General features: G+C 47.8%; 1 protein-coding gene and 1 long non-coding RNA gene across 3 annotated transcripts; one reads left to right on the top strand and one right to left on the bottom strand.

The window, feature by feature from the left end:
• Positions 1–14,096: 14,096 nt before the first annotated feature.
• Positions 14,097–61,350, bottom strand: APCDD1L (APC down-regulated 1 like). 2 transcript variants are annotated; one of them, XM_043883593.1, is made up of 4 exons: positions 60,643–61,350; positions 22,936–23,074; positions 20,024–20,576; positions 14,097–16,449 (listed from the first exon to the last, which is right to left on the bottom strand). In XM_043883593.1, the coding sequence occupies exons 1-4, from the start codon at positions 60,998–61,000 to the stop codon at positions 15,685–15,687; spliced, it is 1,815 nt and encodes a 604-aa protein (XP_043739528.1). In that variant the 5' UTR covers positions 61,001–61,350; the 3' UTR covers positions 14,097–15,684. The 2 variants fall into 2 exon arrangements, with proteins under 2 accessions (XP_043739528.1, XP_043739529.1); XM_043883594.1 differs by lacking the exon at positions 22,936–23,074 and having other exon boundaries at positions 60,643–60,749.
• Positions 61,351–61,475: 125 nt separating this feature from the next.
• LOC122681900 lies at positions 61,476–115,915 on the top strand. The gene is made up of 3 exons (XR_006337132.1): positions 61,476–61,718; positions 97,881–98,015; positions 115,170–115,915. It is a non-coding gene; the product is annotated as an uncharacterized LOC122681900 (long non-coding RNA).
• Positions 115,916–116,553: the final 638 nt, after the last annotated feature.

The following is a 116,553-nucleotide window of genomic DNA, read 5'->3' as shown; positions in this document are numbered from 1 at the left end:
GCCTTGAAAGGGCAGTGATTAGGAGGACTTCCCAAGTGTCTCAGTGGTAAAGAACCTGCCTGCCAATGCAGGAGCTCCCAGAGGCGTGGGTTCGATCCTTGGGTCAGGGAGATCCCCCGGAAGGAGGAAATGGCTTCCCACTCCAGTTTCTTGCCTGGGGAATCTCATGGACAGAGGAGCCTGGCGGGCTGCGGTCCATGGGGTCGCAGAGAGCTGGATGTGATTGAGCACGCACCGATAGTGCCTGTGGGTGTAGTGCAACCCCATTTCCTTAGAGCAGGAGTCGGAAGACTTCCTTCAAGGAGGTTGCTGTGTATGCCAATAAAATTTTATTCACAAGAACAGCTGCTGGGATATGGCCCGTGAGACAAATTTGCTGGTGCCTGTATCAAGTGACACGTTTTCAAAAAGAGTGCCCGGGATGCCTATGTTTCAGGTGTTTAAAAATGGCTTAGTATTTTGTGTACATCTAGAAAAAGGAAATCCACATCTCAGAGGATGTGGGCTATTTGTGTGTAGCTAAAAATCAAAATTTAAAATTCAAGGTTGTCTCTTCTAACTAATCATCTGATTAAACCTATTTACATTTTAGGTAGGACTTGGTGAACACCTGTTTGTTGAACTTTCTGATTGAGTGGGAGAAGGGAACCCCCACCAGGGAGAGAAGGGTAGTGATGGGAAGACCGGACCTCACGTCAATGACCCTGGTCAGGGAAGAGCATGTCAGGAGAGGAGAATGTGTGTGGAGCAGGTACTGCTCTGGTTCATTATTTTAAGAGCCAGGGACACTCAAGATCTTGAACCTGGAAGAGGGTGCAGATTTGGGGTGTCTTTTCTGCAAATTGAGAGTGAGGCAGGTAGATGGATGTGTGGTCCTGCCTGTAGACTATTCTGTCCTGAGCTGGTGAGAGTCAAGTCATTGGAATAAACTGGCTTGGAACTAGGTAGGTTAGAGTGTCAGCTGGGAAGGGAGGCCGGGCAGGCACGGTCGGGCTGCTCCCGTGCCTGCAGCCCTAGTTACTGCTTATAGCACCTGTGAGGGCAGTGCCCTCCCTGGTTTAGAAATATCCGCCCCCGAGCTCACAGATACAGAAGAGATTGCAAGCAGTAACAGAGTCCTATAGATTTTTATTGATTGATAATTGATAATTTAGGCTCCCTTGGCACCATACGGAATACCTTTTAAAAGACCAGCAGGCTGTGTTATTTGTAGGCATGAGGACCTGGCTTTAATTTTTTTTTTTCTTCTCCTAGTTTGCATGTTTTCCTTCTCTCTCGTCTTCTAAACTGCTGGCACCAGCGGTAATAAATACTGATAAAATCAAAATTGATTTTTACCAGTGGACAGTTTATGCCTAGGGAGACGGCTTATACCTACATAACACAGAAGGGGGAAAAAATGAAGAACCTCCAGTGATCCGTGAAAACCTAAATGCTTTCAAACAAATCCCAGGAAAAGAATTGCTATTGGAAAGTATCGCTACTGGACTTGCAGGCTGTGTTGAGTCAGATATAACTGAATGCAGCGATAGCTCACAGCTAAATAGCCTTTCAAATTAATTTGCAAACAAGCTGTGTGTGCGTAGCATATATACCATATGTAAGTAGCTTAACATTTTTCAAATGGTGTCTATTTTTTTGCACACAAAAATATATTTGCAAACTCAGAATCCACGCCAATATAGAATGCCGTTTATCATTTTCAGTTCCTTCTCTATAAAGAACTGGCTCATTTACAAGTTTTTGTTTATGGTTTGTTTGTGAAATAGTTGATAAAAAAATACCGAGAGAGGTGGATGTGGACTTGAAAGTCACCTTGAACACTTGAGTAACATCAACATTGGCAGGTGGAGAGGCCACTGCACCCCGTTGGTGATGGCATTCACTGACATGTGTCTTGCTGGGACCCTGGGGCAGGAACGGCTTGTCTCATGGCCCCTTCCTGTTGAGGCTATGGGGCTGGAGCAGGAGGAGCCCTGAGGAGTACATTAACTCACCAGAGTTCCCTCTCTGTGGAGACCTGGCGCAGTGAACCTTGGGTGGCAATCACTGGTGCTGAGATGTGAGCAGGAATGGGGTTGTGTTCAGAAGGTCCACCACGCTGTTAGACGGACGACTCCAGCTCGGCGAGCAGGTCCCACAAGACCAGAAAAGGCACTCGGTACCCCCTGTGCCCCATGAGAAGTGGGGTCCCTCAGAGTTCCCGGCCTGGTTGGATTTGGAGAAAACTCGCGTTTGTTTTTTAAGAGCCTTCTTCAGAGCTTCTCTGATAGTAGCCTTGCAGGGAAAGTCGCTGTTGTTAGGACACCCTCCCCACCCCTGCAGAGCATTTCCTCTGTGCTCCCTCATTGACTCAGTCCTCATGACAACTGGGATACGTCGGAGAGCGAGGGTTCTGTTTTGCACAAAGAGCAAATGAAGCCTCCAGGAGGTTAAACGGGGCAACTTCTAGAACCTCTAGTTTGGAACAAAGTCAGTCTCTGGGAAGCCTCCTGCGAGGGCCTCAATCTCTAAGGTGCTGTTGCAGCTGCAAAAACCCCTCAGAGGGGCAGTGAGAAAGGCCTTGGTGAATTAGCGGGGGCCCACCTTGGCACCACGGGCCCTTCATGCACCTTGTCTGTGTTTGCCTTCATCCCTTCTGTGGTTGGTTTTACATATAAAGTAGACGGAGTCAGGACTCTCATTCTGATGCTTCTTTATTTTTCTTTTGGAAACTAAACACACTTCAGACAGTGAAGAAAGGTGCATTTTCCATTTTCTTATTGCCTGAAGATCGCTGCGTGACGCTCCTGGGGAATGAATTTGGGGGCTTGAGAAAGAAAATGACTAGTCTGTCTCACAAGGTGATGATGAGGCTTTCTGTGGAGGCTTTACATAACTTGTAAGTGAAACATGAAACAAAAACCAGCATTAAAAACCGGCATCACAGAAGGGGCCTGCTGGGGATTACAGCAGCATATAGCTGCTGGTCCCAGACCCCTCCGGGAAATCACCGAAGGGGGCCGCCACAGCAGACCCCACTAAAGCACATCAGCTGACAGGCAGGCCGGGGAGGCTGTGGAAATGCATCCCCAGCAAGATAAATTCACTAACCCACTTCCTCCTGAGTCTGAATCTCATCAGCCGCATACCTGGCGCACACAAGACTCGGCCTCCAGGAACGTCAGTTAGGGTGCACAAGGTCCCCCACCCCCGAGTCAACAGACCCAACCTCCCTCTGTCCACTGTAACCCCACCGTGAAAAGCAAAGATTTCACTTTTAATGTCGTTACAGAGGTATTTTGAAAAACTTAGAAGACGTGAACACACAGAAACAGTTGTAATAGTTAAAAGTGAAGCTGGTAGAGGTGGGTGAGCAGTTGTCTCAATGAATATAATGATTTTAGGTGTTCTTCTTAATGGAAATAACTCATTAGAAAACGTCTGCACCCAATCAGTAGGGAAGAAAGAAAACTCGCAACAGAAATAAAGCTATTATCATCTAACTTGCCATAAATACTTGCAATTATGATACCTGGGAATGTTGCCATGATATGGATTGCTTTGATTAAAAGACATCAGTTGAATAAAACAGTATGGTGGGGTAATATGAACAGTCTGCTGCTGCTGAATAAATACTGATGTTTATTTTTAAAACAGAAAACACTGATCCTGTGACAATGCCCTATTACAGTTATTCTATTATACTGCACGGTGGATGTGTGTTTAATCCTCGGGCTCAGGGGTGTGGGGGCAGGACAGGTGCTGGCTTCCTGTCCTGCCCAGCTCTGCGTCCTGAGCCTAGGGAGCTTGGCTTCGGCAGGTATGGCTGCAGCCCCAGAGGGTTTTGTTTCACTGATGTCTAACAAGTCTGGCCAGAACAGAAAAGGTTACATTATTTGTTAATTTCCCTTCAGCAACTGCCGACTAAGGGAGACAAATCAGATATCTTAACACGATTTCATTAAGGCTTAGTGCTAACAAGAATGCATAGTTTTTGTGATTTAAGATAATAAATTAGCATTCGTGTTTCCCACATTGACTCAACATTTTTCAACGTAATACAGAAAGGTCTGGTTCTTTTTATGAACTGGGTGCCTGCATTGCCATCTTTCCTTTGTATTTTAGAAGTAAACTAAATTCGTCTGTGAGCCTCTAGTGCAGCATTCATTTAAAAATATCTTTTTTTTCCATTGATAATTTTCTTTGGATTCCAAGGTCAGAGTTTATTGTCTGTCCTACTGATAGCATGTGCATGAGAACTGCCGCTTGCTTTTCACCACCCCCTCATTCAGCAAACATCGGTCAGTTTACCTTCTCAGTGTCAGATCCTGAATGAGATGCTGAGAAATTACTCAACAGGAATGGTTGTGTTTTTGTGTTTTTCATTCGTAAGCAGCCTCAGTGAACTGACTCACTCTTCTACGTAGAGAGAAAAACGCAAAATGCATTTGGTTCTCATTTCTCTTACTAGCATTTCCTTTTTTAAAAAACACAATTTATAAGCTGCTGCCATTTGGAACTTCTTATAAGAAACTCAAATGATCTATTTTTATTTAAATGTTCCCTTCACCTCCTCTCTCCTTTTTGAGAGAAGAAGTAGTTTCAGTAACACACACTGTTCTTTCCATGGTTTATATCTCACTCCCTGTCATGAAAAAAGATCTCTGCGGTTTGTGATGAGGGTTTTTATCCTGACTTCAATATATGTTAACATTTTGGGAATTGAGTATTCTAAGAGATGTCTTAGAATGCTTTCATTTCCATCATTTTTCTTTTATGTTTTTTAAGTTGTATGACCTGTTTTGACATGGTATGCATTTAAAAAGTTGGTGTAGGAGAGGACTCTTTACCATGGTATGTGTTGGTTATCTGATATGTAATAAATTCATGGTTTCATGGCTGATTTTCCACCTCCCAGAGGGAAGGGGGTGGGTTTCCGCAGTGTCCAGATCAAAGGAGCCGGTCCCGGCATGTTCTCACATGTTCCACGTCGGCCTGATGAAACCTGCCCTGCCGAGGCATGAACTTTCCATACTAGCCGTCTCCATGTTATGTTCAATAAATTCTGTGCTCTGAATGTGTTTGAAGGATGCTTCAGTGTAAAATTATTTTGAATTGATGGCCTAAGAGCGTTTAGCCATGCTTTAGACCAGATACTAGAGCCCATCACTAGCTCTCTTACTGTTCCTTGGGAGCACAAAATTGGTTTAAATGAACAATCAGATATTTTGTGCCCGAAAACAGCCTTATGAATGACTCAGGTCAACCTCCTCATTTTAGTGATGAGGAAACTTTTGCCCAGAGAGCTTCAGCATGGGGACCAGGCCTGCATCTCTGTGTTTTCCCGTCAGGGGAGGTGTTTGTTGTTGACTTACTGATTACTCAGTGGTGTAAACTTCCTCCAAGCCCGCACACTGGGGTGGCGTTGGTCTTTTAAGCCGTGGCTGATCGTCTCCATCTTCCAGTGTTTTCATGTTAAAACATTAATGAGAACATTTTAACCTCTTTGGAGGAAGTTACACATGCAAACAGTTAAGGCTTCATGCAAGAGCGAAGGGTAGACAGCTCCTCTTCAGTGTCCTCCAGTCTGAAACCCGCTTCCTTTCTCCACAGGCTCCCCACACCCCATTTCCTGTTCAGCTGTCCCTGTTCCCTGTTCTCCTGTGTGTGCAGAGCCCTTGTGTTTTACACACAAGCAGCAGCACACACTCCCCTCCCTGTCCTGAGCGCGTTTGTTGACTTTATAGTGCATCTTAGAGATCATTTCGTGGCCACACACATCCAAATGGCTCCGTGGGTCTCCCCTGAATGATTTTTCTCAACCAGCCCTCTGAGAGGTGCACCTAAGTCATTTCTAGTCTCACTGCTGCAAACACAGATGCAGCAAATGCCCCTGTAAGTGAGCTGGAATATCAGGAGAGAGTTCCTGAAAGAGACTTGGGGAAGGGCGTGTGTGCGTGCACAGTCACTTAGTCATATCCGGCTCTGTGACCCCACGGACTGTAGCCTGCCAGGCTCCTCTGTCCATGGGATTCTCCAGGTAAGAATACTCTAGTAGGTTGCCATTTCCTCCTCCAGGGAATCTTCCTGACCCAGGGATAGAACCCGCATCTTCAGCATCTCCTGCATTGGCAGGCAGATTCTTTTACCACTGTGCCACTTGGGAAGCCCCACGGGAAAGGGCGCCTGCATGTAAAATTTGACCCCGTGACTCCACATCTTAAGAGGACGTGGTAGCATGTGGCCCCAGAACTGCCTCCTTTCCTCCTGTTCCTTCACCAGCATCTTGCCTCGCCCACCTTTTTGATCTTTGCTCTTCAGAAACATGGACTTGGTTTCCCAGTTTTAGTTTGGGATTTCTGTGTGTGAGGTTGAGCAGCTTTTCATGGGGTAAAGGATCAGCAGTGACATTGAAAGGCACCCCACACAAGGGGCTGATGACAAAACTGAAGAATGACAAAAATGAAGATGCTGCAGACACATGTATGAATGTGCAAATAGGAATCCATGTGATTTCACTAACAGGAAAATCACTTGCCGCAAAGAGTACAGATGTGAACTGGATGGGAGAGGAAATCACCCTGTGTGACCAACAAACTGAGCCCGGACTGTTGACCTGAATCAGCAGCCTCACTACCGCACTGGTCCAAGCATCACACATCACATTCCTGGGGTCCTTTCAAAACTATGGTGTCCTAAAGAGGATGTGTTTCAGCCTCCTAGTCCATGGGGAACCTTCCTCCTATAAAAGGTACTGAAAATGATGGTAATCTGTATAGGGTTAAAACCCCAGCTGTGAAATAGAAGCTTTTTTTTTTTTTTTAAAGCTTTTTACTTTGTATTGGAGTGTAGCCAATTAACAATGTTGTGGTCGTTTCAGGTGCATAGCAAAGCAACTCAGGCATACATATACATCTATCCATTCTCCCCTCAACTCTGCTCCCATCCAGCCTGTCACATAACATGGAGCAGAGTTTCCTGTGCTATACAGTAGGTCCTTGTTGGTTATCCATTTCAAATATAGCAGTGTATACATACATGTCCATCCCAAATTCCCTAACCATCCCTTCCCCCCTGGCAACTATAAGTTCCTTCTCTAAGTCTGTGAGTCTCTTTCTGTTTTGTAAATAAGTTCATTTGTATCATTTCTTTTGAGATTCCACCTATAAGGGATGTCATATTTCTCCTCTGTCTGAGTTACTTCACCTCAGTAGGACAATCTCTAGGTGAGGCCTTTTTAAACAGGAAAAGCTGCTGTACTGAAGAAGTAACAACACCAATTTGCCATTATCTTTCGTCAGTGCATTAGAAGACAAATCTGCTCCCTAAGAACCTGCTGGGTCCTAGATGGGGGTGACACGCTGCATCAGACACAGGATGCCCTCGGAAATTGTACTCGGAGTCTTGAATTCCTTTTTTTTTTTCCAAGTAGAACTTCTGTTTTCTTAGCAATATTTGACCACTAAGGTCACGTCAAAGAAGCCAAGCAATAGCAAATCTTTGGAGAAACAAAAAATGAGTGTTATGGACTTCTGGAAAAACGTACCTTTATGCTACTTCAAAAATGTTAGGAAAACGTGTGTGGAAGGCAGGACTCCTTAAAATCAAGCCAAGGCCCACTGTCGTATTTTAAGCCCCTCCTTGTAGTCAGGTTGCCAGTTCTAACGTGACTCCAAACTCCATTAGGAATGATGGAGTCATCAAAGGAGAGCCATCCAGTCCCTGTGGTCCCGTCATGTATGTGCGAAGTTGTTTGGTCATGTCTGATTCTTTGCAACCCTATGGACTAAGCCCACCAGGCTCCTCTGTCCACAGGATTTTCTAGGCAAAAATACTGGAGTCGGTTGCCACGCCCTCCTCCAGGGACTCTTCCTGACCCAGGGATCAAACTGCGTCTCTTATGTCTCCTGCATTGGCAGGCGGGTTCTTTACCACTAGTGCCATCTGGGAAGCCTGTGGCCCCATCATACCCTCAGCATTTCCCCTAAGTCTCAGACATTGAGGACAAGCGAGATTTACAGACACTGGCTTGAGACTGCCGGCTTGAAGGCACCTTCCCAACTCCACCACCCCTGCCCCCAGTTCTCTGTCCCTTTATTGGATTAAAAGCAATTTGAAGGGACATTCTAGGTTCTGTCATTGGATTTGGCCTTGTGGTATTTTTAATTTTGTTTTTTAACCCAAGCATTTCATTTAATAGTATTAACAGCCAAATAGTTCTAACAGGCTCATAATGAAAACCAGCAGACCCTCATCACTCCTGGCTTCCATTGCCTAGAGGCAGCTGTTTTTAGCACTAATTTCTTCTGGTAATTAACCTCTATATTTCTGAAGAGTGTGTGTGTGCTACTTTTTTCTTGATTTTTCACATCTAGATGCTATTTCTTGATTTCCTTCTAAGGAAGAGAAGGGTTTAGCTCCAATAACCTTTCTCCCCACCTCCGTCTGCAGCACAGTCTCCTCTCTCGTCCCTCTCTGTGGGTCATGTCATCATTTCTGGCTATGCAGGTATCTTTATGCATGGTTGTTGTTGTTCAGCTGCTAAGTTGTGTCCTATTCTTTCTGACCCCATGGACTGCAGCACACCAGGCTCCCCTGTCCTTCACTATCCCCCAGAGTGTGCTCAAACTCATGTCCATTGTGTTAATGATGCCATCTAACCATCTTATCCTCTGTTGCCCCCTTCTCCTCTTGCCCTCAATCTTTCCCAGCATTAGGGTCTTTTCTAATGAGTCAGCTCTTCGAATCAGGTAGCCAAAGTATTGGAGCTTCAGCTTCAGCATCAGTCCTTCCAGTGAATTTTCAGGGTTGATTTCCTTTAGGATTGACTAGTTTGATCTCCTTGCAGTCCAAGGGATTCTCAAGAGTTTCCTCCAGTAACACAATTCAAAAGCATCGATTCTTTGGTGCTCAGCCTTCTTTATGGTTCAACTCTCACATCTGTACATGACTACCGGTAAAACCATGGCTTTGATTAGACAGACCTTGGTCTCTCTAGGCCTGCTGCCCAGCTCTCATCCCAGAAGGGCCCTTTCCTCCCCTTTATATCGGGAGCTTCCTTTGTTCTCTCCTGGGTTGGAGTTCTTGCTTTCTAGATCTCTTGCTTTCTCCTTCTTGTTTTACTACCTGCCGAAGAATGTGGTAGGATGTATCCTTTAGCAGATCTCTAATGGGGAAGTAAGGGTGAGATCATTTTTCTGAGAATTTCACATTTCTGGAAGTGTTCCATTCTGCCCTCCTACTTGGTCGATAGTTGGAGTGGGTATAGTAATCAAGGCTGGAAATCATTTAGAGGATTTTGAAGCACTGTTCACTGATTACCAGTTTCCAGTGTTGCCCATAAGAAGTCAGAGGCCATTTTAATGTCTGATCCTTTTTCTATTTCTGGAGAAATTCTTCAATCTCCAACTTTCTTTTGATTTTTTTTTTTCTGTTAATGTATTTATCATTTTCAAGACTTCTTTCTTTTCCAGTTATTCTTATTTGTTTATGGCCAGCTGCTGTTGCTAGATATATATGCTGGTTTCTTTTCATTGAGGATATTATAGTTCTTTTGTTGTTGTTCTAGAAGCTTCTGTTTTGTTGTTCTATAAGAGAGACTAAAAAAATGGTGGTCTTTAAAAGGTTAACATTCTTTTCACTGAGGAAAGTATAGTTTTTGTTGTGGGTCTATCCCCTGCATTATCTACTACTTACTACTTGCTTTGGACTAGGTTTGTGTCTGTACCATTTTGGAGGTTTTCTCAAATGCCTGGTGATCCCTGACCATCCTCAGGTATCCATTTGTTGTTGTTTAGTTGCTAAGTCATGTCCAACTCTTTCGTGACCCCATGGACTGTAGCCCACCAGACTTCTCTGTCCATGGGATTTCCCAGGCAAGAATACCAAAGTGGGTTGTCGTTTCCTTCTTCAGTGGATCTTCCCTACCAAGGGATCAAACCCGTGTCTCCTGAACTGGCAGATGGATTTGTTACCATTGAGCGACCAGAGAAGCAGGTATTTTTAGTGAAGCACTAAAAAGCTGATGGGAAGGTGCATGGGTGAAGGTGGGATTTGTTGAACAGTGGGATTCAATGAAAGCTAACTCCTTAGGGACCTAACAGATACCTCGTTGAGGAATTTCTAGCTGTCAGTACCTGTAGTTGGTTTAGCTGGGGCTCATTTCTCTAAAGAGGAATCTTCCAGTCTCCTGCCTGGCAGCATAAGTCTGGCCATCATCCCTTAACAAGGAAGAGAATGTACAGCTTCACTCTTTCATGTGTAGAATTATCTTTACTTCATTTTTAGCTTACACCTTGTCCTTGCCCTAAATGGTTTCCACGTCCCAAGATACTCTGATTAAACTGCTGGTTGTTAGAGGGGTTAGGGACAAAACTCCTTTTATAGACTTGCAAATGGTCCTCCTGTTTTCAGCCCTACTGCTGTCCTGCTTCTGAGTTGCCTCGGCCCACCAATTCCTTAGCCTTCAGGATATGAGTGGACACACCTCTGAGCTCCACCTCTCAGCCAACCCGCCCCCTCTTTTCTTTGACTTTCTTGCAGCCTACTACAGGAAGGGGCCCATCCGTGTTCCAGATCCCAGAATTTTACTTTTGTTGGCTGTTGTCTCTCTTCCTTTTTTATCTGTGTGATTTTGTGCCCTTTTATTCTTTTCCTGACATTTACTGGGATTTCAGAAGGAAGTAGAGGGAAAAGCATTTGTTCTACCTGGCCACTTTAGCCAGAAGTTTGGAAGGCCTTCATGGTGGATGCTAAGTCAATACTTATAGGTCTTATTAAACAGACATGACTGATTTTAACAGAAGCAATAACCACCTAAGTTTTTTGTTCATTTATTTTCTCCTGAGGTATTAAAAAAATACCAGATGTAGGAGGAAGAGTAGTACATTATTAATTAATAGCCTTAAGGAAATAAATATGACATCACTGAGAAAAGACCCAACCTCACCAAGTTTCCTAGTTTAAAGCCATTCCTCTTAGACTCTGCTGCTGATTCCTCTTGAATCATTGCCAGTTATCACTTGCCAGTTTTGGTCTTTCCTGTTGAAGATGGGTGGCTCCAGGAATATCATCAGGTTTCAGCTCATTTTGCTAGTGGGGGACTGGAGCAGCAAGAACATGGAGTCGTAGGGGCACATGTGAGGCTGAGGGTGTCCTCGATCTCCGTGACCTCTCTTAAGTATGAGAAACCCGAGATGGATCCTCAGGGGATCCCGTGCTGGGTGCTGTGACCCCCTCTCCTGGGACAGCAGTTGTACCTAATGTCCTTCCTAAGGAGAGTCTGGCTGGTAGAAAATAGGTATCTTCAAGTTCACACAGTTCTGCTTTGTCCATCTTATTAAAAAAAACAAACAAAATTCCAAGCTGGTATTTTAAGAATGTGGTTATCATCTTGATGCTTGAATGCAGAGCCCTTCCAGGCAGTTCTCAGAGCATTTCTTCATTTACTCAGTGTTTACTGAGCCCCCACTCTGCGCCAGGATCTGTTCCACACCCAGGGGGACAGCGGAGAACCAGACAGACAAGGGTTGGCTGTCAAGGAACTCATACTCTAGAGAAGAGAGGAGGAGTGTAAGTCGCTCAGCCATGTCCAACTCTTGGCGACCCCGTGGACCGTAGCCTGCCAGGCTCCTCTGTCCATGGAATTCTCCAGGCAAGAAGACTGGAGTGGGTTGCCATTCCCTTCTCCAGGGGATCTTCCCAACCCAGGGATTGAACCCAGGTCTCCTGCGTTGCAGACAGATTATTTACCATCTGAGCCACCAGGGAAGCCCCTAGAGGAGAGAGGCTGACAAGAAAGAAGGAAACCAGCAAATAGGGTATTTGAGATCCTGAAAATTGCTGTGGTGGGATAAAAAGGATGCCCTGGTGGGCAGTGACGCAGTGGGGTGAGGTGAGCAGAATGCTCCAGGCAGAGCGGGGAGCAGAGGCAAGAACCTGAGAGGGACCACGTTCGGGACGGCAGGGCGGGGGGGGGGGCGGCGACTGGCTGGGGCTGATGGAGGATGGAGGTGGCCAAAGGGGTCTCAGGGGAATCCGGGGGTCACAGGAGGGTCGGCCTCTAATCTGAGAAGGTGAACCCTGGGGAATATTGGCAGGTAATTGACTCCCGGGCTCACATCCGTGTGATGGGGGCTATGTGTGACAAAGAACCAGCTGTCACTTAATGCCATAAGGAACAGACTGGGGGTCTCACAGTGCTGCCCAGGTGGCCCCCTCGAGCAGAGCAGCCCCTCCCCAGCTGGCTCCACTAATGGCCGGGAGGGGGTCCAGGCCCGGCTGGCACTGACGCTGGTCCCTCCCTGCGGCCGGAGGCTCTGCCCCTCCCTGCTCCCGGCTGCATCACGGGCCCCAGGGACCAGAGCCACTGCGTCACCTCGAGCTGCGTGGCTCAGGCCAGCTGCACCACTGGGAAACTGAGCACATTCGTTTAGAGAAAGCAAAGAAATAACTTCTGTTGATAACCAGCATCTGTTAGTTAATAGACCTCTGAGAGCTGTAGACAATTTAAACTTTTTATTAAAAAAGAAAAAAGCTCATTTACCCTCCTGGGAGCCTGCGCTATGAAATTATAAACTGCACAGGTTTTTTTTTTTTCAAACGTGACTGAACATACAATGGAGAACATTAATTTTGTTTTGTTTTGAATGAGAACTGTTGGTTTTACTTTCCCCTCTTCTGATTAAAGCCATCTCGAGTTCTCTGCGGAGGGTCCAGACATAACGATAAGGTGGGTCCCCAGCCCTGGAAGAGTCCCCTCAGTCCTCTGGGTCAAAACCCACCCCTCACTGGAGCCCAGAGTCTGGGAAGCTTGGCTTATTGCCCAGGAGAAAAGAGCCTGGAACTTTCTGTCAGCAATGAGTGGGCTTCCCAGGTGATGCTAGTGGTAAAGTACCCGCCTGCCAATGCAGGAGATGTGGGTTCGATCCCTGGGTCAGGAAGATCCCCTGGAGGAGAGCACGGCAACCCACTCCAGTATTCTAGCCTGGAGAATCCCATGGACAGAGAAGCCTGATGGGATATGGTCCATAGGGTCGCAAAGTGTCAGACATGACTGAAGCGACTTAGCACACACACATCGAATGTTCCAGAACCAGGAAGCCCAGGATGGGAGAGTGCCTCCATCTAGTCCCTAGGGCCAGGAACCTTCTCTCTTCCTCAGCATAGGCTTCCTAATTAGGGGAGGCTCAGTCACGTCCTCCAAAGCAGCCCTGAGCTGCTTTCTTCAAACAATCGTGACTCCCACCCCTGCCAGGAACCAGTGCCCTAGTGGGACACCCCGAGTCAGAGACTCTGCGCTTAGGCTCTTGGGGCCCAGCTGTGGTGGCCTGGGGCTGATCCCTCTCTCCTCCAAGCCTGGATTCTCTCTGCAAGTTGCAGAAGTCCCCGCCCCCTACACTGTGCGGCACCCACTCACGGGATGCCTCACCGGGCATGTGGCAGTGCCGCCTCTGCTGGTGAAGGTTAACTGGGATCACCAGCCTTGGTTTACCCAACCATTCTCATCCAGGTTCTACTGAGCACCAGGTGTGGTGTACCAGTTGGAAAAGACCCCGGTGACTGACTCAGTCCTTCCCTCGAGGCAGAGAATAAACATGAATAAATCTGACAGTGATCAGCAAGCATTATAAGGAACATAAAGCAGAGTGATGGGGTGGATAGAGAGGAGAGCAGGAAACGGAGGCTGCTTTGGGGGTGGGGGGCAGAATATTCATGTGGCTTCCCCAAGGAGGTGGCATGCAGTCTGAGATGTGAATGAAAGGAGTTGCATCTCTGTGAATCTGGGGGAGGAGGCACCAGGCAGCAGCAATGACACATGCAAAGGTCCTGGGGCAGGAAACAGCTTGGTGTGGTCAGGAGACAAAAGCACACCCAGGGTAGCCAGGGCAGCCAGTGGTATGTCTAGACCTGGGATTTTATTCTGTGTGCGCTGGAAGCCCCTGGAGAGCCTTAATTAGCACAGGGCAGTGGCGTGAACTGAAGGAGCAGCAGAGAGAGAGCCAGAGTTCACGTCCACTGGTTTTATTCTCTTTCACATGTTCTCCACAAGACACTTCACTTCCTTTCTTTAGAACCATAATCCCCTTGGTTGACTTTAATAACCAGCAGGAACATTTTTCAGGCTGTTTAATTTTATTAAAAGATTGAAATTTGATGATAAATGGCAGTATGGCTGCCTCAAGCCTCGGATACAAGACTTGCTCAGCCGTGGACATGTCCCCACCACCCACCCTCATCCCCACCAGGAACACAGACACACACAACCCCCACCGTGATGCAGTCTGAGACTGTAAATAATCTAATTATTTCTTGTACTTTGGTAAATATGCCAGGAACACTCATAGCTCTCTGAGACCTATAGAGAATATTAACTTGGTGGGGTTTTTTTTTTTTTTTTTTAAAGAATGGGTAGATAAGTTAGCAATTTCAGCGGACTGATTGAACCCCACACTGTCGAACAGAGGACAAGGGCCTCCCTCTGAAAGCATCATTAGCCTCACAGACAATTGTTCAAGATCTTCGATAAGAGCCAGAGATAGATAGGATTCTAGGATTGGGGCAGAGGAAGGAGGGCGTGACTCATCAGCACAGCGTCCCGGAAACCCTTGAGCCCACCAGGAGGCCAGTTAATTTCGCAGTGTACAGACGAGACTCTGGGAACACAGGCAGGGTCCCTGGAGAGGCACAGCCTGTCCCCACCGCGATGACAGCTCTCTCTGAACTGAGAGCATGGGCACAGCAGCACTGCAGCGGGCAGACTGGGCACGGTGTGGCTCTCCACCACTTCCTCCAGACACTGCTGGGCAGACCAGTGACCCTTGGATGGTCCCAGAGATGCACCGGAGGTTTCTCTCCCTCCTTGTCAGCCAAGCACAGGGAATCTTGAAAACAGAGGATGCCAGTGCAGGCCTAATTACAGAGCACGTTAGTGTTACCACTGTCATTAGTATTAATTACTTTCCAAAGGCTGGAAACACTGCTTTCCTCCCAAGACCTGGCCCCAGCCACTAGCTCCACGCACTGGCGAACGGGGTGGGCAAGGGAGGCCGAGCTTCTAGGCTCAGATGGGGCCGCCTTCATTTGCTCGCTGGCCCAGGAGGGCTAGATTTCTCTGCACACGCTGTTGACAGCTTGAGGCCTGACTCGCAGAAGCACAGGCAGGTTCAGACAAACACCAGCAGTCACAACTTGAGAAAGCTGAGTTGCCCCCAAAGAGAGACGAGCCCCTGCCGGCGAGCTGAGATGTGCCGAAAGCCTGAAGCAGCATCTTTAATTCATGGCTTGGTTTTGAGTTGGTATTGCTAAATGCAAATTAATAATCTTTAAACAGCAACCCACAGACTCAGGAGAACTGTGGCAGCATGCACGTGGAGAACTGTGTTCCTAGTTCACTGAATCCTGGGGCTCCAGGAGAGAACTGGGGCGCCATCGGGCAGGCAGATAGGCGTGGTCCACTCCTCGGACTACCCAGGAAAATCAGAGTGAGCGTGTAGAAACTCGGAGCAGGTGACTTTGCTGCCAGGCCTGAGTCTGGTCATGACTTAAGTTGCTGGCCGTGGTGCAGACCCTGCAGGTGCTGAGCTGACGCAGCCAGGCTGTGTCACTGTCCAGGACAGTCATGGGTGTAGGAGTCTACGGCCAGGAGGGAGTCCATGGGCCAGACGAGTGTTCTGAGGCACCGTCTGGAAGTATATACCGATTTCACAACCACTGGAGTAAGGCCGGCCTGAGAACCAGGAGTAGGACGGGGAGAGGGGCCACGTGGGGACATGGCGTCCCACCACGGACAGGTGTCTGCAGCTGAGCCCCGTGCTGCGGGGAGAAGCCCCAGGCCACGCTGTCACAGAGCACCAGGGGCGCTTGATAGGATGTGGGCCGCTTCTCCGGGGTGTCGGGACTCGAGCCATCGGTGGGCCTTTGTCCGATGAAGAGCAGGCTTTGCCCGAGCGGGTCCCGTTCCATCCTGAAGAGCTCATACTCCACGTGGGGCAGCCTGATGCCGAGCGGCAGACACCCATTGGTGGCTGTGATGTCCCGCTCGGCTCCCAGGGCCCAAGCCCCCGGGCCCCCGCAGCTGCTCGGCTCAGAGAAATTGAGCATGGCCGTGGTGACCTGGTCCATGGGGGTGACGCGGGCCCTGGTGACCTGAAACACCAGCTCGGTACCACCTCGAACCTTGGCGGATGGCGTGCCCTTGGTGTAGCGGCCGGCCGCGTAGACAGTGAAGGTGGGCTGCCGGCAGGTGGGGTCTGAGAAGTGGTGGTAATACCCTTCCCAGGAGCGGTTGTGCCCGTGGAAGGTGAAGAGCCTGGTGAGGAAGAGCACGGCGGGGCGCACCTCACACCCAGGGCTGACCCAGCGGCCGCCCAGGCGCAGAGGCAGGGTCACCTGGGGGGGCAGCACGGGCGGGTGGTGCTCATCAGAGCGGGCGATGAGGCTGCAGGCTGGACAGGGGTGGGCATGGTGCTGGCGGAGACAAAGGGGAAGAGGGTGATGTCAGAGGTGGGGTACCAGGGAGCGCCTGGAGTGGGCTGGCTCGCCATCCCGCCCCCCACACCCATCACTTCCTTCATTCCCGCCTCCAGCCCCATGGTCACTTTACTCTTCTCGGACCTCTGTCAGCTCCTCCATCCTCTAGGCCTTTGCATCTGCTGTTGCTTCTACCTGGAACCCACCTTCCCCTCTGCCTCGGCACGTGGCAGGACTGCCCTCTTCCCAACCTCTAAGTCTCAGCTCAGAGCCCGGCCTCAGAGAGACCTCTTCTGACCTCGCCTTGGACGGTGGCCCTCAGAGATGCATCATCCCCTCTTTCCTCTTCTCTCCGCCCCTCCCGCTTCATTGGACAGTAAGCTCCAGAAAGCCAGACTGTCTTTCCCTGGCTGTTCCACCCCCCAGCCGAGCAAGGTTCCTGATCACAGCAGGTGTATTGGGTGAAGGAAGGAAGGAGAGATGGAACTTGTGTCCTGGGATTTGAAAGGAGGTGTCCTTTCTCACACCCGGCCTGCTTGGTCCTGAAATTTGACCATGAACGTTTACTTCTTCTTGCCTGTAGTTACTCCCTTCACTCCCAACTCATTCTTTGTTAGGTGCTTCCTAAGGAGCCAGGAGCTGTGCTGAGTGCTTTCCAGGTGCTGTTAACTTTAGAGCCGCTAAAATTCTCATGCTCTCAGAACCCGCCTGCTGAGGGTCTGTGCTGAGGTGTGGCTGAAAAGTTGGCAAAGCGATGAGACACAAAGATGTCCATCCCTGTGTTGTTTAGCACTGGAAGCCCAGCCCCTAGTGCAGTCAGGTGAGGTCACAGTCCTCAGGTGCCTGAGGCTGTGGATTTGTTTTCCTCTTGCTTTGGCCTTACTTACAGTTGCCTCTGCCTTATAAATTCTCATGGGTTGGGTTTACAGTAAAACACGTCAACAGGAAGCAGATGCTGAACCAAATTGCGTGGGAGGAGTCTTCTGATTTTTGGAGTGAAAAAGCTCAGTCCAGGCCAAGAAGAAACAAGATACTGACTTCTTTTTTTTTTTTAAGGGAGCTGCTGCCCAGGATTTAGTTGAGAGGATCCTTCTGAAAGGTAAATGTCCTGGAACAGCCTATTGTCAAAGCAAGCATCTTTAGCTTTAGCTGCTCCAGAAGGAGACTCAGGGCCAAGGGTACACAACAGGGCCGGGAAGGGAAATGCTTCTTGAGGGTCCAGCTGGGAAAACAGATCCAATTTTTCTTGCCAAAAAAAAACATATTTCCACAGATTGCTGCTGGGTGAGTCTCATGCCAAACAAGGGGCATTTGGGAGTTCTGGTTTAGAAAGGAAATATTGGATGAGTGAAAACTTTTTTTTTCTATTTTGGATTGCTACATTATAAGCTCTACTTATTTATTTCTATGATGAACCTACACTTGCCCAGAATTCCATTTCTATCATACAGAAAATGATATTCTTTCTGTTTTGGGGGATTTTGACCCAGAGGGCCTGAAAGCACTTGGCAATGCTAAATAAATGGATACAGAAACATTTGTAACAAAGAAGCAAGAAAGCTGGATAGTTAGCTGGAGTGCTGGTAATTGGAATGCTGGCTGATAAGAGTCTCCTCTAATTTAGGCATTTTAACCCACATTCCAATTCCAATTGTTGTTACACTAATGTGTATTGACAGGACATAATGTGTTATATCAAAATAATCTCTGGGCTGCCTTTCTCCCTCAAAAAATATCTTCTGCATACAGGCTATCTGGGGATGCTGGCTGGTGATCTGGGGCAACCAGTCTTCTGCAATGGCAGAAACAAATGGAGAACAAGCAAGACTGGAAAGTGAGAGAGGGAGAGACAAAGCATCTCCTTCTCCGATGCTCGGGAAGAGGGTGGAAGGAAATATCCATCTCCCTCAAAAAAACCTTCCCGGGCATCACTGTGCACAGGTCCGGAGTTGCATGTGTTAATACACAAGACCCCGGCCAGCAGAATTCACACTTGTGTGCAAGCCAAACTCCTTCTGATTTAAGCTTGTTCCATAAAGTTATACTAACAACACAGAACAGTTTCTAATTAACCCCTAGAGGTGACACCAGCCTTAGATGATTTTGGTCAATTAGGACTCTATATCCAGTCAATGAATTTGGGGATCAAATTGGCTTTAAATTAACTTCTAAAAATGTTCATATTTACCATCTGGTTTGGGTTGTGGGCAAGGCTTGGGACCCAGAGAGCTTAAGGTAATGACTAATTTGTTACTTGGGAGTTTATCTGCAGTGCATCCATCTTTGAAATTATCTTCCTTTTTCTTTTTCTATGGGGAGCAGGGCAGTTGGTGAGAAGACATTTAATTTAACGTCTGCACATCTGGCCTGCCGGCCCAGGCTCATATGCACGTGTGTCCTGCTTAGCAATTACACTGCAGGTTGCACGGGTACCTTGGGTGGTCAGGCAGCAGAAGGGCAAGAGGGTGTGGCCCCAGGGACGGTGTCGTCCTCCGTGCCTTGGGGTCTTCTCTCTGTGTCCGGAGCACATTGCCCTCCTAATGAGGTGATGGGTGCCGGTAATCACCCCACCGCCAGCACTTTCTCTGCTCTGAGAAGGATGGACATCAGAGAGGCCTGGAACATTGGCTGACAAACAGAGAATTGTTTCGAGGTCATGAAAAGAACTCGGGCTGATTTTCTGATTGTGAGAACTTCTTATTGTGCTTCCTCCCAGATCCTGAGTTGGGAGGAGGGAAGAGGGAGAAGGAGAGAGAGCAGAGGGTGCCCCCCGCCTCCCCCCAACCCATACACGGTGGATCCTTCGCCTCATTTGATTTAATTCCTTAAGTGTCTAGTATACAGCAGGCACTCAATATCCACTGAATGTGTGAGGGTTGCCTGTGGGTTCAAAAATCACTTGATAAGGATGCCTGAACGATTTTCACTTTTGAAAAATATCCCTTGGTTATCTCTTACAGACATTCTTAACCCACCATCCTAACCTTGAGTTCGTTTTTACTAACCTCAACCTAAACTCAAAAGAATTAAAAATTCTTCTAATTGTGAGAGTGGGCAGCAAACTCCTGTAGCCCTGTGGCTTCAGTGCCCCCCAGTCCCCCAGTTCATATACCAATGTTTATGAGCCCAGCAAGTGTGCCAGCCCCTGGGCTCTGGCTGGGGACACAGAGGGGCACAGGGCTTCCCCCCTGCAGAGCATCCAGTGCTGCTGGGGTAAGGCAGTCAACCTGCAAATAAACAGTGCAGCCCTGAGCGTGTGCAGAGTGGGGAGGGGAGGGGAGAGCCGAGCAGAGACCTGAGAGACAGGGACCTGCACCAGCCCAGCAGGGGCAGGAAAGAACCCTCTAGGATCCAGGAGGACCAGACTCAAGAAGGCAACCCAGGAGTTCCTGCTGGAAAAAGCCAGTCCTGTCCAGACCTCAGGAAAGGCCTCAATCAGAGGAAAGAGCATGTGCAAAGGTCCTGGGGCCAGTAGACCAGCGTGGGGTTGGCATTGGGGGAAAAGAGGGCTCCAAGCAGGGACAGGCCCCACAGGCTCTCAGAACTCACCCTCCCGGGGCCCCAGACTCACCAGGGCGCTCTGCAGCGGACGCTGGTAGCCGGTGGGCCGGTAGTGCCGCCGCTCGGCCTGGTCGGTGTGGATGTCCCCCAGGTAGAGCTCCTCCACCAGGCGGGGCGCGGCCCGGGGCTCAGGCTGCAAGCGGCGCTGCACGCGCACCAGGCTGAGATCGTGCATGGTGAAGCCCAGGGCGGCCGCGCAGTCACGCTCAGCCCCGGCGCCCAGCAGCTCATACAGGGCGCCGGGCAGCCAGGCCCGCGCGGGGGGCAGGCGGTGCGCGCAGTCCCGGCTCGCCTTACTGTGGTCCAGGCGCCCGGCCACCTCAAGCAGGGCGCGGCGGCTGTGGAAGACGACGCCCACCTTGTACAGGTTGTAGTCGGCCTCCGTGGCGCCGCGGGTGACCCAGGAGGCCCGGCGCAGGCGCACCCGGCCCTTGATGAGCAGCGAGTGGGCGGGCTCGCGGCACGAGGGGTCCTGGTAGTAGAACTGGTAGGCGCGGAACAGGCGGTTGGGGTAGAAAGTATAGGAGCGGGTGAGGAACTCGGGTCCCGGACGCACCTCGCAGCTGCGGGGCAGAAGGAGACGGGGTGCAGAGCAGTGAGCTGAGGTCGTGCTTGGTGAAGCCCAGGGCAGCTCCGAGCTCCACCTCCCGCAGCCTTTCTCTCAGGCCTGCAGGCTCAGTTTCCCCAACTGCCCTCAGCCCCCCTCTGCATGCTGCGGGCCTTCCTCTCTTGCCTTATGGTCTCAACAGAAGCTTTCCTTCCATTCAGTCCTAACCACCTTTTTCAGCCGACATCTCCCTGCTTCTGGCCTGGGCCCCCATAGATCCCCATTGGTCCAGGAAACACACAGGCTTTGCAGCCAGAGGCCCCTGGTTCAAATTCCATTTTAGTCCCTCATGAGGAGTGTGATCCAGGGTGACGCCCAGCTCCTTCCTCTGGACCCGGGCATCAGATCCACAGGCCGGGCTCCCAGGGAGCAACCAGCACAGTGGTGGCACCTGGGAGGTGTTTAAGAAATGGGGGCTCCTTTGCTTCGTGTGGGGAACCCTCTGCTCTGAGCTCTGGGAGGCAGAGTCCTGCCTATTCTCGCCCGGGTGGATTCCTAGCACCTGCTCCAAGGCCAGGCACACACTGGATCCCCCAACCCTGGTCCTCACTGAGTGACTCATGAATGATGAGCGCTTATATTGTCTCCCCATTTGCTAAGCTGACCGACACTGCCCCCACCCCACCCCAAACTAGGTTTCATCCAGCCCTGTGACAGACTTGTTGATCTGGGGGGTCAGCAAACTTTTCATGGATAGGGTCAGACTATAACTAGTTTGTCTTTGTGGCCAGGTGGTCTTTGCTGTAATTACTCAAGATCGTGGTCTTGGAGCCAAAGTAGCCAGAGACAGTACTGTATGTAATGGGTGTGGTTGTGTGCCAGTAAAGCTTTGTTCACAAAGCCAGTCCTGGTCCTCAGGCCCTATTCTGCTGGTGATGAAAACAGGACTCCTGGACCCTGTCACACCCTGGGCTGGGGTCAGGGTGCATCTGGGACTTTCCCGTGGGGGCTCAGCTGGGGTGGACGGTGGACGAGCCACTCCACAGACAGGCAGTACCTGGACTATTATTTTCTCAGTATTTTTTGTACTAGGGCTGCTGGAGCAGGAGAAACATGTTCTCACCAGCCTTTTCTTTCTATCCTATGTCTTTAACACCAACCTCCCCTTTTTCCCAAAACAGACAGACTCAGGGCCTTAGGCAGGCAGTGAGAGAATCGGGTGAGAACTTAATGATGTTGCTTTGTTTTCAGACTTTCTTTTCATGGTTACCTCCTATTTATGGCAAGTGGCTCAGCTCTCGATATCCATAGTGATATTACACTTCCTTTAAAACATAATCACAGTACTGTAAATGTGTACAGTACACCAATTATCCCCCAATAAAGCTGTAAAAATACATGAATATATTTATACCAACAAAAGCAAGTTGGTTTAAAGAAGAATCGTAAGGAAATCGCAAAGATTCTTCTTAAGAAGAATCCTAAGAACTACCACGTGTAAGAATCAGTACCGGCGGTAGTTAAACAGAGAGAAGTGACTCGCACCCCAGCGTGGGGAGATTTGCCCAAGGGAAGGTAGCATGTCACACTAGATGTCTTCATGGTTCTCAGACTCTGGGTCCTTCCCTATGCTGCTCCCAGAAAGCAGTAGACCCTGTCTGAAGGGTACAATGGAGGACTTTCTAGGAAGAAAATACTAGAAGCTTCTAGAACTATCTGGAATGCTGTTGTCCCAGGGCAAGAACAGCCTGTAGCCAGCCCCCTTCCTCCTCATGTTCTGTCTCACAGTGACCCTGGCCAGTGATGCCTGAATCCCACCTGGCCTGTGGACCCGAGGTGGGGACAGAGCCTGGGAATGCATCCAGAGCAACTTTGCAGATCTCAAGTCCCCACCCACCCCAGAGAGCTGCTAGCAGATGTTTGGCAGTGGAATTTTCCCCCTGATCTCAGGGGGTGCATGGAGGACGTGCAAAGTCCAGTCCTTGACCTCAGAGTGGGACTGGGCCAAGGGGATGGTGGGGGAGGACGCTGCCTGCCTTCCCTCTGACCCTGGGAGGGAGGACCCTGCTGGCTGCCCCACCAGTGAGGGCAGAGCGCAAAGCCCACCCCTCAGAGCAGCAGTAGGGCCTCTGAAACGTCAGATGAGACTGTCAGGTTAAAAGAATTGGGTGGGTGGGGTGGACTCTTGGGCCCTCTCTGGATGGCTCCTTCTAGCCTCCTAGGCTCACTCTGGGGAGGGTAACAAGCAAGCCCATGCCTGGGCAGCCTCTGGACAACTGCATGAATTGTGCCCGTTTCACAGATGTGAACACGGAGGCTCAGGGCGAGGTCTCCCAGCCCAGGGGCCTGTGGTCAGTATGACCCTCGGGTCTTACCCAGTGGATATCCAGGGCCCATCCAGGCGTGGGGGCAGCAGCGCAGTGACTGGGGCTCTGTTGGGCAGGGGCTGCTGGCAGCGTGGTTCCCAGCGCAGGTGGCCTGCCCCTGCCATCCCAGCTGCCTCTGCAGTGCGGGCTGCAAAGCAGACAGACCCAGGTCAGCGATCCAGGCACATCCTGGTTCTCTAGCTGACTGCCCCCCCGCCCCCCGCCCGGCTCAGGGGGCAGCAGAGAGCTAGGCAAGGTTCTGCGCCCACCTGCACCTTCTCCTGCGGCCAAGTGCCACTGGGCGGTGTGGAAAGGCCCGGAACCAGGGGCAGGAGGCAGCCAGGACCCAGCCAGAGGAGCCGGACAGTGGGACTGCCATCGTCTGCCCCAGGAGCCCAGGTTCAGCTTGACCTCTGCCTCCTGGAGCGGCCAGACCTGCACCTGCCCCTCGCGGCCACTCCCTTTGTGGTCTCTCGGTGGTGCCAGGTCCAGGCATTGTCCATGCCCACATGGGTGGACCAGGAAGGCACTGGGTACACGATGATGCTCAGGATGTGTGTGGTAGGGCCGGGGCTGAGGCACGAGGCCAACAGAGGGCGGTGGGGGTGGGGGACTCAGAGGCCTCCGGGAAGAGGGCCCCCCGCCCTCTCCAGGGACCCCCTCCCTCCCCCCCCAGATATGATCATCTCGTGGAGACCAGACAGGCCTGGCCAGATCTTCACTTCTAGGAGCGGCTCGGAGGTGAGAGCACCAGGGCCTTCATCTGCTAAAGAGCAGCAATTCCCCTGGAAACTGTCATCCCTACTCAGAGAGGCGGGCTTGACATGGCCCAGATGTGGGAGGCTGTAAGCTTGGCGGTGAGCAGAGTCCAAATGTTACAGCCGCTGCAATCTGCTGGCCCCACTCCATCGCCAGCCTTCTCAGAGTGTTTCCCCCCACACCACACCAGGTTCAGGAAAGGTGCTCGGGCTGGGAGGCTTGGGGTCCCCTCCTCGCCCCTTCGCAGCAGTCTTCCGGGGCCCCCAAGCTTTCTGCTCCCCCTTGGCCTGTCAGAATGGATTCCTCACTTTCCTGGAGGTCTGGGGTCTCACCGGGAGACTCTTGGGTTCCCCTGGGACCGGCTGAGAAAACTGGAATGACGCTGATGGTGACGATGACAAGAGGCAGCAGTAGCCCCTATTAGCTGGGTACTGACTCTGGACATTTTTATTATGTTATTTTATAAATATTTTTACACATTAGCTCACCATCGCGATGACCCTAGGGGACGGTGTTAGTCTCGACTTCCCATGATGGGCAGAGCCAAGGGTTCAGCGAACTGGGCTCAGCTGGCCCCAGGCCTGGCCTGCCCCAGGGGATGGAGCCAGGCTCGGAGCCAGGCCGTGGGCTCTGGCCTGTCAACTTCACTGTGGCTCCTTTTGAATCCCAGGCAGGGGAAGGGGTTGAAGGAATGAATGAGTGAAAATGCTGCTGTGGCACTGGACCCTTGTATGTTCCTGCTATACCCTACACCTGATTTATGGACTTCAATCAGCCAAATAAGAGCGATGGCAACCAGCGCTGCGGCGTCCCCAGGAACAGGGCACTTGAATTGCCCCCAGGGCTGTCAGGGCCACTCCTCAGAGTAACTCCATGCAAGGAGAGTCTTGAAAGAGTAGTTCTGTGTTCATTCGGGCACATCTAGCCTTTTGGGGAACAGAGCCAGGATGCTGAGGTGCCTGACTTGGGCCAAACGCCCAGCAAGGCTGATTGGGAGTCTGTAGCTGAAACACACACGTCTGGGTATCCACGTCTCACACCTTCTTCTTGAGCTTCCAAGTAGACATTGTTTGCACAACATGGTTTTGTTTTGTTTTTTAACTTAAAAAAATTTTTTTTTAGTTTTTATTTTTTTTGGACACCAAAAACATTTTGTATTTTGACATGAATCCTCAGATACCATCTTCCCACTAAGTGTCTTTTAGTTTGCCTTGTTTTTTCTGCAAAAGTTTGGGATTTAATTAATTCAGGAGATGATGAGCTATGGTGGAATCTCACCATATTCAGAACATGTACACACGAAACACAAAATGGAGCCCTTCTTGGCAAAAACCTCAGCGTGGAGCATCATACTGCCTCCTGGCCAGAGTTTCAACCTCAAGGTTACAAAAAATGAAACCAACCGATAAGAAATGAACTCATGTAATGCTTCCAGTCCCAGTTTCGGCGGCTGCTTATAGATTTTCTTTTCTCTCTCTCCCTCTCTTCTCCCCTAGAAAAGTCTGGGCTCAGGAAACCACAACGGAAAGCAGATGGTGCCATGGGCTGGCTTGCACGACTTTTCTCGGGGACCTGATAGACGGAGTTAAATGCGTGGGCCAAATTGATTTTTATCAACCATGGATTTTTAATTAACAGTGGTGTCCACTTGCCGCCATCCATTATTTACTGTTTACCCACTAATTAAAAATTATGCTGCTTTTGCACTCATAAGAGCAGGACATTTGAAATTAGATCGTGTCGTTGAAATTACCTGCAGAATGAAATCCGGAGCGTCCAATTGCTCAGACCAGACTACTGGGGTTTCAGATCTGATGTACTCCAGCCTGTTGTGTGATTGTGAGTCAGAATGCCAGCAGTGGGCTGCACGGCAGACATCACATGGAGCCTGCCTGGGGCCTTAGGGGAGAAGAGGACTGTGAAGCCTGTCTTGAGGACCGGCACTTTGTGGTCTCAAGAGGTGGTCTCACCCCATAACCACCCAGGAGGCAGCCGGTCGGCACCCTGATGGAGTGCTTCCATGTGCCAGCCATTCCTATGGACCATCTGCAAGACCACCCATGGCCCAAGTTCCGTCTGTGCCCCCATTTTGCAGACAAGGAAACTAAGGTTCGAGAGGGTGGAGAGCTGGCTACCCCAGGCAGGTGCTTCGTATTCAATTAACAAATAAAAATAGGGTAAAATACACCTAACACAAACATTACCATTTTAACCACTTTAAAGCATACAACTAAAATTCAGTGGCATTTAAGATGTTTGCCAGGTCATGCAAACATCAGCTCTGTCGAGTTCCAGAATCTTTTCATCGCCCCACAAGGAAGCCCTGCACACATTAGCAGTCACTCTCCACGCCTCTCTCCTCTCAAACCCTTGCAGCCACTAATCTGCTTTCTGTCTCGGTGGATTGGCCTATTTGGGGTATTTCGTAAAATAAAAAATATGTGCCCTTTTCTTATCTGCTGTTCACAACACTTCTATTAGGTGGACGTGATTATCTTCATTTTCCAGATGAAAAATGGAGTCTTGGGAGCCGGTTTACACCTAGGTGCACTGCCCTGTTTTCTTCAAAGATCGTGGAAAGCGTGGGTCTGGATCAATAGGGGAGGGGGTGGGGGAGAGAAGGCATGGGGTTCGTAGCCAGAGCAGATGGAGAAATATCAGGTCTTCAGATATCTTTCTGTTGGGGGCAAAAAGCAAAGGAAAAACACTCGCTTTTTTTTTTCTATCCTAATTGGCTTGTTCCGAGGTTCTGGGAGGTGTGCCAGGTGATTTTAGGTGCAGTGGTGAGTATTTCTTATTCCAGTGGTTATGCATTGATTTTAGAGGGTGTTAAAAAGCAGCGGCTGTTACTGTAGCAAAATCAGGCTTTCACGGCCCAGGATGCCAAAGACAAGACTGAGTTTTAAAAGGGGTTTGGTCTGCATTGGATTTTTAAAAATTAAGTAACACTTTAAGTAAATGATATTTAATAAGCAACTATTTAATATGTAGATGTGGTCAGTAGCCTGAAGGGGTGCACAGAATGGCAGAGGCCAAGGTTCTCACCTCTCTTCCCCCCATGGCTGTGCATTCTGGAGCCTTCATGGCCAAGGACAGCAAACTAGGGGACTGAAAATGGCAGGACTTTATTCTTTCACAGTCTGGAGACCAGAAGTCTGAAATCAAGGTGTGGGCAGGGCTGCCTCTCTCTGGAGGCTCCAAGGGAGGGTCCTTCCTGCCTCTTCCAGCCTCTGGGGAAGCCAAGCATCCTTGGCTTGTAAGTGTATCATTTTACTCTTTCCCTCTGTCTTCACATGACTGTCTTTTCTCTGTGTGTGTCTATGTCTTTGTAGCCAAACCTCCCTCTCCTCTCTCTTATAAAGACATCAGTCACTGGGTTCGGGTCCACCCTTATCCAGTATGACTGCATCTACATCAGCAGAGACCTTGTTTCCAAATAAGGTCACGTTTACTGGTACCATCTTTTTAGGGACACAATTCAATTCACAACCCATACCAAGCCACCCAGGCCTCCCAGCACCATAACCTTTGTCTATTCACTTCTCCCTCCCCTCCCCTACCATGAACCTTGCATGGCTGTTACATGCTTTGTAACGGAGCACGTGATAGCCAGAGTTCCTGTTCTCTCGGGGAGGCTGGCATTAATCAAGCAGACTCACTACGGATTGTAATTTCAAAGAATCATAAGTGTCTCAAAGGAAATTTACACAATGGCCAAAAACTTCCTAATATACTTGGAGTAGCATTCCATGCTTTTCCTTAGGATCTCCAGGGCCCTTCAAAATTGGCTGTCATCCAAGGCCATCCATAAACTCCCACCATACTTCTCCACTGTGTGTTCCTGGGGATGAGCAGCAAAGACTCTCCTGCCTCGGGGCCGTTGCAGAGCTATTTCTTGGCCAGAGCACCCTCCCTCTGTTTTGAGCGGGGTGCTCTCTGCTTGCTGCGGCCTCAGCATAATTGGGATTTCTGGGAGGCTGACATCAAACCTTCCCTTTTGCTCTTTTCTATCTCTCTTCTCACCTGGACAGCACTCATCACCTCTCTCAATTACTTACCTGCTTACTGTTGTTAATTTACTTTTATTTTTTGACTTTTCAAGTTGAGATCGTTTCGTACCTTACAAAAATGTTGCTGAAGCAGTAGAAAGAGCTCTACTATCCCTGATTTCCCCAAAGGTTACCATCTTGCATAGACATAGTACAATGGTCAAAACCAAGAAATTAACACTGATCCCATGTTATGACCTAACCTACAAATCCTATGCAGATATTACCAGTTGTTCCAGTAGTGTTTCCTTTCTGGTCCAGAATCCAATGCAGGATCAGACATCACATTTAGTTGTCATGTCTTTTTGTCATTGTTCAGTCACTAAGTCATGTCCAACTCTTTGCGACCCCATGGACTGCAGCACACCAGGCTTCCCTGTCCTTCACTATCTCCTGGAATTTACTCAGATTCATGTCTATTGAGTCAGTGATGCTATCTAACCATCTGATCCTCTGTCACCCCCTTCTCCTTTTGCCTTTAATCTTGCCCAGGATAAGGGTCTTTTCTAATGAGTCATCTTTTCCCATCAGATGGCCAAAGTATTGGAGCTTTGGCTTCAGCATCAGTCCCTCCAATGAATCTGCAGAGTTGATTTCCTTTAAGACTGACTGGTTTGATCTCCTTGCTGTCCAGGGGACTCTCAAGAGTCTTCTCCAGCATCACAGTGTGAAAGCATCAATTCTTCAGCCCTCAACTTTCTTCATGGTTCAACTCTCACTTCTGTACACAACTCAGGGAAAAACCATAGCTTTGACTATATGGACCTTTGTCAGCAAAGTGATGTCTCTGCTTTTTAATATGCTGTCTAGGTTTGTCATAGCTTTTCTTCTAAGGAGCAAGCATCTTTTAATTTCATGGCTGCAGTCACAGTTCGCAGTGATGTCTCTTTAGTCCTTCAATCAGAAATGCTTCTTGGGTCTTTGTTTTTCATAAACTTGACACTGTTGAAGAGTACTGGCCAGTTGTTTTGAAGTGTGTTCTTCAATTTAGGATTTTTGGATGTTTCTTTATGATTACATTCAGTTTACACAGTTTTGGCCCAACCCCCAAATAAGTGATTTTGTGCCCTTTCGCAGTGCATTGCTCGGGAAGCACTGGTAATATTAACTTTGACCACTCACGTAAGGAAGCATCTGCTAAACGACTATTTTCCTCTTTGTAATTAATAATTATCTTATGGGGATATACTTAGAGGTCATGCAAATATCTTGTTTGTCATTATACTCCCCCTACTAATTTTAGTATCTATTGATGACCATTGATGATTCTTACTTACAAGTTATAACTGTGGTGTTTTCCAAATTGTCATTTGCTAGTTCCACCCTTCTTTCTGAATTTATTGATTGGGATTGTGCTATAAAGAAGCATGCTCTCTTCTCCCTGCGTATCTCTTTATTCTATTGTTATTTGTATTAGTGTGAACTCAGTGATATTTTGTTTTACAGGTTACAATCCACTGCTATCATTATTTAGTCTGTGGCTCAAATTATCCCTGTGCCCATCGGGAGCAATATCGACTTCCTTCCTGGGTCCTTTCTACATGCATTTGGTATTTATTTGTTTTTGTTTAGTTTTTTAGCATGTCCTCACTTTCTGGCACTAGATCTTCCAGGCTCATTATGTACATATTTCCTGCCCCAGCCCTGTAGTCAGCCATTTCTCCAAGGTGTCCTGGTTCCTTTTATTGGAGAATGGTATTTAGAAACCAAGATCTGGGTGCTGGGTGCTCACTGCTACTGAGGTGTCACTCCAAGCACCCCAAGTCTCTCTTCTCTTTTTCTTTCCTTCCTTCCCTCCCTCCCTCTTTTCTTTCCCTCTTTCTCCTCCTGCCCTGCCTCCCTCCCTCTCCTCTTTCCTTCTTTTCTTCATTTATTTCCTCTTTTCTTTCTCCCTCCTTTCCATGAGGACAGGCCCTTATCTCTCTTGCTCCCTGCCAATTCCCCAGCCCTTTAGGACAGTGGCCAATGGATGCTAAAGATCTGTTGTGTCAAGACATGGACAGCACTTAGGACAATGCCTTCGCATAGTAAGCACTCAATAAATGCTAGTTGTGATTGCTGCTTTTAGTTGAATGGATGAATGAATGACTTGTGCTCCATGAGATCAATGCACATAAATTCCTTGTTGACACGTCTCCCATCCCTTGGGGCTTCCCCTCCTAAAAATTGACTGGTGATTTCCATCATGTGTGTGGCTAATAGGGTCAGGCTTGAAATGGAAGTGAAGAAAAAGAAGGCTTGCAGCTGTTGGGATCACTAAGAATCTGGCTGAGGGTAGAAGGATAGTAAGTAAGGGAGTTCCCAGCAGGACGGGGACCCTGGTTTATCCAAGCAGGGAGAAAGGAAAGAGAAGTAGTCAAAGGGAGATTTAAGTCTGAGCCTCAAGTCCTGCCTAGAGTTTTGAGGATGGGTGAGATCTGGCATAAACACCTGATGCTAGCTCCTTGGCTTTAAAGCCTTTTTGATCCTTGGGGCCCACCCTGCAAAACCAGGACCCTGATATGGTTCTTCATCCCAGGGCAGTCTCCAACCTGGCTCCACAGCACTGCTCAATAGACACATACTGTGAGTCATACTTTATAAAAAGCCAAACAGTAGCAGGTGCAATTAATTTTAACAATATTTTATCCAGCCCCAATAGTGTCTGTAATAAATTCAACATGTATAAATATGAAAACTCGTAGTGAGATATTTTATACACTCTTTCAAACACAAGTCTTCAAAGTCGGGTGTACATTTACACTCCAGCAGAACTGAGTTTAGATGGGTCACATTTCAGGGGCTCGGGGGCCATATGTGGCCGGTGGCTGCTGGACTGGATAGTCCTGGGCTGTCTGCATCAAATTTCACTGTATCAGAGGTTTCCAAGCTGGTTTCCAAAAACAGAGACTTTTTTCATGAGAGACGGGGAGACCCAGTAAGTGGGACCCTGGTCTCTCACCTTCTGTTTCAGCCCACGCAGCCCCCCACCCTTTGCTCTGGTTTATGTCCTGGGAGGCTAATTAAGATCTGCTTTGAAAAAAGTGTTCTCTTGCTTAAAAAAAAAAAAAAAAATCTGAAACCCTCTGGTTTATTTCAAAATCCTGAGCTTGAGGTAATTCACCTAGAATGTCTGGACTTGGAAGCTTATGCACGTTTTCAATAAAAATCCCCACCCCAAAATAACCTCTCTTGATTAGAGGCGGCCGCCCTTTACACATTGAGATGCGCTGGCGTGCGGCAACACACACAGGATGTTTGGCCAACAAGCTTCAGAATCTGGCTGTCGAGATGGCAGCCGTCACCACGTTGCTACAGCAGAAGACGTGCTTTGCAAGGGAGCCACAGCACAAAAGCCACTCAAGGTTTCCGTTTAAACTCCCCTGAGAAGGTCACAGATTGACATGCGGTGACAGTACCAGCAAGTCACAGAACTATGAAGACAAACTTTGAATTCTAAGGAGCCTAAAGTTCCCCCTCTGGTGTGGACGGCCAGCCCTCATACCCCTCATATGGCCCTCATTTGGCCGTAATTGAATCTCATTATCCATCTGATCTGAGGGTCTTTGCCTTCAAGGCCAGAGGGAAGGGGCGTGGAGGAGGAGAGGGTGGACAGGATAGACTTTGTATTCTTGGGAAACTCAGTAGTGGCGTGCTCTAGCAAAAGGACATCCTGCTTCCTCAGCCCTGCAGCTTCCCGGGACTGAGAAATGTGCCTGCCTTTGAATGGTGAGTTTGGAGAGTTTAAAGTTGCCCCGAGGGAGCAACTTTCTGCTCCCTCAGGAGGGACCACATCCTGAGGGAGCAGAAATTCTGGAGGGACCACGTGCCTAGGAAAACAGATTCTGAGCTTCTGAGATGCACAAGGGCCTCAGACTCAGATGTCAGTGTGTTGAAAGGCTGTGGAAGGAATGTAGCTTGGTTTGTCACTGTCTCCCCTGTTTTCCATGAAAAGTTCCCGCTTGGGCTGGACCAAGGGGTCGGTGGAAAAGGTGGACGTTATAGGTGCTGCTTGTAGAAGGCAACTGTTTTATTATGTTTATATTTCCAAAATTGAAAACATATTGTTGAGGGGACTGGCTGACCACATAGATCTCTCCCCAAGGCCTGTGTTGAGCATTTCCTGCTAAGGGGAGAGAAAATGCAGGGCTCATGGGGTGGGAAGGGAAGGGGGGATTTGGGAGATAGAGTCTGGCCCACCAGGCCTGGCTCAGCAGCCAGATTTTTTTTTTTTTTAATTTGTTTGTTTGCTTAGGAATGTTCCAGTACAGAAAACCGTTCCCATCAAAACTCCCTGAGCCCCGTGATAATGCTAATCACTCCTCTCTCTGGCCGGGTCTTCCACCCGGATGAAAACTGAGAAATCCCAGCCAAGGTCCAGCTGCTTCCAAACAGCCGAGGCGTCCGGGTGATTCATGGGAGCTTTTCCCCTTTTACCCAGATGTTCTGGTGTCTTGGACACATGTCCTCCTGAGCTCGACTTGAGTGCCTGTGTTCCCAGATCTGCACGTTGGCCCCGTAGATATTCATAATTTATACCAAATTTCCTGCTTCAGCCTCATCAGCACTCGCTTTCTCTCAGGGATAAGTGGCTGACAACCCCAGGAGAAGAACGCCTGACATCTGGCCCAGAGCCTCCGGGGTGGGGTGGTCCCAGCCACCACTGGGTGACTGCCGTGGGGAACGAAGGGCCTACCCAGGTGCCGATAGTGGTAAAGAACCCACCTGCCAATGCAGGAGACATAAGAGATTTGAGTCCCATTCCTGGGTTGGGAAGATCCCCTGGAGGAAGAAATGGCAATTCGGTGATCTTGCCTGGAGAATCCCAAGGACAGAGGAGCCTGGCAGGCTACAGTCTATGGGATCACAAAGAGTCGGACATAACTGTGCAATGCATGCTGCAGATACCAAATTTGGTCGGTACTCTGCACAGATACCAACCTTCAGCCCTGTGCGTTGAGGGCAGTAACAAGTGGCATGGGGGTGTGGTGCTGGAGTGTGAGATCTCTCCCGGCTCCTGAGCCTGCCTGGGTCTCACCGAGCATTCTAATGCTGCCCGAGGGCTGTAGTTACAAGTCAGTGTTTGCGAAACAGAACGTGTGTCTAGAAGTCTCCTGTTGCATCGAAACCTTGTTCGCTCTCCTGGCAGAAGACTGAAGCTTCCATTGTTCTATAGGACAGGAATTTGGCAAGGCAATCACAAGGCTTTGACATGTTCAGTAAGAAAGAAGACGTTGTGTCCTCGCAGTGAAGACTCCCGCAAAGAGGCTCGGGAGAAGGGACCTTGGGGAGGCACCTTGGGAAGCTTGGTTCTCCACCAGGTCTTCCCTGGAGGGGCCAAGAGTCCTCTTGTCTCACGGAAATATTTAGGTTTCGAGGAGAGAGGAATGGAGACTGTTGGTCGCCTCTTGACTGCCTTTGGGTCTGAGAGCAGTCCGGAGGTGTGGGGGGGTCCCGGGTCGCAGCCCCCGGCGTTGGGGGAAGTACACCACGTACGGGGCTGTTCTTGGAAGTGTCCACAAGGGGGCCCTCTTGAGCTTTGGTAGGGGCGGTTGGGCGGCCTCGGTTGAAACCCAGCACCATCTCCTCCAGCCTCGGCGTTGAGCCGAGGGCCAGGGACTCTCTCCGCCCACCTTGGCGCTGGTGGAGAAGGAGGCCTTGGAAGGCCGGCTCCGGGGCCCATGCTTTTTTCCACGTAGGGGAATCTTGGGTTCCACTCGTACCAAGAACGCATTTGGAGACCCAAGGGCGAGGGCCACGGGGTTACCAAGCTTGGCCTCCTTTGGAAGAAGTTTGCAAGGCAGAACAAACGCTCCAATTTGGAACCGTGAGAAAGGGGTCCGGGAAGCTTCATAAACAATGAAACAAACCATCCCAGGCCTTTCCCCAAAGACGCACATGGGAGGGCCTTTGGGTCAGCCACGCTGGGAAGCATGGAGATTTTAAATGCAAGAAAATTACTGCAATTTAACAAGTCAATTTTTCTTACATTGTGTTGAGATGGAGTTCATGGTCTCTTCCATACATTCAAAATCAGGAATTTCCCGGGAGTGTAGTTTTGTGGGAAAACCTACATCATGTTTTGAAAAACCCATTTTGTTAGGCATTACCAGATTTTATTTTTTTAAAAGAAATGGTAATATTTAATTACTGCATTATTTTACTGTCTAGAAAATTAATGTGCTTTCAGAGTTTCAGGAGAAAGGTGAGCTGTAAGTCCGAACCCTATTTTTAAATTACCATACAAATAGAATCCCAAAGACGTAAATATTGGCTTAAGTGTTGCAGGCGAGGCACAGGAAATGCGCTGGCTTCCTAAATGTTAAGTAAACAGGCTTGTAATTCTTATCTTTGCTTGCCACCCGGGATCAAGGGTTTGCATCCCAGGGAGGCATCCAGAGGAGGGAGCTCGCAGCTCACCCAGGGGATACAGCGGGGCTAACTGGGTGACCACAGTGGATTAAATTTGGGGCATCTAGTTACTGTCCTGACAAGAAGACACAGGTTTCCTATAGCTCTAGAGTCTGTAGAACCCACGTTTACTTATCTGTGGGGTCATCATGCCAAGCCTTTGGGGGTAGATCTTGGGGTTGCCCACATTTCACACACGAGGAAACAGAGGTTCCAAAAAGGAGTGTCTGAGAGTGTCTAGCTTCTGTCACACGAGTCGGTGGGTGGAAAAGCCCCAAGTCCAAACCAACTGTGTTCCCTGCAAACCCCACGGTCCTTCCAAGTTCACACACAGGCCCAGGTCTCTGCGCCACATTGCACCTACCAAGTGCCCGGCCATGGGATGGCAAAGGTGCTTCGACAAGGGGGCACGCGGCCTGATGTTCTGCACCAGGGCAACAGAAGTGGGTGTTCTGGCCCGTTCTGCCAAGAGGAGCTTCGCCACCTCCGCGCTCCTTGAGAGTCTCGGAGCAGGAGCAGCTTGACGGGTGGAGAGGGCCGTAATGGGCCCTGGGCAGAGGCTGGAGGTAGTGGGGAGGTGTGAAAAGCAAGCCGGCTGAGCAGGAAGTCATTAGTCCCCAAGCGGAGAGCACGCGGAGAGAGACAGGGAGCAGCAGGAGCTGCATGAAGGCTTGCCCGCCCTCACCCTGGGGGAGTGAGGAAGCCCCGCGGGGGCGGGAGGAGAGCCAGTGGGCATTTTGGAAGGCAGTGCTTTGCCAAGGGCACTGTGCCCACCTGGGTGGCACAGGGTAGGTGATGGACAATTTACCTTTGAAGTTTATCTGTCTTATTTTGATTCAGCTCGATAACTGACACCTCCAGCCTGGAATTTTGTTAGCACGAGGCTAAAGCATACAAAGATAGATTAATTTTAAAAATAAGTGAAAATGAGTTAGTTGATTTGGAGAGAAAGGTTGACCCTATTATAGGACAGGAGAATCAGATGCGGCCAACGGCTCACAATGACAGCAGCCGGGGACCGAGGCGCTGAGGCTCTGCTGCTTGTGGTCAGGATGGTCCAGTGTATAAGGTGGTGTGGGGTGGCTCACAGTGACCCGTGGGAGACCACCTCAAATCCCAGCACAAAGGTGAGGCTGGGGAAGAGGGGTTCTCAGGAAGAGGTGCCAGGGCGGCGGAGATGTGGGGTGAAGACAGGGAGGAGGGGGTGTGGCTGTGTGGGTTCTCAGCCGGGAAACTGGGGTCTGGGGATCCATTCCTGAGAAGGGGGCCTGGGGAGAGTTCCATTTTGGGCATGTGTCATTGGAGGAGCCGACAGGGCATCCAGGAAGAGCCAGTCATGAGGAGCTGTCTCGGCCACACAGCTGTCCACAGCACATACATGAGGCGAGGACAGAGGTCAAGTTAGCCAGAGGCAGAGTCCCAGGGCAAGCCGCCCTGCAGGAAGGGCCAGGCAGGGGCCAAGGAGCCCCCACCCCCACCCCATCCTTGCCAGAGACGCGGAAGTGCTGGGAGCAGGTTGTGTGTAAGTAGGGTGGCAGATGCAACACGAGACACCCACTTATATTTGATATCCAGATACAAAAAAAGCTTTAGCATCCGTGCCTCGATGATTGCACTGATGATGAAGGGATTTGGAGAAGAGAGATAAGACCAAAGGGATAGATAGATTGTGTTTTATGGCTTAATTGTTATTTTTATATAAGTTCTTCCATGCCATACACAGGGCAAAAAATAAATAAATCGGAAGATACAGAAAAGCATGAAGGTGGTGTATAAAGCTCCCCCACATCACCTCATACAGAGCACACTGCCAGTAAGCTGCTGGTACACAGGCGACTCCCTTAATTCTAGAGTCTGGGTTGTAAAGAGAGCTGAGCACAGGGACCCTGGTCCCGTTTGATCCTCTGCCACAATATCTGGCCCATGGCAGGCACACAATATGTCTTTCTTGAATGAATGAATAAATCTTTCTAGACTTTTTTTCTTTTCACACACATGTATGCATATTCAAAATATATATATGAAAGTGAAGGGAAAATGAAAGTCACTCAGTCGTGTCCAACTCTTTACGACCCCATGGACTATATAGTCCACGGAATTCTCCAGGCCAGAATACTGGAGTGGGTATCCTTTCCCTTCTCCAGGGAATTTTCCCAACCCAGGGATCGAACCCAGGCCTCCTGCATCACAAGTAGATTCTTTACCAGCTGAACCACAAGGGAAGCCCAAGAATACTGGAGTGGGTAGCCTATCCCTTCTCCAGCGGATCGTCCTGACTCAGGAATTGACCAGGGTCTCCTGAATTGCAGATGGATTCTTTACTAACTGAGCTATCAGGAAAGCATTTGTATATATATGTGTGTGTGTGTGTGTTTGTGTGTGTGTATACACACACATATATATAAAACAAAATAGGATCATACTATGTGTATTATATGAAATCTATGTTTTTAAATTAATAATGGATTTTGGAAATCTTTGAGGAAGGCTGGCCTTTTAGGACTGGAGGGACTAAGGCATATTTATGGTCTTTGAAGGAAGAATCTTAGGAAATGATGAAATGGCACAAACAGAAGAGGTAATAACCAGGGAAAGTGATGCCCTAATCAAGAAGAGTTCAATAAAAATAGGCTAAACTCTTCAAACAAAACAATATGTGGCTTGCAGCGGAATTTTCAAAATGTATAAAAAAGGTGTAAAATGAAAACTGAAAGTTGCTTTCTACCCTGAAGCCCTTGTTGCTCCCTCCAAAGTGAATCACTTTAACAATTTCTTGTGCATCCTCCCAGAAAATGCATTCATGCCAATCTCTGCATATAAATGTAAATGTTTTTTTTATTTGGCTGTTAAATTTTTTTTATAAATGCAATCTTCCTATACACATCGTTCTGCATTTTGCTTTCTACACTTAAATTATTGGGGATATCTTTCCATCTTGGCCTTCTCTCTTTGTGGAAAAGACAAAATTATATAGATGAATCTTGATTTAGTTAACCAATCCTCTGCAGATAGTTATTCAGACTGTGGTCAATTTTTTTAACATAAAACATGTTGGACATCCTTTTAATATATCTTGGTATAAATTCTATGGGTGTCTTTTAGAGAGATTCCTAACAAAGAAATTTGTATGTACATTTAACATGTTGATGGGATTTGACCAAATTGCCCTTTAAAAATGCCATTTCAATTTACCTTCCATCAGTGGTATATGAAAGTATCCATGTCCTTACACATTTGACCACAATGGATATTATCAGACTTCTCACTTTTTGCAAATCTAACATATGAACAATGGAAGAGAAATTAGAAGCTAATGAAAGTTTGTGGCCAAACACACATTTTTGTGCGTGATTATAAAATACTGCTAAATAAAGGGGCACAGGTTAATAAGCAGTTACTCCACTAACGTGGATTCATACCCTTATGCTTATTTTTATTGCCACCACTCTGGGTAAAGCCATCATTTCTCACCTGAATTGTTGGGAAGCCTCTGAGTTCTCTGGTCCCCTGGATGAGCTGAAGTGGGGCCTGTGGAGACTCTACTGAGGGCAGAAGCCAACGTCAGCACTGAGGGGCAGGGAAGCAGGACTACAGGGTTGCTGGTGCCCCTTGACACTTAGGAGAAGTAAATAAGAATATTCTCCTGAGGAAAGCATGATCATTTTAGGTTCCAAAATTTTCCATGATGTCCCACTCAAAGATCACCAAATACATAGTAAACAACCCACTATGGAGTAAGAGTTAGCAGGAAGAAAAGACTAACATACCAAGAGCCTCAGATATTGGAGTTACTGTCACATAATAAAGAAAAGTACGTATGAAATATTTAATGAAGTAAAATACGGAATTTAAAAAATGAACAACAGACATGAACCTATAGAAATGACTGAACAGATTCAAAAAAGAATCAAATGGAACTTAAAGAAATAAAATATACTTGTTGGCATAAAAACTTGGTACTTAGATCACAGGGTAGATTAGATACTGTTGGAAAAGGAATTAGTGGACTGGAAAATAGATGTAAAGAAATTACCCAAAATTCAGGAAAGAAAGAGAGGGGGCTGAAAACTTAAAAAGGCTTTAATAGACATAGCAGCTATAATGAGAAAGCCTAAATAATATCTCCTGGAAGGAGAGAAAAGAAAGTTATAGGACAAGCAATAGGTGAAGGAAAAAATGTCTCAATATTTTCCAGAAGTGATAAAAGAAATCAAACCATGGGTACCCAGATGAACAGTGAATACTAAGCAGGATTAATAAAAATAAATCAACACTTGAATCTGCAGAACACTGAAGAGAAGAAGAAAAGAGCCATCAATCTAGATTTTTTTTTTTGGACCCTGCCAAACAACCTTTCAAGATTAAGGATGAAACAAAGACACTTTCAGATAAACAACACTAAGAATGTTATGAATGTATGAAATGATCTTCTATGCAAGGGAATTTATGATGAAGGAAGGTCTGATTTTTAAGAAGATATAATGAACAAAGAACTTGAAAATGTTGTAAATCTAAAAAAAAACACTGAATAAACTGATGATCTGTAATTTTGTGGGGTTAAAAAAAGGACATCAGCAAAATTACTGGAAAACAGTAGCATGTAATTTGGAGGAGAAATGATCAGGTTAATGTTCTAAATTCCTTGTACTATCAGGGAAAAAGATTAAGATATTAAGATGCTGTAATTTCAGAAGTAGCCACTAAAATAATAAATAGTATTATATAACTTCTAAATTGGAAGAAAGAATAAACAGAACCCAACCTTATTTAAAAAAAAAAAACAAAACCTAAAACCCTTGTTTTAAAAAAAATACAAGAAAATAGGAAAAAAAAACATAAAAAGCACAATTTTTTGAAAGCTAAATATGATAAAACAAATCTCATTTACTAACCTGTTAACAGGCACTATTAAATTGGATGTTTAAAACTCCTGCTTTGTGTTATTTATATACTTGATGTGTAAAGACACAGAAAGGTTGAAAGTAAAAGGATTGAAAGTCCTTACCAAATACAGAATAAAAGGAAACTGATATCAGATAAAATAGGATTACTAGAAAAAGCATTATTAAGGACAGTGATCATTCCATAAAAGATCCAATCTTCCAGGAAGATATGACTATAAAACAGCATCAAAATACACAAAGCAAAAATTGCTACAGATATAGGGAGATAGTGACAAATCCATCCTCTTAATGAAAGATTTTAGCACAACTCTTTCAATTATGTATCGGTCTAGCAGACAATAGTAGTACTGTAATGATACATAAGACTTAAAAAAACACAACAAACATAATTCATTTTATACAGATGTGTGTGCAGGACACATATACATGTGCCTGTGCACATTTGTATGTGTTGTTTAAATGTATATACACAATTATTACTGTGCCAAACAATTAGAGAATGCAGGTTTTTTTTTTTTTGAGCACACATGGAACATTTACAGAAGCTGACCCATATGACGCCACAGAATGTCTCAACAAATTCAAAAGTATCATACAGGTGACACTTCCTGTCATATCATCATATATCATCATATCATCATATATCATATATCATCATACATATCATCATATGTCACCTGGTATCATACAGGTGACACTTCCATAACCAAAATAAAATAAGAATCATAAATAAAAGCAATTTTAAAAAATCTATGTTTGGAAATTTAAAATACTTCTGAAACACTCAGACATCAACTAAGAAATACAAATAAAACAAAGAAATAGAGCCTAGAACTAAGCAAAAAGAGAAAATAGTCCCTATAAAAACACATTTCATATGTGGAGAAAGCAAGTCTTTGCTTATAGGCTTATAAGTAAGCTTATAGGCTTATACTTAAAGAAGAAAGTCTGCAAGTTAAAGATACTTATCCAACTGAAAAAGGTAGAACACGAAAAGTAGGGTAAGCCCAGAGAAAGATGAAGGAAAGAGATAATAATAATAAAAAAAGCAGACATTGATGAAGTGGAAAACAAATCTTTGAAAGATGATCAACAAGGCTCAAGTTCATTTTCTAAAATCCTTAATAAATGGGATTCACCTCTGGTAAGACTGATCAGAAAAAGAAAGAAAGGAACAGAGCAGCATAGTGGCTGGGTGGGGAGAGATGAGAGGGAAACTAATAATACTGGGAGTGGAAAGGGGACATAACTACAGATCCTGCAGCAATATTGAAAAGAAGCTTCTGATCCAACAACAATATAAATCATCTATACTTCATTAAAAAAAGTCCATGATCTAGTATTTATACATACTGGTATATATACATGGATAGTTCTATAACTGAGAAATTGAACAGTAATTTACCACCATGCCCCAGATAAATGAAAAACAAACAAAAGACCCAGGCCAGGGTGTTTGTACCAATGAGTTCCACTAAAATCTAAAGAAACAGATCATTCTGATGTTACATAATCTCCTGCAAAGAGCAGGAGCAAAGGGCAGCCCTGAGCTCCTCTGTGGTCCTCTGTCCACACAGGGCAGATCCATGTTTTGTGGAGCCTGAAGTTTATTCAATTTGCAAGACCCTCCAAAGAAAAGGGGTGCAAATTTATACAAAAATTCAAAATTGGCATAAAAGAAAAAAGTCATATGAGATTACAAATTTTACACAGTTGACAAATGTTACACACATTACAAAACCCAGAACATACTATTTTTTATTAATCAACGACTTGAATCTTCTATAGCAATTTCTTCCTGCATCTTCTGGGTTGTACAGGCTTCGATTCCCTCTTTATATGACAAAGACTTTATATTTTCATTCTTTATGGGAAGAGTGGGAAGGCCACTCAGTCTTTCTTTTGCCTTTGTTGGTTGAATGTAGTTTTGGCTATTGATAGTTTAGAAATGTTTCTTTTTAGCTTCACAGCTCCTTATAATAGCAAATATTTTCCAGGTTGTCATCAAACTTCGGAAAACCCTAACCTCTGTTAAGCTGCTTTCATCTACAGGTTAGGAGATGTGAAGCAACATTTCCTAGAATAGCCCCAGCTCTGGGTGGCTCATGCCTTGTCTCTCCTCCACCCTTGAACTTCTGATGCCAGAGGACAAATTCACACATGCCTTCGTGTCCTCACAGTGGGAAGGGAGTCCAGTGAGAGGCACGTCTTCTTGGAAGCCAACACCCCCACATGCTCAGCCAGCTATAACTACACGGGGGAGTGGCTTTGAGACACATGGACACATCTCACTAAGTAAAAGAATCTCCAGCTCAGCTTCTCCTTAAGCTGATGCCTGAGTGCCCATGGTCACTGCAACACTTTACAGCAAGAGGCAGGGGTTGAAGGTAGTCGGGGATAAAAGGACTGACCAGGGAAAGAAAAGGAAGAGACTGTCTCCTAAGTGACTCATGTTCACATAGCTTACAGTTCCAATGTCTGCAAAAACTGATGTCCATATGAAGACCTTCCTGGTGTCCTGTCTCTCCTCCCGGTTTTGGAAAGGACACTCAGGAGAAGCCTTTTGAGGACAGTGTGAGGAAGGGAAATTAAGAATGATGTGAAAAAGGAAAGTTACAGGTCAACCTCATTGATGGACCTGGTTGCAAAAGTCCTAAATTAACTATTAGCAAGGGACTTCCCTGGTGGTCCAGCGCTTAAGAATCTGTCTTACAATGCAGGTGATGTGGGTTCAATCCCTGATCAGGGAACTAGGATCCCACAGGCTGCAGAGGCAACCAAGCCCATGCGCCACCAGAAAAGATCCCATGCAACTAAGACCTGAGGCGGAAAAATAGACAAATAAATAAATATTTTTTAAAAATTAGCAAATGAAATACATAGTATATAAGAAGATCATGCATTATGTCCACCTTGGGGTCTATCGCAATGTGTTTAATGTTAGAAAAATTTATAAATGTCATTCACCATGTTCCCATATGACCAGAAACAACATGTGATATGACTTATAGATGCAGGAAAGTCAGTTCAGTTCAGTCACTCAGTCATGTCCAACTCTTTGAGACCCCAAGGACTGCAGCACGCCAGGCCTCCATGTCCATCACCAACTCCCAGAGCTTACTCAAACTCATGTCCATTGAATCGGTGATGCCATCCAACCATCTCATCCTCTGTTGTCCCCTTCTCCTCCCGCCTTCAATCTTTCCCAGCATTAGGTCTTTTCAAATGAGTCAGTTCCTTGCATCAGGTGGCCAAAGTATTGGAGTTTCAGTGTCAGCATCAGTCCTTCCAATGAATATTCAGGACCCATTTCCTTTAGGATGGACTGGGTGGATCTCCTTGTTGTCCAAGGGACTCTCAAGAGTCTTCTCCAAAACCACAGTTCAAAAGCATCAACTCTTCGGCACTCAGCTTTCTTTATAGATGCAGGAAAACTTGATAAAATTCTACACCTCTTCACAATTAAAAAAAAAAATCCTTATCAAAAGATATCCTTATATTGATTAAGGGCATCACCCAAATCCCTACATTAAATCATATCTCTTAATAGTAAGCAAGCTCTGGGAGTTGGTGGTGGACAGGAAAGCCTGGCGTGCTGCAATCCATGGGGTTGCAAAGAGTCGGATATGACTGAGTGAGTGAACTGAACTGAACTGAATAGTAAAATACTGGCCAACTGGGATCAGAAATGAGATGACATCACAGTGGATGTCAGTTACTCTCAACATTTACTGAAGTTCCTAGCAGTAGGATAAAAAAAGAAATAAAAGATCTAAAAATTAAATAAGAAATAGCATGGTCACCATTTGTGGATGATATGATTATCTTAGACTAGAAGTCAAAATCTGCAGAAAAATGATGGGAAACAGCAAGAGTGTTTAGCAAGATGGCTGGATAAAATAAATCAATGTAAAAAAATTGATTCCATTCTATAACAGCAACAAAGAGATGGAGGGGGTAGATACCATTTTTAATAGTAGTAAAAAGTGTAAGGTACCTAGACTACGTCTCACAAAAATATGCAAGACATATTTGGAGAAAATTATAAAAACACATTGAAAGATATTAAGGAAGATAGAAATGATATATTCATGGGTAGGAAATATCGAGATGTCTGTTCTCTGAAAACTGATCCATAGATACAATGGATTCAGATCAGAATCCCAATATGTTATTCTATTTTATTTTATTATTTTAGGATCTTGATGAGATGGTTCATATAAAATTTATATGAAAGAGCAAAGGTGTCAGAAATTGAAGAAAAGTAAGAAATGGGGGTGTGTTGTATTAGAGACCAAGATTTATGGAAAACTAGAGTCATTGTAGCATTGTACATTCGGTGAAGAGATAAACAAATTGACCAGAAGAATAGAATAGATCCCTCAGATACTGACTCATGAAATTCAGAAGATTGATAAGGGACAGGACAGCTGATCAGTGAGGATGAAGGCTATTCAATACATAGCCTTTGGTTATACACATGGAAAATAAAAAGAAATTCTCCCCTTTCCTCACACCAAGCCCCCAAATCAATTTCCAATGGATAAAAAACTTAAACGTAAATTGTTGTTATTGTATAGTCGCTAAGTCACGTCTGACTGTTTTGCCACCCCGTAGACTGTAGCCCACCAGGCTCCTCTGCCCATGGGATTCTCCAGTCAAGAATACTGGAGTGGGTTGCCGTTTTCATCTCCAGGGTATCTTCCCAACCCAGAGAGTGAACCATGTCTCCTGCACTGCAGGTGGGTTCTTTACTATTGAGCTACCAGGAAAGGCCAAGTGTAAACTGCAAAGTACTGAAACTCTTAGAAGAAAATATGGAAGAATACCTTTATGACTTCAGGGTAGGGAAGGATTTCTCAAACAAGATGCAAAAAGTGTTACGCTGAAAGACAAGCGAATAAATACATTAAAGTTAGGAACTCCTGTTACTCAAAGAAGGAGTGAAAAGGAAGACCACCAACTAGGACGAGACACCTGCCACACAGGGAACCAGCAGAGGATTGATGTACAGAACATGAAGAATCCCACGGATCTTAGGGAAAAGACAACACAACAGAAAAACAGGTGCGAGACACAAGCCAGGACCTTACAGAAGAGAAAACAGAATGTTAAATAAAGCTCGGTAGAGACATTCCAGCCCATTAATTGTCAGGGCCATGGAAATTAAGGCCCAATGAGGTAACATTTTACACTCATGAGATAAGCAAAAATCAGGAATTCCCCAAATAGCAAGTATAAGTAAAGATTAGCGGGAACCCTGCTATTTTGTAAAACCACTCCCATACATGAACATCATAAAAGTTTGCAATGTGAGACCAGTGGGCTTTACAAATATTTGCTGGTACTCACAGTCAGAAATCCATTTTACATCAACAAGCAGCATTCACACATGCAAACTGCAGAATTGGAGGATTTAGGAAATAATATTGGTTCTTACCACGAGACAGCCATGCCTTTCTTACTGGTGCTATTTTGTAGAACAATGTTGACAGATTTTGTGGGAGTTTTTTTTCATATACTTAAAAAATCTTAGGCTTCTCTTTTCATGTTTTAGCATTTTCATCATTTTTCTTTTAGTAACTCGAGCCATGTATCAAGTATGGGGGAAATTTCCCCTTGTTTCAACAGTTTTGCCAATTTTTAGGCTGAAAAATGATGGATAGATGCCTAGAGTTTGCTTTATTATGTTGAATTAAAATCAGTATTTCTCTAAAAACAGCAGCAACAAAACATTTAAGAAAATACACAGATTAGGGTCCTCTAGTGTGGTTTCCTGATGCATTAACAGATCGTGACTCTGATTTTATAACTCTTGCACATGTGTACCTGGTGACAAGTACAAGAATGTCTGTAACAGCCTTGCTTGTAATAGCCTAAAACTGAAAACAAATGTAACAGACTGAAGAACAGAAAGATAATCTAGACCGTCTTACATATCGGAATATAACACAGCAGTGAAAAAGCATGGCAGGCAGCCACATAGAACAACATGCACACACAACTTAGAGACCCAGTATGGAGTGACCGAAGTGCAGAAGAACATGCACAACACATGATAACTTATACAGCTCAAGAACAAGCAACAAATGTAACACACTAACATTCAGGGTATACATACCCTGAGAAAAGCAAGGGACGGAAAACACAAAATTCTAAACGAAAGAAATATAGAAGGATAAAGATGCTAGTAAAGTTCTGGTTCTTGGTGTAAGAGATGGGCTCACAGGTGTCTATTTGTGACCCCATGGACTGTGGCCCACAAAGCTCCTCTGTCCATGGAATTCTCCAGGCAAGAATACTAGAGTGGCTTGCCATTCCCTTCTCCAGCAGATTTTTCCCAACCCAGGGATCAAACCTGGATCTCTTGCATGCAGGCAGATTCTCTACCATCTAAGCCACCAGGGAAGCTCTATTTTTATTTTTTGCATTAATAGTTATCAAACATTATGTCATAAAAACGTACTTGTGAGCTAGTCACTCTCCTGTTTAAAATCCTTCCCATTTCCAAGTCCTTCAAAACCCAGTCTTTGCCTCCAAATCCTTTCTCTTAGTTTCTCCCAGCACCTGGCACATCACACACTGATTTACTGTCAATTAAAAAAAAAAATCAGGGAATTCCCTGGTGGTCCAGTGGCTAAGACTCTGCGCTCCTGATACAGGGGGGCTGGGTTCGATCCCTGGTCAGGGAACTAGATCCCACATGCCACAACTAAGACTCTATGCAGCCAAATGAATAAAAATAAATGTTTAAAAAAAAAAAATCATACCCAGTACTATGATTGAATGTTTGTGCCTGTCTCAAATACATAAGCTGAAGCCCTGCCCCCCACCGCAATGGCATTTGGAGGTGGGGACCTTTGGAGACGTTCATTTTAGATGAAGTCATGAGGGTGGAGCCCCCAGGATGGGATTAGTCCCCTTATAAGAAGAGAAAGTCCTGAGCCCCCCGAAGACACACCAAGAAGGCAGACAGGGAAGCAGGCCTTTAGTAGATATGGGATTTGCTGGCACCTTGATCTTGGCTTCCCAGGCTCTAGAACTGGGAGAAACACGTCTGTGGTTGAAGCTGCCCCGTCCATGGTAACAGCCGCCAGAAACGACTAAGACGCCCAGCTTGTACTAACCCCAGGGCTTTTGGACTGGCAGCTCCTTGACCCAGGAATGCTCTTTTGGACCTTTCAGCTCCTTTCATCCTTCAGCTCAGATGTCACCTCTTTAGTGACAATTTCCCCATGATCCTGTCTCAAGCCTGCCCTCCAGTTCCCTCTTTGGTCTGTGGTCCCCTCTTCACTGTCTCCAGAGGGAACAAGGGAGGTTCTGGTCACCACCTTCCCAGCAATGACTGCTGTTCGTGCAGCGCTTGGGGACGATAGGCGTCTTCAGCCGACTGAGCTTGGGGACGGCTGGGACCCTTCTGCCTAGGGTCGTGCCACTCCTGCCAGATGCATGCGAGAACAACGGCCACTGGGACCAGCTCCACAAACTGGGGGCCCAGCGCATGCTGAAAAAGCAGGGCCCTTGTTCAGAAAGCATTAAGAATTTCAAGACTGGGAGCAGAGCGTGACGCCCGTGTTGGCCCCGTGTGTGAATGTCTACAGTTGCCCTCTTGCGGATCAGTGCGGGAAAGGGGTGTGGCCTTAAGAAGGCACGGCAGGGCCTTGGGATCACATTGTGTCATCTAACCAGGCCCTGTGCATCACGTCCCTGCTGAAGGCACGCCTCTGCCCCGGGAGCAGGAGGGGGCCTCTGTGCTCCCCTAGCCCCCAGTACACACCTGTGCTTCACCCCTGTGCTGAGACCCCTTGAAGGCAGGGACCATGGTGGCTAGAGCCCAGGCTGGACCCAGCAGATCCAGGCTGGAATCCAGGTTAGTGGCTTTGAGGGAGAAGCTCAGTTTCCCCATCTGTACAATGGGTTCAGAGGCTTGCTGTGCAGAAAGAGGTAACACAGGTGAAGTACTCTACATTCAGTCCATGTGTGTGATGACTGTTGTTACCCAGAACGTCAAACGCCGGGATGTGATGCGCTGCATTTACTAAGGGTCCCCTGTCTCCTCGGCACTGACCCGACCATCCACACGACAAGTGCTGTCTCCTTGCTCTCCTCCAGCCTCGGCAGGAGTCAGGACCCCCAGCCCTTGGGGTCACTGCCTGTGTGATCAGGTAGCCCCATCACTCACTTCCAGCACAGGGACAGAGCACAGAGCTGGGGAGGCAGAGAGCTGAGCCTACACGGGGCCTGCCACGAGGCGGGCTGCGGCCACACTCACGCTTTATGAATATTTTTATGAGCAGAGGCGGGCAAGGGGGCATTTCTATTCAGTCCTGCTACCCCTGAGGTTAATGAGTTCAGGTTGATTTTCTGAATCCTGAAAAGAAATTTTAGTGTATGCAATTACTGCTTTTATTTAGCAATAATCTATGCCAAACCCTGGGTCGGGTGTGGGAGAAGAAGAAGAAAAGAATAAAACCCATTGTGCCCTGGAGGGGTTCACAGTCCTGCCTGGGAGCCAGATCCCAGATAAATCAATAGTGTGTGGTAGGGGAGGGAGGTGGGTCCCCAGAGTGGAGTGGGGCGTGGGATGGTGGGTGCAGTGCTGGGTAAGTGGGGACAGATAGTGTTGACATAATCTCAGGGATGAAATATCACAACAAATGCTGACGATGGTTTTAGGGGGTGAAGGGGAAAAGTAGCCAGGAGGGCTCCCTGGCTGGGGGTCCAGGGGAGTTTGGGGAAATGACATGTGGAAAGTACCTTCAAGCTAACGGAACAGCATGTGCAAAGGCCCTGAGGATGGGCTGAGCTGGAAATGGGCAAGGGGAGGACAGAAAGCTGCTGCAGCTGCAGTTCTGCCTGCAGGGAGAGTGGCGTCCACAGGGCACGGAGACTGCCTGGGTGGAGCAGGCGGGTTTGGGCAGGTGGAGCCGTATTGGAGGCAAAGGAGTCCTGGAGGTGCTGCAGGCAGAAGCAATTGAGGGAGCATGGGCCTGCAGGGGAGAGAGGGGTGGGGGAGCAGCTGACCCCTCGGGGGTCTTCCTGGCGCCAGGCAAGGACGGGTGAGGCTATGTCTGGGGTCAGGGGCTAGGGAAAGGGGAAAGGACTTCTTATGAGCAGCACTGAGGAGATGTTAATAAGATTCCAATCTACTTTGAGTGAAACAAAAAAAAGGTAGGCAAGCCAAACTATGTGAAAAAACACAAAAGTCACTGTGTGAATTTGCAAGTGTGTAAGGTCTTCCCTTGTGGAACAGCGGGTAAAGAATCCACCTGGAATACAGGAGACCTGGGTTCAACCCCTAGGTTGGGAAGATCCCCTGGTGAAGGGAAAGGCTATACCCACTCCAGTATTCTGGCCTGGAGAATTCCATGGACTACAGTCCAAAGAGTCCAAAGTCCAAAGAGTCCAAAGTCACAAAGAGTCGGACACGACTGAGCAACTTTCACTTTGGTTGCTAGGTCTGAACTCAGACCTGCTCACAGGGACCCCTCTGGGGATCGAGGCTGCAGGAGAGAGTAAAAGGAGAGTTTCAGACTGCAGAAAAGCTGGGAAGAAAGTACAGAGCGTCCTCATCTACACTGGCCCCAATTCCCCTGTTATTAGCGTTTTACGTGAGTGCAGTGCGTGTTGTCATTGTGCTGTTCAGTCGCCAAGTCATGTCCGACCCTTTGTGACCCCAAGGACTGTAGCCCGCCAGGCTCCTCTGTCCATGGAATTGCCTAGGCAAGAACACTGGAGTGGGTTGCCATTTTCTTCTCCAGGGGATCTTCCCCACTCAGTGATTGAACCTGCATCTCCTGCATTGCCAGGCGGATCCTTTACCACTGAGCCCCCTAGGAAGCCCACACTTACTACAGTTACACAGTCAATCTTGGTACATCATTATTAACTAAAATCCATACATACTTTATTCAGATTTTCTCCATTTTTATCTAATGCTCCTTTTCTGAGAAACATGATTTTAGATTACATTTAAAAACTAAAATTCAGTTTAGTTATTAGAACAGTTTTAAGCTTTGGAACAACTTGGGTAAGCATGTGGCTCTCCTTTTCAACAGTAAATTTTATAAAGCCTAAATATATAATGATTTCTGAATATTTTGAATATTATCACACATTATTACAAAAATAATGCCAACTCTCTCAATAATTTTAAAATATTGGTTGTGTGTGGCAATGATAGTATTTTGGATATCTTGGGTTAAATAATAATATCTTTAAATATAAATCAAACTATGAATTCAGTTCAGGTGTGAAGTTGTGTCCAATTCTTTGTGACCCCATGGACTGCAGCATGCCAGGCTTCTCTGTCCATAACCAACTCCTGGAGCTTGCTCATACTCATGTCCATCGAGTCACTGAATCAAACTACATAATTATACAATTTCATTTTATTCTTTTTTCCTTTTAAAACAGTGGCTGCTAGAAAATTTAAAATTACACATATGGGGACTTCCCTGGCGGTCCAGTGGTTAAGACTCCACTTCCACTGCAGGGGACATGGGTTCCATCCCTGGTCAAGGAACTAGGATTCACGTGCAGTATGCAGCAGCCAAAAATTACATGTGTGGCCAGCATCTAATTTCTGTCGGCCGGCACTGGTTTGAGGGATAGAAGCCTGTGAAATGACCGAAGAGGGATATCCAGAAAGGAAGGAGGGGTGTCAGAGTTAGGGAGGCTGGGTGGGCCCGCAGGGGGCCAGGAAGCAGGCAGAGGGGAGGAGGGGGAGGAGGGCCTAGGGCAGGGCACGTCTAGAAGCCTCAAGGAGGCCTGGATGCCCTGGGGAAGAGGAGGGGCCCGAGTGGGGACCCAGCTGAGGGGGATCATAGGATCTTGGTGGGGACGTGGGCCGCGTGGCCAGCAGTGCTAAGGTCTCAGTGGGCCTTTTGAGGGCAGAATAGGGGAACGTGTTTACCGTGCAGGGCCGGGTGGGTGAGATGCCATGGTCCTAATCCCTCCAAAATTGCCTGGCTTCCTGTGCAGACTGCAGACAGGGATTGGGGAGGGGGAGCCGGCGTGAGAGCTGCTAGGGTGGGGGCTGGGCCTGTTGTCCAACACTTCATGGAGGAGGACACTGGACCCCGCCTCATGCCTCACTCTATTAGGTCCCAGGGGGCGCATCACGCAGCCCCCCCACACTGGGGGCTTAAACAACAGAAATGGATTCTCCCTCACTCTGGAGACCAGATGTCCCAGGTGGAGGTGTGGCAGGGTGGGTTCCCTCTGAGGCTTTTCTCCTGGGCTTGCAGACAACTCCCTCCCCTTGTCCTCACATCGGTTCCCCTCTTTATGAGGACATCGGTCCTTTTGAATTACAGTCCCCCTTCTCATGACCTCACTTTAATGCCATCACTCTGTAAAGACCTTTTCCGAAAAGAAGGGCTCATTACGGAGTTCTGGGGGTTACGACTTCATCATACGAATTTTGGGGGTAGGGTGGAGGGGTACAATTCAACCCATAACACTGGCCCCTGCCTGCGGGGCTGGTGGAAGCAGGACTCTATCCAGCCCCTATTAGTATATTGGCATTACTAAGAGAGAAGGCAGAGCAGCAGAATTCCCTTTAATCAGCCTTCAACCTCCTTCCCCTTTCCCAGCAGACCATTATTATCAATCTGCCTGTCTTTCTAGACCTTTGTTATGGAGGGATACACAGAAATATGTGTTGCAGGTGGGTGGGTGGGGGGCAGACTGTTTTTAAAACAAAATTTAAATCCTCTTTGCAGTGAAAAACCTAGCTAATGAAAATTATGTTTCAAAACAGACAGAGGCATTCTTTGTGCTAAATATGATGTTGTCTCATTTGCAATGGAAAAGTCCCTTGTTTCAAAAAAAAAAAAAAACATTATTAAGAGGACTTACAATACAAACTACATTTTCCAACTCAATAGCGTACAAGGTCAGCCAAGCAAAGACAATGTAAACTAGCTTCGAAAGTGTGTTGCTCAATAATGAAATGTTTTCAGTGGGGGGAGGGGAGCAGCAAGATAATCAGACTGCTGGTGGTGCAGCTGAAATTTCAGCCCCCGAAATGCACCCCTTCAGTAATTGGGGACCTATTAGATGATGCTTAAGTGCGGCTTCAGGTACTGCATTCCTGATTAACAAGGATATAATTTCTTGAAGGGAAGAAGGACTCTGTACACACCCTTGGTTATCCTGAACCAGCCCTTGTGCACAAAGAAAGGCCATTTGTCCAGTGGAGCTGATGGGACACACCTGGCCAGGAAAAGGGTTGGAGCGGCCGGGAGGGATGGAGGAGGAAGTTCAAAGGTGCCTGCCTGAACTGGCTGCCTGTTTGGACGTGGAGACCAGCCAAACCCACACCTCCCATCCCTGAGAACTTTGGTTTCCACTTGAATGCCAGCCTCCCTGATGGCAGGTCCTAAGCCAGTGCTGCTTGGAGATCACAGGTCTTCCCTCCTCCCTCGGACCGAAGCCCCTCATCCTCGGAGGCTGCCCTGACCCTCATCACCTCCTGGTGGACGTCACCTCCAGCTGCTGTCCTTCCCTCACCGAGGCCGCGGACCCCACTCTCACATCTCCATGCCCTCTGCGGAATCTCATCTCCTCCTGTGTCCACCTGGGAGGCTGGCCTCCTCCTGGCTTCAGACCCCTTTGACTGCTCACTCCCTTCACCTGCGTCAGGACCACTATTGGGTGCTGTGGTCCAGACCCTCAGCAGCAGTCACCAAGGTCGGGTGGACATTCATTTCTCGTCCGTGGTTGGGGCTGGTGTGTCTGCTGTGTCTGGCAGAGTTCTCCAGACCCCGGCCTTCCGCTCTGCCCTGTCCCTGGCTCTGACCTTCACCAGCGTGGTCTCCTGAGGCTCTGCTCCACATCCCACCCCACCACCAAGGCAGCAGGCTCCCACGTTCTCAGAGCATGTGACCTGGGAGCATGGTGTCCCCTGGCCCGGACGCCCCTCTCTCTAGCTCCTCTCTCCTCTGGGATCTTCAACCTCCTTTCCTGGGCCTCAGACCTAGTCGAGTCCTCTCAGGTCTCGCTCACACCCCCTCTTCCTCACATCACGGAGCGGCTCAATTCACCTCCCCTGGCAGCCACACCTCCCCAATCACCATCTTTTCTTCGTTCCATAGCGTCACTGCCATCAGTCATTCTCTCGTTTCTTATTTATTGTCTGTGCTCCCCCACCCCACCACTCAATTGGAAGGCAAGCCCCATGAGGGCCATACCAGGCCCATTTTGTTCATGCCTGTGTCCCCAAGACGTGGAATAGTGCCTGGTACACTGTCAGCATCCGCTGAACACCCCTTGAAGAATACTTGAATGAAGAAATGTTTCCATCATTGACTTGAAATTATACGGAGTTATCCAAAAACATAGTAAATGCAGACTCATTCATTTAGTTCTTCTAAATTAGAATTTGGAGGAGAGCGAGAAAGAAGTTTGTACTTAAGTGGGATTAAAAAAAAAAGAACTTTCTGAGCAAATTATCTGTGTAAACAGGGGAATATGTTTCACCCTCTTAATAATGAACTCCAGCAGCTCTGGCCTCAAACACTCTGAGAAGCTCTGTGGTGATGAATATGTAAATTCCAAGCGATTTCATGTTTTGTTGAAGCCCTTACAGGATTCTGGAAGCTCGGTATCCTAACCTCTATTCCCTGAGGCCCCTGCCAGCAGTAGTAATGGATAGCCTGATATAACGGGACTGGGCTTAAGCTCTTTACCTGGTACCTGGAACACCAAGTTTTCAGGAAGTCAGCATCAGGAAGATTTCAGGAATTCACCACTAAACCTCATCAGTGGGCAGAGATGAATACATCTCTGAATTGGCCCCAAACAGGCACCTATAGTCTCTGAAGGCTTGGGGTGGGGTTTACTAGGAAAATGCAGCTAGTCACTCCATCACCAGGTTAACAATTTTCTGAGGTTTCATTGGTGACTTTAAGTTGACCTCCCTGTAAAAGGCAGATGAAATGTAAAACTGTCGTAAGAAAAAAAAAATAAGGGCAAACATCAACTGGAAAAGCCCAGGCACTCTCACCCCATGGCAAGTTGGTCTTCATTTCAGTTAACTTGGCGTTGCTGCTAAAGGAAGTGGAGCCCATCCGAACCTGGTTAAAGCTGATGGACCAAACAGTAGACTCCAGTTTCAAACTATCTAGAAACCACACCCAACCACCAATAACACATGTTAAAACAACTCCTAATTGTACATTTCAGAGGACAAGTAATTCCGTTTTGCTGTGGTCACTGGTGATTCCAAGCTAAATACATCTCTGTGCTGACCTCTGTGTTTACCCGTATTTTGGGGCAAGAGGAAGGTTGAGTGTGAGCAACTGCTTTGCTTCTCCTTTTTTGTATAATATTGGGGTTTGGAGAGGGCAGCTCAGATTTTGTAATGCGCACTGAGCTCTTGGGATAGCTATGGGCACAGGCCTGAGATTCATGTCCCAGGTAGGAGGGGAGGCACCTTGGCTCACAAGTCCTCCAGGACTAGAGTCAATAAGGGAAACTTTGCTGTTAGCAGAAAAAGGGAGCAAGGAACCTAGGCAGGCAGACCCAGCACTTGTTCACTGCAATTTGGCTTCAAGCAGAAGACCTGAGAAGGGGGCGGCTGGAGAGGATTCCTCAGGGCAAACCCTCCACTGCTAATGAGACCAACAGGTAGCTCCATGGGTCTCCCTGGCATTCGTAAAGGATCCCACCTTCCCTGGCTCTTCTCTGTGATGGGGAGTGGGTCTCCTGGTCCCTGAGCTAACTGGGTAAACAGATTATGAGTACCTTAGGGCCACCAGGGAGCAGTGAGTGGTGTGGACTTACTGGGTTGGCATCTCGCATGCTATGGATGGTTGCTGAGCAACCAAGTGCTCACCGGTCTGCAAACTTTTTAGGAACCCTAGCCCAGTGGCCTCCATTTCTTCAGGTGTGAAATGGCAATGACTGCCGTGTCCAAACAATAAGGCAATTGCAAAGAAGTAATATAATGCTCCTATAATGCTTAACAAAAGCAGATGCCCCGTGGAGGTTGACTTTTTAACTTTTTTTTTAATTTAATTTTTAATGGGCGGAAAATTGCTTTACAATGTTGTGTTGGTTTCTGCCATACAACAATGCAAATCAGCCATAATTATACACATATCACCTCCCTCTTGAGCCTTTCTCCCTTTCCCCCATCCCACCCCTCTAGCTCATTGCAGAGCCCTAGGCTTGGCTCCTTGTGTATACACCACCTTCTCGCCAGCTATCCATTTTACACACGGCAGTGTATTTACGTTGATGCTACTTTCTCTGTTCGTCCCACTCTTTCTTTCCCTCGCTGTGTCCACAAGTCCATTTTCTATATGTGTATGTTAGTTGCTCAGTCTTGTCTGACTTTTTGCGACCCCATGGACTATAGCCTGCCAGGCTCCTCTGTCCACGTAGTTCTCCAGGCAGGAATACTGGAGTGGGTAGCCATTCCCTTCTCCAGAGGATCTTCCCAACCCAGGGCTCATCCTCTGTTGCCCCCTCCTCCTCCAGCCTTCAGTCTTTCTCAGCATCAGGGTCTTTTCCAATGAGTCAGCTCAGGTGGCCAACGCATTGGAGCTTCAGCTTCAGCATTACTCCTTCCAATGACTATTCAGGCTTGATTTCCTTTATGACTGACTGGTTTGATCTTCTTGCAGTCCAAGGGACTCTCAAGAGTCTTCTCCAGCACCACAATTCAAAAGCATCAATTCTTCGGTGCTCAGCCATCTCTACGGTTCAACTCTCACATCCATACATGACCTCTGGAAAAACCATAGCTTTGACTATTTAGACCTTTGTCAGCAAAGTGATATCTTTGCTTTTTAATATGCTCTCTAGATTTGTCATAGCTTTCCTCACAAAGAGCTCCCCACCCCAAATCCCTCCTCCCTGAAATGCATGGCGCTGTCCCACCCACTGGATGGGCACTTTGGGTCCATTACCAGGCAAAGGCAACCCAAACCCCCACATGCCTTTGAAAGCAAGAACTCGAGCTTCTGACCCCCTTTTCATACTTTGCATCCCTGTCCTCCTCTGACTCTGTCCACTACCCTCTCTGACCCCTCCTCCCCAGCCACACTCCTGACATCCCAGACTGCCTTGTAGCTCCCCCAACCCCAATCCCGCAAGGAGAAGGATAGCATACTCTCCAGATTGGACCTTGCAGGGGGCAGTGTCCTGTCACATTAACAATGATGAGAGTGACCTCACCAAGCCCCTGCTGTGTGCCGCGCACTGTATTAAACGCTCCACATGGATAGTAATACTGACTTCTCACAGTAGTCGCTTGGGGTCGACTTCATGAAGGAGGAAACTGAGGCATGGAAGGATGAGGTAATCTGCGGCAAATGGAGCAGCTGGAATCTGAATGTGGGAAGCCAAATTCCAGAGCCCAGCAGCTACGCAGCCTTTGCAGATGGACAATTAGGATCCTTCCCTCTTCAACAACTCTCAGATTAACATTTAATTGGGGATTTAAAACGCTGTTCTTGTTAGCATGCCTGTGGTCTCTGCGCTGCGATCTTCCCCATTAAGTTGTGTTATGTAAACCATCAGCCCAGATGCCACAGAGCCTGTGGATCTCCTGGCGCCCAGCCTTGGCTCAAAAGCCCAGTTCTTTCGAGCAGCAGCAGGGCAGGGAGGCTCTTGCCTGAGCTTTGAGCTGAACTGCCCCAGGAGGGGACAGCTGAAGCAGGAAGCCCGGTGGTCCACAAATCTCAGCCCCTGGGCTTGCTGGCTGGACGACCTTGGGTGTGTGGCCTTGCTTCTGTCATCTGTAGAATGGCGCCCATGACACAGGAGGTTGAAGGAATCATGGGGTATCGTTTACGACGTGCTTGTTAGTTAGCACAATGCTTGGGCTATATCTCTCCCTCCGAGGAAAGACAGTTTCTCCTTCACACACAGACACCATATGTGGTCATTCATAGTAAGACTATCTGGCCATCTATTCTCCTCTTGGGTGAAAAAAATGCACATTTTGCATAGAAACCACATGCTTTCGCATGTTTCAGTGGAGTAGATGTGAAAGAGACCAGGAACAAAGGGTAAATTCTCTTTTAGGACGCTTGGGTGGACAAACAGAAAGCTAGGGAAAATGGCAATGTATACAGGAGACAGCTACTTCTCTCTATATAAAAAGCACTAACAAATCAATAAGAAGAAAATATTTTTTTAAAAGTTCGATATAAAAATGGGCAAAGGAGACGACCGGACACATCATAGGAAAGTCAATGAAAGGGGTAATATAAACAGACAATCTTCTTTACTCATAACTGAAGGAATGCAAGTATAAATAACCAGGCATTGCCACTGGCAAGATTTTTAAAGAACAGTAATGATGAAGGTTGGCAAGGATGTGGGGAACAGGGTCTCATAGCCCATCCATGGAGGTTGTTGACTGTGCAAACCATTAGAAAGGAAAGCTCTGGGGAGAATTTACACACAAATTTTGCTGCAGCAATTTCATGACTAGGGATTTACATCCAAACCTGCAGATGAAGGGGAGGCTGGGGGCAAGGAACAGTGTTCTAAGCAGAGGAACAGGTTGTGGTATAAAGGGGCATGGCTTGAAGGACTGGCTGACAGAGTGTTTCTGTATCCTGGTGGAAGCTGATGATACCTTCTCTGAGGAGGAAGAAAGCTTGTCTGTGAAGTGTGCAGGGAGGAGGGTCACACAGGGATCGGGAGCACTGACAGGGGCTCGAAGGAGAAGGCACGGGTATGATCAAAGCTGAGCTGGACAGAGGCTCTGGCTGGGACTGAGTGTCCCTGGAGGGTGAGGCTATCATCATTCCCAACTCACTAATGGGGACATAGGTGATAGGGCCGGAAGGTGACAAAGCCAGGATGGGACCCAGGTCTGTTCAGCTCCTAAGATGCTGCTCTCAAGCTCCGTAGCACACAAGACGTGTTCAACTTGGCCAAGACCAACCATCCTCCCAGTGCGCAGGTGGAGGTCCTGGGGGACGAGTCCTGCCTCCCCAGTGAACCAAAGCCCACTTGAACCCCTGGTGGCCCTTCGCATAGGGAGGCCTGACGTTTTCTGGGACATCTGTCCACCATGACCCTTGCACTCCCCACTCTGGGTCGGGGGCTGGCTTTGTGCAATAAGCTTCTGAAAGCCATTCTGGTTTGAGGGTCAGTCACACTGCCCACCACCCAGCTACAACTCATGGCCACCTCTGGCGCCAGCTTCAGAATTCAGTTCCTTCCCTGGATTACCCCCAGCTCAGCCTGAACTGCCCTCAAGTTCAAACTGAACTCAGTGGCCTCTTTTTGCATTGGATTCTCTTTAGTTAATTGATTGATTAATTTACTTGGCTGCACCAGGTCTTTTATTTTATTTTTTGCCTTTTTAAATTTTTACTTTGCATTGGGGTAGAGCCTATTAACAATGTTGTGATAGTTTCAGATGAACAGCGAAGGGATTCAGCTATACGGTATCTTGGAAATCTTAAAAGGGGCTCATTTTGGCTTTCGGCTTCCATGAACATAGTGAGCATCCAATACATTTCCCAAACAGTTCTTCACATGTAGCTTCTTACTAGTTCGCCACCTAGACGGTTTGGAGACCAGCGAAGATGTTCTGTTTGTCTTGAGCTGGTTATTTAGACTTTGGAGATTCTAGCGTCAGTCAGAATACAAGTGAAACAGCTGGCCACCATGATCCAAGTGGTGAGAGAAAGTTTTCATTCAAAAATTTTTTTCTGTTTTAAGTAATGGATACAATTACCAATCTCCTTTCACCTTTGATTTTTCAGACCCATCTACTAAGTTAATTTTCTCCCCAGCTTTCACTCTCAGTTTTGAAACAGAGCCCCATATCCACAAGTAATTTATTATGGAATAGCCTGTGATTTTGTCCTAGTTAATCTGTCTCTAAATGATAACTTGCCATTGCAAAGTATATGGCTAGAGATAAAAGCAGGGCTGAAATTAGAAAAAAGAAGTATAAATGAGAGGGGAAAAAAAAGAAGCTGTGGTTTTTCATTTTCCCCCTCAAGCATAAATTGTTGAGTAAGGAGATTTTTAAGAGCCAGAAATTGCTGAGGAGTGAACCATAGCTGGAAGCCACTGCACTGGCACAAGACTCATCTGGCGATGCAGGGTTTTGACGAGGGTCTGCTGTAGCCGGTAACTAGCCACCCTCACCCACAGCCAGCTCCTGTCATCCCCAGGGAGGACATTTTCAGAGACCAGGGGAGAGAAGACAAGTGAGAAAAATCAACGTCTAGATTAGAAACTACTTCGACTGTGTTGTTTTTCTTGAGGTCCCACTGTGCCTTTGATTTCCTGATTGCTCAGAGCAAGAATAACAAAATCCATCTAACCTGGTGATTTTTGACAGATTCATCTGAGGGTTGAATTTGATCTGCCCACACCAGTGGGTCTCAGCCGGGGACAATGGTGGCCCCCTGGGGACATCCAGCAGCTTCTGGGGACGTTTGTGGTTGTCATAGCTGGGAGCTGTTGCTACTGGTGTGTGGTGGGTGGAGGCCAAAAATGCTGTTCCATGTCCTGGGCACGGGATGGCCCCCAGCAGAAAAGGGTCTGGACCACAGTGTCAACAGGCCTGAGGCTGAGAAACCCTGGTGGGGTGTATATGTGTGTGTGTGTGAGTGTGTGTGTGTGTGTGTGTGTGAGAAGGTGCATTCCCGTGGTGGGGCCGTTGATGTTCCTATAGTAAAGTTTCTTGAACCTGGAGACATGAAGTCCAGGCTTGCCTCCGCTCAGGTACCTCAATTATCTAAGCATCTGAAGGATTAAAAGGGTTCTGCTTCCTTTCACTAAAGCACAAGGAACTTGTTGCCTGGTGATGCTGCCAGTGGTGAGAAGGACTTTGGGAAAAGAGTTCAGTGGAAAATGGGGCCCGGCTCAGAGCGAGGAGCTGTGAAGGCTGCCTGCATGGGTCTGGCATCCCAGGGTTGAGACCCTGGGTCTCAACCGCAACCTCCGCAGCCGCCTTTTCTGTACACCCAGGCCTCCGGGTCCTCTTGGCTTCTCTCCTGTGGAATCTGTCTGACTTGGGGTGGCGAGAGGTCACCAGGGAGCGAAGAAGCAGGACTCCAGAGAGCCAGGAGCGAGGCTACACTGGCGGTGATTTTATTGGCGTGACAGAAGCATGGGGCCTGCCAAGGACAACGGCCCTGTGCTGTGACCAAGGCTGCAGGTTTCTGGGGAAATGTGCCCTACTGTGCTGGCCCGTCCTATCCCCACAGGATGGAACCACCGGGAGGAGGTGGAGGAGAGGTGAAGACACAGCTTCCGCCTTCTCCCCCTCCCAGCTCCGCACCCACAGGGCAAGCACATAGACTCTTTGCCCAGCCGTCCCCTCCGCGACCCCTTCCTTCCACTCTTACTTTCCTGGCCTGTTTTTGTGCCCGGGGAGAACTCCATGGCCATGGACAGCTGTGCAACCTCTGACCCCAGCCCTGAGGCAAACCTTTTGCAAAAAGGCAAAAATCCCTTTTGGTGGATAGGTCTGCAGCTCTTCAAACTGCCTACACATCCTCCCTCGACCTTCCTTCAGACCTGGCTCGTCTCTTCTTCAGATATCTGGCTGAGAAATTCGGGGCTGACTGAAGAGCTGCAGAGAGACCTGACTTTGCTTCTTGCCTGTAAGTGGAGAAAAGCGTGCTCAGCGATAACTGGGCAGCATGTCTTCCTGCAGGACGAATGCCTCGGGGCTGGGCAGTGTGTTAGTCGCTTCTCCTGCTCTCCTTCTTGTAACCCTCACAATAACCCTAGACAGAGGTGAAGGTCTGGTAAGCCCATTTGACAGATGAGAAAGTTGAGGCTAAGAGAGCTGACGGACATGTCTGTCCAAGTTCACACAGGTTGATATGAAGCTGATCTGGACTTCTGAGTTAAGTGATCTGACTCCAGGGGCAGAATTCTTAATCCTTCACAAGGTGAGGGTGCTTGGGGGTGAGCTCAGCACACTGTGGTTATTATTGTCATTTTTGCCAATGGTGGTGCACCACGGTCAGCGGGCATTACAGAATTTTGATCTTCCTACCCCCTGAGAAGAGGCAGCTGGAGAGCAGTTAATTCTGGAGACGACGCTGTCCCCTCTACGGGGGTCCGGTCCCCTGCTCCCCTACCCCAAGCCTGCTGGGCACCAGAATTTGAGGGGTGGGGTGAGGGTCACTGTGCCCTCCCCTCACTTCTTCTGTAGCTCTGCTGTAGGACACCCGCTCTGAGTCCCAGCCCCTCTAGGATTCAGTGGGCAAGACCAGATTCTGCAGCCCAGGTCTGAGTGACGTGGAGCTTGTACCTTGCCAAGGGGGTCCCAGTGGGCTCGGGATCCTGAAAGTTTCTGGAGATCCCAGCCACCCCGCGGCCTGGCACCAAGAATCGCTCGAGTGCCTGGAGGTCAGGCTGCGGCCGGCACTGAGCACAGAGGGGCGCCCACGTGGTTCCGCGCCCGGCTTTCCAGCAGTGTCCAGGAGGAGGCTGGAGGTGCGGCAGGTGCCCGGCCAGGTGAGGCTGGAGAAGAGCGCGCAAGGCGCAGAACGGCCGGCCTGGCTCACGGGCCCACACAGCAGTCCCCAAGAAGCCCAAGGAATGTCAGACGGCAGCTCCCTCCCTTCTGACCTCAGGCGGCGAGCCAGTGTGGGGAGGGTGGTACCTACCTCCCAGCAGCACCAGGACGCAAGCGTAGGGGAGCAAGGCAGCCGGCATCCCGTCGGGGGTGGCAGGACGGCCCCTGGGGCGCATCCGCGCTGCGTGGGGAGGAGGCGCCGGCACAGGGCTCTCAGGCGGCCCCGGACAGCGGCGGCCCGGCTGGGGTCCTGCGAAGAAGTCGCGAGGGTCCTGCGCCCCGCTCCGCGCTCGCACGCGCTCGCCCTCCCGGGCTGTTGATAGTTGAAAGGAGAGGAGCGCACTCATAGGTCCAACTTTCCAGAAGAGGTGGAGACAGCCCCCGGCCTTGTGCGCACAGCCTCGCAGCGCGCCCAGCGCCCAGCCCTCTGGCGCAGCTCCTCCTGCCATTCAGAACCCAGTCGACCCCCCTCCGTGCCCTGGTTCTTTCCTCTCCCCACCAAGTCTCTGCAGTGAGCCAGGAGGCCTCCCGCAAACTCTTGTCCTGGCCAAGCCAGACCGTGCCGTGCGCTCCTCCGCCAAAGCGCACCCCTATGCAGGTTGTCCCCTCCAAGGGCAAGGGGGTCGGGGGCAGCTCATCTGTGCCTGCTGGGTCCTCGGACTCCCAAGGCTTCTCTTCAGGCCTTCCAGACACTTTTGGAAAAGTCGCGTCAACTTGGAGAGCAGGAGCGCAGTGAATGTGGCCAACCTGGGGCGCCCAGCAGCCCACAGCCGCTCCCTGTAATTAGCTCTTCTCTGCTCCAAAGAGCATCTGGGCAAACCGTGTGGAGCCGACCAGGGCGGTTCCCCCCACCCCCAACTCCTCCTCCTGCCCCCACCCCTAAACCCCATCTGAGTGAGTCAGCTGAGGGTGGCTGCTCAGAGGCGAGGCAGCTGGGAGAAATAGCTGGGAGATGGACCGGTCAGGCCACCTCAGGGCCTGACCTCAGGACCTGGGCTCCCCCAGGCAGCTCCCCAGTGGTAGGGAAGCCTTGAAGAACAGGAGTAGCATCTGGGGAAGGAACCTCCCAAGTTATTGGATTTATGAATGAAGAAACGACAGAATCACTTGGATTGGAGAAGTGTAACTGGATTGTTCCCACCTGCGGGGATCACCAGGAGAACAGAAGTAAAGTCGTGGCGGTGGGTTGGTGGGGGGCTGAGATGTGTAGATCAAGGTGTCCATTTTCAGTGTGTTGTCCTTAACAGTGAAAGAGGAAGAGAGTAGATAGAACCAAAAAAGAGGTGAAAGAGAGAACCTAGGAGGAGAGAGGGGGAAGAAAGATAAGGAAAGAGAAAAGGGCAGAGAGAGGGAGAGAGAAAGGCAGGGACAAAGAAATAAGGCAGAGAAGAGAGGCAGGCAGAAAGGTAGATGGGAAAGAGAGGAAGAAGAGAATGAAAAAGAGGGAGGAAGAAAGGGGGAGAGAGAGAGAGAGAGAGAGATGGAGGATGTCCCTTGGGGAGGACTTGGGCACGTGGGGACGTGTCTGTGCCCGTGTCCGCCCAGGAGGCCGACCTGCCCTCTGAAGGGCTTATAGACCCACCTGTCCACACTTGTGGGCTGCTTGGCCCTGGGGGTCAGTAGACAGCACCCTGTCTTTTGATTTTTTACCCTGGGCCTCTGGAGCCCTTCAACTTCCACCAGGGAACCTCTAGCCACGGACCCCCCATCCCCGGGACGTCCTTAGCTTTTCTCTTCTCTGAAGGAACAGACTCGACAAGTGTGGAAGGAGGCCACAGCGTGATCTTACACAAATGGAAATGTGAGAGAAATGATCAATTCCCTTCCTGAAAATGATATTTTTTCTGGTCTCTATGGATTGCTGAGAACAGCATGAGGCTCGAGGTGGCCTTGCTGAAGCCGAGATGCCATCAGCTCCCCAGCAGACAGTGGCCGCGCGCCACATATTAAGTTTTGGTGAAAGGGGTAACGTGGGTGGGGGGTGGGGTGTGATTATTTATAATTGCATAATGGTGATTGTTTGTGGCAATTATGTGCCTTTAAATTTTAAAAATTTGCAATTATGGATAGTTTTAAAAGCTGCATGATCTTTTGGCCGTGACTGTTTGAGGCTGTACTTTCTGGGCTTCCTGCTTGCGGGCATTTTGCAGTCCCAGGTCGCTGATGGGGCTTTGAGTATGAATGGTTTGGCTTGGGGGGTGGGTGTTACATTGATGCAACATGGGGTTATGGTTCGGTACTTTCAGAACCTACTGTACTGCTATTAGAAAACAGAACTTCCTTGCAAAGCCTGGTGCTTATGTATTAATTGTTATGTTGGCTTATTTATTTATATTGGCTTATTTATAAGAGGAATTGCTGATAATTATTGCGACCTGGAGAAGGAAATGGCAACCCACTCCAGTATTCTTGCCTGGGAAATCCCATGGACAGAGGAGCCTGGAGGGCTACAGCCCATGGGGTTGCAAAGAGTTGGGCATGACTGAGCAACTAACACCCACATTGCGACCTTGGTGTGGGCCAGGTGCTTTAGATGCATAGACTTTATATCTGGACAGCCTGGTGAGAAGTAAGAAGTATTGTTGGCCCCATTTTACAGAGCAGGGAAACTGAGTTCAGAGAGATTGGGCCACTGTCTCAAGGCCACAGGGCTGGAAGGTGGCAGAACTCCTGAGTCCCTGCTTGTGTCTGGGATGCTCTGTGTCTCCATGGAATTCCCTGACTGACAGGGCTCTTGGTTCCATTCTGAATCTCAAGTTCCTAAGTGAGAAAGCCCATCCTATTAATATGAGAACACCCTTCCTTCGAAGAGGCTTAGGAATGGCAGGGAAGCCCTATTGCAAAATGCTGCCTAGGTCTTAGCCAAACTCCTCTGTTGAGACTGAGAATTACAGGTGGTATTGTGCTCGACCAGCCCGACATCAACAGTGGGTGATGCTTGGAAGGACGGGAGAAGCTAGGAAGGGCCTTCAAGGCCCACTGGTGCTGCTCTCCTGGCTTTATAGGTGAGAAAACAGAAGCACAGGGTCAGATAAGTTCAGTGCAGATTTTACTCCCCCAAAAAAGAAAGAAAATGAACAGTTAGTGTTTGAACAACCCTCTGGTCATAAGAAGATCAAACAAAAGAGAGAGAAGGAACCGAAGCTAAACTTACTTGACCTCACAGATATTTATTTTTAACCCCCCAAAGTTGTATTGTCCAGACCTTGCATTTTGCTGCAGGAAGGGTGTTAATTGCTTGATTCCTGACCCCTTTCGTACCTACAGACCCATCACCCAAGAACATTTGAAATGGTTAGTAATTATAAGGTTGTCTGGGGGAGAAGCAGGTTCTTTCTTGAGCCCCGACTCTGCTAGCCTTGAGTCATGTCCCTGGGCTTTACCGTCAGCCTCTAGAGCTGACTTCTCTGGGTTGATCACTGCAGGGGTCTTCCCAAGTGGTCAGAGCTGCGGAAAGAGTTGGGGGGGTACACAGGGCAGGCTTTCTGGAGCCATGCACAGCTGGTGTGAGGGAGGGGCCCTGAGCCAGACGTCCACCCCACCCTCCCCCCAAATCAAAGCCCGAGGCTGGCCCGATAGGAGAGCTTTGCAGAATGGGCCTCTTTCTTCCCTCCCCACCAAACACCTACCTCCTCATCCTCCTGCATATTAACAGCACCATGGGAAGATAAGATCACCCCACGAAATCTTGCTGTAAAATGGTCTGTTTCCCCTGCTCGTTATCAGGGGTGTCTGATCAAAGAAATGGTGCCCGGGCCTGGTTATCTAATAACCCAGTAAACATCCAGGCCAGCTTCCCTGGTGGGAAAGGCAGGCGGGGGCTGCTCTGGATGAAGTGAGGAGCAATTTGGACATGCTTCCCCCGACTTGGTGACCATCTCTGCCTGCAGAGTCTACACTGCCTGTCCTGGAGCCCCCCAGACCCTCTGTTTCAGATGGAGAAACTGAGGCAGGGAGCCTGTGTTCTTGTCCCCTGGGAGAGCCCTTGGTCCCCCTGCAGTTGTTCATCTAGTCCCCCATGGCACTGGTACATCTCACATTGTGTGTGATGGGAACTTAATATGTTTCGTTGAATGAATGAGCGAGCGATCAAACAAACTATCACAGGATGAACACTGGGCCCTGCCGGAAGACTCTGTTGCAAATCTTTTTTTTAAAAAACTTTTATTTATTTATTTGGCTGCTCCAGGTCTTACTTGTGGCATGCAGGATCTAGTTCCCTGACCAGGGATCGAACCCAGGCCCCCTGCAGTGGGAGCACAGAGTCTTATCCACTGGACCACCAGGGAAGTTCCTCAGTTGTGAATCTTAATGCTACCACTTAGCAGCTCACCAGGGCCACGGCCAGGGTGAGGGACTGGGGCTCGAATGCTGAGGGGCTGCTTACTCTCAGGCTATGGAGGTACAGGGTGGGTGCCTGAAGCTAAAGCACCACCTACATTTTGAGCCCTGGGTGCCTCCCTGGCCTCATCTGGTCCTAGCCTGCAACTCCCTACCTCAGTTTCCTCCTCTGTAAAATGGGGATAATGCCTGTGCAACCCTGAAGGATTAAGATGACAGTGTCTACAGGAGTAGACATTGGGTATAGGATCCAGTCTTCCCAGGCCCTGAGACTCCCTGGAGGGAAGTCAAAGGTCACACAGCTGGTGTGAGATGGAGCCTGAATGAGAACCTGCTCTGGGGCTTGAGAGTCCTGCCCCTCAACCTAACTCTAAACTGCCTGAGTCCTGAATGACTTCCGGTTCACCAGCTTCTGGGGAGGTAGATTGTGAGAATGTCCTGGGATGCCCAGAAACCTCCCCACCAGCCCTCACACCTCAGTCTTCTTGCCCCATCAGGCTGTAGTAGGGGTAAGGGGACATTGGAGGGATCAACTCAGCACACTGACACAGAGGTGTTGAGTGAACACATTTTGGATGGATGGATGGATGGATGGATGCGTAGATGAATGAGCGGGTGGATGGATGGATAGATACATGTTTATGTGGGTGGTTGGATGGATGGGTGGATGGACAGACAGAATGAATAGCATTACAGTTGTCATGATTGTTGTTCTGGGTGGTCCCCAAGCTGGTTTGTTGATTTTATCCTCTCATTTATTAATTGATTAGTAATAATTCAGTAATGTACCAACTCACACTTGGACTGCCAGTCCCTCATTCACAAGGTGTCCTCATTCACAGAGGTGGGGCCATGTGTTCCCATATGAATAGCTTCATCCTAGTGTCCAGGGGTCTGTCTAGCTAAACTGCACTGGGGCTCCTGATGCTGTCAGAGAAACGAATGAGATACACACAACCAAACAGAGAGATCTAGAAAACGTACTGCCTTGAGAAAGAGGCAGGAAGCAGAAGGGCTTCTTCATGGAAGCATCAAACATAAAGCTGCATCCACAGGTTTTCATGTGTGTGTGTATCTAAGGCAACACGTCCGACAGATTTGAGAGGCTGCCTTCAGGCGTGAGAGGAGGGAAGTGGGCATGGGGTGGGAGAAGGGAAAAATGATAAAATACAACAAATGAGAGGCCTCACACAGAGCTGAGTTATTAGCTCACCATGAACTCAGTTACGTGGTTGCAGCTTTCTGCTCAGAGTCTGAAAAGTAAGATGAACAAAAGAGAGAGGAGAATGTGGACTCCCCTTCCTGAACAGGGGCAACTGAGGTGCAGCAAGGGTAGGAGGCAGCGCCCAGGTGGTTCTTTGCTCTTCATCTCTCCGCCTAGACCCTGGGGCACCGTGTGGGTGCCAACTTCTCCTCTCTGCGGTGTTTGCAAGAGGGCTGCCCAGAGCAGAGTCTCACCTTTCCCCAGCCATCGGCCCCCTGCCCACCCACCAGCTGAGTGGCTGGAAGGCAAACCTACTGTGACGATTCCTGTTTTGAGGGGCTTTTGTCAGAGGAGGAAAATTACCAAAAAAAAAAGTTGGGGGGCACGCATGACTGCAGATGGTTGATTTTTTTTTTAACAATAAATTTTATGGTGGTGGTAGTGCTCAGTGATGTCTGATTCTTTGCGACACCATGGGCTGTAGCCTGCCAGGCTTCTCTGTCCATGGGATTCTCCGGGCAAGAATACAAGGGAGTGGGTTACCATTCCCTTCTCTAGGGGATCTTCCCGACCCAGGAATTGAACCCAGGTCTTCCACATTGCCCCAATTAGAAACATCTATATACACACCTAATGTAGCATTTAAAAAGCACAAAGTTGGTTATTTCTCTCCCATTGTAACATGTTCCTAATAAATTTTCTTGGAAAATACAAAGCAGAAAGGATAGAAATGAAAGTCACTCAGTGTCTGACCACAGGAGGACAAGTCCAGCTGACACTGGGACATTACCACTTTCTTTTCCATGTGTGTGTGTATTTTCCAACCTGTGGTCAAATTTAACAATGTGAATGTCTAAATAAACCAGTAATCCCCCAATTTCATCTTTTGGCTTAATTTTCCAGACTTTAAGGAACTATCAGGTGCGGGGCCACACGGGGAGGGGAAGAGAGGCCAGCAATGGAAGTCATGTTCTTTCTTGGCCCGCATGTCCCAAGAGTGGGACTAGCTCTTGTTCTGTTTGAGCCTTTTGACAGGCATCTGTTTGTAAACTTTCCTCTGCTTCCAATTTCAGTCTGGAAGCAGCAAATTGATTTTAAATAGAAATACCTCGAAGGTGGTGGTGTTTGGGGGTTGCAAAATCCATCCGGAGGGCCCCTCCCAAGTGGGGGTTTTGCGGCTGCTTCAGTACATCAATAGAAGAGGCAGTGCGTTGTCTGGGGAGCAGGTGAGCTACGGTCGGTGAACAGATAGAAATTTGGGGGTGGGCGGGGGGCGGGAAGTTTACAAGTGCTCAAGGCACAGCCCAAGCAGAAGACCTTACATATTTTTCCCTTTCCTTCTTCTTTTTCCTTTTTTTCGTTTTACAATTAACATTCAGAGTTCAGTCTCCACCCTCCCTCTTGAAATGGAATTTTTATCTCTTGATTCATGCTACAAGATAAAATCCCTGTTTATCCAGTTGCATGAATAATTGATAAGCTCCTTCCAACTTGCCAGAAGCAACTTAGTGGTCTCGCCTTGCGGCCTGGAACCCCTGGCAATTTCCGGAGTGCCCAGCGAGAGACCTTTGCATGGTTTCTGCTTGGAATGCATCGACTTTCTGTCTCAGGGGTGGGGTTTATCTCTTGATCCAGATTTGGGAGTTACGGATTAGGTACCTAGGGCTCCCACATCCAGGGGAGGTAGGGAGGAGGGGAGGGCTCCTGGGTGTCCACTTAGATTTTCTGAAATCGAGTGTGTGACAGGTGTGGATTCCGCCGGGAGCCTCCTGGCTGGCGGCTTCAGAGTTCACGGCATTAATTAACTCTAATCTGTTCCCTGATAGTTTAAACCAGACCCAAGATGTGAAGGTATTTTCTTTCCTAATATTTAATGGGCTTAATGAGATAGCAACCAGGGCCTGTGTCTCGCCTCTTTAATGCACTTGGCTCTCTGGCCGTGTTTATATGATAAAAGCAGTGGGGTGTAATTTATGCTCTTAGCTGGGGTTTATCCTTTTTAAACAGGTCTGGACGGCTTACCTGTTATATTTGGCTCAAGCTGGCTTAAAAAAGAATTTATAGAGTGCACTGCAGAATGTCCCAGTTCTGCGACGCCAAGGTAAATGGAACCTGGGGTGATGGTGCAAAATGCCCCTAAGGAAAAGGGTTAACAAGATACTGTTCCTGCCTCCCCTGCCCCTCCTCCTCTCCAAGCTTCTTCTGGCCAGCTCTCAAGGTGGGTTTGATGCAGCTGAGATTGCTGTGCCTTGAGGCTGGCGGGGTCTCAGATTGAAACCTGTTGAGAGGAGCGTCTTCCAGGTCCCTCGGGAACTGTGCAGTGCTATCTCGCTGCGGGGGAAGCAGGTCTTTGATTTAAGCTGCTCTCATTTATCAACCACACCATTCATTCCGGTTTCTCTTTCATTTGTGGAAGGTGGAGAGAAAATGAATCAGAGACCTTTTTCCCCCTCCCCCCCGGCCCATTACCCCAAAGCTCCAGGAAATTAAGAATCTGCCATTAGTTTTAGGGAACAATTTAAGCAGAGTCAAACCAAAGACCCCACCAAAAGCCTGGGATCTTGAAGAGACACTGTCAGTGGTCCTGTCCTTTCTGATGGAGGCTGTCAAAAGTGGAGGAGGAGCCAGGGAATGGGAAGGAGGGGGAGCACAGGGTGGGGGGCGGTATATTTGGTCTGCGACTGACATATACACCACCACCTCCCCCGCCACCCCCCACCCCTTGCTTCCCCGCAGACTCCTAGTGCCAGCGGGCCTTTCGTTGGCACCCACACCACACTGGGTGGCCCGCTCCTGCCCCACTTGAATTCATAGGTTCTGGAAGTGTCTCCAAGCTGGGCTGTGTGGTTTATTTGAAAGTAAAGTGTGTGGGGGCTTCCCAGGTGGCGCTAGTAGTAAAGAACCCCTCTGCTAAGGCAGGAGACCTAAGAGATGGGGTTTGATCCCTGGATCAGGAAGATTCCCTGGGGGAGGGCATGGCAACCTGCTGCAGTATTCCTGCCTGGAGAATCCCGCGGACAGAGGAGCCTGGCGGACTATGGCCCATAGGGTCACAAAGAGTCAGACGCAACTGAAGCAACTTAGCACGCATGCAGAGTGTGGTGGGTTTCAGCCATGTGTGCTCTGGCAGAAATGATAACGGGCTGAGCTCTGCCCCAGGGTGGACACGGTGGGACGCAGGTGCCCCGGGCTGGCTCATCACGGGGGTGATCCTGGTGCTTAAGATGCACATTTTGTTGGACCGCATTGATGGGTCTCCAATGGCTGTTTTGAGTAAATGAGAAGACGCATGTAAAGCTGCAGTCCTGGTGCTTGGCCTAAGATGAGTGTTGAATGGTGTCGACTTACGGTGACAATAATGATGAACAGAAAGAGGCAGGGTGTTAGGAGTTCTGGCTCCAGCCCAGTCAAACCATAACAGTGACCTCAGCAAGTCCCTCCCTCCTTTTGGACTTTGTCTGTTTGTCCATAATACATCCAAAGTGTGTTGGAGGGAGGTAAGAAGTAATCTTGGGAAGCTGACACTCTGAAACTTCTGGTCTCCAGTGGTGCAGGTTTCTTTCCTCTCTCTCTCTTTTTACTTTTCTAATTCCAACATAACATACTTTTCTATTACAGAAAATAAGCAGAAGACCCCCTGGAAGACCAGAGTCTACTCATCCTTCAATCATTCATTCAGCAGACCCTTGTTGGATATGGAGTGGGAGGGGAGCCAAGACTTGGGCTTTCACATAGAAATCAACACCTCCATTCTAGAATACATAGGACTGTTTGATTGGAATTGTGCTGACTCTATACATTGGTTTTAGAAGATTTGACACCTTAATATGGTCTCCCAATCTGTCGACATGGCATCTTTCTCCATCTATTGAGGTCTTTGGTTTCCTTCTTCACTATTGTTTTGTTTTCAGCATATAGGTTTTGCATGTGTTTTTATAAGATTCATACTTAATTACTCATGGTTTTGGTACTATTGTATTTAAACGGTACCTTCAAATATTTTCATTTTCAGTTGGAAGTGTCGAGAAATACAGTCAATTTTTGTATACAGACCTTGCATCTTAGGACCTCACTAAATTTGCATTTTAGTTCCAGTTATTGTTGTTCAGGCCCTAAGTTGTGTCTGACACTTCCCAACCCCATGAACTACAGCACACCAGGCTTCCCTGTCCTTCACTGTTTCCCGGAGTTTGCTCAAACTCATGTCCATTGAGTCGGTGATGCCATCCAACCATCTCATCTTCTGTCGCCCCCTTCTCCTCCTGCCCTCAATCTTTCCCAACAGTTTAGTTCTAGTAACTTTTTCACAGATTCTTTGGAATTTTTTTGTGTAGATAATTATGTAATCTATGAACACAGACAGTTTCATTTCTTTCTTTCCAATGAATATGCTCTTTTTCCTCTGGACTATTTGCAGCAGGACCATACTGAGTAGAAATGATGAGAGCCAATATCCTTGCTTGTTCTGGATCTCAACGGTAAGGCATTTCATATTTATATGTGTGACATCAGCTGTAGATGCCCTTTATCAGTTTACATACTCTTCTAGTCCTTGTTTTCTTAGAGATTTTTTTTTTTCTTAAATTATGGATGTGTCTTTATAAAATACTTTCTCTGCATCTTTTGTCATGATCATTTGGTTTTTCTTCTTTAACCTGCTGGTACAGTGAGTTTCACTGACTGCTTTTTGAATGTCAAGCCAGCCATACCTTCCTGGGATAAAGCCCACCTGTGATGAATTATCCTTTCTATACACTGTTGGATTTGATGTACTTATGTTTTGTTAAAGATTTTTATCTATATTCACAGAAGTTACTAATCTGTAATTTTCTTTTACTGTGATGTCTTTGTGTTTGGCATCAAAGTAATGCTGGTCTTATAAAATGAGTTGGGAAGTATCTGTTCCTCTTTTATGTTCCAGGAGAATATATGTAAAATTGGCATTAACTCCTCCTTAAATATTTAGTAGAATTCACTGTTGAAGCCATCCAGGTTGGGGGTTTTCTTTTTTAAAAAGGTCTTAACTGTACATTTTATTTATTTAATAGGTAAAGGTTTATTAAGATTATTCATTTTTTCCTGAATGAGCTTTGGCAGTTGGTGCCTTTCAAGGATTACTTTGTTTGTAGGCATAGAGTTGCTTGTAATATTCCCTTGTTATCTTTTAATCTTTGCAGTGTGAGGTCCAATCTTTCATTCCTGATATTGATAACTTGTGTTATTCTCTTTTCCTATTGGTTAATCTAGTTAGAGGCTTATCTGCTTTATTTTTTCAAAGAAGCAGCTTTGGGTTTCATCCATTTTCTCTATTAGTTGTCTGTTCTCAATTTCAGTAGTTTCTGCTCTTTATTATTTCCATTCTTCTATTTATGATTCTATTTTATCTTCCCTAGTGGCTTAGTATTTATATCTTAATTTTTTTAGTGGTTGCCCTAGGTTTTACAGTGTAAATCTTTAATTAAAATTTTTGACTTCAGTTAAAATGATACTGCTTTATGTCTAATCTAGAAAACTTACAACAATATACTAATAATTCTTCATTCAAATGCTTTGTGACATTGGGGGTCAAGTGTTTCACTTTTATATATGATGTGAGCACACAGAAGCTTGCCAATACTTTTGCTTCTGCTACTCCTCTTTTTGAAAATCAGTTATCTTTTGGAGTGAGAGTTGGCAAATTTTTTTCTTTAGAATCAGTAAATATTTTTGGATTTCAAGCCATGTGGTTTTTGTCAGTGTTTTGACTCTACTATTGTAATGTGAAAGCAGCCATAGGCAATACATGATTGAATTGTATAAATTCAATACAGCTTTATTTACCAAAATAGACAGCAGGTGGAATATGGCCCACAAACTGGGGAATAAATTTGGGATTGATAGGTTCTTTTTCCTTTTAGCACTCCAAAGATGTCATTTCTATCATCTTTTATCTTGCCTAGTTTCTGATGAGATGTCTGATGAAATAATTATCTTTGTTCCTCTATACGAAAGATGTTTCTTTTTCTTCTGTTTGCCTTTGCTTTTCTCCTTGTCCTTAGTTTTCAGAGGTTTGAATGTGCCTATCTTGGTGTTCATTTTTATTTATGTCATCCTGGTTGGTGTTCTCTGAGCTCCTTGGATCTTTGGTTTGATGTCAGTCATTAGCTTTGGAAAATACTTTTTGTTTGATTTCGATGATTAATTTTGAAGTGTTAGCATTGGTTTCCTGGCTCAGAATATGGTTTGTCTTCCTGAATATTCCTTGTGTACTTGGATGGAATTTTCTAAAAATGTCAATGAGATAATTATTTCTTCAAATAGTTTTTCTGCCTCATTCTCTCCTCTCTTTCTCAGATCCACATACATTTCTGTTGGACCATTTGTTATTGTCCCATAACTGTTGGATGCTCTGATTTTTAAAAAACTCTTTTCCTATTTGAGTTTCAATTTGAATAATTTCTATTGGCCTGTCTTCAAGTTTGTTATTACCTGCATTATATTTTTTAATGAGTCTGTCAAAATCACTGTTACTGTGGTTTTTATTTTCACTGTTGCCATTTGATTCTTTCTCATGGTTTCTACTCTTCTGTTGAAATCACCCCTGTGATCATTAGTGGTATCTTCATTTCCACTTGAGCCGTTAACATATTAATCAGTTATTTTAAGTTCCTGCCTGATAATTCCAACATCTGTACCATATCTGGGCTTCCCCAGTGGCTCAGCTGGTGAAGAACCCTCCTGCCAATGCAGGAGACTCAAGAGATGCAGGTTCGATCCCTGGGTCGGGAAGATCCTCTGGAGAAGGGAATGGGAACCCACTCCCTTGTATTCTTGCCTGGAGAATCCCATGGACAAAGAAGCCTGTAAGGTCCATGGGGTCACGAGGTGTTGGACACAACTGAGCACACACACACACACAAGGTACCATATCTGAGTCTGATTCTGTTGATTCTTTTGTCTCTTGACATTTTGTTTCTTCTTTTTTTTTTTTCTGACTGACTGCCCTCAAAATTTTTTTTTTATTGAAAGCCAGACATCTAGTGTCAAACAATAGGGACTGAGATAAATAGTTTCTAAAGTCTGGAATCTGAACGTGCCTTTATTTCTGCCGGGCCTTTAGGATGGGGAGATGAGTCAATCACTTAAGAGTTCAGCTGATCTTAAAGGTTCATTGTTGCTATGGTTACCCTCAATGCACCACTCGCTCAGAGTCCTCTTTTGTTAGCTTGTGTTTATTTTGGAGATTGCTTTTTGAGAGCATTTTCCTTAATGTCTGCTCCACCCTCAGCTTAAGTCTTCCTTTGCACTTTGCCAGAGAGAGAATCCCTCTGCTCCCTGTTGCCCCTCTCCTGGCAGCACATGCTGTTAAAATGCCAGTGACTCTGCATTGATATGCCCGGTGGTGGAAGTGTTCTCTGTTCTGAATATGCCTTGATCACAGCCAGGCCCTGTGTGATCCTGTCCAGCCCCAGCTGGAGGCCTGGACTCAGGATGTCTTCCTTTGCATTTGCCGACCCCAGGAATAGAGGGGGTTTATCGTTGTTTCCTTCAATCAGCTTCACTGATCTTCACCAGTGTCCTAAGTGTACCAGGTTTTATTGTCCTGCCCCTAGAACTTTTAGAAGATGGGGAGAAAGACCTGGGTGGGGCTTTGTGCTTTTCCTGCAGTGGCCACTGTCCCCATCCTTCATCATGAGGGAGCTTTCTCAGAATCTTCAGCCTGCCTTGTCTTATCTTTATCTGAATACCGGTTCAGTGATAGAAACAAACCTGCATGTAGAGGACCTCGCTGGTGGCTCAGTGGTAAAGAATCTGCCTGCCAATGCAGAAGACATGGGTTCAATCCCTGATCCGGGAAGATCCCACATGCTGCAGAGCAACTAAGCCCATGCGCCACAATTACTGAGCTTGTGCTCTACACAAGCGTTGTTGACGCTCCACAACAAGAGAAGCCACTGCAATGAGAAGCCTGTGTACTTCATCGAGCGAGTAGCTCCTGCTCTCCACAAGAGAAAAGCCCGTGCAGCAACAAAGATCCAGCACACCCCAAATAAAACAAGTAAATAAATTATTTATTTATTTAAATAAATTTATTTTTAATTAAATTACATATAATTTTAAAAATTTAAAAATTAAATATAATTTATTTAAACCCTACATGTAGAATGAATTTCTCTTAACGTCATTGGCTCCCAGATGTCTTGCATGGTCTCTCTAGCCCACATTGAACCTTTAGCAATTTGTTAAATATTTCAGTTGTTTGTCCAATGGCATGTACCCTGGGTAAGCAAGTGCCCTAGTTCTGTCTGTCCCCGGAGGCGTCTGTCTTTACTTAGATTTCAGGTGAGTTGATTCCTTGGCAACCTCAGATCTCTGCTGGATTAAAGAAAAGTTGCAAAATTTTAAGTTGTCTGGCTTCTTCTTTTGTTGTACTAGTAAGGATGGGAGTGATGCTCTTTCTAGCTTTCTACATCTGAAGCTGTCTGACTTCTTTTAAAGTTAACTTTTTTTAAATAAAAAATAAGTTCCTTTAAATAATAAATTCATAACATGAAACCAAGGGTAGTACAAGGAAATGGCCAAAAAAAAGGGGGGGGGTGTTGATAGGCGAGGTTGTAATCTAGAAAAACCCTGGGGTAGGGGCAGGAGCTTTGGAACCAGGGTTCCACCTCAAGATGACTGTGTCACCTTGGGTGTGACCTTGGGTGAGGGACTTGACTTCAGTGAGTCTCTGTTTCCACTTCTTCTTCTGTACACTGGAAATCAAATGTGACCACTTCAGAGGATTAAAAGAGCTAATTGGCTTTTCTGGTGGCTCAGTGGTAAAGAATCTGCCTGCAATGCAGGAGACCCGGGTTCGATCCCTGGGTTGGGAAGATTCCCTGGAGAAGGTGGCAACCCACTCCAGTATTCTTGCCTGGAGAATCCCATGGATGGAGGAGCCTGGAAATATATAGAAAGTGCTTGGTATGGGGCATGACTCATGCTAAGTGCTCAGTAAAGGGACGTTATCTGTTTTCATAAATCTGAAAACTGTTTTCACAGTGTAGGAGACACTTCTAGAAGCACATAGATGAGAAATGACTGGGTTATTTTCCTTTTTTTTTTTTTTTAAAGTTTATTTTACTGAATATAGTTGATTTACACTGTACTTTGTTAGTATGGCAAAGTGATTCACTTATATAAACATATACATTCTTTTCCATATTCTTTTCTATTATGGTTTATCAGGGGATATTGAATAAAGGTTCCTTGTGCTGTACAGTAGGACCTTGTTGTTTATCTATCCTATATATAATAGTTTGAATCTGCTAATCCCAAACTACCTCTCCATCCCTCCCCTCCCCTCCTTAACCCTTGGTACCCACAAGTCTCTATGCCTGTGATTCTGTTTCATAGATAAGTTCATTTATGTCATATTTTAGATTCCACATATAAGTGATATCATGATTCTAGCCTTTCTCTTTCTGACTTACTTCACCTAGTATGACAGTCTCTAGGTCCATCCACGTGGCTGCAAATGGTATTATTTCCTTCTTCTTTATGGCTGAGTGATATTGCATAGTATATATGTGCAACACCTTCTTTACCCATTCATCTGTAGACAGATATTCAGGTTGTTTCCACGTCTTGGGTATTGTGAATAGCGCTGCTGTGAACATAGGGGTGCATGTTTCTTTTTGAATTATAGTTTCATCTGGATATATGCCCAGGAGTGAGATTGCTGGACCTTATGGCAACTCTATTTTCAGTTTTTTAAGCAACCTCTATACTGTTTTCCATAGTGACTGCACCAATTTACATCTCCACCAATAGTGTAGGAGAAGGGTTCCCTTTGCTTCATTCCTTCTCCAGCATTTATCATTTGTAGACTTTTTAGCGATGGCCATTCTGACCAGTGTGAGGAAGCTTCTGCACGACCCCCACCTTGGAACCATATCCTAAGAAAATGGATAGATCAGGAAATGTTTTAAGGAGTGAGAGAAGGTGAAAGTAGTCAGCCCAGCATGGGGCATCTAGAAAGCCCTCAGTAAACACCGGCAAGATGAGAAGAAGAGGAAACAGTCAGCTAGGGCTGGGGCTAAACTCCCGGCTTAGTCTTATTTTTGTCAGTCATGCGTCTGACTGAACTTGGGCAAGACCCTTGACTTCTCCGAGCCTCAATTTCCCACCAGCAAGATGGCAGCCATCTTTGCTGCCCTCACTTAGCTCCTGGATTGTTATGAGCTTAATACGGGACAGTGTCTTCGACCATGTGAAGATTCCACAAACATAGAAGGCATTAGTGTTAAAAATGATCACTCCAATCCATTCTGAAAGGTTGAAGGATACATGGATAGTGGACCTCAGGGCCTTCTCAATTACGGCTTCAGGAATAGTTAAGGTGAAGCCAGTCCACGCACGATCAATTCTTTTTGAAGCTTCTCTCCCAAAGAGGCACTGGGACTTTTGCAGCTGCCTGACGTGTTTCTTAACAAGTTACCTCCAACCCGAGAAACATCAGTAGTTGTCAAGGCCACGGTTGTCTGGCTGATTTATACAAATCGGTGAAACAATATCTCCAGCCTGTTCTTTGATTTGGGTTTGAAGCAAGTCATCTTAAACACTCGTGGGAGCTGGAGGGAGATCCTTCATATAAACGTATCCACAAATCTTTCCCGGACACTCAGGGTGAGGCCTCCGCCAGTTGCTTCAAAGGCCTCATCCATCACGACAAAGGGAATAAAAACTCGAGTTATGCTGTATTCATCTTATTGATTGCCACCCTTGACCCAACTCAACCCACAGCCAACTGCGGCAGAAATTTCTAACTCAACTTTTGTTCTAGACCTTCCCTCTCTCCTTTGCCACCCCCTCCTCCCTCCACCCGCCCCGCCCCGTTGCCCTGCGACCATCCCTCTCTTTAGTCAAGGAGGCCAGTTGGAGGAGGAAGCGCCCGTTGCTGGAGACTGAGCAGTGGAGGTTAATTGTGGCTCTGGAGCCCAACCGCCTGGGTTTGAAACCCAGTCCGAGCCTGTACTTCAGCCTATACCATGCTAACTGTGGATCAGCTGTAGAAACTCTCCCCTGCCTCAGTTTCCCTGTTTAGAAATTTGGATGATGTATCAGTCAGGGTTATACTAGAGAAACAGAGCCAGTAGGGTATTTATATTAAGCAATGCATTTATCTATTTATTTTTATTGTTTGGCCACGCCACGCACCATGTGGGATCTCAGGATCTTAGTTCCCTGACTAGGGATTGAACTTGTATCCCCTTCATTGGAAGCATGGAGTATTAATCGCTGGACCAGGGAAGCCCTAAGAAATGCATTTTAAGGAATTGGATTACAGGATGGAGAGGGGGTAAGTTGAAATCTGCAGGCTGATGCTTGAGGCTGCTGTCCACAGGCAGACTCCCTTCCTCAAGGAAACTTCTGTTCTGCCTTTCAACCAATTGGGTGAATCTCTCACGTTATTATGGATCATCTCCTTTATTTAAAGGCACCTGTCTTGTTTTTTCAAAAAGATATTTAAATTTTTACTTTTTTTACAGCAAAAAAAAAAAAAAAGTTTTGCCAATGATTCAGCAGTAAAGATTCTGCCTGCAATGTGGGAGATATGTGTTTAATTCCTGGGTGGGAAAGATCCCCTGGAGAAGGAAATGGCAACCCACTCCAGTATTCTTGCCTAGGAAATCCCATGGACAGAAGAGCCAGGCGACTTACAGTCCATGGGGTCACAAAAGAGTTGGACACAACTTAGCAACTGAACAACAACAGAGCAAAAAAAATTTAGTCATATAACCCATAAAATTGGGGGTGAAGGTCAAATGTCAGTTTAAAGTTTTTCTTTCCCTTTTTAAAATTTTTGTTTTATCTATTTATTTAGTTTTGACCATGCTGTGTCTTTGTTGCTGCACAGACTTCTCTCTAGTTGTGGCTGGAAGGGGGCAATCCGTAGTTTCGGTGCATGGGCTTCTCATTGGAGTGGCTTCTCTCTTGTTTCGGAGTGTGAGCTCTAGGGCGTGCGGGCTTCAGTAGCTATAGCATGCAGGCTCAGTGGAGCACAGGCTCAATAGTTGTGGCACACAGGATTAGCTGCTCCTCGGCACGTGGGATCTTCCCGGACCCAGGATCGAACCCAAGTCTCCTGCATTGTCAGGTGGACTGTTCATCACTGAGCCAGCAAGGAAGCCCCTCAAATTTTGTATTCTGAATGAAGTAAATTACAGCTCAAAAAAATAAAGAAAAGGGCACATGGAGTTCGAGTGTATGCAGAAAGTCGTCCTGCTATGCTCTGATCCAGTCTTTTAGCTGCGTGTGTATCATGGGGTGGCGAAGGGCCAAGCATCTGGGGACACAGAGATGGGTTCAGTGTCACATTTATCTCTTGGTACTTTATGGTCATTGGCAATTATGAAACCTTCCTCTATATCATTTAATAAGACCACAATGTGAGAAAATAATAGTACATGTCCTGCAGGAATGTGGTGAAAATTAAGTAAGAGAACACCAGAATCTTCCCCTCAAGCTTTGTGTGCCTCCATAAATGCTCATTATTAATAATGAAAAATGTATGCATCCTGTGCATCTTCAGGCACGTCCAACTCTTTGTGACCCCGAGGACTGTAGCCCACCAGGCTCCTCTGTCCCTGGGGATTCTCCAAGAATATTGGATTGGGTTGCCATGCCCTCCTCCAGGGGATCTTCTGAACCCAGGGATCAAACCTGCACCTCTTATGTCTCCTGCATTGGCAGGCAGGTTCTTTACCACTAGTGCCGCCTACTATGAATAAAATAGATAACTCATGAGAAACTGCTATATGGCACAGGGAATGCTACTCAGGGCTCTGCGATGACCTAAATGGGAAGGAAACAACAAAAGGAGGGGATGTATGGATATGTTTGGCTGATCCCCTTTGATGTGCAGCAGAAACTAACACGACATTATTAAGCAGTGATACTGGTGGCTCAGAGGGTAAAGCGTCTGCCTGCAATGCAGGAGACCTGGGTTCGATCCCTGGGTCGGGAAGATCCTCTGGAGAAGGAAATGGCAACCCACTCCAGTACTCTTGCCTGGAAAATCCCATGGACAGAGGAGTGTGGTAGGCTACAGTCCATGGGGTCAAAAAGAGTCGGACCCAACTGAGCGACTTCACTCACTCCAGTAAAAACTTTTCTAAAAGCTGCCTGTCAGTGCTCACTCATCTACAAAATACCTTCACCGCAGTACCTAGGTTGATGTTTGGTGGAATAACAAGGTACAGTAGACCAGCTAGAGGGACATGTACCACTGTCCATTCCAGATGCATAGAATTGAGGAAAAGAAGAGAAGGGGTTATCTGTACAGTGTTTAGGGTGGGGCCTGGCAAAGAGCATCCTCTCCATAAATGTTAGATTATTACTGGGGAGAGGATGAGGTGAGAGAATACTCACTGTAGCTCAGTAAGTGCTTGGTAAACGCTAGCTGTTATGATGGCTTTATAATTTCGTTGGGTAGATCTGTATGGAGCTTCTCCCACATGCCAGGCATTGCTGGGTGGGGAATATGATGATGGGTGCATTGACTCAAACCTATGGTCACAAATCATCACACATACACACACACACAGCCAATGACAATTGCTCACTCCAGAGGCTGACATGACACCCTGGAGGGTCTGAGGGCTTGCAGAGACTTCCTTGAGAAAGTGAGTTTGGAGCGGAGGTTTGAAGAGCAAGCAGGGGTGACTAGGACATGGGCAGTATGGTGGAGGGGGTGGGACTGTGGGAGAGAATCTTGGGGAGAGAGACAGGTACAAACACAAGTCCCCCATGCAGGGGCCAGGCTCTATGGGCTGGATCCCAACCAACACATGAGTCCTGACCATGAGTATTTGAGTGTTGTGATAGGTCTTTTCTCTCTTAGGCTGCAAAGAATTAAAATAACTGTCTTTCAGTTTTGTGTAGCTGGGTGCTCTGTCGCTTAGTTGAGTCTGAGCTGCAACCCCATGGACTGTAGCCCACCAGGCTCCTCTGTCCGTGGGATTCTCCAGACAAGCATACTGGAGTAGGTAGCCATGCCCTCCTCCAGGGGATCTTCCCAGCCCAGGGATCGAACCTGAGTCTTCCGAGTTGTAGGCAGATTCTTTACTGCTGAGCCACCAGGGAAGCCCTTTGTGTAGCCATTTCAAAGTCATGATAGCATTATTATTACTAACAGGATCATTATTCCTAAAGAGTTTAAGATCTCTTTGCAGTTCTTTTTGTCCAACCAAAGTGCACATCCTTATCAGTGTGTTTTTAAATCACCAAATATGATTCTTCTCTGATTAGTTAAACCAAGACTTGGTAAACCTTTTCTTAAAGGTCAAGTGGCCCAGGTACAAAGTGGGCTTTTTTTTTTGTTTGAAGTGTAATTGATTTACAGTGTTGTCTTAATTTCAAGTGTACAGAAAAGTGACTCAGTTATACATACATATGTAAGTGTATGTGAATGTTATATATATATATATATACATTATTTTTCAGATTCTTTTCATTATAGATTAATACAAGATACTGAGTATAGTCTCCTATGTTATGCAGTAGGTCTTGTTGTTGATCTATTTTATATATAGTGGTGTGTATCTATTAATCCCAAACTCTTAATTTATCCCTCCCCCAGCACCTTTCCCCTTTGGTAATCATAAGTTTTTTTTTCTGTGTCTGCAAGTCTGTTTCTGTTTTGTAAATAATTTCATTTGTATCATTTTTCAGATTCTAGATATAAGCAATATCATATTTGTCTTTGTCTTATTTCAGTTGGTTTGATAATCTCTAGGTCCATCCACGTTCCTACACATGGCATTATTTCATTCGTTTTCATGGCTGAGTAATATTCTACTGTATGTATATATCACATCTTCTTTATCTAGAAAGATATCCCTTCCTCCAAAGGATATTAGGAGGATGAAGCTGTTTGGCCCAGGCATGGTGCTTGGCCCCTCACTGGGCATCCCCATCGCAGGTCAGTGTCATCCAACCCTTGCTCACTAACACATCTTACAGCTTCTCCACCCACCACCACAGCAGAGAGTAACTGAGATCATGTGCTTTTACATCTGGTTCCTTTTGCCCAACAATTCTTTGGTATATGTTTCAATACAACTTTATTTATAGAACAGAGATACTATGTATGGCCTACAGGTTTGCCAACTTCTACTTTGTACTTTTACCTGGGCCAACATTGACCACTTCCTCCACGCAAGGTTAAGATTGTATAGGTAGAAATCCCATGAGCTACATTTTCTAGACAAGATTAAGTTTTTTAGTGGCACTAAACAAGTGATCCCCAGTCTTCTATTTAAGATCTGAAAAAGACCTTTGAAATATCAAACAATGGATAGAATTTCTTCTTTCTTGTTCCCTGTTTGTCCTTCCTTCACTTCTTTCTCTCCTCTGCTCCCTCTCTCTTTTTCTAACATCAGTATGTTTTTCAATTTATTTTTAATTGGGGGAAAATTGCTTTACAATGTTATGTTGGTTTCTACCATAGAACGATGCAAATCAGCCATAATTATGCATATATCACCTCCCTCTTTAGCCTCCACCCCCCATCCTACCCCTCTAGGTCATCACAGAACACCAGGCTGGGCATCCTGTGTTACATAGCAACTTCTCACCAGGTATCTATTTCACACATGGTAGTTGGAGAAGGCAATGGCAACCACTCCAGTACTCTTGCCTGGAAAAATCCCATGGACAGAGGAGCCTGGTAGGCTGCAGTCCATGGGGTCACTAAGAATCACACACAACTGAGTGACTTCAGTCTCATGCACTGGAGACGGAAATGGCAACCCACTCCAGTGTTCTTGCCTGGAGAATCCCAGGGACGGGGGAGCCTTGTGGGCTGCTGTCTATGGGGTCACACAGAGTCGGACACGACTGAAGTGACTTAGCAGCAGCAGCAGCCGTGTATATGTGTCAATGTTACTTTCTCCATTCGTCCCACTCTCTTCTTCCTCCACTGTGACCACAAGTCCATTCTCTACATCTGAATCTCCATTCCTTCCCTGCAAATAGGTTCATCAATACCATTTTTCTAGATTCCATATATATGCATTAATATATGATACTTGTTTTTCTCTTTTGGACTTATTTCACTCTGTATTGCACAACATTTATAAAATGAAACTCAAGTATGCTGTTGTGTGTGGGTATAGTTCTTTTGTTGCTTTGCCATATAGTATTCTGTTGATGAATTTGCTAGTATTTGTGTACCAATTTTGTTCTTGATGGCTGTTTGGGTTGTTTCTATTTGGGAATCTCCTACAAACAACACTTAAGTAAATATTCTTGCACAAGTTTATTTATGTTGGCACAAGTTGATTTTCTGGGTTATAGGGTATGGTCAGTTTTTATAGATGGTCAGATAGTTTTCTGAAGCTGTGCTCTTGTTTACCTGCCTGCCAGCGGTGTACCAGAATTCCAGCTGTCCTGCCCTTGAAACACTTGCTACTGTCTGGTGGTTTTGTGTTTATTTTTGTGTCTTTAGTTTATCATTCTCTGGGTGGATATAGTATCTTCCTGTGCTTTTATGTATTCAATTTTTTAAAACCATCTTAATCACTTCTAAGTACACTCCATGGTAGTGTTAACTATTGGGACTTCCCAGGTGGTGCAGTGGTGAAGAATCCACCTGCTAATGCAGGAGATGCAAGAGACGTGGTTTTAAATCCCTAGGTTGGGAAGATCCCCTGGAGTAGGAACTGGCAACCCACAGTATTCTTGCCTGGAAAATTCCATGGACAGAGGAGTCTGGAAAGCTATAGTTCATAGACTCGCAAAGAGTCAAACATGACTGAGCACACACACATTAAGTAACCTGCAATAAATCTGTAGAAATTTTATATCTTGCAAAACTGAAGCTCTTTACCCATCGAATGACAACTTGCAGTCTTTCTGTGCCCCCTACCCCCCCAGCCCCTGGCGATCCCATTCTATTCTATGTCTCTATGAGTTTGACTATTTTAGATACCTCGTGCAAGTGGAACCATGCGGTATTTGTCCTTGTATCTGACTTATTTCCTTGAACATCCTGTCTTCAAGGTTCATCCACGTTGCGGCAGGTGTTCAGATTCCCTTCCTTCTTAAGGCTGAAGAGCATTCCATTGTACAGATACACGCCTCTCTCTCCATTCATCTGTCCATGGATATTGAGGTTGTGTCCACTTCATGGTGCCTTCAATTTGCCTTTCCCTAATGGTTGGTTAGGTTGAGTCTCTTTTCCTTTGCTTATTGGTTATTCGCATGTCTTTTTTGTGAAGTGCCTGTTCAGGTCTTTTGCCCATTTTTTTTTTTTTTTTGCATTAGATTACTCGTATCTTCTCTTTGACTTGTAGTCGTTCTTGGTATTAATATAATCTGGGTTTGACCCTGTGCCATTAGTATGTGACTCAATGGAAAAGTGAATCTAATCCAGAGAGAAGTCTGATCATATCACCCTCACGGCTCCTCCTTCTCTGGCCCTTGTGTTCTGGCCTCGTTACTTCTGTAGCCTCCCCACGGGCCATCGTCTCTGCCTCCCTACCTTTAGCCAGGCTGGAGTCTCCTGAATATTCTGCTCTCTCTGCCCTGGAATCTGACAAAAGGCAGAATAGCTTAGAGGTTAAAGGCATGGACTCTGGAACCAGACCACCTGTGTTTCATTCCTTATGCTTCTAGCGATGATAGTACTATTAATAATAGCTCATAGACTTGTCAGAAACTGGTGTGTTGGGGTGCCTTGCACGTGGTAAAGGGGACATGAGTATGCACAGCACGGGCTAGTTTTCAGTCCCACTTGCCCCTTCTGTGGGAAGATTTGTGCAGTGCACACTCTGCCCAGCTGTATGTGGCAGCCCCAGCTGGTTCTTAGGTCTTGATTTCCTCCAGAGTGGCTCAGTTCTCATAAGGCTCTCCCTTTTTGTGTTACCAGTGATTTCAGCAGGACCAGTCTTCCATTCTGCCAGTTTCATAACCTCCTCCAAGAGAGAGCACCTTATCCCCAATAATAGGAGCAGGAAATCAAGAGCCAATGTCCAGGAGAGGATGTGCGTCCTTCCCTGAAGGCAGGGAGGGTGGGAGGGGCTGCTACAGGGCCACCTGGAATGAACTTGAACTGAGAGCCTTCAAAGTAAAATGGAGGGTTATTACTAGAAAAAGAGTCAATTCTGAGCAGGAAGAATCTATCCTCTTTCCCATCTCTTCCTTTATTTACCCTTCAACCATGGAATCCAGCCACTCCCAGTTTGAATGGAGAATGCTGTGCAGTGCTTCATCGCTCAGTCATGCCCAACTCTTTGCCACCTCATGCCCGCCAGGCTCCTCTGTCCATGGAATTCTCCAGGTAAGAATACTGGAGTGGCTAGCCATTCCTTTCTCCAGGGGATCTTCCCAACTCAGGGATCAAACCCAGGTCTCTTGCATTACAGGCAGATTCTTTACTGTTTGAGCCACGAGGGAAGCCCTCATAAGAAAACTCACCCCCCCAAAACGTCCATTCTCTGCCTGAAAAGCCCATCCGGTCACAAATGAGCATCAGACAGAAGTCTTCATCTGTTATGAGTTTAGTGGGCATCAGTTTTATCAACATCTCCGTCTTTAATCAAGAAGGAATTACCCAGTGGCAAGGTATTATGGTTTTCTTTTATAACTGGCTTGTTTAAAAAAAAATTAATTTCAGTTTCGACTTTTAAGCGAGAGAAGAGAAAAGATAATTGTGCCGCGTTTCCTGAAAAGTTATGAAAGCAAGTGAGGGGTCATTTTTCAGAACTTCGCTCCTCACAATTAATGATCATCAGTCTTGGGCCTTTCATGCGTCTGGCCGCTGAGCTGGGAGCCCTGGAACTAGCCGACTGGGCTCTGCTTCCAAGATGCTTGTTGGGGTCTCCAATTTCAAGGAAGGGGCTTAGATTTAGAGAAAAGGCTGGGGTGTAGCTGGGTGGGTAAATTCTCGCTATAAAGTGTGATGGTTTCTGCATTCTGCTAGGAGGAAGGTCTCTGCCCACTCCCACCCTCTCTCCAGAGCAGCCCACCCCCCAACCACGATTTTCTCTTCTCCATCCTGATTTTTATTCGAATCGTTGGCTGTGTTGTGCTTTCAAGCCTGAACGCGGACACATGGAGTTCTCAAACTGTAATTTATCATGTGAATGAACGTTTTATCTCTCGTCTGGTGCCCACAACATTGGGGTTCTAATTTCCACCCCGGATTCAGTTCCCTGTGGAGCAGGGCAGGCTTTGTCTAACCTTTCTGTGTTAGTTTCATTTTCTGGAAAATAGAGTTAACATCAACCCTGCTCATAGTAGCTCAGGAATTAGTCACTGCTTTTCAGAGGGCTAATCTCACACCTTTGTTGGCAGAAGGCAATTCCACCAACAGCCCCCAAATTATATCTGATAGCGTAGTTGCTGATGAGCAGTATTTATTATCACTATTTCCATTGTGAGGCTCCAAACTCATACTTATGAGGTCGCCACTTAATTCATAAATCCAAGAACCTGTCATAGTCACCGCAAGGAGTGGGGTTCAGAGCCGAGGGCCGCTTGGCAAAAACTCTCCACCCACCCAGGGCCGATCTTCTTCCTGAGGCTGGGCAGGCAATCGCGGTGGAAATTATAAGGTCACAGTGGGATGTGGCTTCATTCCTTTCTGTTGCAGGCTATGATTAATCTCTTCTGATGTTATTTTATTTGAAAGAATAATCTAAAACTAGCCACAGACAAAATCAACTCTCCTGAAAAGGGAAATCTAGGTGAAAGAAGAGAATGTTTGTGGGGAAGAAGAGGCAAGAACACACTTGGGTTGGGGGAGGTTTGGAGGCCACGAAGGACGCTGGAAGGCCAGGTCCCTTAATTTATGGCTTAGAAACGGAGAGCTCTTTCTTCTGGCAAGTGGGTGATTCACGACCTCATTTGGGGGTCTGACTCCATCAAAATTATGTCTAGTTGCAAGAGCTGCCAAAAAAGGTGGGTTTCTGCAGTCTGTGAGACCCCACACAGTGTCTCCTCCAGCCAGGGGACCTGGGTGTAAAGTGTGAAGTGAATATGTGAGGTCCCTCAACTTGAGTTTTCCTTCCCTTCTGAGTTGTAAATAGTCCAATAATCCATAAGAAAGACCCTTCGGGAGGCAGGCAGCTTTGGTCGGGCTGGTTCCTTAGGGCAGGAATTCCCAACCACGGTGCTGCTGGTCCTCAGCGCTGGGCCATCCAGTGTTGTGGGGTCATCCTGTACACCGAAGGGGGGTTTGCAGCATCCCAAACCCTAACCCTCTTCCCTCATAGCTCAGTCGGTTAAGAATCTGCCTGCAATTCAGGAGACCCGAGTTCGATTCCTGGGTCGGGAAGATCCCCTGGAGAAGGAAATGGCAATCCACTCCGGTATTCTTGCCTGGAAAATCCCATGGACAGAAGAGCCTGGCGGACTACAGTCTGTGGGGTCGCAAGAGTCAGACACGACTTAGCGACTAAACCACCACCACCACCAAACCCTGACCCACTGGATGCTCTTAGCTGCCCCTTCGCCTCAGTTGGGACAACCCCAAACGTCTCCAGTCATGGCCAAATGGCTCCAGAAGGCAAAGTCAGCCTGGTAGCCCTTCGTGGAGCTGTGGGGTCCCATGAGCCCTTTCAAGGCTGCCCCTTCGTTTTCACTGGGGAGGTTGAAAGCCTCAGAAACTGGGTTGGGTGAGCGAGGCTGTGGGGTGGCAGGGAGCAGAGACGCTCTGACTCAGAGAGTAACTTTTTCTCGGGGCAACCTTGCTGCTGGTCATGGCGGCCTGCCTTCCAGGTGTCCCTTTGAACCGTGTTTGCAAACCAGGTTAATCAGCGCTGCGGCGCTGTTTGGATGTGTTGCTGCATGTAAGAACCAGCTCGCACCCCCAGCATTGGGCACACAGGGGAACAGGGTGCTCCTTGCAGCAGCGGGGGAATGGGGGAAGTGGTCTTGGAAGTGTGACAAAGATGTCTGAGATGACAGGGACTGGGCCTTTGTTGACAGGCAGCTCCTGGGCTCTGGCAGATTGTGGCGCCCTCTCTAAGCATCTCAGGGGCCCCCTACCCTGCGTGGGTAACATCTGAAAGTATGGGAGCCCTTGGGAAGAATTTCTTTCGGATGCCTCACTCCCCATCATCTCCCACAAATTAAAACACACCCACACTTTAACTGTAATTTATTGGCAGTAAAAATATTTGAAAGGAGTTTAATGATTTTGCTTCTTCAATTATCTGGCTGGCGGGTAATTCATCAACGTCGCAATTACCCTGATCCCTCCCAGAACCAATAGCGTCCTGAGGAATTCTCGCAACTGTTTTCGCAAACGTAATGAAGATTTTATGACGATGACATCGTAACACTGCGGCCAGCGAGCAGCGGGCTGGGGTGGTGGGGCGGCGGGGCTCACTGCTGCCTGTGGCAGGCGTTTAATGAAGCACTTATTAATTTTGATTTTGCTGCTTTCGTGTCGAATTTCAGAGCCGATCATTTTTCTTCACATGGCACGTGCTTGCACAGGCCCCAGAAAGGCCCGTGCTTCAGGCTCCGAGGAGCAGCCTTGCTCTCGCCGGGAGGTGAGAAGATTCCAGAGGCCGCCGAGCAGTCACTGTGCTGGGGTCGAGGGGGTGTGCTTGGGGGGCGGGTGGTTCGCCTGGCTGTCAGAGTCACTCCCGGTTTTCTCTTCCTTCGTTTTCACGGCGGTAAAAATTAAGTCGAACCATCTGGAGATCCACATGTGTGATCCCCAAACGTCAAACACGGGCGTTCATTCCTTATTTCTTGATTAATTTATTGGACGGCAGCTTTCTGATCAGCCCTATGCTTTAATCACGGGGAAATTGCCTACCAGCTGGGTATTTTACTTTTCTCTGTTACAGCAAATGAAGCATAATTGCCGGGACGCGGACCAGTCGGAAAAACAAGGAGAAATTAGGTGTAATTGGGCAGCATTTCCTGACGAGTTATAACACCGAGCCCCCAAATGGGATTAGCCGGTGTTTTATTTTCTTTTTTACGAAGAGGGACCTCAAGATTATTAATAGTGCGCCAGCCACCCTCCCTACCACGCTGAGATGAGTGGGTCTGAGCCAGGAGGGCGGTTCCCTCCCCCCACAGCCAGGGGTGTTGTGTCTCCTGGAAGCTTATGGTAATATTTGCAGATACAAAAAGGGACAGGACAATTAAAAATGTGCATGAGTAGCTGTAGGGCTGACGTTATTGATGCCTTTGTGATCAATAGCGCTATTTGTATTTGGATTGCTGGCTACCAAGAAGCCTTAGGAGGCTCCAGCCCCATAACTGAGAGCCTGACCGAGGGGAGTAAAACCTTGCAGTGACTCTAGTGTCAGGCACGGGAATAACGGCTGATTTAAAGCCGTGGGTGATGGAGTGAGGCGGGGTTTTCATCAGCGTGTGCCCAGGAGAGGGGATTACATCTGCCCGGCTTCCAGACCCCAGGTGGAGTGAAGCCGTTTATAACAGAATTTGGCCGCAGTTGAATTTTAATCTTGGGATCCCCCGATTGCTTTAAGGGCAAGCCCCAGAGGCTGCCATTTGCTTTCAATAGCTTCACCCAGAGCCTAAAGAAATCGCTGCCCGCCCCCCCCAATCCCCCATAGCCCCCATAAGCTCTGTCTGGGGCTGTTTTTGTGGAAGGGATTTGAGAGTGAAAATTTCAGAAATAGGAGCCCTGGATCACACTTCTTTCTGGATGAACTGTCTGACATTAGTTTTCTGATCATAATCGCAGCTAATGTTTCCTGGGTGCTGGTGACACACAGGGCACTGTTAAATGCTTGCTTGTGTTATTTGTTTTCAAACTTGAAACCTGAGTTAGACTCAATTTTTGGGCACGTTCTCCGGACCCGCACTGACCAATACCATGACAGCTCACAGTGAGCGATTCTTAAGTACTTGAAGTCTGGCTGGTCCACATTGAGAGTAAAACACATGCTGAATTTCAGATTTGGGGGAAAAAAAAAGGAATGTGAACTATTAATTTTCAATTTGATTATGTGTTCTGGAATGCTACTATTCTGGACATATTGTGTTATATAAAACATGATAAAATTATCTTCTCTAGGCTTTTTACTTTTGTTGTTAATTGTATAAAAATTTGACTGCCACAGAATAAAAATTACAGAAGTGGCTTGCGTTATATTTCTATTGCACAGTGCTGGTCTAGAGGAAGAAAATAGGCACAGAGAGGTTAAGCAACTTGCCCAAGGCCACACAGCATCCTAGTGGCAACATCTTTTAGAAGTTAACAGCATCACCTCTACTGGTACATGAGTTTGCTCTTCTCCATCAGCTTTCTGTCATTGGCCCGGGTTGAAGTCACAGCCATAACTCTGTCTGTAGTCTTCTAAGCTAGGTTACCAGACAATTGGTCTATGCAATCACGGTGGTTTTTCCCAGAAACTGACATTCTCAGTTTTGAACTCTTTGGCACATTGCAGTGTAGTGTGGGGAGAGAGCGTCAGTCCCTCTCTTAATGCTTATTTAATTATATTTAATTAGGAATCTTATAATATTTTAGCCAACAATTGGTCTCCTGGGGCCATCTACTGCAAAGATTTTTGAAAAATCTTAACTTTACTCTTTGCCATCGATCTGTGTGGTTAATGGGGCTGAGTAGGAATGATTTCATCCATCCTTCTGACTCGGAACAAGAGACAGAAGGAGAGGCTGAGCAAAGATGGCCAGGCATCTGAGAACCAAGGTGGCCAGACTCATTCATCCGGGCGCTTGCCTATAAGTTCCCAGACTGTGCCCTGTGCTCGGATCCCAGAGATACCTGAGCCCCGGCATCATCTGTCCTGGCTGACATGGTCCCCTAAAACTGATGCTTGCTCCTGATGTAAAGAGGGGGTCTGTAAGACTTTGTGCCTCTTTTCCACGTTCTGTGCTCTTGGACCTGTCATCAGTTCCCTGGGCCACCCTCACAAAGGCTGATGTTTTCTTACCCACCTTTCCCCTCCTGCTGGGCTGGGCATGACACCCAGGCGTGGGACTGAAGAGAAGGAAACTGTCTTTCAATATACTTGCTGGAAACTTGGGGCAGGATTCAAGAGCAAGATCAATGTCACCCATCCCCACCCCGAGGCAGGCATCTCTGGGGCCAGGGCAGTGAGGGGGGTGGGCACTCCTCCAGCATGCCTTCTGCACCCCCTCTCCGGGCATTTAATCAGTGTAGCTGATTAGTTGCAACACACCACAGAATGGTGGAGGACCCTGGCTGGCGGCCCGCCGCTGTCATGTATGGCTGGGTGATTTGAGGCCAGCCTCCCCACCCTGCTGAGCCTCTGATCCTGCATTTGCAAAACGAGACTCACTGGATCTGCCCTGCCTCCCCTCCCTGAGTTGTTGAGAGGTTCCCACAATGTCTGAGAGAGTGATATGAAAATGTGGATAAACAGGAGAGCGGTATTTAAATGCATGCTATTACCATAATTGCCTGGTATTGTGTGTGTATATCTCATCTCCCCAATTAGATGCGAGATGCTCGGTGACAGGCACCACGCCTCACCCCTTTTGATATCCCCACACAGCCAGGATGGTAGCAAACATATGGCTGCCACTCAATAAATATTTACTGAATGGAAGTGCATTTCAGATCTGCTCCAAATCACCCTAAAATGCAGTCAGGTGCAGCTCCAAGGATTTCTCGAGGAGAGGGCAGAGTCGGGGAGGTTCTGCTGCAGGTGTCAGGAGGTGTCTCCGAAGGAATGACTCCAGGAAGGGATGAATGCCTGATTTGCTTTATCCTCCCAGCCCTTGGCTTTTGACAGTAGCCTTGAAATCTGCCATCTCCTCTCAGAAATGACTTTGCCTTCCGTCCTTCGGGATACGCTTTCTGCGCCGCACCTGCTATAGTTCAGATTTCTATTAAGTAGTCAAACATAATATAAAATTGCCAACAAAAAGATTGTTCCTGGATTAATTAATCTCCCCTTTGCGTAGGCAAAGGCATAAAAGAGAGCATAAGATAAGAAAAGAAAATGAAATTAATCTTATACTTTCTATGGCTGCCTGTTAATTTCAGGCTTTCCTGCATCCGGGTGCCTGGGCTCCTGTTCAGTTTCTAGATGGCTTGGTACTTAAATGAAACATCATATTAATCATTTCCCGGGAATGCCGGGCAGCCAAAAAGAAAAAAAGAAAAACAACCCAGGCATTCAGGAGCCCCAGTGAGTTTATTTTTATAGGAATGAATACCTTATCATCGGGTACGGCCAATACATCAAAACGATAAGCCAGATTTGTACATCATCGCACACTGGTATCGATAAATCAGGTTAACACTAAGCTGCCAAATCAATTCTGACCTGACGCCGACCTCTCCTCGGAGGACGGATTTGAGAATAAACATGGAGGGAACCAGGGAATAAGACTATCTGAGAAGTTTCACAAAAGAAGCTGAACTCTGCTAATCAGAAGGTAGATGTGTTTTTAATTCCAAGATGACTGGGCAGCAATTCAGCAGTCCTGACAACAGGCAGAACATCTCCGCTCCCGGAGTTGGAAGAGATGGCTTACGAGTCTTGCCCTGCCAAGCCTACGTTCTCACATTTTCCAAAATGTCCATTAATCCCAGAGGACATTCCAGCTGGCCCCTTGCTCCACTGAGACGATGTCAATATAACGATGAACCAGTCCACGCGAGCATCAACATTTCTTGATGCCCCTCTTCCCTGAAAAATGCATTAGCTCCTGGCAGTACTGTCCCGAAATTAATTCACAGACAACCGAGCATCATTACCTGTGATCTGCCCTGGCTAACTGCTTTCTGTTAGTGAATTTGGTGAGGGAAATAAGCTCTTTCCATCCACTCTATCATCTGGGAACCTCAGGACACAGTTTGTCTCTCGTTGGTGCTGTTATTAGAACCTGTTTGTACAATTGCTATTACTATTAATTCTGCAGAAACCAGCTCCCACCCAAAGCCATCAGCCGGGTGGCTTTAAGTCTCAAGATCAGCCTTTAATCTACACTTTGAAGTTGTTGGCAGAGGCAAGAATTTTATTTCAGCCTGATGACCATGAGTTTTAATTTTTTTGGGGAGAGAGCTATTCCCGCCCTCCACCCCACCTCCCACCCTCCACCCCCACCAATGCGCTGAAGTCCAGAGACTGTTCTCTGAATGAAGCCCAGCTTGGGAGAAAGCCATTGTGAGTGGGCCCAGGTACGGCAGCTGGTTGGGCACTATGGGGGTATGGAGGTCTGCAAGGCTTCTTGAAGGACAGCATTAGGGATCATCTGTCTTCTGAGCTCCAGACCCACACACAGGAGGTCCTATGGACAATTCTCCTGCAGTGCATCTTGCCTCACCTTGTCCCCTGTGTTTTAAAACCTTGATCCAGAGGCCACGTCCCACCCCCAAGTGCAGGGGCAGCCCTGCCTTCCTGTGGACCTGATATCCATCTGACCACTGTGTTCATCCCCCGGATTTGTCTCTGGTTCATCGAGGAGACACACGTGGCCCACGGCATGGTCAGCTTCTGCTTGGTTGAATTTCCCTGCGAGGGCTTCACTCCCAGTGCTTCTGTGCTCAGTCGCGTCTGCCTCTGCATGACCCCAGGGACTGTAACCCACCAGGCTCCTCTGTTTATGGGATTCTCCAGGCAAGAACACTGAAGTGAGTGGCCACGCCCTCTTCCAGGGGCTTTTCCCGACCCAAGAGTTGAACCCATGTCTCCTGCATTGTAGGTGGATTCTTTACCACTGAGTCACTGGAGAAGCCCTTGACACCCAATAGTTCTCTGCAAATATATCTTAAACGAATGCACATATATTCAACCCAATTGATAGGAAAGAAAGAAGGGAAGGAGGATTTGATAAACAGAAGGCTAAGAAATGGCTTCCAACTCTGATCAGTCCTGATCTACCTCATTGCAAGTTAAAAAAAAAAAAAAAAGAATTGAAAAGATATTCAATGTACACTGGCCCCCTTCGGAATATACTAATCATTATTGTCATCATGGCTTCCATGGATTGAGCATCAGGGCTCTGCTGAGCTCCATGCCAAGGGCTTTCCTTGCAGTAGCTTGTTTTGACCCCGGAAAATCATCTGAAGTAGGTCCTGCACTGACCCTGGCTGCAGTCGAGCAGTGGATGGTCAGAAAGCCTAAGCCACCATCACACAGCAGGAGACCCTGAGCAAATGTGTGAGTCCTCGGGGGATGGACTCGAGGCCCCTCCCCCTGACGAGCTGTGGTCCCTGCGCTTCTGTAAAGGTTCTGTAAAGGCCGTGTGAGGCACAGGTCCTGTGGAGGACCCTTACAAAAAAGACATGTTCTTTGTTTTTGTCCTGGTACAGAACATTTTTTTACCCACCAATGTATTCCACTCAGTCTCTAAGACGATCAGTAATATGTTTGTCAGCAGGGGAGGCTAAAGCCAGACTCTTACCTCTAAGAAAAGCTAATAGGCCCAGTTTCAGGGAGGGGGGGGACCACAAGCCCCTGACCTTGGTTGGACCAGCCCCAAGCACTAATCAACATTGCCGAGAATGTCTGTGTGCACTAACAAAGCATAAATATTTGTTCTCTATTGAAGGCCTCCAGGGCCATGGCAAATAGCTGCCTTAAACATGCACAGTCCACCTGCCTGTTAAGAAAGAGAAAACACAGAAAAACAGCCCTTTGAATCCACTCTTCCCCATAGAAACAGAAACGATGTTCTGATCATTATGTCTAAAAACGCAGTAGATACGAAAATTGGATTTGGTCGGAGCTGGAATTTAGCTGCAAATGGGTGGTTTTTAATAAAGTGCCTCATAGCAACCGATCTGTGAAAAGCTGGTACTTAAAAGCAAGTTCATATGATCTCAGAAAATGGCTCATCCAGACAGGGCAGTCTGTAACTGTTTATTTATAGTCGTCTGCACCAGATCAGATAAGCTGGGACTCAGGGAAGTGGGGGGCTTCCTGAAAGTACCATCCTCAGTCCGTTTGTGTGACCAGAAACTGGATCATCAGTCATGCTTTGAAAAACAGGGCTCGGGTCGGATGGGAGACAGGGGTGGGTGGGTTCTGCCCTGGGACAGATGTGCTCCAAATGCAGAGACTCAAGAGTTGTTTGTGAAGGTGGGGCTATAAAAGAGCACACAGGGCTCAAACAGTGGTCCTTTTTTTTTTTTTTTTTAATGTAATTCATTTTTCTGCGTTGGGTCTTAGTTGCAGCACGTGGGATCTTTTCATTGCAGCACACAGGCTCCAGAGTGGGCAGGTTCAGTAGTTGTGGCTAGAGGGGTTAGTTGCCCCGTGGCATGTAGGATCTTAGTTCCCCAACCAGGGATTGAACTGGCATCCCCTACGTTGGAAGACAGATTCTTAACCACTGGACCACCAAGTTATTGTTCAGCTGCTCAGTCATGTCCAACTCTTTGCGACCCCATGGACTGCAGCATGCCAGGTTTCCCTGTCCTTCATTATCTCCCAGAGCTTTCTGAAACTCATAACCATTGAGTCGATGATGCCATTCAACTATTTCATCCTCTGTCATCCCCTTCTCCTCCTGCCTTCAATCTTTCCCAGCATCAGGGTCTTTTCCAATGAGTCGGCTCTTTGCATCAGGTGGCCAAAGTATCGGAGCTGCAGCTTCAGCATCATCTTTTCAATGAATATTCAGGGTTGATTTCCTTTAGGATTGACTGGTTTGATCTCCTTGCAGTCCAAGGGACTTTCAAGAGTCTTCTCCAGCACCACAGTTTGAAAGCATCAGTTCTTCAGTGCTCAGACTTCTTTATGGTCCAACTCTCAGGAAACCCCTTAGATGATGGTCTTTTAGGGAGCAGACCTGGGTGGAGTTAGGTCTCAATTTTCTGGCTGTGTGGCCTCAAGCTAATGCATTTCCTTTCTGTTTGAGCAGCTTTATTGAGACATAATTCACATGCCATATGATTCATTCATTTAAAGAATTAGAATTCAATGGATTTTCATATATTCACTGATGTATGCAGCCATCTCCTCAGTCTGTTTTGGAACATTTCCATCATCTCAGGAAGAAACTCTGTACCTTTTAGCTACCTCCACCCTGCACCCCATCCACTCCAGCCCTAAGCAACCTCTACTCTGCTTTCTGTCTCTACAGATTTGCTAATTCTGGACATTTTCTATAAATGGAATCCTCCCACCTTGGTCCTTTAGGTTCTGGCTTCTCTCACTCAGCGTGTCAAGTTGTATCAGCATCTCATTGCATTTCAGGGCCGATCTTTCTGGTCTTCAGATTCCTCGTCAGTCAAATTGGTCAAATGCTGCCCCCCGGTAGGGCGATTCTGAGGTGGACCTAGTAGTAAAGAACCTGCCTGCCAATCCAGGAGACACAGGAGACACAGATTCAATCCCTGGATCAGGAAGATCCAGGAGGAACCTGGAGGGCTGTTGTCCACGGGTTGCACAGAGTCGGACACGACTGAAGTGACTGAGCACACATTACCTCACTGGGCTGGAATTTGAGGGGAAATGTCGCTGGGAGGCTGAGCTGAAGAAATCTCCCCCAAGGGGTAACTGTATCCTGATCACCACCCCACACACTAAAAATCATGATCAGAGCTGAAGCCTAGCACACTTCATCCGTCACAATAGACTGATCCCGTTTCCGCGCCCCCTCCCACTCCTGTTTTCCCCAAAAGATGCATCAATTTGCATTTGTCTTGATAATAAGAGTAACACAATTCTCTTGTATTTATTCAGCGTTTTGTGGGGCCAGGTCTCACGCTCAAGCATCACTTACAACAGCTCATGTCAACCCCCAGAGGCAAGAATCATGACCCAACCCCCAAACCCCCCTTAACTGATGAGGAACTCGAAGCTCAGAGTGGGTAAATGAAGCATCCGGGGTCTTCCACAGAAACCGTACTTCTTACATAAATGCTTATGGGTTAAAGAAATGGGGTTTGCCTGGACAGGAAATTTGGAGTAGGTCTAAGGGGACCTGGGGGTGCGGGGGGGCTGGTCTTCAATCCCTGCAGCGGTTCCCCCAGGCACCTGTGCCCCATGAACAAAGAGAAGTCAACAGGTCAGGCTAGCAAGATGGTATGACAGTGCGCTGAGGGGAGGGGTGGTGGCTGGGGAGACTCTGCAGGCCCTGAGCAGATACTTGAGGGGGAAGGGCTGGGAGAAGTTTCCCCCTGGAGGTAGCCTTGAGCCAAGTCTTAAAACACGAAGTGAAGTCCCCAGGGTGGGCGAGGGGAGGTCCTCCATCCATCCTTTGATTAACTGTAGTTAGAGGAGGTGGTACAGAATGTCCTGGGCACAGCGGGGCGGGGTGATTAATCCCCCTGTAATCTGTTGGCCGCAGTTTTGCTGTTGCAGGAGGTTTTGCTGGAGAGATCGATGGAGTCTTAACAGAGCGGTGAAATGGCTCAGTGTCTCCACGCCTGGACCCAGCGGAGCTTCACCGGGAGGAGGAGTTCAGTCCCAGAACCAGGCAGCTTTGGGGTGTCTGCTAGTGTTTTCCTTCAAGGACTGGGGAACAGTTCTCTCAAAGACCTTATTTGTGTGATGCAGGAAGTCGGAAGATCCAGAGGACAGGAGAGGAAAGGGAAAAAGGGAGAGGAAGCAGTCATAACAGTGCCTTTATTCCTTCAGTTACTGAAAGGTGAAGCTGTGTCTTCATCTGACACCCATAGTCAGCCTTTCTCCCAACCCCCGCCACCCTCCTGCAAGACAGGAAATTTGGGGGCCCAAGAAGTGAGGTAAACTTGCCTGAAGTCGCGTGGGTAACCAGTGCCAAATCCAGGACTTAAACCAAGGATTAGAAACTCCAGGTGCAGTGCACAGCCAGGAGCTGAGCACCACCAGGGCTGCCTACATGTTCCTGGTTCCCCCGGAAACCCTGGGGTATGGTCTGGTGCTGGATTGTACAAAGACAATCTTGCCACACTGCTGGGCTGGAGGATAATTGGGACATGGTTGCTGGGCTGGGGAAGCACAGAGAAGATAACTGAAACCCACTGGGGAGGTTAGCAATGGATCTTTGGAAGAGGGGGTGTTGAGATTGGGGTTTCGGTGGGTGCCTAGGAGTCCTTGAGTTCAGTAAAGGGGAAGCTCATTTCAAGAACAGAGCTGTATATGCAAAGGATCAAAGCTGAGATTGATGATGGCGTATCCAGGGAATATTAGGACTTGCAGACTGGTTGGTGGGTAGGATGTGGGGCTCGTGGAAGTAGAAGAGAGCGAAAAGGAAGGTGCATGATGGTGCTTAGCTGCTCATCAGCCCTACCTTGCTGGGGTGGGTGCAGGTAGCTTTTTTTCTAGTGGATGGGATTTCATTAGGGCCAGGGAGCTGGGAATGGCTTTGAAGATTTCTGTGCTTACTACCACAACCCCCTGTGGAAGCTAAGGATGGATTCTCCAAGGAGTGAGAGCAAAACCACAAGCAGCAAAGGATTCTGCTGGTGAGATTACGTAGCTGCTTCCCTCTATCATTATCTAATTAAGGAAGGGGTGGGGGGAACCCCAAGGCTTTGAAGTAGCAAGAGGGAATTCTGAAATGGCTCCAGCCAGGTCCTGCTGGAGGAATCTAATTACAGAGCAGCATTCTGCAAGGGTGCGGTTACTCAATGCGCAGTGGGTTGGATGGTGTGCGTGGAGTGGCTTCTAAAACCAGCATCTAAACCACCAGGACTGAAATACCAGCAACCACAGACCCGAGGGCCATGACTTGCATGCACTTTCTCTTTCTGGGGTTAATCACAGTGGATCCCAGACATTGGCACTGAAAATCTGCATGATGGTGCAGAGGCATGGCAGAGGGAGCCCTGGTGCTGGGTACTCTGCTCCAACTTCTCATCTTGGCTCTCGACAAGGAGTAATTTCCTTTTTCAGGATGAAAGTGAAATTCTTTCTGAAATAAATATTCAAGTCCATCACTCCACGTTTGGCCAGAAGGAAGGAAAGAGGAACGATGGGAACAGCTTCCTTCGGCCCCATGAGTGACCTTCAAGGCAGAAGTAGTGCCAGGTGAGCAGGTAGATTTTTGAGTGGTGATGGGTAACACCATCTCAAAATACCACTCTCCAACTCTGCATGGATATGCCACTTTTAGGTATTTACTAATTTGACAAATCTTTATTAAGTATCTGTTACGTGCCAAGCAGGACTTCCCAGGTGACTCAGTGGTAAAAAAAATAAAACTAAACAAAACAAAAAACCCACATGCCAAAGCAGGAGACATGAGACACAGGTTCAATCTCTGGATTGGGAAGATCCCCTGGATGAGGGTATGGCAACCCACTCCAGTATTCTAGACTGGAGAATCCCATGGACAGAGGAGCCTGGAAGGCTACACTCCATACGATCGCAGAGTCAGACACGACTGAAGTGACTTAGCGCACATGCATGCATGTGCCAAACACCAAGTCAGGGCCAGGCAATATGTGAGGTGAAGTACTGTAGACACAAGTCTGGTCATCGGGAGAGGGAGGTCGGCAAGGGAAAGATGTAGACAAATAGGTATAACTCCAGATGGGAACAAACTCTGAGAAAGGAGGAAGTAGAGGGGGGTGGTCCAAGTGACAATTCTTTGGAGGGGACAGCTGAACTGACCAAAGGATGCTCAGAGACCCCTCTGCTGAGTGGGAGGAGGGTGGTCCAAACAGAAACAGGGACATATGCAGAGGCCAATGGGGCGTTTCAGAAATCAGCAGAGGGTCCATGTGACTGGAGGTGTTGAGATAGGGAAGGGAGAGGTGAAAAGAGCTAGACCTTTTCAACACCAGCCCAAATAGGACCCACCCTCCCAACTTCTGCAGGCGCGGTCTCCATAGACTGCCTCCCTCCCCTTACGGGATGTGGGGAAGGGGCGACAGGTAGATTTCTTCTGAAGTTCCTAAGCCCTTGCATCTTAACTTTTTGTATTCTGGAGCCCCTGAAGAGGTTGGAGAGTCTTTAGTTTGAAATGTAAGATGATTTCTTCAGGAAAAATGATCAGATTCCTCACGACCTCTTGTTCCAAGGAGAATAGACAGTATTTTATCATTGCGGCATTGTATCATAGCTACAGCTAAAACCATCTGAATGCTTGCCAGTGTAACAAAGGGAAGATAAAGTGGGATGACTCAGTTTTGGGTTGTGAGAGCTCAGGAAAGCGAGACAGCATCACCAGCCCCCTCTCCAGCCTGGGTGCAGGAGGAATAAAGGCTGGTGGGAGCAAATGTCTTCCCAGTCTCCAAACATATTTTTCATTTACTAGACATTCAGGTGCCTGGGCCCAGTCCTTAAGCCTGGGGTCTTCACCATCTCATCCACCTGCTTAGAATGCTAACCAGTTTTAAAAACCTTGGATGAGGGATGCTCTGTGAGTGAAGGCTTTAAGCCAACATTAAAAAGGGTGTTGAACTAAACATGTTCCCTCACCACCAATCCCATTAACATGCTGATGGGCACCATGACCACTGCATAGGAGGTTATGGTATACAGTGTCACTCAAACTTATTTAAGTATGAATATTTGTTTTGAGATATGTATCTTAGGGACTGAGGACTTCCTGGAAATCGGCTTGAGATTTGCTGCTTTAATCTGATATTATTGCCCCATTTACCACTGTTGTCATCAGGAATAAATTTTATGATGGCAGCAAGCAATCATTCATTCATCCATTTAACCACTTAGTCAGTGAACCATCTGTCCATTCATCCAATCAGTCATCCGTCTTTCCATCCACCCATCTACCCAAATATCCACCTACCTGCTCACCCACCCACCCACTCATACAACTCTGCATGAATCAATCCACCTCTCCATCCACACAACATCCATCCATCTATCCAACAAACCATCCATCCACTGGTCATTTGGATAGCCAGCTAGCAGCATCTAGCTGACAAATGTTTACTGAATGGGTCTTTCCGTACTCTGGGCTCAATAATAGGACTTTGGTAGGTCTAAGGCGCCTTTGGGGATCTTCTGGTGTACAAATAACCAGACTAGTCGGTTGGAAGTGACCTTGGGGAAATGAAGTGCTAGAAGCTCAAGAAGGCAAAATCTCCCCTCCTCAGGTGAATCCTTGGCAGAGGAGGTGGCATTTTAGCTGGAGGAGAGATTTGGATGTGGAGAGAAAGAAGCTGGGTGACAACTGCCTGCAGTTGAGACTGGTATGAACAGAGGACCACATGGCCACAAGGGCAGGCTGATGGAGGGTCACGCTGCATACCCTTCTTCATCAGGTCTCTGCTTGGCTGAGTCATGGCTGCAGCAGTGATGAAAACTGCTGCCCAGAGGCCCCATCACTGACAAGATGGTCTCTAACAAGGAAGGCCTCATTCTTCAGTCCAAGTGCCTTCCTTGGTGCTGGCTTCAAGAACACGTAGTTCCATTTAGAATCAGAAGCAGAGGTGTGCTTGTCGTCACAGCCCTCAGGGACAAGGCCCTAAGCCTCACCTGCGGCTACACTGAGGGTGCATTAGCCTGTGTCTCCACCTGGCACCCAGCATTCTGCACCTGGACCCTTGGATGCTGACTTTCCAGAACTTTCTGCCCCCGGGCAGGCAGCAGAGAGTTGGCGAGATCCCCATACACACACAGAAGGAGAGAAGAGCCTTGATCTTCTGCAGAGAAATTTTACCCAATAGAACCATCTGTGCAGCATTCTGATGAGGGGAAACACATGCTAAGCCGGCAAACAACTCAGTGGGATAATCGCACATTGACATAAACTCTCGTACGATGTACAAGAGGGTGAGTTTAGGGGAGGACAGTTTTAGAGGGTGAGTTCAAAGGTAGTCAGGGAGGGCTTCCCAAGCGGGTGTAAGCCAAGACACGGGTGCCAAGAAGGAGCCAGACGTGGGAAGGGCTGGAGGAGGGAACAGCCAGTGCAAAGCCCTGGGCCAGAAGGGAACCAAGACATTTTAAGAAGCAGAAGTCTCAGTGTGGCAAGAGGCCCTTTAACAAGGTGAGGGACAGTACAGAAAGTCACTGATAAGGGGCATGTGTATTAACTCAGTCGTGTCCAATTCTTTGTGACCACCATAGACTGTGGCCCGCCAGGCTCCTCTGTCCAGGGAATTCTCCAGGCAAGAATACTGGAGTGGGGTTGCCATGCACTCCTCCAGGGGATCTTCCCAACCCAGGGATCAAACCCGTGTCTCTTACATCTCCTGCACTGGCAGGTGGGTTTTTTTTTTACTGCTAGTGCCACCTGAGAAACTGGGCAGGGGCCAAAATCAAGTAGGACCTGTAGGCCATGGGAAGGAGTTTTGATTTTAAGTGTAGTAAAAAGCTACAGGGGTGGGGTGGGGGGGGTGGTTAGGTGAGTAGCTCTGTTTTGTTTATTTTTAAACTGCTCTCTTGTAAAAATTTTATTTATTTATTTATTTTATTTTTGCCTATGCTGGGATTTCATTGCCGGACACAGGCTTTCTCCAGTTGTGGCTAGCTGGGGCTACTCCCTAGTTGCAGGGTGCAGGTGGCTTCTCATAGAGCTTGGGTTCTAAGCACGGGCTCAGTAGTTGTGGCCCATGGTCTTAGTTGCCCTGCAATATGTGGAATCTTCCTGGCCCAGGGATTGAACCTGTGTCTCCTGCACTGGCGGGTGGATTCTTAGCCGCTGAACCACCAGGGAAGTCCAGAGTTTCATTTTGAAATCCTTGCTCTATATGTGGGGTTGAGGGGTGTGATGGGGATGGCAGTGGAAGCCTGGGGACCAATGACAGGCTGAGGGACCAGAGGCTTTGGACTGTGTTGTCAGGGAGTCTGGGGGAAAGGGAAGAGTTTGGGATTGTTGTGGAGGTGAAGCCTGATTGGTTGGTTATAGGTGGGAGAGAGAGGTGCCTGACTGTTTATTCAAATCAGGGCCTGAGAAGCTGGGTAGATGTGGCTGCACTTCCTGGGCTGTGGGCAGGTGGGGAGGAGCAGGTTTGGGGGCAGGAGAGTCAAAGAGTTCCACATGACCCTGTTGCATGAGAGATGCATTTTAGACCCCAAGGAAGAAGTTGCATGTATAAGTCTGGATTTAATAGGGAGGTCTGGGAAACAGGAGAAGCAGAACCCACTAGAGTCAGGAGATGGCATGGTGGCAGGGAGAGTACACAACTCTGGTTTGATCTCCTGGATCTAGCCAGACCTGAAGCTTGACCACCTTGTCTAGCTCTGGTCATATGAGTCCCACCCCCTCCTTTATTTCCTGCATCAGTTTGAGTCCAATTTCTGTCACTTGCAGTGGAAAGAGTCTTAACCCAACATAGGAGGCAATTTCAGTGTTCCAGGCTGACTACACTGTCTCCCCTCTGCTGCGAGCTAGATTTACATCACTCCAGGGTGGTGAGCAGAGAGGTAGTAACAGATTAGAAAAAGGGGACCCTTTGACATCAGGCAGACCCAGGACTCAGTCCTGGCTTTGCCTCTGGCTGCCTGTGTGACCTTGGATGGGGAGACTGGCTTCTCCCCCCGTTTGTGTCTGCATCCTCACCTGGAAGGGTTGTGTAAGGACGAGAAGAAAGAAAACAGGGAGGGTGTCTGGCCGGGGACGGGTGCAGGCAGGTGCTTTGTTAGTGTCAGTGTTTTGGCTCCCTCTCCCCTCGCACCACACACACTGATTAAAAGCTCAGGTTGGCAGTTATTTATGTCTTTGATTAATTGAACAATTGGGAAACAAATTAATTATTACTCAACGAAGGCAGTTTAGACGACACAATCTTTGAAAACATGAGGCCTGGCGGGGAGGAGAACAAAGAGATGCTCGGTGGCGGGCAGGACAGAAACCACTGAAGTAGAGAATCTTCAAGGTCCCTCTCATCTGGAAGATTCGCCTTTTCTGGACGTGCAGAATGTGGCTCCCTACAGATAAATGTTGACTTATGGTTTGAGTGGCTTGTTATATGTCACGGTGCCTTCAAATGGCAGCCAGACAATCACTCTGGTATCACCTACATGGAGTTTATCCAAGGCGAGAGGCGGAGAGGGAGAAATTGGACTTGAGTCACAGCCACGTGGCTGGCCGCTGCCGTCATTCCGGTTAAAGCCACCTCTGTCACTGTTCCCCACAGTCCCCCATGGCCGCCCCCTTCCAGCTGTCAGATCTGGACGGTGGGCGGCATTAAAACATCAATAACAGTGACCGAAACCATGCCCTCGGCTTGGTCGGGGAAGGGGGGCAAGCGGGGGAGAGGAGTTGTGCTTGAATTTCAAAACAGCCCAAGTTTTTCGCCCCATTAAGTTATCATTTGCTTCAAGGAAAAGTCCCGGGAGTCCAGAAGGCTGTGATTTCTGGCCCCCTTCCACCCCCACCCCATAACTTCCTTGCTCTTTGTGGCCCCCTGGGCCATGGAGCACATGGTCCCTCCCGAGGAAATAGCATTTCAGCCGTTCCCCTGTCGGTCTAATGCTGGTACCGCTTGAGTGCATCATCTCATTTTTTGAAGGCACCGCAGTGGTTTATGGCTTTCTCACCTCCAAACCTGCCCTCCCCGAGTGCAGGAGAAATTCCGATTTGTCAGGAACCTGTCCAGTCATCCGGAACCTTCCCCAGGGCCAGGAAGGTTAACTCCCGCCATGGGTCATATTGATTTTATTGGATGGGTTTTTCCAAAGCAGGCGAACAGGGTCAGTGTGGGGGGGCGGGTTCCAGTTTGGCCTGTGAGAACCCTGTCTTTTTAAATAGCTGCTGTGTTTTAAATGACTCTCCTCCCCACTTGAGTATTGAACTCTCCCTTGATCGGCGCCTCCCGCCCCCAGCCCCAGCATATTATCAGAGTGGGGCTGAATCAACCTGGTTTCCTGAAGTCGCTGTGAGAGCCTAGGCTACTTGTCACTGCAAAATGAGACTCCTCCACCCACCCCACGGAATAGATCGGGTGAGTGCAATGACGCAGCCCCTGCCATCCCCTGACAAGGAATGAGATGGTGATGGACGCTGGAGGAGTTAAAACAAAGGGAGGATGGAGAGATGGATGTGAAGGAAAAGCCTGTTGGGTCCGGGGTCCACTCTCGCCACCTTCCAAGGAGGTTTTTATAGATGCAGTACAGGTGAAGACTCTGGGATAGAGGGGTCCTGTGACCAGAGAGCTGGGACCAGACAATGGCCTGGCTCCAGAGTCCTTGTTCACAGCAGAGAGAGTGGTCATCCTCTCCATCAGAGTCACAGGTGTTTGTCAAAAGTGCTGAACTGCAGGGAGAAATAGACAAATTCAAATATAGAGTGGAAATTTCCACATCCCCTGAGTCAGTAGAAGTAGAAAGAAAATTGGTAAGGATATAGAAGAGCTGAATAACTTAGTCTAATTGATGTTTTTATGTATAGAACCCTCCACCGAACAGCAGGAAACACTTTCTTTTATATCCATGTGGAATATTTACCAAGATAGATCATAACTCAAAAAAGAAAACCGAACATGCTATAGGCAGAATAACTGGACTCTCACCCTTGGCTGATGGGGACGTCAAACAGTATAGCCGCTTTGGTAAATAGTTTGGCAGTTTCTTACAAAGCTAAATACACACTTACTATGACACCCAGCAATCCCACTTATAGGTATTCACCCAAAGAAAATATACACATAAAAGGTGTATATAAAAGTTTATAGTGTACAGATTCATAACTGCCCCAAACTGGAAACAACCCACATGTCTATCAACTAAGGGGTGCATAAATACACTATGGTGCATCCATACAAAAGAAAAAGAAATTCATACAGAGGCACAGTTTAGCAACAGAGAGAAACAAAATACTGAAACACACCACAACTGGCTGAGTGTGAGAGGTATTATGACGACTGAATGAAGCTGGGCTTGAGAGAGTATGTACCATAAGCTTCCATTTACAGAACATTCACACCTGGAAAAAGCAAATCTTTAGGGTAGAGAGAGGGGTCATGAAGGAACTTTTTTCAGTATAAAAAAAAGAACTTCTGACACAGTTAAGAAAATGAAAAGACAGAGACTTCCCTTGTGGTCTGTGCTCCCAATGCAGGGGGCCCAGGTTCAGTCCCTGGTCAGGGAACTTCAGGTCCCACGTGCCGCAAGTAAGAGTTAACATGCTGCAATGAAGATGGGAGATCCCGCATGCAACAAATAATAAATAAAATAAATATTAAAAAAATAAATAAAGAGACAAGAGAGGGGAGACTAGGAGAAAATATTGAAGCACAGACATCTGACAATGGACTTGTATCTACAATATATAAACAACTCTTGAAAAGTGAAAGTGTTAGGCACTCGGTCTTGTCCAACTCTTTGTGACCCCATGGACTATAACCCACCAGGTTCTTCTGTCCATGGGATTCTCCAGGCGATGGAGTGGGTTGCCATTTCCTTCTCCCGGGGATCTTCCTGACCCAGAGATTGAACCCGGGTCTCACACATTACAGGCAGACTCTTTACCAACTGAGCCACCGGGGAAGACCGCTTACTCTTCAATAGTAAAACAGCTCTTATGCTTCAATAATAAAAAGATAAACCTTTTAAAAATAGGTGAAGAATTTGAAAAGACACTTCACAAAAGAAGATATATGAATGGCCAATGAGCACATGTTCAGCATCATTAGTCATCAGTGATATGAAAATTAAAACCACAGTGCAATACCACTATGCTCATGAGATGGCTAAAACTAAAAAGACAGATAACAATAAGTGTTGATGAGGATAGGAAAGGATAAATTTTCCTACATGGTTGTTTGGAAAAGAAGCTGGGCAGATCCTTAAGAAGTGAAATATATTCTTATCATTTGACCCAGCAATCCGATTGCTTTGCATATGTGCCCCTGGTTGGTGATCATTGGAGATTTGCTGGTCATCAACTCCATTAATGGTTCAGGTCTGCTACAACCACACTCTATTTGCCCTTGTGGGTCTCAGAGTGCTAGGCCTTTTTATGTGCTTATGTAATTGTGAGAGTTTTTCTAGCTGGTTTCTGCCATTGGGTTGTCAGAGTAAATTCTTGTCAGTGTTCTTGTCTGTAGCAGCCTCTCTCTAATTCTGCCTTCAATCTGCTGAGTCCTTAATGAGAGCAAGGATGCTATTTGTTATGACTGTTTCCTGGCTTCAGTTCTTTATGCCCTATTCGCACATTATCTCATGTCATCTGCCAGGACAGGAACGGTCTCTGTCATTACCACTGGGTCCCCAGGGATGGCACAGTGTTGAGATTCAGATCCGGGTAGACCTGGCTCCAGTGTGTTCACAAGCGCTGAGCTGAGAGCGTGAACCTTGAACTCAGCTGTCAGCTCCGTGCAAAGACTGAGCTGGATGGGGGAGGCTGGGGAGGGGCTGCAGGGGCAGGCGGGCTTCCCAGAGTTAGACGGGATCTTGAGTCTGGAAGCTCTGGGCAGCAGAGAAAAGCCTGAAGCCCAGCTAGAGTTTCTCTAGATGACCAGCCCAGTGGTCACCTGCGAGGATGGCGGGCGAGCCTGAGTACAGTGCATTCAATGCCAGATGTTCTGAGCCTCGAATGCCAGGCCGTGGTGTGATGCCAGGCCTAGGCATCAGGTCCAGGGCCCCCACTGTGGGGTCAGTGCTAGCCTAGCTAACAGCCCTTGCAGATGAAGGCATGCTGTCTAGAGCTGGCTCCCTAAGAGGCCGGGTCCCCTCCCCTGGCAGGAGAGAGGAGAGGGCTCGGGAGTCAGGCACTGCACAGAGAAGCCCCGCTCAGGCTTTCCAGTTGCCATTTGCAGGGACTTCTCCCGTTCTCAGGAGATAACAGCTTTTCCTTTCCTCCCTGTCGGCTCCCCTCTGAGGGGCGTCCTCTTCCCCAGTGGGGGCAAGTGGCCACAATGAGTGTGAACATCAGGGAAGTGACCGCAGTCCCAGGTAAATGGGCTCCGCTTCTTCCCGAGCACGTTCCCGTGGCAGCGGGAAGTCGCATCCGGCAGGCGAGTCCACACCTCCTGCAGCTGTCCCAGGAAGGCTCCAAGCAGATGGTGGGGCCCCGGTGTCTGAACGTGCTGTCGGCCTCCACCCCCAAGGCATCCTTCTTTGTCCCCTTCCTTTCCAAGCACGAGCAGCTGCAGGAGTTTCAGGACCTGGCAGAATGAAGATGTGAGGCGCTCATTCAAAAAATATTCAGAATTTCAAAGCGGAGACAGCAGAGCATTAAAGCCAAGTGTGGGATGCTCTGAACCCAGGGCTCCATGGGGCTGCCCGAGACACGCACCCTGTCCCCTGGCCTTGACTCGCTCTCTCCTGCGAGAGAAGCTAAGTTACATGTCCTCCACTTGTGGGTGGAGTGGCACGAGGGGGCACCTCTCAGCCCAGGGGTGACACCTCTGTCCCCTGCTTATTGGGCCAAACCCAGCTGGGTTCCATCTCTCCTCGCTTGGGAGGGGAGATAAGGATGTATGTTCTTGATTTTCCTCTGACTCCTCTTTCTGTTTGTCTGGGCCCCACTCCCGCCCCTAAACTTACAGTCTTAACATACTGTCTTCTCTCCAACCAAGCCCTCCTCCAAAACAATAGATTTCCTTGTGATCGATATGAGTCTGCAAGCCGTGTCGATGGCTTTCAGCACATCCTTTCATATCCCCACGAGCTGGTCCACACTCCTTCTTCAAAGTGCGGGCTCCACAGCAGGGCAGGTAATGAGCTGAGCTGGCCGGCTCTTCTCCGGCCTCCCAAGGCTTTGATACGAACCAGCGCCCCTCCCCTCCCGGAGTCTGTCTCTGCCCTCAGCCTGGGGACGCTGCAGCCCACGAACAAAGGCCTAGCTTCACCCCGAGAAGCGTGAGCCCCCAGCAGGCTGAGGTTGCTTGCTTGTTCAGTCACTGATCTCTGATGTGCCAGGTGTAGGTGAAGCCTGGGAGGAAGCTGGAGGAGGGATGGGAAGCAGTCACTCACACCCCAGGGTCCCAGGTTCGAATTCCAGCTCTGCCACCCACTGGATTTCTACCTAGGCGGGTATTGGAGCTCCCTCTGCCCTCAGTTTCCCCAGAACCTACCTCCATGAGGCTGTGGTCGGTGAGAGGGAGCAGGACAGGGGTGGAGCAAGCACCTGCCAGTAAGGGCCTGGGAACTGTGAGCCAAGGTCAAGGAGGCAGCCTGCGCCCCACACGTGAGAGTCACAGCCAGACGTTCCAGGGAGGCACGTGCTCAGCCTTCAGACCAGGACCCCAACACCCACCCGCCCGCCCGCCCCGAGGCTCCATCCAGTCTCCCTCCTCTCGGGCCCCTTGGCCCCCTCGGATCGGGGTGCCTCCCCCTCAGGCTCTGGGCTCACCTGGGAACACACCTGTCTCCCTGGCCTCCAGCTCCGGTCACGCTTCAGTCCCCAAAACTGCCTTTCTCAGGGACATGTCCCCCCCCAGCCCTCACTACAGCAGGGCCTCTTGAATGCCCTCCTGGCCCCTGGGCTGGTATTTCAAGATATATATGTACATAGTTTTACATTTTAATTATTTGTGTGATTGTTTGGTTAACTTCTGCCTCCCCCGCTCACTGGATGCCCCAGAGGACAAGGGTGTTACCCACTGTTCGCCATCATGTCCTTGGTGCTGCATAGCACGCAGCCAGCTGTGAAAGCCTGGGACGCTCTGGTTGCACAAGGAAAAGAGTTTCTAGATCAGAGAGACAGAGACAGGGAGAGACAGAGAGAGGACACATAGAGACACGGAGAGACATGCACACACAGAGAGAACTCCAAGAGGCCCTGTGTGGTTGGTGTGGGCACAGCAGGGAGGGACATAGGGCTGCCAGTGGGGTCCAGATGCCCTTGGGCTGCAGACCACCTGGCCCTGCAGCCTGGACTGAGGATGTGGGCCTCTCTCCCGAGGGCGCCGGCGCCTCTGAAGGGCATCTCCTGGCCACGTGGCGGCCCCTGATGTGCATTTTAGGAAGATCACTGGCAGCTATTCGGAGAGTGGATTTATGGCCCGGCTCCTTTGTTCAAATCCCCAGGGTCATTTTCTTCTTTTTTTAATAGGATTCTGCTTGTGAGGGACTGAGCCTGAGCTGATTGTTTCTTCCTAACTTGCTTTGTGACCTTGGGCAAGTCCTGGCTGCTCTGCAGGAAGCAGGGGATGGACCCTTGCCTGCTCCTCCCAGCCAAGCAGCTGTGGTCTCCCAAGCCTTCTGCCCTGCTCCCTACCCACCACCATCCCCTACCTGAGAAAAGTCCCCTCAGCCTCACAGGGCTACGAGAAAGGGGTCTTCTTTCCACTGGGTGTGGGGCAGTCTTTAGAGTATCACACTTGTGATTTCTCCAGGAGGGGTGTACACAAAGCTGCTCCCCAGGGCGATGGCTGTTACTCGGTACAAATTATACCTGGGTCTGTGTTGTTTGGGGGCCTCCCAGGTGGCTCAGTGGTAAAGAATCTGCCTGTCAAGCAGGAGACACAGGTTCGATCCCTGGGTTGGAAAGATTCCCTGGAGTAGGACATGGCAACCCACTCCAGTATTCTTGCCTGGAAAATTCCATAGACAGAGGAGCCTGGCAGCTACACTCCATGTGGCCACAAAGAGTCGGACACAACTAAGCATGCCCTGTGCTGTTTGGCTCCCATGATGAGGATAGTCACATGGACTGATTCTTGTTTCTGTCCAACTCCCATTTCCCCACCCTATCGCTTCAGGCCCCTGATCTTGGCTCTCCTTGGTGGCTGCCCTGGAGAAGATGGTGGTCGCCCAGGTGACAGGGCAACCTGACTTTTTACTCTGTGGCTGCCCTTCTGCACACAGGGGTAGGGGTGCCCAAGGTGATGGAGCTCCTCTGGGTACCATTTAAAACAATGCCGGCTGAAAAACCCCTCTCGGCTTCTTAATACTGCCTAAACCAGCTCTCCCTCCAGATTCATAAAGTTCGCCTAACTTTCCTCTGCCACCCAGGAGGGACCTCCACTGCACTTGAAAACAAACAAACAAAAAAACACCTACGGGTTTTTTGCTGTTGTTATTTCTCTGCAAAACACGGGAGGGTTTTTGGCTAGAAGTCCGGGAGAGTTGGGGTGGGCAGGAGGGAGGATAAGTTTCGCAGTGGTTTCTTGTCCTAAGGAAAACATGCTTTCGGTTATGAAGTACGCCCCCTTGAAATCTCACTTGACATTCTGTGAAGAAAGAGGAACTTTTTAAGAAGCTGGCTGAGCCACCTAATACCTTGCCTCCAGAGTGAAGCCTTTTTTGAAAGATTAATATCGAGCTGGAGACAGCCAGTGACGGTGATTGTACTGATCCTGGCTTGTTCTCTGCCCGCATTGTCTCGGCCCTGGAAGCCGCATGAAAGCTCCATCCGGTGTGTGCCCGGGGCTGGTGAGGCCAGCTCAGTTCCATGAAAGGCTGCCAGTCCCGAGGTGTCCTCGCAGCCCCCTGGGAGGCGGGTGGATCTGAGCAGCTGCTGTCCCTTCTTACATCTCTTTCCGGAACGGGGAAGAAGGGCCAGGCGCTGCTTTTGGTGTTTCTGGGCATTTTTAAATGGAATTAAGGATGATTTCCCTAAACCCAGCTATCTTTCATGCTGCTTCCCTCCCGTCATCTGCTTAAGAGCTATCACCCCGAGCAGGCTTCCCTGCCTCCCTGCTTGTGTCTCTTTAACCAGAGAAAACCACGGAAAGGAAACTTCGGGGCACGAGGCGGGTCCTGGACCTTCTGAGACACAAAGTATTCCCATGGATACTCTTTGCCGTGCTGTGTGCTGGTTAAAATGAAGTGTCTTAAGTCGTGGTCTTGGCCTGGGTCAGGGTAGACTGGACTCTCTCCCCCAAGGCCACGGAGGAACCTCTCAGACTGGATAGGTGTGGGTGGCAGTGGGCTCGAACCCTGCTAAAGCTTAGAAGCATCACCCCCGGAGCAGGACCTGTGGGTTCCCCAGGGTTGTCTGGACATGGCCTCTACCTGGAGCTGTGGGGGTCAGCTCGGAGTTACCTGTTGGCTTTGACGTTTTACCTCTTCCATCCACTTGGCTGGTCCTACCAAGCAGGCCCAACTTCACCTTGGGCAGCCTTGGGACCTTGGCTTGCTTGACCTGCCCCAGACATAGTTAAAGTCTTCCCCCTGCCCCCACCCCACCTCCTGTGGGGGGAGAAAAAAAAACAAGCCTTGAGCTAAATGATCTTTTTATGCATCATTCCATGGATAATGAATTTCCAATGGTTTCATCTGCAAGTGAAGGTAGTTTCAGAACTGTAAATCTTATGGAAACAGGAGTTTCTCCATCCAGAGGGAGGCAGGCGGTGCAGAAAACCTGCTTACCACGAGGGCGAGTTCCCCGCCCACATCCAGCACCTGATCACTGACCCGCTCTGGACTGGATGTTGATTAACTTCACCAGGAGTTTCCCCTCAGTGTCTGAGGGCAACTTCTGACCCGGATAAAGTCTGCACTCAGCGCGTGACCTTTCCAGAGAGGCAGTGGCGTGTCCCCTCTGGGGTCTGTGAAATAATAAATCACCAGAGGGCTGCTCAAGGAGACTGACAAAGGACAAAGAAGGGACAATAGCTCTAACTTCCAGGGAGCAGTGATTGTTTTGAAATGTAATTATGATCCAATAATACAAATATCAACATCTGGAATTCTGCAGTCTCTCTCTCTGCCTGATCTGTTTAGAAATGAAATGCTAATCAGGCACAATGTCTTCTCTGTTCACGGGCAGAGAGCAAGGCGTTTGGGGAAAGCAGATCTCTTAGTGTGATTGTCATTGAGAAGCTCCAAGGGTGCAGGGCCATCATCGGTCAGGTCTCTACCCTCAGCGACTGATGGTCCAAAGAAACCTGAACCAACAGAGGCCTGGGAAAAATACCCTCAGAACCAGTGATGTTTGAAGAGCTCCAAGAAAGAAGCCAGGCTTGGTCAAATATTTGCACTTGTCCTATGCACTTCTGTCCTGGGCTAAAATGATGAATTCTAGACCAGGAATCTCAGGATTTTTTTTTTTCCCTCTGGAATTAAGGTCAGGAAAAGGAGAAGATGCTTTGCCCTCCAGGAGGCTGAATTGGCTGCAATTTGCCCAGGGTCTTGGTTATTTGTGCTGAGTCCCTCTAGAAGTTCTCTTTTCTGGGTGCTTGGAGCTTCTTTTATTCTAAACTTGCTAAACTGCTTCCAAGCTATCGATGAGGTTGGGGAAAACAACCCCAGATTCGTACCTTCAGATCCCAAGCTTTGGAAAACCCAAAGTCTGTCCTTTTCCCTAATTTGATGACCAAAGGAGAACTAAAGTCAAAAAAACCAAAATGGAACGTTGAAAATTACAATAGTCCTCTCGAACCTTTCAGGGGCAATGTTCTCAGGCATTTTCTTCCAGTCAGAAAGCAGAGACCCTTTCCTAGGAGAAAGAAAAAGGGCTTCAAAGTTCTCCAAGAGGTGATTAATTCCTCAAGGTTATTAATTTTTAACTTTTGATGACTTTTATTACCCAGGCTTATGCATTTTGCCTCAAAGGCCCTAAGACAGGAAAGATGGCCCAGAAGAATTTGGCAAATACTTACAAAAAAACAAACGAACAAAAAAACCCAAGAAACCCTACAGTTTTCGGATTCATTGCTCTAACTGTGTTCTTCCAGGTCCCAGTTAATGGGGTAAAAGAAAGCTGCAGGCTCCAGGTGTCCTGAAAGTGCTGACGAACCCAGAAGGATTATAGAGCTCCTCCCTTCAAACCCAGAGCCCACATAGTTTTAATAACCAGATGTTTATTTAGCCAGAATTCATTTAGCTGTGTATGATACAAGCTGCTACAAATGTCAGAAATCAAGCAGTTTGTCAGTGCACAAAGTTTGATGGCTAGGAAGAGAAAATCTTTATTTTTTTCTTTTGGTAAACTGGACAGACCTCCTAAATAGGGAATAACAAAATGGTTGTGGTTTCCTACCCGCTCCTGGACACAGATCATGGACCCTCAGGTCTAGAAATGTGTCTGTGTCCCAGAAGGGAATGTGGGCGAGGGTGCCTGTGAAGCCAGGTGGTGAGGCTGCTCTCTGGGGTCAGGCATTTTGTTCTTACTGCTTTAATGACTTTTTTCTGCCTTCACATCTTTATTGAGAGCGAGCAAGGAGGCCCCTGATGCCTCAGCTCCCAGCAAACTCGCTTTTGGACACTTGCGTTTGCGCCGGAGCCGTTACATTTTCCGTTTTCTAGGCGGGAATGGAATGTTGATCCTGTGTGATTGTTTTATTTATTTTATACGTTTTCCTTGGAATGTCTACACATGGCTGCTGCCCTGGGTTTGCGGCCTCCTGATTTACGGTAGTTATAAACATTCCAAAGTAGACATGTCAGTTAAATGATACAATAACATTGTACAGTTACCATTCTGTTATAAATGTGCCCAGGGTGCCAAAAGACCCATGTTCTGTGCCCCCTCCCCACACCCCTCCCTTCCTGCTACCTACGCAGTGATGACTTTGGAAGCCCCCAGCTCCATGGAAAGACGGCAGAAGATCTAAGCTTTAGTAAGAAAGTGGCCTCAACCCTACCAGCCCTGTGCTCTGGAAAATATTTCCAAGAGCTTCAGTACTGGTGTCCAGAAGCAATATGCTCGTCTGAGGATCACATCTGAACTTTCTTTCCACCGAAAATCACATTTATTTCCATAAGCTGTGTCTTCCCAAGAGAGATGCAGCTCCAAGATGGCATTCGGTTGAGTGGCTGAGGTGATGACCTGTCTTTCTCAGGCCACCACTGCCTTTCCACCTCACCCACACAGAAATAGTGGTTTATTTCCCTAAAAGACATTGAAAGAGGGAAAGAAGAAAACCTTTTCATGGACGCAGCCATTTGGAGGCTTAGCATTCGATCAGAAAACCCCATTAGCTCAGTATCTCCCGTGGAGACATACCGAGGTGAGATTCCTTACACATCTTTCCACAGAAAACACCAGACAGCATCCAGACTGCAATAAATGCCCATTTTTGACTGACAGGTGAAAATCTGAGAACAGATATTTGAGGTAAAATGTCCATGTGGAGAATTTCCATTTTCTATCCTACAACAGGGATCAGCAGAGTATGGCCCTAGATAACTCTTCAAACCAACCACTTCTTTCTATCACTATCTCTTTCCAGGTCACCACTCTCTCTTTTGGATGATTGCAATAGGTTCTTAGCTGGTTTTCCTAAAGCCCTTCCATTCATCTATCCCTTCCACCACTTCTTCCACCATCCCATCATCCATCCATCCCACCATCTCATTATCCATCTATCCATCCATCCATTTCACTGTCCATCCATCCATCCATCTCACCATCCATCTGTCCATCCATCCATCCATCCATCTACCTACCTAACCACCACTTGTGCATTTTGTAGTGACTATGTCCCATCAACCAAATGCCAAAACCCAGAGAAGGGGCTGAAGAAGTTTGGATAGGAGGAGGGAAGGGGACTATCTCTTTTCTTTGGTGAGATAGGCTGCAAACCTACATTTTAAAAAGAACTAGGAGAGAAAGGAAAGAGGGGAAAGAAAAGACTTTGTGGTGTTGGGACAGGAGTGAGTGAAGGTGAAGTGAATGAGTCTCAGAGGGAAACTGGGTGGGAGAAAAAATAGGATATAAGCCATGATTCTCGGACTTTCAAGGGCCAGCAAGAGCTCACAGGTGCCACTGTTTCTGTTTTAGGGTGAAACATAGACCGTTTCAATTTGAGTCCAATAGAATTTCTCAGTGCAAGTCTGCAATGGTGCCATAACGCATTTTCACCCTCAGATGTTCACCAGGACCATCCGAGTCCTCTGTCAGCAAAGAAACAGGTCCTGACCTTTTGTTCGCATGCGTCTGTCTTATCTGCAGTGCCATCTGCAATTTCTTGTGGACACATTACGGCTCTTCGGGAATTTCAAACCCCAATCCATCCTCCTTCACAGGGTAATTTCCACTTGGTCCAAATCATCTAAAGACAGATCTTAGGCTCCCCCTCCCCAACTCTACTAGAAGTTTCTCTGTTCTGTTCTTTGCGTTTCTTTCTTTAGTACCATTTTTATTGTTGTTCTATGAAAAAATGCAAGTTAAAATATGAGATTCTTTCTTAATTTCTTTAATAAGTTTGTTTGAAATGCATATCTCTGAGGGTCACGTGACGGTGAACTGTTTGTGGGCAGGGACTCTGCTTATGTCCAACCCCAGTGCCAAGCATGAGGCTGGTATTTAGTATGTGCTCAGTAAATGTTTAGTGGGGAAGGTGTCCTCGGATCCCAAGAGAGCTAACACCCTCCCTGAGATGCCCTGGAGGAACCACTCTCTGAGCTCACGCTTCATTTCCTGTCTCATGCCTGCAGAAATGGACCAGCTGCTCCATTCCAGTTGTTTAATATTGGACTTCCATCTTCCTCCACACCGGGCTGGCCTCAGCTCTGCCTCCATCAATTCTCCAAGGCCGTCCAAGGAGCTTCATGAAACCAGATGTCTGCAGACGGCTGGCGTGACCCGAGGAGGTTCACGCCTCACTGCCTTGCAGTCTGGCATCCTCTATCAACATCTGCAGCCCAGGCAGGGTCTCCAGGCAGACCCCCTTCCCTGCAACTCCCAGAGGGCTTGCCTGGCTATTCCTGGGTGGGCACCCTTCTGTGTCAGGGCCATCGTGGTAAGCAGTGGTCTCGATCGCAGGCTGGGGAGTCTCAACCTTCACTCCTCGTCCAGTTAGCTCTGCGATGCTGGGAGGGAGCCCTGTCATCCTCAGGCCTTGGTTAATTTTCTGTAAACTGGAGATAAAACAGGGCCTGCCTAGTAGGCACCCAACGCACCATGCAAGATTTATGGCCCCTGTTCTTGATTGACGGCAAAGCTCGGGCTCCGGGGAGGACTTGCAGTACTTTGGAGCAAGGTCCTTTTGGGTGCCCACAGTGGGGGCAGGGAAGTGGTGTTTTTACTCTCTGATTCTGTCCTCAGAGATGCAGGAAACTGCTGACCCAGGTCAGGTGGCTGGACCTCGCCGCTTCTGTGACAGCCTCTGCTTGTCACCCCGACAAAGGCCAGGTATCCCCCACGCCTGCCTATGGCTTTCCGTGGCTATATTAAAATACCTGCTGGCAGCTGGGACTCCCTCCCAGAGACCTGCAAATGAGCGCTGGCCCACGTCGAAATGATTTAAAACACGCTTTGTTTATGCTCTTGCGGGCGGACGAGACCTGCATGTGAAGCAGTCCAGCGGATCCTGGGCAAGGGAGGTGGGGAGGTTTCGGGGCTGCAGCTATTTCTGGGGTGCAGCCCTGAGGCTGATAAGGTGGAGGGGTAACCGCTGGGGGCTGGGATGGGGACCACAGGTGACCAGCTCCTTTGTCAAAGGAGAAGCCCAGAGAACACAGGGGCAAAATTCCATCCTTTCCTTTGGCATCTACACACCGAGCTTTCGCCATGTGCCAAGCCCATGGCTCAAAGTCGGCCGGGAGAGGGGTCATTTACAAAGTGATAAACTGACTCTTAAAAGGAGTGTGGCATGGGCAGGGTTTAGGAAAAGCAAGGAACAGCACCAGTGGGGAGATGTTCTCACCCCTGGGGGAGGGGTTGAGGGGATGGGGTGATGCCTGGAGCCCTGGGAGGGTGACTCTACGGGAGCTGCTTGGCAGGAAACTTGGCCTTTAGAAAGGGGACCCAGCGTCTGGCTACCTGGCCAGAAAAGAGCCTGGAGAGTAAATGCCCTCGGGCCTCCAGTGGGTCACACCA

This window comes from Cervus elaphus, chromosome 23 (genome assembly GCF_910594005.1).
Source record: "Cervus elaphus chromosome 23, mCerEla1.1, whole genome shotgun sequence".
NCBI classification, from domain to species: Eukaryota; Metazoa; Chordata; class Mammalia; order Artiodactyla; family Cervidae; genus Cervus; species Cervus elaphus.
The sequence above is the reverse complement of the archived record's forward strand: the minus strand, read 5'-3'. Positions and strand labels throughout refer to the sequence as shown.

What these genes read in the sequence shown, in the direction of transcription:
- APCDD1L (XM_043883593.1), bottom strand. Translation starts at nt 61,000, where the DNA reads ATGGCAGGAGGAGCTGCGCCAGAGGGCTGGGCGCTGGGCGCGCTGCGA. An exon ending in GGGCCCTGGATATCCACTGG is followed by an intron (nt 20,577 to 22,935) that starts GTAAGACCCGAG and finishes TCTGCCCCGCAG; the next exon opens with CTGCGAGGTGCGTCCGGGAC. An exon ending in GTCCGCTGCAGAGCGCCCTG is followed by an intron (nt 16,450 to 20,023) that starts GTGAGTCTGGGG and finishes TGTCTCCGCCAG; the next exon opens with CACCATGCCCACCCCTGTCC.